The 124,727-nt window shown below is 33.2% G+C and overlaps 13 protein-coding genes across 17 annotated transcripts; 11 read left to right on the top strand and 2 right to left on the bottom strand.

Annotated features, from left to right (window-relative positions):
• Nucleotides 1-4,200: 4,200 nt before the first annotated feature.
• Nucleotides 4,201-7,577, top strand: LOC103578757 (uncharacterized). The gene is made up of 7 exons (XM_008559928.2): nucleotides 4,201-4,231; nucleotides 4,683-4,943; nucleotides 5,025-5,274; nucleotides 5,396-5,664; nucleotides 5,985-6,317; nucleotides 6,396-6,598; nucleotides 6,664-7,577. Exons 1-7 carry the CDS (start codon nucleotides 4,229-4,231, stop codon nucleotides 6,752-6,754), a joined length of 1,410 nt encoding a protein of 469 aa, XP_008558150.1. The 5' UTR covers nucleotides 4,201-4,228; the 3' UTR covers nucleotides 6,755-7,577.
• An 813-nt stretch (nucleotides 7,578-8,390) lies between these two features.
• Nucleotides 8,391-12,063, top strand: LOC103578756 (uncharacterized protein DDB_G0283357-like). Its single transcript, XM_008559926.3, has 2 exons — nucleotides 8,391-8,476; nucleotides 9,455-12,063. The coding sequence occupies exons 1-2, from the start codon at nucleotides 8,456-8,458 to the stop codon at nucleotides 11,363-11,365; spliced, it is 1,932 nt and encodes a 643-aa protein (XP_008558148.1). The 5' UTR covers nucleotides 8,391-8,455; the 3' UTR covers nucleotides 11,366-12,063.
• A 6,646-nt stretch (nucleotides 12,064-18,709) lies between these two features.
• LOC128667552 (uncharacterized) lies at nucleotides 18,710-20,851 on the top strand. Its single transcript, XM_053737964.1, has 4 exons — nucleotides 18,710-18,721; nucleotides 18,798-19,743; nucleotides 19,804-20,274; nucleotides 20,337-20,851. Exons 1-4 carry the CDS (start codon nucleotides 18,710-18,712, stop codon nucleotides 20,849-20,851), a joined length of 1,944 nt encoding a protein of 647 aa, XP_053593939.1.
• Nucleotides 20,852-21,683: 832 nt separating this feature from the next.
• Nucleotides 21,684-22,736, top strand: LOC103578792 (tol-Pal system protein TolA-like). The gene is made up of 5 exons (XM_008559978.1): nucleotides 21,684-21,701; nucleotides 21,777-22,019; nucleotides 22,082-22,278; nucleotides 22,346-22,583; nucleotides 22,641-22,736. The coding sequence occupies exons 1-5, from the start codon at nucleotides 21,684-21,686 to the stop codon at nucleotides 22,734-22,736; spliced, it is 792 nt and encodes a 263-aa protein (XP_008558200.1).
• A 902-nt stretch (nucleotides 22,737-23,638) lies between these two features.
• Nucleotides 23,639-24,489, top strand: LOC103578791 (cell division protein ZipA). The gene is made up of 4 exons (XM_053737963.1): nucleotides 23,639-23,650; nucleotides 23,717-23,772; nucleotides 23,834-24,093; nucleotides 24,155-24,489. The coding sequence occupies exons 1-4, from the start codon at nucleotides 23,639-23,641 to the stop codon at nucleotides 24,487-24,489; spliced, it is 663 nt and encodes a 220-aa protein (XP_053593938.1).
• A 1,148-nt stretch (nucleotides 24,490-25,637) lies between these two features.
• Nucleotides 25,638-28,592, top strand: LOC103578789 (titin). Its single transcript, XM_008559974.2, has 5 exons — nucleotides 25,638-26,073; nucleotides 26,143-26,438; nucleotides 27,885-27,999; nucleotides 28,066-28,235; nucleotides 28,470-28,592. The coding sequence occupies exons 1-5, from the start codon at nucleotides 25,638-25,640 to the stop codon at nucleotides 28,590-28,592; spliced, it is 1,140 nt and encodes a 379-aa protein (XP_008558196.2).
• A 976-nt stretch (nucleotides 28,593-29,568) lies between these two features.
• LOC128667630 (uncharacterized) lies at nucleotides 29,569-30,488 on the top strand. Its single transcript, XM_053738549.1, has 3 exons — nucleotides 29,569-29,577; nucleotides 29,636-29,896; nucleotides 30,345-30,488. The coding sequence occupies exons 1-3, from the start codon at nucleotides 29,569-29,571 to the stop codon at nucleotides 30,486-30,488; spliced, it is 414 nt and encodes a 137-aa protein (XP_053594524.1).
• Nucleotides 30,489-30,840: 352 nt separating this feature from the next.
• LOC103578788 (uncharacterized) lies at nucleotides 30,841-32,102 on the top strand. The gene is made up of 2 exons (XM_008559973.1): nucleotides 30,841-30,846; nucleotides 31,254-32,102. The coding sequence occupies exons 1-2, from the start codon at nucleotides 30,841-30,843 to the stop codon at nucleotides 32,100-32,102; spliced, it is 855 nt and encodes a 284-aa protein (XP_008558195.1).
• A 683-nt stretch (nucleotides 32,103-32,785) lies between these two features.
• LOC103578755 (uncharacterized) lies at nucleotides 32,786-33,604 on the top strand. Its single transcript, XM_008559925.1, has 4 exons — nucleotides 32,786-32,834; nucleotides 32,903-33,098; nucleotides 33,202-33,267; nucleotides 33,522-33,604. Exons 1-4 carry the CDS (start codon nucleotides 32,820-32,822, stop codon nucleotides 33,602-33,604), a joined length of 360 nt encoding a protein of 119 aa, XP_008558147.1. The 5' UTR covers nucleotides 32,786-32,819.
• A 108-nt stretch (nucleotides 33,605-33,712) lies between these two features.
• On the bottom strand, nucleotides 33,713-47,669 carry LOC103578753 (1-phosphatidylinositol 4,5-bisphosphate phosphodiesterase). 5 transcript variants are annotated; one of them, XM_008559922.2, is made up of 20 exons: nucleotides 47,321-47,669; nucleotides 44,058-44,110; nucleotides 42,379-42,670; nucleotides 42,115-42,174; nucleotides 41,830-41,967; nucleotides 40,736-40,815; nucleotides 39,801-39,936; nucleotides 39,579-39,679; nucleotides 39,315-39,481; nucleotides 38,885-39,095; nucleotides 38,549-38,807; nucleotides 38,090-38,284; nucleotides 37,560-37,761; nucleotides 37,322-37,479; nucleotides 37,004-37,210; nucleotides 36,533-36,905; nucleotides 36,314-36,460; nucleotides 36,060-36,237; nucleotides 35,368-35,818; nucleotides 33,713-35,287 (listed from the first exon to the last, which is right to left on the bottom strand). In XM_008559922.2, exons 3-20 carry the CDS (start codon nucleotides 42,547-42,549, stop codon nucleotides 35,219-35,221), a joined length of 3,303 nt encoding a protein of 1,100 aa, XP_008558144.1. In that variant the 5' UTR covers nucleotides 42,550-42,670; nucleotides 44,058-44,110; nucleotides 47,321-47,669; the 3' UTR covers nucleotides 33,713-35,218. The 5 variants fall into 5 exon arrangements, with proteins under 5 accessions (XP_008558144.1, XP_008558146.1, XP_014299881.1 ...); XM_008559924.2 differs by having other exon boundaries at nucleotides 35,368-35,782; XM_014444395.2 differs by lacking the exon at nucleotides 47,321-47,669 and adding an exon at nucleotides 46,541-47,118.
• A 4,658-nt stretch (nucleotides 47,670-52,327) lies between these two features.
• LOC103578787 (dopamine D2-like receptor) lies at nucleotides 52,328-118,777 on the bottom strand. Its single transcript, XM_053738740.1, has 8 exons — nucleotides 117,969-118,777; nucleotides 54,284-54,393; nucleotides 53,945-54,197; nucleotides 53,762-53,862; nucleotides 53,254-53,448; nucleotides 52,823-53,127; nucleotides 52,643-52,783; nucleotides 52,328-52,536 (listed from the first exon to the last, which is right to left on the bottom strand). Exons 1-8 carry the CDS (start codon nucleotides 118,698-118,700, stop codon nucleotides 52,328-52,330), a joined length of 2,046 nt encoding a protein of 681 aa, XP_053594715.1. The 5' UTR covers nucleotides 118,701-118,777.
• On the top strand, nucleotides 66,266-67,452 carry LOC103578751 (uncharacterized). The gene is made up of 4 exons (XM_008559920.2): nucleotides 66,266-66,552; nucleotides 66,619-66,896; nucleotides 66,982-67,151; nucleotides 67,263-67,452. The coding sequence occupies exons 1-4, from the start codon at nucleotides 66,344-66,346 to the stop codon at nucleotides 67,395-67,397; spliced, it is 792 nt and encodes a 263-aa protein (XP_008558142.1). The 5' UTR covers nucleotides 66,266-66,343; the 3' UTR covers nucleotides 67,398-67,452.
• On the top strand, nucleotides 70,847-72,393 carry LOC103578752 (uncharacterized). Its single transcript, XM_008559921.3, has 4 exons — nucleotides 70,847-71,123; nucleotides 71,512-71,768; nucleotides 71,842-72,014; nucleotides 72,153-72,393. Exons 1-4 carry the CDS (start codon nucleotides 70,915-70,917, stop codon nucleotides 72,327-72,329), a joined length of 816 nt encoding a protein of 271 aa, XP_008558143.1. The 5' UTR covers nucleotides 70,847-70,914; the 3' UTR covers nucleotides 72,330-72,393.
• Nucleotides 118,778-124,727: the final 5,950 nt, after the last annotated feature.

Genomic DNA, 124,727 nt, shown 5'->3' with positions numbered 1-124,727 from the left:
AAAAAATAAAATAAATTGGCAGGGGTCAGTCGAAAAAAATTATGGGAAAATAAACTTTTACTTTTTACTGAGGAATCTGAAAATCATTAGGTGGCTTTCAGATAAGTGAAAGACGTCAAAAAAAGTCGAATGAATATGTATTAATTAACATGGACATTAACGTATCAGAATAGAGTTAACGCATGAAAGCATGATTAATTGATGGGTTGCAATTATTAATAAATAAAAAAGGTATGAGATATAGACTGAGATTTCGAGTATCGGTGGTGGCTCGCAGAGGCGTGGTCTTATTCCAGAAGTGCTGGATCAGGAGAAAGTGAAGCAATGAGCCTTTTCTCTAAAAAAAAAAAAGAACACAGGATGCCCGAGTAAGAGCCGGCAAAAAAAGAGACAAGACAAAAGGACAAGATGCTGTTATTTATTATTTATTTTTTAAAGTTAAAACTGTTAGCTTCCTTTCTTTCCGCGGTGGAGTTTAAAATTTGTAAAGAAGGTGGTTCTCGGTTGAATTGGTGGGTAGCAAAACTGGACGAGGGCATTATTGGGAAAGTGATTTTAATCATCATCGGATAGGGAGTTTGCGTGCGGGTATACCACATCCGGTATTTTATAGTCTATCGCCTGGGAATAAAACAATGGGTCTTATTTGCTTAAGAGGCGAGAACAAGTGAGACATTAATCTGTTAAAGAATTCAAATATTCAGATAGTAAAAGCGTCTTTCACTGTTAAGTATTTGTGTAATGCGAGAATGCAAGCAAGAACCAATAAAATAAGGCAGCTTAAGAAATTTATTACCCAAACAAGTCGGATTTTATTTTCACTGGCTTAACGAGACTGCCGATCGTCTTCATTCCATCGGTCCATTTCAGCTTCATTACTTTAATACACATGCACTTATTAGCAATTACATACTCGTTACTTGTGCTTACATGTCCACATATATACATACATATAAGATCAGGGAAAAGTTAAACTAGTTTTCATTATTTTTCATCATCACTTTGCACACCGGGTATAAAGGAGAAATTCAATGTCAGAGTCGTCATTAGTTGTCGAGCTGCTCTCGCGTCAACTCTGTAATCGAGCTAAATTACAATCAGCTCAAACCGTTCATTAGTTTTAATGTTAAAATAGTTTTGTGACCATGAAACTGCTTGTAAGTAAAAATTTTTTCCTACTACTGAAAACTAATAACTTTGTTCAGTTAATTTATTAATTTCCGTTTTCTAGATTATTTTTATTCTGCCCGTGATATCTGCCCAGAGGTACCGTGGACCTAATGAAGAGCCTTTCTTGCCGATTTACCCTGTCTATCCGTACAGTCCCAAGTTAATGAAACGCGGAGCCGATAGAGATTTTTTGTCGCAACTTAATCCAGAAGTATTCGCACCAAAACACAGCCCACGTGATTTGTATGCTTTAAATTATTATTCGACGAGTAATAGTAATAATAATCGTGAACAAAGTAACACGCAGGCATATTCATTGGCAAACCAGCAAGCGTACACTACAATGTCAACATTACATGTGCCACAAAATGTAAATTACAACAGTAACCCATCGAATTTCTATAATTATCCGGTGGCAGTTTCAGCTCAGCCTCAATCGTATGCAGTCGTACCGGCAAATTACCCAAATTACCAGCCGAATTATCAGCAAGCGTACTTGTCAGCAAACTATCGGCAGCAAAGTTACTCTACGGGCAAAAACCAGGAGAAACTGCGAAACGAGTCAAATTTCAAAGACGTGTCGTTCGTCGACGGATCGAATTACATAACGATAATGAAAGACTTGAAGGATCTCGAGGGCCAGTCGACAGCGCAGATTCCTAATGCTGCGTACAGATTGATAGGATTCGAAGGAGTTCAACGTCCGCCACCTCCACCAGCGTCTCAGCCAACTCCAGCAGCTTCCGGTTACAGATACCAGCAACTGGACCAAATGACGGCACAAGCTCTAGGAAGACTTATTGCCCAGCAGTCTGCAATATCCGCCACAGCCGCACCAACATACACTCCAGTAACTCAAAATCAATACGAAGCCGAGGGTTACATGCCTCAAACAGTACAAAGTGCCCCAGTGATTGCCAAAACTGGGCTGGCTTACGTAATGAATCCCATGCCCATCAACATCGTGCCTCGACACATCGCTCGTGGACAGGACAACTACCAGGATCTGAGAAATCAGGTCACGAGACCAGCAGTGACTCAAGTGTCCTTGGAACCCTCTCAGGGCGTATATATTCCGCCGATGAGGATCAAAAGTCCCCTTCGCTATTCTGACTACTACACCCAAGCGAGTTCTGCGTACCCTTCTAATGACCAAGCTCAGCGAAATCCCGCTTACGTCTACCCAGCGTATGCGGGATACGCAGGACTTGCAAGTCCTGAAATGAATTATAAACTGATAGATAATAACAATAATTATTACGCCACCAAAAGAAATATTAAAGTCTTAAAATCTTAGGATATTGTTATTTAATTTTTTATATTTATTTGCTACTGTTACTGTTACTGTTATTATTATTGTTATTGTTTGTTTTTATGACGTCTTGTGTATTGAAATAAATTTATAAAAATAATGAGAATTCTTGTTGTTGAATATATTAATAATAAGTAATAAGAACAAGTGTATAGTCGGAAGACTTTCTATCTCGATATATATTTGATATCTAAAAAAAATATATTCTAGATCTTATTTATGTTCCTGCAGAATAAGAACTTACATCTGATTGTGGAGTGAACCAGGATGGTCTACTTTGTTTTTCAACATTCTCTTTAAAGTATGCGGTAGTACATATAAAATAATATATATATACATATATTTTTTTCTACACATATATATTCGAGGATGGACATCTCGAGCGTTTACTTTCACGTATTTTTTTTTGTACCTTCCACGTATTCCTTTAATTTCGGATCCAACGATCAGGTGACCACCGAAATTAGACCTGTTTTGATACAAAAGAAAGCATGATTTGTCATGCCGGTTTTTATTATTATTATTATTATTATTTATTTTTTTTTTTTTATCACCCAGCAATTTAATTGTTGTTAGTAATTTAAAAGATAATAATTAATTTAAAACACAAGCAAGCTTTTAAATTAAATTTTTTTAACATAGTAATTAATTTAAAATCACGAGTGGAATTTAATTGAATTTTAATTTTTTCAGCCCAGTAATAATTAATCTGAAATTTTAAATTGAAATATTTTATGAAAAATTAATAGCACAAAAAATAGGCAATTTTTCAAATACATTTGTTTTTATAAAATATATATATATATATATATATATATATATATGTATATGTTATTTGAATAGTCGGTAATTACATTTAATAATCGCGCGCAAGATAGGCCAACGAATGAGCCTATAGCAAAAAAAATGACAGTTCCATTTGAGCCGTTAATTATTGACTGAAAGTTAAAAGTTATAGGCATTAAAATAAAATGGATTACTTTTAATTTCTTAAAAGGTTCGATCACAAAGAACCCAAGTTACGAAAGTTGTTGGGATAATTGCTATTAATAATTACTCATCGAGAGCTAAACTGCATCTGCATGCTAAGTACCTGTAGATTTAACTGATACATTGAAGTTCCCACGTTTAAATTCCGCGTGCACGCATTAATTAGTCGACTAAGAAGCATTCAAATTCCATTAAATAATATTTTATTTTATTTACTTATCAATAATAATTATCCAGGAAGACTTTAGACACTTCCGTGTTACTTAACAGCCTAAAATATATTAGCCGTCATCGATATCATTAAAGAGGTTGTTCGTAGATTATTAATAGCGATTCGAATAATCCAAGCCGGGCATTAATAATTGAGAGAAGTGAGTGAGTTATGGGTAAAAAAACAATGGTAAAGGTACAAAAGCAGGCGTGGATGCTGTACCGGGGTAACCTTCTAAAGAAAGTGGCCTTGCACTATCTTTTGTGGTCTAGGAGTGCGGGCCGTTGAATCCATTGGTCCGCAAAATATTTACAGCAAAGTGAATGGGGAACTGGGTGATTTCCCTGTTGCTGGCTCTACCTGGATCAGGATTAAATTATTACGTTCACCATATAATAGCCGAGTGAAGTGTTGCACCTTAAGCGGTTGCTCTTGGCTCTTTTGATTAAGAGTAGGGGCTTTGCCTTTATAACCGAACCCACTTGCTTTTAATTTTGTAGTTCAGCTAGATCTTTTGTGTCGTGTACTATTTTTTGTTGTTCATCATGGTGGGTTTTATTGTCATTATTCTTTAAGTATTTATGACCTTTATCATCCCCAGTCCTCAGTCCCTAGTCCCTTATCCCCAGTTCCTGATCTCGAACCAAATCCCGGCGGTATTCAAATTTAGTGTTCAGATCAAAAGACGAGTTTTTAACTTTAGTGGTTTATTTCTACCGCACTACTTCCGTGGCCATTAGAATCAATAGTCCAGGAGACTTTTACTTGAAATTAGTGTTACTTTTGTTAACGACCCAATTAATGAAATACAACTCTATAAAGAGTGGACAGTTCCGGAAACATGACCTAGAACTTACGACCAATGGCCAGTGAAAGTGGAATTTTTTTGTCTAATAGTTTATGTTTTTATAAGCATCGATTTTCTAGATAATAGAAAAAACAAACAGTAATGATCCAATTTATGCTGAGGGATTGAAAGATTTATCTTTTTACTTTCAGTGGGTACGGAGATACACGCTGATAGCGGGCTTATTATTAACAACAACCGCCGCTGATAAAAAAGTTAATCTTGAGGATATTGAGAGGGATAATCTCCGCTCGGAGGAAAGATCCGGCAGTTCTACGGTAAGCTTCCAGCAAAAAAGCTACCAAGTTAAGCCGGAAACAGATAGTGAGGATTATCGATCAAGTAGTCATCAGTATCAAGCTATCAGAGGATTGGGATCTTACTCAACCGCTAAACCATTGCGCGATTACGATGTAAGATATTTTATTTTAATAGCCGATCAATTTATTTTTTTTTTTCTATAAATAATAAGTAACTAATTAATTTTTTTCTAGGCCGACAGTTACGTGCAAGCAAATCAGCAGAACTCGGACTATCAGCGGCAACCAGAAACTGCTAATGACAATGGCCAATCTTACTCTGATTACTCAGAACAAATAGATGTCGTGCCAAAGGGTCATTCAAAGTCTAATTATCACCAACAAGAGCCCCAATTTTATTTCAAGCCGGAAGTAGCTGTCGGCAATCAGTATCAAACGATTCAGCAGAAAGCTGCGACGGAAAAACATTTGCACGGATATAAAAGTACTTTGTTGTTTCTGTCTTAATGCAAAATCGATCGATCTGAAATTATTATTCATTGTCAGGCTGGACTATTCTAGTCCTGGATCGAATGCCCAGTAATTGATTGTTATTATTGTTTAAGGTACTGTTTACATTCCGATGAATCAATTGCTTGCGTACTATTCATACTTGTCGGGTCATGGGTCGCAGAGTAAGCCGCTGCATTCATTGGCCAGCACGGGAGCTGGATCCGATGGAGGACAGCAAATATCTATTCCTATTTATACATCCGATCACTACAGTCGTACTCCTATTTACATGCCATCTAAGCTGTCATACAACCCTCAGTCGCAGTATATTACATATGCATCTCAATATCCTTCGCACACACAAGCTATTATACCTTCAAAGGTAATTTAATTACTTTGTCATAATTTTTATTAATTACTCATTAGTAAAATTATTTATTTAAATTAGAGTCAGTAATTTTATTTTCTACGCGGCCCATTTTACCCCGAAAGTCATTTTACATCAAGTTATTTATTTCTACTTTTTTTTTTTATTTATTTTAATGAATCATACAAATGAAGTTAATGATAAAGTATATTTTTTATTTTTAACACCGCTCATTTTACACCGTACAGTTACTTTGTATGGCTTGATATTAATGAGAAAAAGTATTTATATGCTTGAATAATTTCATTTATAATGAAAAAAAATTTTTGAAACAGAAGAAGGCAAGTAAATTGTACTCGCACGTGAGCGCGTCATCAAAAGACCTACTAACCGGTACGCAGAGTGTGGTAGCGCAACCGCAGAGCCAGTATTTCCATCAAGAATTGATTTACCCGGAGCAGTACACGGCTACGGTAACACAGCAGGTGCAACAGCACCCGCACGGTAAATCCTACTCCAGTGCATCGCCGATTGCGACTTATTCTCAAAGTAATTCCCGACCGCAGACAAGTCATTTGGAGCAGTACTATCGCTATATTACCCCGGAACAGTTGCAGTACTTGGTATCCGCTAAAACAATTTATCAAGACGAGCAGCCTGACTACCAGGTATTCATTACATTTGTATTTAGTAGCCGTCCAGTTGTTTATTGTATTATTAATTATTTATTATCTCAACATGAATAGAGTCTACAAGCTCCAGAAGACGGTTTTATGCCTCCACAATTGCCAGCCAAGAATTTTAAGTCATCGTATCCATCAGCTAGTAGTGAAAGTACGCGATTACATTATTTGCAAAATCACCTGAGTCATTCATCCTCATCAGAACCGAAATCGCTTCTTGATTCTTATGTACCCAGTCATATTATCGCTGCGCAAGATGCTGAAAGGTAAAAAAAAAAATAAAAAATAAAAAAAAAAAAAACATCTTTTTCATAAACTTTTTTTGTTTCAGATATCGTGAAAGACCAATTAAACTTGAAAGCGGTTTCCTTCCGTCAAAAATAAATTTTATCCATTCCTACAAAAAACGAAAAACTGAATAAATATTTTTTTTTTTTTTAATTTTAATTTCACTAGAGATTAATTCCGAGACAAAAAACAAATTTTGGCTTAGTCCTAAAAAGCGTCGATTCCTTTGATATTTTATTTGTCGGCCAGTAACTCTACGTTAGTACTCAAAATCTTCGATAAGAACTATGAGGTCTAAATACGAATAATTTATCGATTTTAAATTATGACTGACCTCAAAATCTCAAAGAATCAAAAATCATATTTTGGACTTTGAACAATTTTAGATAGAAAAAGGAGTTTTGAGTATTTTGAGGCTCTAATCAAGTTTAATTCTCAAAGTGGTAAAATGGGACGTAACTACTACTTTGAGGACTAAACCAGGAAAACTTTCTATACTATTGTCAATCTCAAAATTCAAAATCGATCCTCAAAAACCTCATTGAGAACTTTGAGACTTAAATCTGAATTCGTTTTTTGACTCGGGAAAAAAAAAATTAATTGAGATAAGTTTTTATCTAGTCTTACAGAATTTTTCATGTAAATTTCTCCAACAATGGCAAGGAAACAATAATACAAACAAATAGATATAATAAATAAATTTCTAGATCCATATATTTGATTATTATGGTTTATATGTAATATAACTCGATTTCTAATTCGGACGTAACGTATGTCTGAAACGGTATTAGCATAATCCGTAATATCGAGTTGTATCACACGCAGTAATCGATTGACTCGAATAATTTAATTCGTTAATTGAAAAAAAAAAGTAACATGAAGATTTACTTAACCATACTATGTAAGAATAATTACTTACAATTGCGTTATTATTTTTCTATTAATCTATTGTTATATACTTTTTTTACATAAATAAATTAATTGATATGTAACTCGATAACTAATAAATATAAATATAAATAATAACAGTGTTTGTTAATTACTAAATAAATTTATTCTAGATCTTTGAGTCCGACAATTGAGGACGCTTTTACTTTTTCTAGTTTTCCACAATTTCTAGATGAAAAAAAAAAACTTAATTATTGCTATTGTTAATAATTCCAAGTATTTTATCCACTCATTGTGTGAGTAATTAATATTTATAATAAAATAAATGTTTAAAATTTCATTGACAGCTTGAGAGTGAAGCTGAGAAAGCGGTTCAAGAGATGAGCCAATAATCAGGGCTCACTTGCCTTGAAATATTTTAAATAAATATATATTTTCCTGCCTAATTTCGATCACTAATTTAATGACTAGATAATAAAAATATTGAGAAATATTTTAATGTCCACTCAAAAGATGGAAGCTAATGATTTTAAAAATAAAAATTTATGTGTAAAAAAAAAAGTAATGATTTATTTACTGTTTTAAATAATGATTTTTTTTTCGAAGTGATTAATAATAAATAATTGATGAATGAGTAAAAGTTGTTGCTAGGAGAGACGGCGATCGAAAATCGATCGGCACGTGGATGTAAGGATGGTATTGGCAGAAGTCTTCCTGGTTTATGCAGACTGTATCTCTTAGCAAAGTGAAACTGTATAATGGATGGGATGGCATGCTACGGACACGTCTGGTCTCACTTTGTACGAGAGATACTCATGTGTGACGGGGAGCGAGGGCATATAAGGTGGGATGCTGTGGCCTCGACTCCATCAGTACCAAACGCACTCGACCCAATCGAGTTAATCGTGACAGTGGAACAACTTACTGACTTATTTTTTTACTGAGAGATGAGAGTCGCTGGGCTATACGTAAGTCTATTCAATTAAACAATTAAGTTTTTTTTTTTTTTTTTTTTTTCACGCGTTACATACAATACAGTGAATTATTGTTTTATTGTCTGACACTTCTACTTAAGAGGCTTTAAGCCCGGTGGTCACGGTACATGTCACAATATTTACTTATTAATTGATGGGTTTTTTTTTTTTTTTTTTTCAATATTTTTCTTTTTGCTATTGACTATGATTATTACTTTTTTATCATGGTTGTATTTCAAATAGTTTTTTACTTGATACTTAAAATTGTTTCCTGGAATCGGCAGTTGTAATTACGGTGAAAGTGTTTCCGATTTTCCAAACACGCAAGATCGCTTCGCATTTAAAAAATCTGGCAGATGCTCATCCGAAAAAAAATATCATGAGAACGGGAATCTTTCTGAGTGAAAGTTACTCAATTGCTCTATTATTTTGTCAACCTAATGTTCAATTTTTTACCTTACTTTGATAGAGTAATTTAAATTTCATTTATTCCGAAATCGGAAATTCATCAAATTTTTTTTTTTTTTTAGTTAATTATATCTTCGTAATAAACAAGGTCATGATAATAAAATAATTTTTATATAAAATCTATAATTGGTAATTTTAACGGTAAATAAAAGTGAGACACTGAAAAAGTGGCAGTGAAAGTAACGATCTCGATATAGATTTATATCGGTGTCGTTCAATGATCTCGAAATGAAAAAAAAACCTGGATAGCTAAAGTGAATGTTGTTGCAGGTATTCCGAGTTTATTGAGGTTACCTTGACTTTCGTGTAACTTACTTGACCTTACTCATTGACATATGACCGTGTCAACAAGTCCACTTGCTACCAGTATCCTAATAAATCAAATTGAAAAGTTTTATATTAATTATTTATGATTTATTAAATACCGAGACTGCAACTCGAAAGTTATGAAATGCATCGGGGTCATCAAGTCTCGCCAATTTATTTATTTATTTTTTTTCACAGGTATTTATTTTTGTGGTGTTGGTGAGCTGCGAACCCGCTCCCAAGTTGGATCCGGCTGAGCAACCGGAACAAGGACAAGAGGAAAATGAGCAGCTTGAACAAGTGACCAATTCAACTGACGCTGATGCTGAAGAGATACCAGATGAACTGAAGATCGACGATTTACCTGGGCCGCTAATTATCTTGGAGTACGCAAATGAAAATTCGACGGATGAGAAATCTAAACGCACGATCGACAACAATCTCGGCTATGGTTATCTGAAAAATAACCTGTTTAGCGGGAAGTATAATTATTATTATCCAAATGGAAAGACAGGAACAACAGTCAGCATTGAGGAATCGATAACGCCGTTTGAGCCAAAAACAATTATCGAATCTGATAAACCCGTTGCGCAAAAGCTCGAGGCTGATTGGACGGCAAACTTTCCCGCTGGCCAACAAGTTTTTGGACAACGGACTAAATTACGGAAATTCAACCCATCAGATTACTCACATCAACAATCATACTCGACGACTGCGAGACCCAACGTCGCTTACACGACAATAAGACCTGAGTACAATCAAAATGCTTACACTACACCTAAGCCGATTTTTCAAAACTCGTACTCAAGCTACTCGACGACACCGACTTACAACCCTGAGTACGTTGGTGGCTTACATGCACCTGGATCATTTGAAACCGTTACCACAGTAAGCCCTCCTCTGTCCAGCGATCCCACCATATTCAATCTTCCTCGTTTTACTGTCGAGAACGGAGTCCGCTACGAGAACAAAATAATCTGGAAGTATCCCGACGGCAGGGTCGTCGAGCCGCCAATGTCCTTCATAAATTCTTATTCTGAGTACGCTGAGCCGCAAAGGACAAAAGTAAATCATCAGAACGGTTACTCGAATGTTGCCCACGAGTACCGCGAGCATAACACAGGATTTAGAAACCCAAATGGGCATCAAGGCGCGAGTAACATCCACGCCGAACGCAACAAGAATATCAACAGCAACAACAACATTTATTCACAACGTCCGGCGACATTTCCAAATGACCAAGATTCGCTTTCACAACGTCCAGGCGCTCAATCTCAGTCACAAGCCTTCAATTTGTCTTATCAAAATAATTACAGCTACAGACGTGGTAATGGCAATACTAATAACAATAATAATAATAATAATAAAGAGAGGTATGAACAAAGACCCTATTCAAAATACGCAGTGGACAGTTCTAACCCGGAATACACTCCAGCACCAAATAATTTGCCAATGCGGACCACTGAATCTCCACCAATATTAACCCAAGGCGGTCAGTTATCTTCACAAGTACTTAACAAATACAAGCCACAAGTCCAGCAATACTTGTCGAAATTATTCACCGGGTCCAAGAACAAGCCCTACAACTCGGCGAACTTCATAGAAAACAACTACGAGCAACTATTAAACTACAACCCCTCTATTTCTCAGTATGTAAAAGATCCATCATCGATTCTGCAAGCTTACCCGACCTTCATCCAATCAGGAAAATCTCTAGTACCGGTTATTATTCTCCGAGTAGACGGAGTGCGTCCAGTAGAACAACAAACTCCGAACATAAACCTAAAATCACTTCTTCAGCAGTATCTTACTCAGTATACATCCAAGCCCAGTCACGAACCTAGCCAAGAGTTCCGACCCAGTCCAGTTGATGATCTAACGTATTTGACTGAAGCACTAAAACGCTTCTCACCCAATACTCAAGAGCAGCCAAGCCGCCTTGCCAATTATCCGCTCGAGTACGATTCAAACGTCTACAATCACAAATCCAGTTACGATACCATCAATTCGGAAACCAGCCTCGATAATCAGCGGTATAAATTAACGAAAAAAAACGGGCAGAAAGTCAAAAGCGTCCAGATAATAGATGGCCCCCACTATCCAAATTGAGATGACAACTCTCACTCACTATTAAAATGTAACAATTAGCACAAAATTTTTAACAATCGATTTATAAAATTGTATTTCTTTTAGGTCTAGGGTTCTCAGGTCATTATTATTATTATTATTATTTTCTCAATTGGTTACGAAATAGTTACCCAGATAACAGAAGGACGTCTTGATGAGTTCTGAATGAGTTCCTATTTATGATTTAGACTGGAAGTTTTAAGAAATTCTCAAGATTTCGAATAAATCACCTAGAGAACTCAATAAGACGTCTTTAAAAAGAATTATTTTTTCTGACTTCTCAAATAAGACTTCAGTATGAATTTATCATGACATCTTAAGGAGCTCCTAATTTTGACTTCATAAAGAATAAATTTAGACGTCCCAATATATACAGAGTCTTGAAGACCTCTTAATTAAAAAGTTCTTAAAAATGACACCTTAAAGAAGTCATTATAAAACTTCTTGAAGACGCCTTCAAAAAGACGTCGTAAAGCTGTAATTCCGACTTGAATGCTGTCTGGGTAAATAAGTGCCATCAAGTGACGTATAGTTGGCTCTAATTATGCCCATTACTTAAAAATATAAATCTTAGTTATCTCTTAGTCTTTAAAAACGGGTATGTGCAATAAATGAATGTTTTATAATTAAATCTGTCAATAAATTATAAAATAAAGATTTGCGTAACCAAATCTTGACACTTCATAAAGGTACCTTTATTTGCAATTTAGATCATAAGAAAACATTTATAATACTTTAATAAATATCACTTTTGTATTTTTTATGACAAATAAATACTGTCAAGTAGCCATTTATTTTTATTAAACATCCCTTCCCCCCCCCTCTCCCCTAATTAATGGAAAACACTTTTCCCTCTGGGTTAAAGAGCGGAAATTATCTGGATTGAATAATTCATAAATCATAGGATAAATTTCTGAGGATGATATCTTTTGACGCAGCGTCGATTAGTAGTAATTAGCGACTGATAACTAAATTTTAGCGCAATAAAAATTAAAGCAGCGTTAAGTACACAGTGTAGTGGTCACGAGATGGAGGTATAGATAATTTTATGTTTTCACAAGGATTGTATCGCGAAATCTTACAACGATCCAGGCGCAATTAACAACAGACCGTTTAAACATCAGAGCTCGGTGATAAAATAATTACTATTATTATTATGGGTAGCTAGGTATTTTTATAATTCTACAATATGCTCATAAAGCCTGTCTGGATAGTCACAGTCTTGAGAGAATAGTTTACGAGTATCGTCATGTATAATGCGTGTGTTTCAGAGCGAATAGATCCTCCGTAGCATTGCGAAAGTAATGACCGGCAATTATGCATTCGTTTGTTTCTCTGTATTACAGCCTTGACTTTGCAGCCACCGACTTTTTATCGATCTTTTTAGATCATCAGTCCACCTCCAGCTAGATGCTAATCTGATAAGATATAGAGAGCCGGTTGATTGAATACGCTTTTAAATGAAACGAAAGAAAATAAACGCCAGCAGAACATCCGGTATAGCAGTAGCTAGTATTCTTGAGGATTATGCTCGAGATCAATTGGTATTTCTAAAAAGGATGTATGATAATTTAGTTATTAAGTGAAATCCATTGGGCAATGCTGGCTATTTTCTATCGGGCGTGATATTGAGTTCTGGTAGATGATTTTAATAATAGACAGGAATATAATCCTAGTACATACATCCTCTTTTTTTTTTTTTTTGCATTTTTTATATTTTTATATATATATTTTATGGACAAGACTTTTCCAACTGCGGTCGCGTGTCGTGAATGAAAGTATCTTTGGGGAGGGCTTATGTACGTTAATATTTAGAACGATATTTTTCACTTGGTTGCCGGAGTGTATAAAGAAAATCGCGCATTTACTATGTGGCTCAGTTCTCTCGTGGAAGTGAATCTCGTATCACCTTAGGATCATTTTACTATTTGTCTATTGATTAGCTTACTCAGCGCTCAAAGACAAAGGACTTGTTTTGTTAATTTGGGAATGTGTTATTGATACTCGTCATACGTTTATTTTGTTTTGTTTATCTAATTTTGCTCACCGGCAAGTGGTTACGGTGGCAAAAATGCTATTCTATTATGTAAGTTTGTAATTAATTGTCGACTGATTAATAATTTTAATAATAAGTGAAATTGCGTTGCTCAAAATTCATAATCTTCATTATAATTTTAATCACCAGCTTTGTTGTGCAGGAAAAAATTTTAATTACGTAGCTTTGGATTATTAATACCCTCAATAAAATCGATCGAGTAAAACGATTTCGAAAATTCTTATTAAGAATTCTGTTTATGCGAATGCGATTAAATTAATTACCGAAAAAAAAATAAATGTATATTCTTATATAAATTTGAACGGACTTTCGACATCGAAATTTGAGCTTAAAAGAATTCTAATCGTCTCAAATTACTGTAGAAAGGAAAAATGGCCTCTAGAGGACAGTTTGAATAATTTTTTTGTCACGCCGTGAGAAAGAAATAATAATCCGTATTTATCGAAATTTGGTCTAATGATAATTTGAAATCAGTGAGAAAGTCTATAAGGTTTTGGTTCCCTGCACATTCAGTTCTTTTTCACCTGACGTCGTACATGTTCCACTTGTTACCTTTTTACTTTTCCAATTTGCTTTTCTTTTCTAGGTCATCCCCTTGACTCTCAAATTGAAACCTCATTAATTTAAATAATTATTGTTATTAAATTGTCTATAGTAATTTTTATAATTTTTCAGGTAATCCTGTTATTGCTGTACTGGCCGAGCGCAAATGGTAGTGAAGACGTCGTGGATCAGGTAGCAGCCGCCTCTGGGAATTTAGATTCACCAGTTTCAAAAAACGAGAGCCATGAAATTGTTGGCTCGTTATCATCTGCCGAGCGGAACGACACTACTACCATCAACTCTGAAAATTTAAACGGATTTGTTACGATGACAGGCTCTACACCTTTCACGAGCGAGTTTACTTCTGAGCAGGAAAAAGTTTCCTCCGCAGAAACCAAAAAACCATCGACAAAAGCGCCGTTTAGAATAAATGTCTCCAACGATTCGATGACTGATTTCTCAGCCGAGGCACGTATCCTAATGAATTTCCCTCATGTTGGGGAAAACAGACGCTCTTTTGATGTTCAAAATGACCAAGAGGAATTTGAAATTCTCAAAGTAAATGACAGGACTCCAGCGGTTGCTAACTACAATGAATTCTACGAGACGTTTCAAAAAAATAAAGACACAAAGTCAGAAAAAACTCCAACGAAAAACTTTTCTTACTTCCGTCAAAAAGAACGGATGAAGCAGATTGAAAACATAATGGCTTATGGAGACAATCAAAATAAAAATCCCGAGCATTATTCTCATTATTATTCGCAAAATTATGGTAACGTACAGGATACGCTAAAAAAAAATTATGAACAAGAGAAAGTACGCAATCACCACGGTATTGCATCTGATTATGATATTTTTAGCGAAAGTGTTACGCGACAGAGATCAACGAATTTGCCGCCATCGAGTTATGATGCAGAAAATACTCACAGCACTTGGAAACCCGCAGTCCCAATTGGCCCGACTTACCATAATAATCGTAACTCAAAACCTACGCCGATTGTAGTAGGACCAACTGCTTACAGCTACACTCAAGGTTCGTCCCAATATACTGTCAAAGTTCCGGAATCGACTACCACCGAATCATCCATCAAGTACCAAAAAAGTATGTCTGAAGATCGTTATGACAGAAATGAAGACTATTCAGGCGAGGATTCAGATTATTATGAAATAACCGAACGACCGCGTAGACTTCACAAGAGCCGAAGAAAGCCGTATTCCGAATCCTCGCGTAAGCTGCCGAAGGAGCACCGAGGTGATTCGAGTGAATCGAAGAAACAAACCTCAACGCGTCCAAAGTTACATCGGAGTAAACCGAAGCAGAATTATTGGAGCGAGGAACAGTCGAGCCAAGAAAGTTCCGAGGAGGACTCTCGGGAACACGAGAGAGATAATAATAATAACAACAATAATAACAATAATAATAATAAAAATAATAATAATCAAGAGGATAAAAATAGTTGGAGTCAAGTTGGACCCAACGTTGAATTCTCACAATCCAACGGGTACGAATTGGGTCAAGCTGATAAGTCAAACGTTCTGGTACCGATTAATCTGAACCTCGTTCCGATTACTAATTTCGATCACGCGACTGCTCTGGGTAATAGTCAAGGTTTTGACATGACCAACGTCGGAATGCCTGGATTCGTTTCTTCTGGATCAGTTGTCAGCACAGCAGCTCCTTTGGTCAGCAGTATCCAGCCTCTGAATATCCAAAATCTGCCTCAAGGCGTAAAACATGCTCAGAATGTTAATAATGGAAATTATGCCTACTCGACAGCTGTTCCAGACATCGTTGTTGGTCAAAATTCCTTCCAGAATCCTGTGCAGACGATTTTGGTTCAGCAGCCAGTCCACAATAAATACACGCCCAATATTAAAAACTACTATCCCAGCACAGCAACGCCAATGTTGACGATGACTCCTACGGCACATGGTTTGTCTACAATTCAGAGCACTGTATCTCCTAAATCTGCGGTGACACCTAACATGCAGTTATTTTATCCCCATTCGACAATTTCTACCGCCCAGCCGCTCTATCAAACACCCGTGCACACTAATTACAATATTGTTGTCAATCCGAACGGGCTTAATGGGCAAAATGTACAGCCTACAGTGCCCACTTATAACTATGCAGGACAAAATGATCCACAGAAGAAGAATACTTACGCAGCATCCAATGGGCAGTATTTAACATCAGCTAGTTTCTCTGTCGGCAATGGAGGGTCTCAGCAAACTCAAAGTTCCCAACAGCACTCAGGATCAACGAACAATCAAAACAATAATTATTTTGCTAGCACTCAAATTAGTTCACAAGCCGTGAGGCCACAATTACAAACTAATGCTTATCCAGTATTCAAGAATGACAATAATGACGGTAAAGTCAAGACATACATTCCAGCCCAAGTAGTACAAGGCTTCATACAAGCGACTCCAGCAATTCCTATGAATCTGAATCAGCAATCTCAGATTACAAATGTCGGCAATAATATTTTAGCAAATACGTGGCAACAATTGCAACAGCTTCAGAATAATGGACAGCAAAATGTTTACAATCGGCTGCAGTACCAAACAGTCTATGGCAGAGACAATGTTCCAAGTACTAGTAACAATAATTATAATACAATTAATGCAATTCAGGTACCGGTTGTAAAAGCACAGCTACCAGTAGTAGGAACGCAGAATGTCGAGATAGTAAATCCTAATTTCCATGCTGTCAATGCGATTCCTATAAATCCTTATGGTGGTGCAGTGGTTACTACACCGTTTCCAATCTTCAGCACACCTGGTGGACTTGTGACACCTAGACCAGAAACCAATGTCAGTCCTGCACCAATAAATATACAAAATTACGTTGACTCGCTGACACAAATAGGGTCGCAACAAAAGAATCCACAGCAAGAAAATGGAGAAATGTACAATCCGATGAACTTCATTCCCAATATGGAAGTGGTTCAGAGTCAGACACTCCTCAATGGCAAATCAGCAGAGTCGCTGCCTCCAAATTTGAGCCTAGTGCCCATGATCCCCGGAGGAAAATTCTACAAACATTCTCATGCGGCTCAAGCTGAATTAATCACCAAACCGAAACTGAGTTCTGATTTGGAAAAGTATGCCGATGAAATGTTCAAAGAGTCACTTCGTACCATTTACAATACTCACAAATGGAACAGTGACAAGAGGATCAAAAATTTGACTGCTTTAGAGAGCCATGATCTGGAAAGACTCAAACAAGAGTTGGAACGTTTTAGAACTTCTGTTGGCTCAAAGCACGGGAAAGAAATCCTTGAAGCACATCATTCAGAGACGCAGTTCCATACTGCCGATCCCGGGCGTCTCAAGAGGCCCGGCCTATCTGTAGCTGCAATCGAAGAACTCTTCAAGGCAGATTTCAAACTCCCTAATCAATACTCCGGGGATTCTCATTCATCGGCAAGCAAGCCCAGCTCTGACAACGTCAAACTCAGCGACTATCTTACGCCGCCGAAAGTAAACTCATTCGTTTCCAAGAGCCCTTTCGTCGACAGCAAGCCGAACAAGAAGCGGCCCTCCAAGAGGCCACACCCTCGCCCGAATAATTCTCGCCCAGGCAGCTTAGAAACATCAGCAAGCAATCACGTATCGCATTCGTATCGTCGCCCGAACTTTGGCCGCGGCTCCCATCATGGTGATTATCGTGAAATGGGAAATTATTTTGACAATTACCCTACCTTTACGACTTCATCGCCTGATTTGGATTTTTTGCAGTTCACAAACAATCGCCAGCATGATAACACCTGGGACATCAACCATCCTCGTATGCACAACCTTTTGGGGCTACTCATGAAGAACAAGCAGCTGCCGGTTGGTACCACCCCGACCTTAATGGACGACGATAATTACCAGCAGTTTATTAACTATGATCGACGTAGAATGTACAATGAGGCAATCAAGCACAATAATCAAATTAACTCCGCGTCTTTCCAACTCGTTTCGCGACCCGATTACCACCATCACCAATGATGTCACTAATTAATCTTCTAACGCAATCTGGCATCTAATTTCGCTTTTTTCCAACTACAATCTAAAAAACGCTATTATTTAATTATTTTTTTTTCTAACGTTAGAGAATTAGTTGAATAGTTAAATTTAATTCCAAAGATTAAATTGGTTTACTGAATGTACAAATTAATGCTTCTGCCAAAGCACAAAATACTTCAATCATTGATTTAATAAATAAATTAAGTTATTTTATAATTAATTATCAGGTAATTTTAATTAATAAGACGATTTATTTACAATAATAATAATAATAATAATAATGTATAGTATATAATGATTTATACTGTAAATAAATATGTTAACTGATATACATCTACATAAATATGTTGTGGACGATTTATTTTAATATCTTTGAAATCATCCAGTGTTTTATAGATTTTCTAGAAAATATTTTTTGCCAATGGTATTAAGCGCTTAGTCGAAATTACCATGCCAACAAATGGAAATAATAAATCGTAACGGTTCACTGGAAACGGAAATCTCTTCTGTTTAAGAATAAACTACAAAGGCTTCACCAGACCTATAATACAAATAGTATAAAATATCTCTCTTTCTTTAAGATTGTTTTTGTTTAATTTAGAAAAGTGTGGTGCGCAGTTGGACGTTTCGCATCACTAAGTCTAACAATATAAAAGATCAAGGAATAGTAGAAATACCGCTAGTGAGATTCGATCTCTGGTACTGGAACAATGGTCATCAGGGTACGTTAGTGAATTTAAATAGTTATAATGTTTTTTATTTGAATATGCAAATTATCAATAAAAGTGGTGCTTACAGATTATTTGGTGTTTACTGCTGGTTGGAGTTGTCGCTGCTAATCAGAATTCTACTACGACCCCCTCGACAATTTCGGCTCCTTCGGGATCTAAAACTTCCGGAATTAAAGCGACTAAACTGCCGAAAAATAAAGTGCGTCGTTCTAATTATTATTTATCTAATGGTGTCAAAATTTCATCCCCGTCGTCTTTTAGTCCATTCGAGACCAGCTTGAATTCACACGCGGTACGAAGCGCGTCTTTTAGTAACAGTTTTCCAAAAAGTGATTTTACAAAATCCCCATTGATAAAAGCATTCACGCCGCACTACGAAATAAATTCTTTAAAATTAATTCCGGAAACTTCACAAGTATCGAAGGCTTACTTCAAAAATTTTGCTGCCAGCGCTAAAAAAGCTCCCATTTTGTACACGAGCTCGAACTCGTTTCCGAAATTCGAAGAAGGACAGCTGAGCAAATTCAGCTCACGTCCAGTGTCGGGTTCTGTGGGTCAATATGCCAAAGACTATCTAGAGACAAAATCAATATCAGCTTCACCCTCGTTTGAAACTCCGGAGCTAACATCCGGAGGGTTTAAGCCCATCAGTCCACCCCAGTTTCAAAGTAACCCAAAACTTTCTGGAGCCTTGAGGACTTACGATGAGACTTATCAATCTTATGGTAATCCCACGGGTTTCTCTATAGTCTCTTCGGTAGAAAACTTCCAAGCTTACCCGCCAATTAGCCCTACAATTATAACTAATTTAGCTCACTCACCATCGACGGCTGCCTTGAAAACAAGGAGTCATGATAATTATCAGCTACTTTCTGCACAGCCGCAATTGCACTTTCACACAGCTATTCCACAACCTGTTTATCATTCCCAACCTTTTGGTAGAATAAAGAGCGACGTCGAGGTGATTGGCAAAAAACCGCAGATGCCGTTTCCAGATGATGATTCCGAAGAAGGTTTGTCGCCTTTTAAACATTTAATTGTTTTTTAGAAATAAATTAACGAGCATTTTATAGATTTTAAGCCTGTAGAAATACCAGCCTCTGGAGAATCATTCGAACAACTTCAGTCAGTAAAAACTGATCAGCGAAATCCATTCGAGTTACCAGAGTCTTCAATTTTCAGTTCGTATGACAACGCCTTTGGAAAATTGTCTCAAGCACCCAGAATACCTATTGTCCATAGCGTAGCTACTCTTCCCAGTGGTTCGAGGCCTCGTGAACTGAAAGTGGTAGAAAAACCTCTCCGGTACGGGGTCACAAGCAGCAGTGAAAATGAAAAACAAGTTTACGAGCCATCTGAAGAATATTCCTCAGATTCAAATGAAAATTACAACCATGAAGAAAATTCTAATAATAATAATGAGGAAAGTCAGCAGAAATACAGCGTCGAGAGGAATAATTTCGAGCGGCCTCATTTTCAAAACTTTGATCATGATTTCAAACAAGATTTCGAGGAATCTTATCAACAAGAACTTCCTCACGAAGGTATTAAGTCATTTTTTATACTTTAAATTTGAACCTTGCCAACTGTTTACTTTTTTTTTTAGAATACAAGCATGTAAGAGAAGTTCCAGGCGTCGATGAAACTAATCCTAAACCAAAAGTCGCTCCGACCGGACGAAAATCCATCAAATCTCGTGGAAGGGAACGTTACTATAGCAAACAAACCAAACCGCGTGAAGACCACACTGGAAATGAATCGTCAAATAGCGAAACCATCTCTTACGACAGCATTGTCGGAAAAAATAACCAAGACTCAACTTCCCAATTTCCCGTGGAGAACTTTGGTTACAAAATTCCCAAGATTTCGCGGACGAGTAATTTCAATAATGAACAAACCACTGAACCGTCAAAGGCGACTAACTCATCGAAAAACTCCAGGAATCAGGCTTCAAGGAATCATGAATTAAGGAAGCAAACCTCAAAGCAATTTACTGCTCCCAGTGGACAGCCCAAGCCACTAGACGGATCCCCGACCGTTGAAAATGTACTTGTACTGCCTTTTTACTACCACGACAATCCGCAATCCAATTATCGTGGACTAAACGACCCCGATGGTTAATTTCCTGTAGCTGTTAATTATAAAAACCAAATAAATTTATATATTTAATCATTTAATTGTAGACTATTTGTTAATATAGTTGTGTTTATAAAATAAAAAATTTGTATATTTAAAATTAATTTGTAACTCATTTCCAATCGATGGACTTTTAAATCTATACTGACATTTCTTTCCTTTCCTTAAGTATTTAATCTTTCTCCCTTCCCCCACCAAACCTCTACACAGGCATGAAAGTTGTCCCCTCGTAACTTAAGCCCATTATTAATTGACTAATTTCGAAATCCCTTAGCGTCGAAATCTTAGTGACCTTGGCCCTAAGGACGAGAATTTAAAGGGCTCTAGGTACTAATTACTGAAGATTACGACCGCTTATTAACTTTTTGTTGATTTTGTCTATTAGTTACTATTTTTTAATACTTTCGTCGTCTTTCTGTTGGAAGTAGGAAAATTTTTTTCTATAAATTTCTCCGAGGACTTTTCTAAGGAAACCAATAATATATGTATTGTGTCGTGTCTTTGAGTTTTGTTGAGCAATAAAAATATAATTCTTCCGGGTGAGATTCCAATTTGATAGAAGTAGTTAGATCATTGATCAATAAGCTGCAATCAGAGCCGTTAGGGAGTGGGCTTTTATTGAAGATTGGATATTGCAGTCACCAGCTAATCGTCATTATAAATCTCAGTCTATAATTTCGATATATAAAAATAATAATTAACTATTTTATAATTAATTTTTTGATTACTCGAGCCATGTCATCAAAGTCTCTGGGGTATATATACTCTGGTTGACATACCCAAAGCATCAGTATCCATCACTGGACAATCTAGCAAGATGAAGACTGTTTTATTGGTAATACTCGGAATCTTTCTTATATTTTTTACAAATAAAATTTTGAAAAATAAGTTTTTGTTGTTCGTCTATTAGATTTTTGTGACCATCGCAGTTGCAAGTGTGACAGGCGAGCAATCGACCGAGTCAACGAAAAAAGAAAAGCGCGGAGTTGCTTTTTTGGGATCACCGGGTTTTGATATCGTCGGAGTACTTCCGGCTTTTGGTCAGCACTGGAACCCAGCTAGCTTCGGAGGCTCGTTTTGGCCTGGACAATTTTCCTCAGACCTCGCTTTGAGCCAAGTCCAGTCTCAGGCAACTCACAACGTCGCTCTTCAAGTAATTGTAACAGTAAATATTTATTTAAATTGCTACAGAAAATAAACCATTGACTTTTTTAGGCGCTAAAAGACTCTTATCCAAGTACTCCAAGCATCAGTTACCCTCCGGAAGTCATACGAGCGATTCACTCAGCAAAAGAAGCCAATCACAATGTCCTCGTGGCTCAGCATCGCGTAGCAGAGGCAAAACAAGCGGCAGTTATTCAACAAAAAATAGCTTTGGCCAAAGAAGCCGCTGCAAGAGAAGCTGCTCAGCGGTAATTTATTCAAATCCACTAATTAATCTGTTTACTAATTTATTTTTTTTTTTTTTTTGGTAATTAGATCAGAAGTAATAGCAGCACAAGCGCAACACGAAGCACGAGCAAGTGCCCAACAACTGGTGGCACTTCAACAAAAATTAGCTTCCCTAAAAGATTCAGTGGCAGCCGCTCAAAGAGTCGCCGCAGCTCGTGAAACAGCTGCTGCTGCAGCCATTCAACGCAACGCCGCGGACACCGCCGCTGAACTTCGCAAACAGGAAGTCGACAAGCAAATCACACAGACTGAAAAAGAAGCCAAGGTACCTATTGCCCAAATGACAAAAAATCAGTCTATTAAATTCAAAAAATTCTTTCAGGTTCGTGACATCGTCGCCGCTAAAGAACACGCGATTGCTAACGCTGTCCAACATGCCGCCGCTTCAAAGTCAACTTACCCGCCCTGGGGACGATAAAGTTATTTTTAAAAATATATCACAATATAATTAATAAGTTTATTAATCAGGTGGTGGTTTTATATTTCTTACATCCGGGCATTTAGAAATGTATCGAATTATTTTTATCTTTTTTTGCATTTAAATAGAAAATGTCTTAATTCAATGGTCAATAAAAGTTTATAATTATAATAACACACAAGACTATAATTTATTTATCACAAATCTATCTTCCTATAAATATATATAGTTATAAAATGAATCAGATCTACCTTTCACGTGAGATGCACTTTCATTGCTTTATTTATCTTTCAATCCTTATTTTTTATTTTTTATTTTTTTTTTACCCAGTATTTTATTACATCCACTTAATTCCTCTCAGCAAGTATGTGCACTCATTTTTTTACAACTATGTTTTATTTATGCGTCTATATTTGTGTGTGCGTGTAAACACTCTCACTGTCGCTCTTCTTTTCTTCTTCAGAGCGTACCGTCACACTCATTTCTTCTATCGTCAACTATAAATTATAATAATTAAAAAAATTAATAACTTGAGTTTCTCTGTAAATAACTGTCGCTTTCAATCGACAATCAAAATAATCAATAAATAAAATTAAAAAATTAATTATTAATAAATCATTAATTTAGAAAATTCAGACCGGGAATTATCGCCATTTTTTTTTTTATTAATTCACGCTACTGATATTTTTTAAAAATTCAGGTTTGAAAGTGTAATGAATAGTTATGATCTTATTTCAATATTGAAGAATTTTAAATAAAAATAGACATACAAGATCTCGATGACATACACGGTGGGAGAAAGCTTTGCACCGGCTATAAAAACATGTGCTCAGTACTTGGACACTAGTTTATCTTAGACTTTACATCAATATATCGTTTTTGTTCTGTGAATTTATCTATCAATGTTACTAATCGTAAGTTTATCAATTAAAAATAAAAGCAATAATTATATTTTTTAAAGCATAAATTTTTTGAAACAGATTTTTCTGGTTACAAATGTTCTCGCTCACGAGTTGGATAATTTACAGTGGCAGCAGTAAGTTTTGGTGAAGTTAATGAGTTTCATTATTCAATTGACGGTTAATTAATTTTTTCAGTCATGGAAATTATTTGAGGAATATCGAGTCGAACAATTTGGCAGAAGATCCGAGACAAAATTTTAATTACGATCATAATAATAATGGAAATAATTTTTATGGTGGCCAAGTAAATAATGAGTTTAATGATCAGTCCCCGCGGCAATCGAACCCAGGTAATTGGAATTTTAATCATAACTATCAGTCACAAGGACCAGTAACAGTAAATGAACATGTTGAAATAACGAAACCGCTCGCGCTCCCAGTTTTCAAATATATCGGTAAGAGATTTTAATTAAATTTAATTGCTATTGTTACTATGAACATGAATTCTTTTTGCAGGGGTACCGTATCAACAGCCCGTGGAGATACCGGTGCCTCATACAGTTGCAGTCAGAGTGCCGCAGCCGTATCCTGTGCACGTGCCAGTAATGCAGCCGGTCGGGTATCCCGTGATGAAAACAATTTTCGTTCCGGTTGAAAAGAAGGTTCCGTATGAAGTGGAGCGCATTGTTCCGGTTCCAGTGGAACAGCCAGTGCCGATAGCCATCGAAAAGCCGATTCCTGTTCCGGTCGAGGCACCTTATCCGATACATATCCCGATTTACAAAAATATTTACCATAGGAAAATAAAAGGCCGCAGTTCGCGCGGTCGTGAAAGACGTTACAAAGGCTAAATTTATTTTTAGACTTAAGTAGTTAATTTTATTTATTTAAATGCAATTTATGTTATTAATTAGAAAATTTTTATAATTTAATATTAATAAATCTTTTTTAGTCAAAAATCTATTATTCGTTTTTTTAGTCTAAACTCAAATATTGTGCAATTGCATACCTTGATTTTTTATCTCAGCAAGTGTACCTGTTAATTAAAATCGCTAATTTCTATCAATATATTAATTTATTATTCTAATTGTATACAATTTATTAAAAAAATTAATTTAAAAATAAATTATAACTAAATAGAACACGTTCAGCTCTCTTCACAAACATAAATCCTTCTAAACCACCAGTTTACTTTAATTGCATAAAAAATTACACACTTCTTTAATCATACAGTAATTCATTAATGTCACACCTACGGGCGACAAGCTATAATTAGCCCACTTAATTATCAACCAAGCAAATAAAAAAAATAGTAATTATAATTCAAATAAAAATGCGTAATTGCCTCAAAAATTATTAATGAAAAAATCCAAGGTCATTATACCCGTAGTAACAACAAGTAACGGTCAGTGTTAATGACCGCTGTACTTTTCACGGTGAAGGCTGCTAGGAAGTGATTGTTTGGATCTTGTTGCAATAACACCGCCGGTACTCTACATTAATATCCTTTCTCTCCTTGCTCAGAGCAACCACCTCAGCTCGCAAATTTTCCACCCATTTCCATTTCGGTTAATCGAAATGCTCTGTACACATCAATCGTTTGTTCTTTATTAGACAAAAGTACTATCTATTAAATCAACAAGGAATTAACTAGACAGAGTAAACCAGCCGTAAATATATATGTATGCAAGTAACCATAAAAACAATTGCCACAAAACTATATCAACACAAATATATATAACAATAATAATACCATATCAAATAGTGCTGCTGTGAGCGATATTAAATGTTTGAAAACATCAGTGAAAGGCATCGCGGTATATTAAGACGCGAATTTACCCAGGATGTATCAGTTTTAGTACAACTTTACTTAGACAAGTTTGCTTGTAAAACATGCATTCTATTTATTACATACTTGTAAGTATTATCAATCAGGATATATATTTTTACATACATAATTTATTTATTGTGGAAATTTTTTGTTGAGGTTCTTGGACTGATGACATGGACATCTGCGTTCCCGATACAAATTCTGCTGACCGATCAGTACGGTCGGCAGTTTTTGATGCCATTCTATGCGACACAACAGCAGCATCAGCCACAATTGGAGCGGTCTGATAACATACAAAATCCCGAGTACAGCAGCGAATTTGGAAGACGGACTGAAGGAGGCTTCCAACCATCTGCTGGACACTATGGTGAAGACGATCAGCAAAAGTACTCTTCGCAACTCAAAAGTTACGATCATGATTCTTTGAATGATCAGCCAAGTTCTGATGACTATACTTATGATCATCATCAGGGTAATGAGCATAATTATGAGCAGGATCATAATTATGATCATGACCATGGGTTCGATGGTGAAAATCATGTCCCCGTCTCCGAGCATGTCGAAGTTACTAAACCTGTCACTGTACCAGTTTTCAAGGAAATCGGTAAGTCTAATTTCGAAATTAGGCAGTGTTTATTGGTTTCTTTCTTATTTTATTTTTTGTTTCTTGAAGGAGTACCAGTACCACATGAGGTTAAGATCCATGTTCCACATCCGGTGGTAGTAAATGTGCCCCAGCCTTATCCGGTGGGAGTACCAGTGGGCCAGCCGGTACCGATCCAAGTTATCAAGACGATTGCGGTTCCAGTGGAAAAAAAAGTGCCTTATCCAGTAGAGAAACACATTCCGGTACCAATCGAAAAACCCGTGCCAATAACCGTCGAAAGACACATTCCGGTGCCTGTTGAAAAACCATATCCGATCAAAATTCCCGTTTACAAAACGATCCACCACCATACCAAGTCTTATCATGGATAATGTTATTGTTATTTATATTGTTACTTGTTTTTTATATTTATCAATAAATAAATAAATTTTTGTTGCTATAATTTTTGTTTTTACGTTATTTTAGTTCCCCAGTAGAGTGAAAGTTTTTTTTTTACTCATTTGCAATGAGTGATATGTTTAAGAGACTGATAATTAATATCGAAAATTATGTGTTTATATATGAGATTCTTTTATCCAATGAGCACGTATTTATAAAAGTGCTTGTTATTATTTTTCAATTGATATAATGAGCCTTAAACTGTTTATTAAAATTTTTAGTTTATAAAGGAATAATTTGCTAAAAAAAAAAAAAAATTACGCTTTCTCATCATCAATCATTTTTTAATCAGCAGCATTTTGCGCCCAATGTCGGAAAAAATTTAATAATTATTTTAAGTACAAATAATAACTTTAGTAAAATGTTTAGAAGATGGAAAAAAAATTTCGTCAAGTAAAAAGTGATGAGATTGAAACCGATTAGTGATAGTTCCGGTGTCGAAGAAAAGGCGGAAAGACGCGAAAAAAAATGCGGGCGAAAGTTAAGACCACAGTCCCACCGATGTAATAGTGGGTCTACTTCAGCTGTTAAGTTAAGACAATCTCCTTTCGCGGGGGCAAGATGAAGTGAAAGAAAGGATTGTCTGGGGTATTGTACTAAGGATATATCTGAAATCAACTCCCAAAGCCTTTCTAATCACTCTAAATAAATAATTTGCCGAGATCGATGATAAAACTAAACGGTAATATTGAGATCATTTAGATTTAAATTACCTCATTTATCTTTTCCTCTTATTTGAAAGGCACCATACTCATTTGAAGTATGACACGTTCAAAAGACCGCTTATTTCCGCAATTACTTGAGCAATTTAGCAATTATGGAATAGCTGAAAATATAGATCGGGTATTTTTCTAATTGTTTTATTTTCGAGCGGTGTGCAGTCTTTGCCCGAATTATAATATTTGGCCGAAATCACACCTAAACCATAGAATTTTATTGAAAGAGGTCGAAATTTGGTCAAAAACACCTCGAAATTTTATTATTCTTAATGAACAGACCAAAAATTTTGAAAATAAATGAAAGTCGCTTTATTTTTTTTGAAGCCTAATTGTCAGCCATTTTTCGGACGTGAAAAAGTTATTTTGGGTTAAAATTTTTTTTCCTGAGTTGGGTGAGTGTAGGCGTCGTCTGATACATGTACATTTTGTGTGCGGATGTAATTTAAAGGGGCGAAAGTGGTAGATATATTTATAGTGAAAGGTGACCAAGAGAATCATCGGACGTATATAAAGCTAGTAGTTCATATGGTGATAGTCACTATCTCGTGATACTCGCGTCCTTCATTATGATTTTCATTGTAAGACAGTTTTAATACTATTTTTAGTTTTTCACTCTGAGTATTAGAAGTAATTGAAGTTTACTTTTTTTAGGCCTGGATAGGAACGTTTGCTCTGATAGCGATCGCAAGGGCCAGCGATTACCATGAGTCACATACGTATGAAGAAAAAATAAAACCTGTCGAAGTTCCAGTTTACAAAAAATATGGTAACTTTTTTTGTACTTTATTTTTTAATTTTGTAAATTGACTAATTTTTTTTTTTTTTTTTTTAGCAATACCGATACCACACCCAGTGGCAGTAAAAGTACCCCAAGAAATAAGAATACCAATACCGCAGCCGTATCATGTGCCGATACAAATTCCACAGCCTTATCCTGTTGAAGTTGTCAAACATGTTGACGTTCCTGTTGAAAAACATGAACCTTATGTTGTTGAAAAAAAGGTATTTACTCATTTATTTTTATTGTGTTGTTTCTTTCGTGAAATTTAAAAAATTTTAATGACTTTCAAAAGGATTTCAGTCCATTTCTAAAATTATAGATTTCAGAGGGATTGAAATTATAAAATTAATTCGAGGATAACTGAATACTGAAAATTAATTGAAGAGACTGAAAAATAATTACTATTAATTATGAATAGAAAAAAAAGTGAATGTGAATGAATTATTGAATTGCAGGTACCCTTTATCGTGGAGAAGCCATATGCAGTCTACGTGGATAAGAAATACCCAATAACCGTTAACAAGCCGTATCCTGTGTACGTTCCCATCTACAAGCACGTGTTCCACCACAAGCATTAAATGATCCAGTATTAATCACATATTATTATTTATATTTATATTTAGTCATTTTTTTAAAATTAATTAATTAACTTTACATTGTACAGTGTTATGTTTCTCTTCTACATTGTTACGAGTTGTTACTATAAATATATATTATTAAAATAAATTTTATCACTTATCATAATGCCAACATGTCCAGTTTATTTTTCCCGCTCCATAAATTTTATTTCATTAAAATAATAATTACTTTCACTGAAATTACTAAGCTGTTAATTTTAATCTCAAGGTCGTTTTAATTTCATACGAATCGAAATTATTACTTTTCATAATTTATAATAAAATAAATTATAATTAATATCAGAGCAAAAGATATTAAAATTTTCACTAGTGGAATAAAAGTTGTCGCAATTAAAATCTATAATTATTTTGTTTAATTTGTTATATTTTATTTTTAAAATTTTTTTGAATTTTTGTATAAGCTTAGAAAGTTTCAATTTACTTTCTCTTGATTGATCAGTAATTGACATTAACAATTAACATTACTATCAATTTTTTTTTAAATTAGTAATTTGATTCATTAAGTCGGAAATTTTATGGAAATTTTAGAAAATTTGTATTTTTTCAATTTCTTGGGAGTTGCAAAATTAGGTCGCTTGTTTTTCAGACCTATAGAAAATCTCGACAAAATAATAAATTATTTATATTTTATTTAATTTCCTCAAGATAAAAATAAATAAAAAAAAAAAAAAAACAAGTGTCGGAACTTTTACTTTTACATTAAAAATAAAAAAAGCTGTTAATTTTTTTGCGAAGGTGTTAAATCTCAGTAGTCGATTGAGAATTAATATATAGCTTTCTTGAAAAATGGATTTTCCCAGATCAATGTACAGAGAAGGGTGAAAGTATATAAGCGATAGTATATAAGAGTTGACCGTGACTTTGAAATATTTCAGTCGTACACTTGTCGCAAGATACTTATTTGCGTAATTGAAACATGAAAACGGTAAGTGAGATGTTATTTAGTTTATTATTATTTAATTAATATGATTTTGTTGTAACAGATTGTTCTGGCGGCATTCGTCGCGATAACGTCAGCATTTGAGAAAGATTCGTATGAAACGGAAAGTAAGGAGCCGGTTATCAATAAATTTGATTCGCCGATCTCTTATCCAGTTTTCGTTCGCGTTCCGGAACATATCGGAGTGCCGATACCACAGCCTTATCCAGTACAACTGGCAATTCCTCATCCAGTGCCATTTGAAATAGTTAAACACGTGGAAATTGCTGTCGAAAAACCAGAACCTGTTGTCGTTGAAAAACAAGTAAGGAAATTATACATTTATTTTAATTGAAAGTAAAAATATCAATTGCTGAGAAATAACTAGTGGCAGCTACCGAAATAATCAGTAGCAGCTACCAAATTAACCAGTGGCAGCTACCGAAATAATCGGTAGCAGCTCCCAAAAAAAACGGGTAGCTGCTACCAAAATGACCGGTGGCAGCTACCGAAATAATCAGTAGCAGCTACTGAAACAACTGTTGGCAGCTACCGAAAATTAGTAGGTATTAGGTAGTAGCTACTAATTATTTTTATCCATTATAATTTTTTACTATCTAATCTACTTGTCTGACATCTCCAAAGGCTGAAAATCTATAGAAAATCGAGACACTGTTTCGCGTAAAAATAAAAATTTCTTCTACTTTCGTGATATATTTTTTCTCTGTCCGACTTAGAAAATAAATACATAAACGATTTTTTTAATTCCACAGGTTCCATTCATTGTAGAGAAACCATATGCTGTCACAATTGAGAAACGTTTTCCCGTGACAATACCAAAGCCTTATCCGGTCCATGTGCCTGTTCACAAGTACGTCTTTCACCATCAGTTCAAATCCAAAGGACGAGGCCATTAATTATAAATAAATCATTTATTAATCAAATAAACTGTGTCACCAAAAATTAATGAATTATATTCGATTGCGTACTAGATATATAAAATATAAAAATGTATGTGAATAATTATATAAATAAATAATTTAATTGCTGTGAGCAATACTGTATAGAGTAAAAAATGATTGCCGCGACTTATTTTTATGATCACGAATAATTGCGTAAGGAATTAATTAATTGCATTTGAAATGACATCAATTCGTATCATTATGTGGTTCGGAGCATAAAATGTAGGCATGTACAGGCGAGGCTGTTTTTTTTTTTTTTAAGTAAAAAAGGCTAAGACGTAATCCCTTCGCCGGAGGGTAAGCTCTTATGGCAGTAGTAGAATTTATTCAGGAAATACCGGAGCAATAATTGCGTCACTGTCCCCGTTGTCGTTGTTCGCGTTGTTTCAAATCGTTTTTTTGCCCGTTAAGGGAATTTCGTTAGGTGGGTCGCGGATTAGAGACTGCCAACCGCGCCCGTATGTCAGACAAAGTTATAAAAGTCCAGAGAAGTTTATCTCTGAGTTCAGTTGCGTTCAATCCGTCATCTTTTTTACTATTTATCTGTGGCAATATTTTTAACTATGAAATTATTTGTAAGTTTACATTTATTTTAATAATTATAACTATAAATTATTTACTAAATTTAATTTAAATTCAAGTCTGATCTGACTTTAAAAGTTTTAAAATTTTTTTTGCCACTAAAACTCTAATTAAAATTTTTAATATTTATTCTGATAGATAATTAGCTCAATATGGTTAGTAGCAGTGACAGCAACGAGTGTACCTGTGGAAAGTGACAAAATATCTCCACTCAAGACCTCCGAGGACTTACCAGAGACAGCCAAAGAGAAGAGATATTTTGTCCACTCGCACTCACCTACGCCATGTCCGCCGTTTTACCCGCATTACCATGCGCCGATGTCTCAAATCCACTATTCGAAGCCAGTGTACGGACCACCAGCTCACCCTAAACCAATCTACGGACCACCAATGCATCCGAAGCCAGTCTACGTAGTCCCAGAGTATCAGAAGCCAGTCTACAAAGTACCCGAGTACCAAAAACCAGTTTACAAAGTGCCAGAATACCCGAAACCAGTCTACGGACCACCAATGCATCACAAACCAGTTCAATTGATTCACCAACCAACCTACCAATCTTACGTACCCCAGCAAACTGTCTCCTATATAAAACCTCATGTGTCCAAACCAGATTACCATTATTTACCATCGTACCCAAAACACATCGATTACGAGAAGCCCTTATTCGCCTACGCACCCTCATATCACCAGCCAATGAAGTCTGAATACTTGAACGACTACAACACACACCAGAAATATCACACCCCAAGCCACTACTTCAGCAAGCCGGGGATCGTTTACAAGGAGTCACCCAAGTGTGAGCCCTGTCACGATTCCTACAAACATCACGAGTCTTATAAATACCAGGAGTCATACCATCACCACGAGCCCCAAGTTATTCATGTCCCTCCACCCTCTTACATAAAGCCGCAAGTTCATTATCTGCCCACCCACTCTTACAAATCACCTATCGTTAAACATCTCGGTCATCCTGCTCCCTGCCCGTAATTATTATAATTAAAAACACTCCGATAATTATTTATAAACACAGTATTTTTTTATGTATCGATCTCTGACAAAGAAAGATAAAAATTTCAACGCAACAAAAAAAAATATATGGTAATTACGGCGAGTAATATATTGCTCTGTATGTTTGTAAAAAATATATTATTTAGCAACGTTAAATAAATATATAACAATGGCAATAAAGTAAATGAATAAACAATAGATATATAACTCTCAAGGTTTTTTTTATTACGATTTGATGTGACTTGTTACGTATTTCATGGGTGTTGACATCCTATCCCATGAGAAATCTCATTGTCTGCCTGAAGACTTTTCACAACAATATCACGCAGATTTATTATATATAAATAGATACATATATATTTGCACGCACTTTTGTATTCGACAGCTGTGGAGATAATTTATAAAATTCGTTTTCTCTTGGATTTAGAGAAATTTAATTATTCTGCTGTTAAATATTATGAGAAAAATAATTTGTCGAGCAGTAATCGAAGCTAATGAGTGTTGTAATTATTATTATGTATATAAACTATTACACAAGGTCCATATCTCTCTTTTCCCATATTCCGTGCGTACTCTATTGTAAACATCCGGCAATGGAATTCAGCACTCACATGCTTTCGAAATAATTTGTGCGTGAGGTATAAAATCCAGGAGCCATCGATTTTTAGTCTAGTGCTGGTGTTATTCGAGAGTGCGATGGCTAAGATTATTGTGAGTGCTAGTTTAATCATTTACTTAGACGTCATTTTTGGTTTTTAAATTTCGAGGGATTTTTTCAGCTTTGCCTGGCTGTTGTTGTTTTTGTTGCGGAAGCTGGATTGATAGCCAACAAAATTCATTCACATTTCCCGTACTTTAATGCCGTTTATCATGGCCACGGTGCTACGAGTTACCAAAATGTTCAAGTACAAAATCATCTGTCGGTACCGATTCCCAACGATCTTCAAGTAGATGACGGTCATGAGCACATTCATGGTCAGACATTTTTTAAATATCCCGGGTTGAAAAATTTTAGTCCAATTATAGATAGTGTTTGGTTATTTATTTATTAGCTTAACGAATTTTTTTTTATTTTTAGAACACAAATTTGAGTTAATTGATCCTCCAGATCATCAATTTGATCATTCGTACATTTCATCCGATGGTAAGTAATTAAAAAAAAAAAAATCCCTATTTAAAAAAAAACCTTGAGCTGGAATCAAACTCTCGACCTTGGAGTAAAAGCTTACATATTATTCCGCATCTACAAGGGTGGGTAAAATGGGTGATTCTAAAATTAGAAAGATGATTCCGTCTTTTATTACTTTCCGAAATTCGGGTGTCAAAATTTTGCCCACTCGTCCGAAGTCAAAAAAAAAAAAAAATAATAGAAAATAAATATTAAATTTATTTTTACAGTTTATGAAGAGCAGCCATTGCCTTATCGTTATCACCCAGATAATTACGAGCACTATGATAACCTAGACTTCGACTACCATTAATTAAAATATGTATGATAACTATGACTCATAAGCAAAATAAAAAACTTTAAAAAGAAAAACATGCATTGGATTATTTTTAAGGTCTGGGTGTAAAAAAATAAGTTGTTATTTGCTGTCAGAGGCCTACGATCTCTTTATTTGATCCTCGTCGTTAGATTCAATATACAGATTCAAAATAATCAATGTTTAATTATAATAATTTATTAATATGTAAATAACATTACGATAGCGAAAACCAACAATAGAACCGTGAATCGCTAGACAATATTTATATTTAAACTTATTTAGTAATTTATTATATTAATATATGTACAATGTTATTTGCCAGCGCAAAATATCCACGTACAAGTCCATACTTAATATTTTTTACTTTATTTACTTTTGATCGATAAAATTTTCGTTTTATTCTATAACAGTAGGTAATATTTATATATTTATATTATAGTAGTCTACAAATAATTTACTTTTATTAAAGTTGACGGCAGATAAAACACGAAGCGACCGTCTACGTGTTCCCTTGAAAATTACTCTAAAGACTTTGTTTGACTAGATCACTTTGTTTATTCATTTAATCATATATTTATTTATTTATTTATTTATTTATTTATTATTTATTGACTGCTCGATCTATATGCTCACGCTACAACGTGGAATAAATTTAATAGACTCTTATAAAAAAATATTAAGAAGAGATGAGCTACAACTTTATCGCCGAATAATTTATATAAATATACGCACGTATTGTTATGTATACATATATTTATATTTATAGCTTGTTTAATAAAAGCATCCGGTGAATGTCCAAAAATATTTATAAATTATAACAATTAATGCCTACGAGTGCGTGTAATATTTAAATACTATATTTATATTTATATTTATAGGCAATTGTGCGCAGTCAATTAAACAATCTACACACTTAATGGCACAAAAGTGGACAGACGACTTTTTTCCATTATTAAATAAATAACCGGACACTCTTGCTAAATAAACTATTTTAGATTTATTTTCATATTTATTTATCCTGGATGTGCTGATAGTATTCGAGTGTGATATTTATATTCTACTTTGATCTCTTATCGGATCATTTATATTTTTGACATTTTAAATTATTTGTCAATATCCAAATTTTGAATATTTAATTTTTACCTCAAGGATAAATTTAAGAGTTTTACGACAGTTCCGATTTTTTGAATAATTTGTAGAGACTTTTTAAAATAACTCGATTGAAAATCAAAGTTGAACATCAATATTCGATTTTATACGAAAAATTAATAAAGTCGCATTATTTGCACACCGCTATTTATATTTTTAAAATATTTTATTTAGGACTATTGATTCCTTTATTTATTTATTTAAATTTTTTTTGTCAGTTTGTTTACTCTCCACGTCGAGCGGGTGATGCAAGACAGAGCTAGGTACACGAGACCATACTAACGCAAAGACTTGTTCCCAATTCCAATAGTTTAACGACAGTTATAAATTATCTGAGATTTATTATTATTTTTCAGTTATTCTCTACTTAGTTTTAATAAATAACTATAGGCTAGTTTTAATTATTTACTTTTTTAAATCTATTTGACAAGAAACTATAATTTATTTCGGCATTTTTAATCACACGTAGAATTCATTCTTTGGACCCAACTCGCACTCGATTTCTTGCTTCTTATGCATCTCCACTATCTGCAATTAAATTATTCATATTTTTAAAATTCATATCATGAATCAGATGCTGCATTCATTCTTAGAAAAAAAAAAATTACCCCATTCATTTCCTTCTGCAATTCCTCAAGCTGCTCATTGTGTATCATCTTGAGCTTCTCTCTCTCCCGATTCTGAACCATCTGGGCAAATTTACGCTCCTCCATAAATCTCTTGGTATTGTTCTGCTGTTTTTCTCTGAGCCTCCCCTCCTTGATACCGCGACTCTTGAGAGTTTTGTCGTTCATCACCTCCCGAGTGCTCTCTACCGAAAGCCTGGCTTGCCGAGCGTTTAACTCCTTGATCTCTCTTTCGTGCCTCGTCGTCAGAATCTTGCACTGGTTCGCTTGGGCAGCCAGACAGAGTTTGCGCAGGTGCGTCCTCCGATCCTCCAAGTGGCTCAGCACCAGGTCGCGTTCCTCTCTCCGTTGTCTCTCCGTCAGATGGGACCACTGAGTCGTCTGCTCTGAGACCGCTCTACGAACGATCGGATCCCTCGATAATTCCGCTTTGCTGATTTTTTTTTTGTTATATTACGTATAATTAGATGACTCGATTGTTTTTAGTAATTAAATCAATTTAACCCAATATTTACTTATAAACTAATTAGCATTGCGTAAGACAGTACACTAATTAATTACTTGAACAAGCATTTGTTGGTAATTTTATGGCATAAACTAGAGTTTTAGTCTCTAGAAGTTGTAAAGTCAACTATCGACACCTCAATGCCAATTTTCTATAAATAAATACTTACTTTTTTCCCTTTATAAGCTTCTCTATAGCAGCGCACTGCTGCTTCTGGACGGTATTTCTTTCTTTTGACTGGCGTTTCTTGAAAGACTCCAACTCTTTCTGCTGCTTACGGACTAATTTTTGGTAAGATTTTTCTTGGCTCAGTGCTTCCACGGTTATTGGCTCAAAATCCATTGTCTCTGTAATAAACAACCGGTAGAAAAACATCTGGAAATAACATGTAGTGGGAATACAGCTCAATGATTAACTATCAACCTCTCGGCTTAGCGGCTTCATTAGATCGTGCTTGAGATGAATCCCCTGATAGCTTGCTATCGCCTTCATCTAAACCCCGTACACGGGGCTGTGTTGGAATTTCTGTCTTTCTCGGCGCTCGTGGAGCCGTTAAGGCATCCATGAACTCTGCAAACCAGAAATTAGAGATAAAATAACAAGATACTTATCATCAGTGACAATCAGCAAATAGTTGCATACCTTGGAACCCATCGGGCACGTAAATTTTAATCTCAATGTTGCAAAAGAGCATAGGGAGTGACATGGGGAAATTAGCCTCTGTGCGCAGTGCAATGTGCCGGTACCCGGACTGCAACCCATCCAGAGGAACAATCCTCTGACCAAGAAGCTTTCCATTGGACTCGTCGTAAACCGCGAACCTGAGAGCCGCCAGATCCGGCAGCACGACTTTCCTGAAGAGAAAAGGCTCCTCATTGTAAACCGGATTTAGACCATTTGCGGGAACGACTCGGGTACGGAACTCCTTCCGGATCGTGTCTGTTGGCAGCCCGTACATCTCCACTTCAACGTAGGTGCCAACTTTTTTGTCAGACAGAAATTGCCCGGCAATAACCTAATGCAGAACGAGACCCTTGAGATAATTAGTTCCTTTGACTGGGTCAAAGCTATCCAAACAGAAAGGCCAAAAGGTTTAGTGGTTAATTAGAGTACCTGGACGCTACACGAAGTTGCGATAACACCATCAACTGGACTCTCGGCAAACGGGTCGAAGCTTCGATCAGCACGTCTCATAAAGTCGGGCTTTAACAAGTAGCCTGACGATCCGTTATATTCGAATTTCCCTTGGTTCAATTGCATTGGGAGGTCGGCCGTTTGAAAATTCAACGAGACCATTTGGCACCCGGCATTCCAGAAGACCTAACCATTACGAATCGCCACACATTTCAGTTCAAGGCTTTTTATTATTTTTATTTTTATTTTATTTTTTTATATGAAAACCTATTGATTTTGTTGTTTGCGCAGTATTACCTGAGGCATGTAGTTTGATGAATCAGCTCTGGTACCTTTTGGATAGATTCTGCTCATCTGCCGTTTGTTGTAATTGACGAATTCAATTGCCGAAGTCTTTAGATGATTGAGGCCAGTGTTTTCGGCGAAGGAAGACATGTGGTAGTGCATATTTTTTTCTATCAACAGATATGTTTTCATAAATTACCAATCACTTAAGATTTAATCATTTGGAAGATGGTGGTTAAAAGTGTCTTACGTTCGGCCTCGTCGAAACCTTGAAATTTTATGGGTTGTGCATAGTTTACCATGGAAGATAGCCAGGGATGGACGTTGGTAGTACTGCCGGTGTAGGGTTGCACGACAGCCAACTCGATGCTGTCACCCAGACCAGTTGGACCCACGCCAGAATTTGATGAGTTTTGCTGAACGGCAACAACGTCTACAACTGCAGAGTCTACCTAAATTTATTTAAGATAATGTTAAATAATTGCTTTCATAATATTTGTCTCTGAGAGTTATCGATTAAAAAGATGGCCACCTAGGGAATCATGAACAGGTCAATAATGTGTTTTTTTTTATTTAATATTATTGTAAGCAGTTATATTCTGAACATGAATGAGCATTGATATTACGGTTGAAAGACTCAGTAGAGTCTCAACTCAAAAAAAGTAAATTGATTATTGGAATGCATTGAGTATGGTAAATAATGTTATTAGTAATTTCCGGTTTATTCAGAATATTAAAAGCTACCGGTCTTTATGAACGACCTATAAATATAAAAGTTACCGATTGTTGTTCAACAACTCCCGCCACAACAGCCGGTGCACTAGCATCCTCTTTGATCTCATCCTCGATAATAAATTGACCTTGTTTGAAGAGCTCTAATTCTTGTTTCTCAACCTCCGGTTTCAGTCGCTTATTCTTGATGAGAATCTTACGCTTGAGAAGACTCGGTGGTGGGAGCGGCACACCCGGTTCCAACTAATTCAATTCACAGAGTACATCAAGTTAACTCAAGTAAAGAGGTAAGAGTAAAAAATATCCATTAGTGAGACCACCAAACCACTATCGCTATTACACCTAAACTTTTTTAGCATCAATAAAAATCATTTATTCTATCGGATACCCTCAGGATCTTTAATCCTATTAGTAGCTAATCTATTGAATAAAAAAAAACGTCCTGATGCTAAGTGCTAACTGGGGCTGAAACATAAATATTTAAATAAAAAAATTATAATTAGTTACCGGATAATCTTTTAGTGGTTCTTTTAGCAACAAGTCGCCTAATATTTCATCACAGTATTTAGCTAATTTGTACTGTTGAGCTTTGCTGCAGTGATTTTCAAAGCTCAGTATCACCGGGTACTCAGACGTCACAAATGCCGTGTCCCGGACTGCATAAATAACATCTTTGAAGAGAATCGCCGTGCACATTGCTTTCCCATGAGTTATTATCGGTTCTTCGTCTTCACCTTTCCCATCCCAACAATCCAATTCGACGCACCTGCAAGCAACCAGACAATCAATTTGTTACAATCACTATCCAGATTAAATTTCAACTATTGTTGATGATGACAATACCTGCAACCGGCGAGCAGAACCTGGCGATACATTTCGACGCTAGATTTTCCGCCAAACTGTCTGCCGCTCAAATAAGTGTTATGACTGGAATTGATGTAATAATGGGCCAGGGGCTGATCCATATCCATATAGACGTCCAATCTGTCAAGAAAAACTGGAGCGTTCTCATCGGACATTAAATATCTGATAAATCCGTCCTTAGTCATTGTCTCTGCGGATAAATCGAAGAGGGTGAGACGGAAATAGTGGCATTATACACTAATCGATACGGGCGTTACTTAATGGTTTGCGAAAACATACAAATAAAAATAATAATTATAATGGCAGAGGCAGTGGTAGTGGCAGCGACAGGGGCATAAAAGAGGAAGAGGGTCGATGGAGAAAAGGGTAATGAAAAATGTAAATAAAGGAGTATTCCATAAAAACTCACTTTGATTTCTATAGCTTTCATTCTGCTCGTAATCATTAATTATTTCAAAAGCTCGCTTTTCGTCATAAAGGGGATAGAGAATTTCATTTAAAGTTGGGTCACGTTGTTTCTCATTCAGAAAAGTTATCAATTGTTCCAAATTAATTGTATCTGCTTTGCCTTGGGTTCTGTAATAATTTAAGTTTCATTTTTTCTAGTGATATATTTCATACGGTAGCAATTACTGAAAGTTTATTGAGCAAATAAATTTTAAAAAATACAAACATGGATTGAAAAAGTTCCTCGATGTCATTACGTGGGCAGATTTTATGGTAGAGGGCGTAAAATGCATCAAATGTGAAGTCGTCTGGCTCTATGACGTCGTTCTGAAAAAAATAAATACCAGAAATTCCTTTGTTTCGGTGAATGTTCGTTTTAACGAGTAGTCGATTATTTATGTGAGAATTATTGATCTCGAGTATGTGGAGAAAAAAAAAAAAGTCTCACCTTGCCACTCGGCAAACCCAAGTCAGACAGACACTGATAGACCAACTTCTCAGTCTTTCCAGAGGCAAAAGTTCTTGCAACAACCTTCACAGGAACTTTTCCATTGGGATCAACCAGCATTCTCAGTCTCATCCAACTTGACAAAAAGTTTTGCAAAACAAAATTTACTTTGTTGATAATTTAATTTACAACTCGTGTTTCATACTGACTAATTATCTTGTTAACTAATTTTGTAAGATAATCACTTTATATAACTATATAAATTTAAACTGTCATGTATCATCATATTTAGCAACATCTAGTTAGTAGTTTTATGTACTGCTGCTAAATATACTCTTCGAGATACGCTAAATTAGAGCGAAGAAATTCAACGATATGTCTGTTCTAGTTTCCGACAATTTAACAATGTTTTTCAACAGTCATTCGAAATTACTATTTATTGTTGTGAACAAACTGAAATCAGTTTCAACAAGGCAGTATATGGCTGTACGATAATTAATTTTTACTGAAACGGCCTGTGGCGGTCATATTCAATTTTCTTTTTATTTTCAAAGACCATATAAAAATTATTTCTTATTAAACAAGGCTATAAAAATAATTTCACATATAAAGACCATTTATGGCTAAATAAAAATTAATATCTAATTTTAAAAAACTCCGATATATATGGCTCTATGAAATTTATACATATTACCGCAACCGTACATGGAACAAGGCGCAAAATGGGTTCCCAGATTTTTTCAGTCTGCACATAGAGGCAAATAGTGAATTTTCAAAATTAAATTTTTCAAATTTTACCCCACTACAAATACTTATTTGATAACTAAAGAAAAGCAGAAATATTGAAAAAAATCCTTACTATTTTTTTTTTAAACACGACCACCCCGTATTTAAAAAAAAAAAAAAAAAAATAATAATGAGAAAAAAAAACTTACTGTTTTTTTAAACAAGTCAGCGGACATACATTATTGGCTTTGACATTGTGAGTGATACGTCTTATTCCAGCTAACCATATCTGCAACAATGTCAATTAAATAAAGTTTATATGATTGTTATTATCATCAAATGACTGAAATGTGTATGATTATGCGAGCGTTGACAGAAATCGGTGATTAGAATTTTGTCGGCGGATTGCGTTAATGCCAAGTGACTCAGCTAAAAAGTTGGCGCCCATTCATTTAACGCAGATGTATCTGTGTAATAGTGACGTCGTGAGTATCCACACGGACTTTGCTACTTGGTAGTATTCAGTTAATGCGAATAAAGGAAGTAAAGAAATAGTATAATGTTTAATGTGTTAACTCAGTGTTCTGTGGAGCGTTTTGTTGTGTCTTTAATGTTTAATTCTCGTGTAGTGGACAAGGAAAATTGATTAAATTGATTTACCGGCTCAGTTGTACATCATAAATCATCTACTCCCACGTCCGGGCAGCAATAAGTCCACTCGGTATTCAAATTCATTTTAAAATAGAATTACATGTATATTTATCGGTTTTACTTTTTATAATTTATATATACCACGTGTTCCTTTACCGCCGAGGCTCCCGTAAGCTTACATTAACATTACCTTCGATGTATTCACGTGTTTCACTTAAATATACAATCAAGAAAAATAAAGAAACGAATTTTTTAACCTCATTACTTTATGCTCGCGGTTAATATTTCATTATTTTTATTTCATTTTACTCTACAATACACATTATTTACATTTTCCTCGACTTATACTACCGGTAGCTCAACCGTTTTCTCAAAATAATTATTCAAATTTTAAAACATCCCGCTAAAATATATGCTTACAATAAAAACATACATTCGTGAAATTTTAAATTTAAATTATTCAAATTAATTAACAATAAAAAATTACAATATTTATTTCCCGATCTAAAATTCCGATTGTCGAAATTTTGATATTTCAACTACAAATTTTATTATAAAAATACGATACGATAAAAAAATTTGCACAGCTGATCAAACTCAGATAGTTGAAAAAAAAAACTATTGACTATCTAATGAATGGGTAATAAATTACCTTAGCAGTGTTAACATCAGGACAGACAACATGTTGGTAATTAATATTTGTGTAATCGACTCCGGAACATATGGCAAGACTTTTATCATCAAGTTGTTCGCCGTGCTTGCCTACCAACTTATCGTACAGCTTCGGATCCTACAGACACAAACAAACATCAATTACTATTATTATCATTATGAAAATAATTATTAGTGAACTCGCAACTCTGAGTCCCAAGAGCTAGTATCCACCCACAGTCACACGAATGCATATTACTAATTGTTACAAAGTAATTTTTTTCACCTTGGGTACACCTCCAGCCCGTATGTCGCTCACTTGACACAGCTCGATGACGTCGCCGTCCTGTTAACAATACACAATAACCCATCGATCGATGCCGTATTTTAAATATATTTAATCATGCGCTGATTATTAAAACAACTATTTTAATTATAATAGTAATACTAATAGGGGGTGAGGGGGGGGCAAAACGCAGTAACCCCAAACTTTTGTAAAAAAAGTTTTACCCCCCCACCCCCTAATAATAAATGTAATAGTAGTGCATACCTTGCCCTCGCTTTGCCAGTAAATGAAAAACCCATACTCATCAACCTTGAAGAGACAATTAAGCTCGAGTTCAGTATTGTCCTTCTCCTCAGTCCACCGATCAAACACACATCCATTGCGCAGAGCCTCCGGTACCTCGATCTGCCAATTAAACTCAAACCTCTTTGTCATATTGTTTTTCCAGTTGTTGTTGTTATTATTATTAATAATATTGCTGTTATTATTTTATTCAGTTGCTCTTGGAGAGCTGTTTCTGCAATTAGGAAGCCAATGGTTCACTCAAGCTCTACCTCTGCAACAAAAGTTTCTGTTACGTCAGTGCCAGAGGTAGAATAAAAGTAATATAACATTTAGATGATAAAAATAATAATAATAATGATAATAATAATAGAGATATATATGAGAGGATTTTTATTTAGGAAAAAATATTTATAAACACTAAATGGATTAGGGGCCGGGTAAAAATTGATGGTGAGTTATTGAACGGTTTAGTAAATAATCCAATTAGAGTTAAGGCTGCTTTGTGTGGACCGGCAGGACAGACAGCGGATTTCCCCACGTGTGATCCACATGAGCTGTTTAATTTTGTGCCTAATCGGGCGCACGTCACCCTCGGCTGGGAGATAGAGGACCCGAATTTTAGGTTTTGGAGCTCGACGAGTCTGCTGGAAGTCTGAGGAGGCTTTCATGTTCACTGGCCCGCGAGATCGTTATCGAGTTGTAAAAATTTAAACGTTATGTTTCTTATTATTATTATTATTACGATATTTTTTTTCGCTCCTTCTTTGCCGAGCGGCTTTTTAGTTTTATTGCCGCTTGTTACTTTTTTTCTGACCTCAAAGAAAGGTTAAAAATTCCGTTTCATGTATTTACTGCAGTCTGCTTGACAAAAGATTTGTATCAACTACAAACGCTTGTCTACACTTGTATTTTTTTTTTTTTTTAATGTCAAGAAAAAAATGAGTTTTCAAGCTTGATGTGCTTTTGGCTATAGAAAATTTTATATATACACGAAATCGATAAATAAATATGTGAAGATACTGATAAGTATATTTTAATTAAATAATGCTATTTATCTAGATAAATAAATTTAATTTACAAAATTAATTACTTTTAAAATTCGTTAAGAAAGTTTTTAATAATAAAATTATTTTTTTCATCAATCAGCGGCTATATAGACACGATTAAAAAAAAAACCTTGAAGAAGATTTTTTATCTAAGATGATAGAAAAAAAAAGCCATTGAAAATACGGCCGTTAATTATTTATAGTAAGCGGTTTTTGTTTTTCTTTAGAATAGTATTAAACTGTCTGGAATGTAAATCTCGACTTAGACAATAATAACAATAATAATAATGATAATGTTGAAAAATTTTAAGTCAAGGTGCGTCAGAGACATTGTTAACACAAGATCTAAATAGCTTCTATACTAATAAAATTAATTGGTCGTTATTGTTTGAGGAGGGATAAATATAGAGAATAAAAGTAAATAAGGGAAAAGTACAATAAGTAACTTTGGATGATATTTGAGGTCATACGGAGAAATGGATTTAGCAAATACGTCACTAAGTTAAACATCTGAGACCAGTGCAGAAAGTTTAGTTGTATTGGGATTGCTCTACTCTGTGGATTTAGCTGGTAGATGTGTAATGTGGGAATATAGCTACGTAGTAAACTCACCGTTAAGAACTTTTCTTTCGAGTGGAATATCTCATTTTAGTGTGTCGCTGCACCTGTGGAATTTAAAACAAACTCATCACCATCAAATGTTTTATGGATGTATGAATTTTTCACTATTATTTGTATCAAGGTTCCGTAAGTGCGTCAAAACTCGTCAGATATCCTGGATTTTTTTTTTCTGTACCGCAACTTTTAGATGTTTTATTTTGTAATAGAGAGTTTGTCGTCTGTCCCACCCCTGAATTTTAAAATCTGTTCAGTGACTTGGTCATAATTTCGCTGGGATATGAATTATACAAAAAATTTCGTGCAAATTTCGATTTGTAAGCATCGAATTTTAATTGGGTTATTATAGTTCAAGGCTACTTCATATTTTTAAAAAGGGGAGGGGGTCTAAGAATGGCTTTAAGATAAAATATTTTTCCGTATCATTTATATAAAAAAAAAAAAAAAATAAAAAAATAAATAACAAAAACAGTTTATGGTTTGATCGCGGATATCCCGAAACGATAAAACCCAGTCACAATTACCTAGCTCGCGTTATTGCGATCAAAGTACTGCATGATATATACAATACAATATGATATGATGTGTAACATAAATTGAAATAGTAAATTATACGAGGCAGATATGAATATCAATGATTGAATAGACGGTGAGCGTAATGTGAGAAAGACAATGGGATTTAATGGCGTCAGTGTCAGTGGTTCGGATGCACTAATCTTGTATCAACATTCGAGCATGACTGAAGGTGTTAGAATTACTGTCTGTGTAGATGTATAACGCGTGTAGAAAACTTATGAGTATATTATTATTATCATTGTTATTATTACTATACATGATATCTGGGCCGAGAGAAGAGCTGAGCCCTGGGGTGCGAAAAATACAAAAGTCGGTTGGTTCTGCGTTGACATTTAAATGCAAATGTATGTACTCATATATGTTGTGATAACGACAATGGTGATTAATCCTTGAAATATTTGCATATATATATATGGGACAATATTCATCCTGACGTGAGTATAATCCCATGAGTTTAGTAAATAAATTCCAGATAAATGAAATGACGTAAATGTCATAACTGTCAATATATATATATGTATATATTTTTAAATTCATTGAAACGATTTAGAGAGCGGTGTGCAGCTTATCGATTCAAACTAAAGATTTTCGAGGAGCTTAGCAATATTGACAATGCCTGGAATTTAAATTCAAAGTACTTAAAAAAAAATCCCATTGAGAATTTTTATCCTCGAGCTAAAATTACGGATAAACTATTCAAGATACAGTGTGAGGGTTTCGAAACAGTTTTATTGTAAATTTAATTTTATATAAAAAAGTTTGCATAACTTTTCCGATAAATTCAATATCTTAGACAGTATTTTTATTCTTATAAAACAAACAACTTGTTTTTATTCATGGCATGTTTGAGATAAAACAATGTCGGAAGTTTATTAGAAAGAAAATTTGGTTTTATCAAATCTGTCTATTTTCAATTGTACTGAAAAGATAAATCAAGTCGGCCTATTTTAGATTTTTTATGTTTAACTATTGCTCATTTTTCAGCCTTGTGTTCACTTCCCAGGCCTTTTTTCAACCGAGAAAAAATTTTATTATTATTTAGACTTGAAATTTTTTTTATTCGAAAGAAATAAAATTTAATATAAAAAAACCGCTTCATTATTTTATTTTATCCCCGAGACATTACTGATTGGAGTTAAAAATACCAATAACTTTTTTCTTGATTCCGATCATTATTTTTAAAATCGTATAAAAAAAATATTAAAATAATTTTTTTTCTATCTCGAGTTCCATTATTTTCGGCAAGGTCATCACTTTGCCAGCAGTAATTTATCGGATCCCGATAGCGTGGTCCATCGATCGAAGACTACGAGATAAAGTCCATTGTCATCATGTCTCTGAACTACTACTACTCCAACTATTACCATCGACTACTAATACTCAGGCGAAAATTCGTCATGTCACGAGGATGTGTTACTGTGTCCTCTTCTCTACTCTAGCTTTTATACTGACACCACTATCTCTTCTTCCAGTGGCATATTAAACACAATTCTACTCTTCTCATCTCTACTCTGTGACCTACTATAAACACCAATAATAGAACACGGAAGATGATTAATCATACTCGTCGATACTTTATTAAATGTTATTGCTTGAATAATCAGGAAATGGGCTCTGAAGATGTCTCATATTTGTATACATTGATATTATATACCCGCTTATCCACTCGCGCTCGTTTATTGACCCACAATCTTTTTTCTTAATTTACATTAAAAACGTTTTTATCTTTTCGAGATTAAAAAACAATTAATAACTGCGATTAATCACTCACTTTTTTTTAACAAATCACCAAAAAAAATCTACTCCGATATTTTTTATCTCGAGGAAAAAGTTTAAAATTTTTAAATAATAAAAGACTTTAAAAATAAATAATGACACTAAAAGTCAAAGATTTTTCTTACCAGTCCAGAAACAAGCTCGTGTGTGTGTCTGTCTTATAATACCTCATAAATATAAATGAAAATTAATCTGTAGTATAAATCGTTTGATCTCCAAGTTATGACTTACGACTGAAGGCATGAATGATTGACGAACGGAAATGAGATATTGCCGATAAAACAGCAGGCAAATCGTCTACTGTTCTCTGAGATCACGAACCAGGGGTCAATAACTCAGGTTCAGGCTTCGCTTCGGGCCTAATCGATCACAATCGCCCCTAAATTTATTCAAATTCCCACTTTACGAGCCAGTTATCTTCAACACTTACGGCTAAATCATTTTAATGCTACTTGATAACAATAACAGTACTAATAACAATAACAACAACAATGGCTCGAGCAATAGCTAACTCTACAATTGTACTTTACTTGAGAGTAATTTAATTCATTAATTAATAAATCATCCAGCTGAATGGCTGACACTTTGTTCGTATCCCTTGACTAATAAAATGTTACCGAATAGACACGCATGAGCAAAGGATACGCACACTTTGATGTGTTAACTGTGTCACAAGTGCCATCAAAGAGCACACTAAACTCATTGAGATGCAGTTAATACCACCTTCAATGTCTACGGTCTAACAATCAGCGGCAACGCAGCAAAAATAATAATAATAATAATAATGATAAATAAAATATTCCGAGCCTGTGGAAATGGAGACGGAAAAATAAAAAAAAAAAACAAACAGATAAATAAAATAAATATGTAGATATAATAAATAAATAAATTTTTAAGTGACTTACAGGCCAATGTGTGATTACCGGCCGTACAGCAGCACTCGCGAATTCATCTCGGACCCGTGCGTGTCACGCGCGGGCTTATCGTTTAAAGTTGCTGTAAGCAGTTACTGGGCACCAGGCCGACGAAATATGTAACGCATGTAGGGCTACATGTAACGAGGTGACACTGGCACTCCGAGTGGATGGAGATGAGAAAGAGAGAGAGAGACAGAGAGACAGAGAAAGAGAGAGGACGAGAGTGAGGACCAGAGGACGAGGAAGAGGAATCGCGGGCACAGACACTGCTGATAGAGAGCTCGTCAAGGCGATACACGGGCGAGCATCGAGCAAGCCAAACTGCCAGGAGGCCAGCAGAGGCCAGGTGCCACTGAATAGCTCGATACTACTGAAAATTTCATCGCGCGCATGTGCTGACGACACGAGCACTGCTGCTGCTGGTTCTGATACTACTAGACTGCTGGCTGATATCAGAGCTCTATCTACAAGCTGGCAGGTCTCTGCTGACCAACATCACCACTGTCCACTCTTTCAATTTTTATGTGGAATTATTTTTTTTTAATGATGATGATGATTAAAATTGGGCGAACCATGGGTTATAAATCGTAGGATTAATTATTTGTTACAATGGAACTGCCTTATCAGCGGCGGAATTCAATGGAGATTTACTTACTGGCAGCGGAATTTTGTTGGTTGATATGCTTGCGTATTGATCTATCAAAGGTAGGATACCGCCTGATGGAAAATTTTTTATTTTAATGAAAATTCCTTTATCAGTTGTTATGCAGTTAACATTTGGTACTTTTGATAAGGAAGAGAATTACTCATCAAACGAAATCTGATTAGGTCGACTAGGATAAAATTTTTTAAGACTTTAGATCTTTTTCTAAAATCAAAATTTTGAATTCTGAAATTATTTTGTATTGAAAAGTGATAGTGAAACTCAAAAAGTTTTGCTGAATTTGATAATTTATTTTTTAATTTTACAAAGCTGTCAGACGTAAAAAATTTTTATTTTCCCATCATTCGAATTTGAAATAGATCAAAAGTGAATAAATAGAGCGTAAATTTTCCCAAAATATGAAATTCAAAAATTTTTTATTCAAACGAAATATCAAAGAATTAGTTGATTGAAGCGCTCGTCAAAACGTGTTTTTCATCATACCAATTATCAAACTAAAGTTTAATTTAAAAATTTTAAAATTGGCAATATAACTTGAATAATTCAAAACCAACCACGATAGCATTTGCCCATCAGCTTTCTGTTGCACTCAAAGCCTTCATCAAAGATTAATTCCTCGGATCAAGTTTCCCGATAAAATGACCACCAACTTCTGATCGTAAATGCCTCAGGATGAATAATAATAATAATCCAAACTATCTAAATAAGTCAAACCGAACTCGCCTTTCTGCAAATATCGGTTTACATAATTTCGTCATTCTAATCTAATATCAATTTCGACATTTAATATTTTCCTATCACAAATATCCCGTTGAATAGCCAAATAGTTATCTAATAATTTCGCATAATACTCAGAATGCCTGTTATTGTTAAACCATCCGTTAAATGTTCTCCCTGTTTGGTTTCTGTTATTACTTCTGAATATTTAATAACAACCAGAGCTAATTGTAAGACAACTATTGACATTAATTTGGCGTATTGAACGGCTACAGTTACCCAAGATTGTTATTTGTAATTAGCAGGGTACTTTAAAATCCGGGCTGAGAAGTAAAGGGACAAGTGAAAGATATGATGATAGCTGAGAAGAAGGGGAAGCAGCCAAAGGAAAGTAATAATACTGATAATTATAATGTTGGTGGTAGAAACTTGCACAGTTACCTGGTACTGGCTGGTAAGTTAGTCTAGCTTGAGACAAAGAAGGTTATTATTCAAAAGGGTCGACAGTAGCGTTTTCACTTCTGGCAGCGATCCGTCTTATTTGCATTAATTATCGCGGGTTAAAGTTGTGCTTTGTACTTTGGTATCAAGACTACGCTGGTTTGGTTACTAGTTGCCAGGCACAGGTAGTGCTGCTTCTACTGGTGATGCTGGAGTATTATGAATCGACAGACTGTAGCAAGCTAAGTGAAGAGGGTTGTCGAGCTGTTTTCCTAGAGGGTCCTCACCCCAAAATTACTGGCATCCGTGTACTTGCCCGTAAATATGATTAATCATCTAGGGAAATTGGGGGAGCTTACCAGAGTCGCTTTTCATGTGAAATATCGCGATTCTTATGTTTCTTAGTATTAATAAAATATAATTTCTTTTCGCACTTTGCCGATTATTTTTATGTTGGGGCCAAATGGAGGGGTAATAAATTATATATTATTTATATCAAAATTTTCTACACTTTTCCTTTCAAATACTCCTCAGGTCTTATCATTCGTTTGGAAATTATAATTTTTATTTATCGAATCTATTTTTCTTAAACGACCCCATTTATCTCAGTTAGCTTGTTATAGCTATTATTAACGAGTTTACACGAAATTTTTGACGTCACCAGTGACTTTATTTCGGAAAAATTTAAATTACAGGCTGGCTTGAGGTAAAAATTTAAATTTGTCGAAAAATGTGTTTTTTGATACTATAATTTATTATCAACAATTTTTTACACTTCTCATCTTAATATATTAGATTTTAAGTACATATTGCATTAGATCCAACTTGTTTTTTTCTTTTTTTTTTTTTCATTTCTTTAATTTGTTTAATTATCTACACAAATTTTATTCATTACAGTTAATTAGCAAATTAAAATAGCTTAATTACTATGCCCTGTATAGACCTCTTTGAATGGTAGTACTCAATAATTATTTATTATCCATACATTTATTTATTTGATAGTAAAATTCCCATAAGAAAATTTATAGCATTTGCAGTTTATTTTTTTTACCGGCCTTAAAGTTCTAATTAATAAATAACATTTCACTCATAATTTTTTCCATTCACTCTAGTCCGACAATTTTCAAAATTCGGGCTCAGTTTAAATAATGAAAATTGTCGTTAACTTTATAAATTATTTTATCAATAAATAAACTAATTATCGAAAAAACTTAAATAATATTTACAAATACTTAATTCCAATTAATTTAATTAATAATAATTAAAATTTATTTTTAAATTGTTTAACAATTATAATTTTTTTTTTTTTATTGTATCAAGTATATTTATAGTTATATACAGAAGAAAACGTATGAGGTATATTAGAAAAATACGCGACAGTTTTACGCAAGATTATAAGAAACAACATTTTCAAAATGTTTTATTTCTACCAAAGAGTCGAAGCTTAATAATATTTTTAGTTTTATTTTCTTCCAAGCACTTGATGGCTACATTTTTATCGACTGTCACTTTGCTAATTTTGTTTATTACAATTACAGTTAATTATCATTATTTTTATATTTTTTGAGTCTATCACACCTTCAGTGGCTATTTTCTAATTTTACACCAAAAGCGTCATGTCTACAATTTTTGAGTTTTACTTTTTTGTCAACACAAAGTCAAATTCTAATAAAATTAATATTATTATTATTATTATTTACAAATGTACAGAGTTAAAATTTTAAAAGTCAAAAGCATGTCTTAGTTATTATTTATTGCGCGCGAGTTTATACACCGAGACGGAGTATTTAAATCAGCGAAAGCAAAAGAATTTCTACTCATGTGCTGGTAATTGATAATGAGTTAACATAATTGTTATTATTATTATTATTATTATTATGATCATTTTTCATCTTATTAAATACTTTGTGGAATCTGCTTTTGATATGTTTATTTTTGAAATTCGATGGGGATTTTTTTGAGGATAAATTATTATTCAGAATTTCGGTCGCAGAAAAGTATAATTATCTATTCCGTTGAGCGAAAGAATATTGCTGTTGTTTTTTATTCGTTTGGATGCTAAGCATAATTTTATATAATTACTCAAAATTTTTTCATAACATTATTAATTTTGAATTTTAATTGATTTTTTTTTATATACAAATAAAAGAGTTTTTGACTAATCATTTTTTCATAAATCGCCGAACTAATTATTAATAGAAAAATATATCAATTTTTAATGAAAAGAGACTAGGACAAAATGGTCCGCTCAAAAAACTCATTTCAATTTTCTTTTTTTTTCTTTACCAAATTTTGAGAGTTGGCCATCCTGCCCCATCTTGTACTCCAGAGTAATAAATCACTTGAACTAATTTTTTCCCAGTCATTAAATTAGAAAAAAATCTATATAAATTCAAATTATCTAAAATTTCAAAACTTATGGCATAAATATAAATCTTTTTTTTCGGCATTTGCTTTATTTGTTTTTTTTTTTTTTAATACTGTCGTGGTTTAATCCGACGATAGAGATGCCGGGAAATGGGTTAGCTAAAAACTTCAATGATAAAAATTCTTTTCCACGCTCAAGCTTATATTTATCTTATTTTTTCCCGGCTCTCCCATAGCCATGTATTCAAATATTTATTTATTAATTAATCGGTTCAATGACAGTTAATTTAAAAGTTATCTAGCCAGTGATATTGAACGGTTATGGAAATTTCTGATATTTTAAATAAAATATCAAATATTCTGTTGATCTCGACGCAAATACTTCCACTCAATCAAATGCAGTATCTATTAAATACGTATAAAATTGTATTTATTTATTTCTATATGTTTTTTTTTTTTTTTTTTTTTTTTTTTTAATAATACTTTCAATCGGATGTTTTGTAAGGTCATTCGAGTTTCAAAAAATAATGTACATATTTATTTATTTTTTTGATATTGTTACTTTTGATTACAATGATTTTTTGAAGCCTTTGAACCCCGGGTAAAAATATTTGGCCAAAAATACGCCGAAGAGGCTTAATCTGGCCGAAAAAATTTTAATATTATTTTGGCTTGAAATTTTTTTACCCGTGAATCTGAGGAAATAAATTTAATTAATCAAGAAAATTTCTAGTGTACTTATAAGAAAAAAAATACAAAAGACTTTTGATTTTAAAAAACTTTGATGTTTGCTATGTATGTATATTTTAAATTTTCATAAGTTTACGGAACGCTTTGCGAAATTCGGGATTGAAGACTGTGTAGATCACGGGATTTACGAAGCTGTTCATATAGCCCAGCCAAGACGTGACGATGAAAGCTGTTACGCCGGGTTGACAGTCCATTTTTAGTTTAGAGCAGAGGGCGTCCATTACGTTACAAGTGAAAAATGGTACCCAGCATATTAGAAAAACTCCTGTCAAACATAACATCAACAATCGATATTAACAATAGTCGAGAATGGAAAGAGTTGATGAACGTAATCAGTAACAAATTCATAATAAATAGGAAAATAATTTTACCGAGGACGATGGCCAATGTTTTGGTAGCTTTCCGTTCCTTCTTAACGGAACTTTTTTCCCTCTTCTTTTTGCTGGTTTTATTGGCCTTATATATCGTGAACCTCGAGCTCCCGTCAGTAACTTTCTTATCTTTTTTTGGCTCTCCACTCTTTCCTCCGGCAGTTCCAGCTCCTCCGGTACCAACATTAAGGACACTAGGACTACGTTTGAATGGGGCTGGCAGCAGTGACCCAGTGCTCTTCAATTTCTTCAGCCCCTGCTTGTTAACTCCATTTGTGCTTTTTTTTATCTGTGTAGCACTTCTCGGCGGGGGCGAGGATGAGGTAGAAGAGGACGGCGCCGAGGTTATTCTCGGGTTAGGACTAGGACTTGAATTTGTGTCTATTGTGTCGTGCAGCTGCGTGCTACTCATCCCATCCTCCAGACACAGATTTGTCATATTCTTAGCTGAATTTGAACCCGACAAATGGGCCTTCGCAACGACCCTGAAAAATATAATAACCATAATAATAATAACAGTAATAAAATATAATGAACAGGGTAAATTTTTAACGAGGATAAAAATGAAATAATAAAAAGCCAAAAAATATATTATAATTTTTTTTCCTTACGCAGCTTCCTCGACGACAGTCGCCATAAAAAATTCAGTACTCTTGTCATTTGATATGACAACCACCGGGTCAACTGGCGTCTCGTCCTCGTCCTCGTTGCTACCGGAGGCTGTATTTGTCGGCTCTTCGTGTACCGGCGCCACTAGAGTGGCTGTTCCCAGTGCCGTTTCAGCAAACCTTGCGACAGAATAAACACTGCGTGATTTTAGTCAAATTTAACTACTTTCGCAAATTTATTCTTCTCAATTTACATTTTTATATAATACTAATAACATCTACATTATTTTTACATTTTATTATCGTAAATTCAATTAAAAACCAGTATAATGACCAAAAATTTTTTTGGTCATTATACTTCAGGTTCTGCCCTTTCGACCGTAAAAAATATCATAACGTGCATTTTTTTTTTATTTCATCTACAAATTTGCAAGTTTATTTAAAAATTACTTAAGCAACGCAATTATTAAATTTACAAGTGCATTAAATTAATTAATAAAAAAAAACTCACCGTTGAGTGTGTATTACGTTTTCAATTATGCTATTTGGTTTGATATCTCGTAAATTAGATTTTTTGTGAGCTCGTGCTCTGGCTGCACGTATTCGAAGTGCCTGAAGCAATTATAGTAAATAATTACATAAATATTTATAAATTTTTTAATTTAATTTAATTGCCAGGGTCAATGTAAGTCACCTTGAAAATATTCCAATACAAGAAGACCATAATAATACAAGGAATATAAAAGCTCGATAAACTTGAGTATAAGATAAAATCAGAGTTATAGAATAAACACAAATCCGGCACACGATCTGGAGTATTATTTAGGCCAAGAACGATCGGGCTGCCGATTGCTGCAGAAATTGCCCATACTAGCAAAATAGTCATCCATACTCTCCTATTGTTTTTGTGTTTGGCATATTTTATTGGCTGTGTGACAGCTATGTACCTAAATAACATATTTATTATTGGATTTAATTAAATCGTTTTTTTTTCTTTTCTTTTTTTTTTTTTTTTCTAACAAATAAAATGTACCTGTCAATTGAAATTGCTACTAAATTAAATATTGAACTGGTGCTACATGTTACATCCATTGCTATATAAAAGTCACATATAAATGCTGATAATGCCCATGCGCCATTTACCTGAAACAGAAAAAAAAAAATTTTGATTATCATAAAAGTCAAAATTTCGTAAATTTAAAAATATTGGAATTTTAAAAATCCGCGCGTAAATAAACTCGAGATAACGACTTGTATATAGATCAGAGCAAAGTTGGCGAGCTCGGATTCGCGAATTAGTTATTTGGGAAAACAGGATCCGATGCCAAAGAAGTAGAATATAAAATTGGGCGGCAGTTAATCTAGAAAAAATATTTGAATTTTATTTAAGTTTAAACACGAGGAAATGGAGTACGGGAACTTTGCACGGAGCTGTGTGTATTTTCGAATAAAGAGTGAAGAGAAAAAGCTTGAATTTTAATGCCATTAGACATTTCAACGGATTTTTCGTTCTCTACTCTGAGCCCTGATTTATTCCCGTAACTCGTGTCTTGACTGCCAACGAATAGCTAAATTATACTCACTAGGGAAGAAAATAAAAGAGAAGAAAAGAGACGAGGGTAGAGAACAACCAGCCAAGACAACCAACACAATCAAGACAACAATATTCTCTCGTGCTCCAATTTCACGTAAAATCTTTTGTTAATTAGATACACTACACTAATTATATCATTATCTATGTATATCCATCATCCTTGCGCGATAATGTCGCATTATAAATTATAATGGCCCCGAAATTCTCGGCAAACGCTTCGGATTAATTTATCAGATTACCCTCAACAAATAATAATAACAACAACAATAGCAATTGTCACGCAATTATTTTTTTGAAAAAGTTGTCATCGGCAATTGTTGTTGCAGCTGTAGCAAGAGCACCAGCAGCTGTAGTAATCCAGCAAATACTGTAAATTTTGGGCATCATTTAGCAGGAAACGTGTCACTTTGAGTAACTCAATAACTCCCAGGGGTTTTCGAGTACCGACGGAGGAAAATCGACGGGAAATTGATATAATCATGAAAGTTAAGCCACATAGACGTTGAAAGCTACAATGGTGTTGGGTGTACTCTGGTTCCAAGTCCGGCGGGAGTTGAGAGTAAAGACTCACTAACAACAATAACAACTTATCGATCGTAATGTGGGTATGTGTGTTGGTACACAACCAATACACAATCAATACCCGCCAGGAATTGGTTCGGTGGATTCTTGTAGGTTTTTATAAAAAGATAATTGGTTTTGCACAGCGATTGGGACAACAGGTGATTCCCAGAAGAAAATATTTGACATCTAGATCTAATAGTATCAGAGAAATGAAATTTTAAAAATTAATTTAAAAGTAAGTGAAGCTTTTAGGAAATAAGTTGCTGATAAAAGTCAGAGGTGAGTGGTTTCAAAAAAATTCTTTAGATTGTGTGGCTCGTTTATAAAATAGCCTTGGAATGGGAGGAAGCACTTGCCGGAATCATTTTCCTGGGAGAAAAGAAAGTGACACTGAATTAAGATTAATCTCAAAGTAAAAGATAATCTGGACAATTGCTCGGGGTGTAATGACGCAAGAGGATAAACGCTGCATTGAAATAGATTGCCAAGGCTTTATCTTCATTGGTAGGTTTTGATGATTGAAAAGCTTTCATTAATTTCCATTGAGCTGAAGGTGAGATCACGGAAGCTGAAACTATGGCTCCGAACAAGTGGCCTTGATAAAAAAATTAAACACGCTACGGAAGCTTGTCATATTGTCAAAGACAGCCGGCCGTGACGATGCATCGGCGAGATTGCTGGATGCACTTAACCAACCTGGTACTTGTATGTACTAGCATCCTCAAAGTATCGACAACTTTAAAAGAATCCCACTTGACTTGCTCGTCAACTCTTTTATTTTCAGGTACTTCGAGTCTTGTTACTCTTGCTACTTTTGTTACTGCCGCCGCTGCTGGTGGTGAAGCCAGTGACACTCTTGAAGTTACTCGGGTCATGATTTAATGCTCTCCAAGTTAAATCTTTCCATGCAAAATTATTTCTATTGAGCTATTTTTCATTACTAAAGTTGACAGCTCTGATTTACAGATGCTTTAAATTCATTTTCTGCCGTTGAATTTCAGATACAAAAATTACTCGATCTAAATCATAAGCTCAAATAAATTATATTTACTTCAATTTTTGCCACAGACTATAAATTATTAAGAGAATAATGGGGTAAAATGAGGCATCATTAAAAAAAAATTTTCTCTGTAAATGCTTATCTATAGTTTCTAAAAAATATTTAGTGAGTTGGTTACCCCAAATAAGACGAATTTCAAAATTTTTACCAAAAACAAAAAGCGAAATTTCATGTAGAATGCAAAGTAAAGAATGAAAATACGGAACAGTATCTAATGGGTTTAATAATGTAATGATTAATAGCAATTCTTATCTTGAATAATGATGGTACGAGTGATAACTAATAATAACATTAGACAGTACGTGCTTTCTAGGTTGAAATAGTTAATCTAGGTATGAAGGTCGGTATGAGTTTAATAACTGAAATATACTGACGCTGGTCTTAAGTAGACGCGCTAATGGACCTGAGACACTTTAATGTTGAAAACGCATGAAACTAATTATCGGGTAAAATGAGCTTGTGTGTGAGTGAGTAACACTCGATAGACATATATACGTATGAGGGCAAGTGTGTGTGTGTGTGTGGCATTAATTTTGTCACGTCGAAGTTAAGTGACTAAATGAATTTACGAACACGTTTCTGCTGAAAAATAAATTTTTAAATAACCGTGATTTATTTAGCGAGGAATTAATTTTAAAAAGTGTATTTTTTTAAAATTTGTTTTTTTGATGGATTATTTAGTTTGGCTAAAGTGGGAATTAAAATGTGACTGGTGATGGTTTTACAAATGATTGTAATATCGAGCCTAGGTTAAACGAAAATACAATCGACTGATAAATTCCCCAACAGAATAACACGTCCGTGCTAAATTTCCCGTGGGAATGTCTGCGCAGTGTATCGTTAATAGCTGCTTCAACGGTAATCGGACAGACGATGTGTAACATATTGTTTTTAAATAACCTATCTATTAAACAAGTTGCCTTTAAATGGTTTTTTGCTTCAAAATTTGGGATGCCGTTGCGTCAAACTGACGAGTTTGCGAAACTTTATAGCAATTATGGGTGTTTTTTTTTTTCGAAAAGGCTGAAAATTGTCGATTTTTAGGCCTAGTTATCGGCAAAATTTTTTTACCCAGGTTGGCATGAATTTATTTCATCTGGGAGAGCTAGCCTGCAAAAGTACTTGGGTAATGCTGATGTATTAAATATTATTTTCATTTGAAGGTGATATCGGAGCATTACAAAATCGATTGCGTGCAACACCGAGAGGAAATGACGACGAGAAGATTGGATTACTGTTCCAATTTTGTGGGTTTTCCGTTTCTGCAGCAGCGTTTTCTCAACCTATATTCTTACATTTTTTTATCATTCTTTACTACGCTCGTGCTGTCCAAGCTCATCGATATTTTACAGTCAAAGGAATAAAAGAAAATAAAGTACAGAAAAAGAAGGAAAAAAAGTATAAAGTACTCAGACAATTTTATTTAAAAGCATCAATCAATAAAATGGCAAAACTTTTCCTGGGAGTAAAAAGTATTTGGAACAAGACTTTTGATGGTTTCGCTGTAATGGAATGCCATGGTCAGTATGCCATGTCGGTACAATTTACGAATCCCTGACATAAGACAACTAGAGACAGTGTAGAGTAAATCTCTGGGAGGAGCTTTAGCGATCCATTTTCCCGAGATAGAACACGTCGACGCCGGAAGCGAACGCGCGTTTCAGACACGTACACGGGATTTCCGTGCATCGTGATCGGATTAGATTTCCCACTGTGTTATGTGTGTACTATCAGCCACCCTCTCCCCCTCCACCCTCTATTCCTCCTTTTCCCTTATCCTCCATCTACATCTAAACTAACTTCGTCAACAACTTGCGCCAGACTATTCACATCTTGACACACTCGAATTTTATTGATAAAAAATTATTTAAACCATACTGTCACACGAGTTTTTCATCTTCTTGATCATAAATTAATATGTCAACTAGATTGCCGAAGAAATTCTCTTCTACATAACTTTCAAAAATCGAATTTTCTAACTTCACCTAATTTCGGGTTTTGCCATCATCGAAAGAGTATTAAGGAATGAAATAAAACCTAACAAATTTATATTCCGAAAAAATGATTTAATTAAGACAAAATTACTTTACCCAGCGAATTTATGAGGCAGCCATTTTTTTTTTTTCTATTAATAATAATATTTTATCTGAATTTAATTTCTTCTTACGGTCTCAAGATTGTGTGATCAATCATCTTAATTATAATTATGGTCATTAAAAAATTTAATTATCCCGGCTTTAACAATCGAAAGACTAAGTACTTTATTAATTATTCCGTCCACATAGTTATGAATAATAAATCATACGGGACAATATTAACAGCCAAAAATAATGACGGTAATTTTGGGTGGATGCTGAAATTTATACAAAAGCTGATGGCACTTGTGCATCTGACGGCGCCCGGTTGCCAACTAATGTATTCAATTTTCTGGGTATTTCCGAAAACATTTCATCCCTTATTTGATATTCCCCTTCCGGACCTCCCCCACTATCATCAGCCCTCTTTTTCTCTTTTTTTTTCATCACCCTCTAATTTTTTCGTTCCATTATTTTTGACTCCAAGACTACCCCTAACATTTATCGCAGCTTGTCGAATGCTTCGGGCTTTGGGTTCTTGGTTCCTCGCCTTAATCTCCTGATATTAACTTTCTTCAGATAACTTTCGGTGCTTTACTTCCGATCAGAATAGTTATTGCCCTTTATTTTTATTATTCAACTGCTCAGATGTCACTGGCTAAAATTAAATTAAAAAAATAATTAATAGCCTCAAGTGTTAAATTTTTTATTATGGTTAAAAATCATGCCAAGATCTAGCTGGTGCCCAAGAAAAAAAAATTCGCTATCCAACACCCGAGAGATATATTGACGATTTCGTCAGAATTATGGCCCGTACTGATAATAAAAAATATATAAAAAAAAATAATCTCATTATGGAGGTACTTTACGCCGACAAGTTGCCAGAAAATAATGTATACTTTTGTACGCTCCACGTGCGCCAAGTAATGAATTGCTAAATTATGCATTGGACATAAATTTAAACCAATACTCGCACTTTTTAAATATTTATTTTCAGATCATACTTTATTTATTTTAATTATTCTTCATTATTGATGGATCAATTACGTAATACACGCTTAATTATTTATCAGTAGGTCATTAATTTATTTTAATATTAATCAAACCAATTGCTGGTTTGTAATTTCAGTTAATTATTTATCGAAAATTAATAAATCATTTTAATTTATCATCTCATTTAAACTACTCATTGATTAATCACCAGTTTGGTTTTACCGGGAGTTCAATTTTTTTCATATTTAATAATAATATATATATATATATATAGATATATACAAAGTATAACTTCTTAAACATAAATTTAATATTTAATTTATGACTAAAAAAAAGACTTTTTATTTTCAAACAGGAATTCCGGCTAAATTATTGAGAATACAATAAAAATATATGAATACAATTTTATAGGGAATTTAATTTTCTTAAAAAATGATAAGAGTGATTTTTTATCCAAATTCAATAGTTGAGGCATAATTTCAAAGTTAAAACAAATATTAAAGTCGTTACTTAAAAAAAATTTGAAAAACATAAAATCTCATATATTTATTGTATCAATAATATATAAAGCTATAAAAATATATGTTACAAACAAAATGAAAATTATGAGTGTGTGGCTGTAGAGTGAGTATACATCGTAATTTTTCGAATCTCCAGTGACTACATAATATCCCGAGTAACCCGCACGTGGAAGGACTCTAATCCATAAAAAAAATTCCCAACTTCTTCTTCTTCTTCTTCTTCTTCTTCCTCTTTGTAAGTTATAAACATATACTTTTTACTCAGCTGTATCGCTGAAAAGTTATGGCTTATTAAATTTCACGAGAAATAATATTTCTGTATGAAATAGCGACAACAACTTGCACACATCTACGCTATGTCTCACTAGATGGTACAAGCTAAAGCAAGTAGCGCGGATCGATCTAAAGTAGAGATGATAGCTCTTGGCAATATTAAACCGATTGGACAAAGGTATGGCGCAATTATCAACTTTGAAAGTCGTTACCACGAGACTTTACTCGTACTATTGGTTCGCTATTTCGGAGCTGGCTCACTTCACCGTAGGAATGACGTCACACCTACAAAAGTGGCTGTCATACATATATATGTCTATGTGTATGTGTATAACAGACTGTGAACTAGATTGTAGTGCCAAACAAGAGCCAGATAATCCGACGGGAATAAGTACGAGCTGGAAACCAGTGTGTGGTTCTGGTACTCGAGTTAAGGGCTGATGGTTGCAGGGCAGTAGTCTGCACTGGTAGAAAAGTGAGGGCGAAAGAGGTTACAAATTGGGGAGACAAGTTCAAACTCTGTAGGTTTGAACGTGTGACCGAGCCATTCAAGTAAAGAGAAACTCAAAGTTTCTAGTCGATGGGTTACCATACTACCCGGATCCCAATTATCGAACTTGTATCCTCGAATTTCAGCACTAACAACTACAGCTGTAGTTATAGCAGTGTTTATAATACTTACAGCATCCTACTTTTACAAACTGAACCAAAATTTAAAGGCAACTCTTCGCCAGACCAAATCCAAAATTACACAGTACGACTGCGGAAAATTTAGTGTTTGGTCATTAAATACTCTTTTGAGCTGGTACTCATATATGTTTATATAAACGGATGTTTATTTATCGGAGAACTACTGGCAACTAATAGAAGTACAATAAATAATCTCGGATTGTTTTTTAGAAAATTGGTGAGCTGGTAAAAATAAAAATAACAAAAGTATGAAATGAAATTGTCGAACTTTGATTCGAAAAGCCAGTGACTTTGAGTGGATCACCGTTACTCGCACATACTCGAGTGCACAGAGGCCACGGGTATAAAAGACACTAATCCGATTAGCCTGATCGACGGATGCTCAAAGATAGATAGAAGCCTCATCGCCGACAGCCGACGGCACTGAGCTTAAGAAATAAATAAAAAACTAACCAACAAGGAAGCAAGGAAGCAGCCTTCCTCATCTAAGATCTGCCCCTCTAAAGATATCTCATCCCCTTAATTTACTACTGAGGTGACGGTTCATTTCTTTTATCAAGATTTTATCCTCTCAATACCCACTACACTTTTATCTTCTTTTTACTCTTGGCACTCGATACTCGGTGATGATCCGCCAATTCTAAGCTTTCATTCAACTCCCAGTTCCCAGATAATAAAAGATTTTTTAACTTAACTACCATTGTAATTTTTAATTTGCTGACTCTAATTGTACTTTATAGCTTTTCATTGCTGACAACTACCCTGGATACTTTTATTATCAATGATAAATTTTTATTCTTTGCCGTTCATTTACTGCCTGCCCATTGACATTTAATCCTCATTCAGTAAATAATATAATGCAAAGTAGCCAATAAATATACCAGGGCCGTAAAACAGATGAGTCAAGTTCAATAAATTTATATATTCTTGGTTCTGGTTCTGGTCTCTGGTCTCCAGTCTCTGGTCTCTGGTTCTCCTTTAGGAATATTATCTGAGATCTCAAAGAGAAAGAGTGCCGGGTTATAAGAATGGAATCGAAACAGTCGGTGGAATTTAAAGTGGGAAATTAAAAGTTTCCATGGAATAGGACGGGCACTGGGTAGGCTGGGGCAGACTGGGGTGGATATGGAGCCGTCTTTATGCCATTGAGCTAAAGTTCGTGACTCGAATAGCTTTTCTATGATAATCCAGGTATACAACAGCAGTCTATACAAGAGTTTACAGTGGGTATAGTTCAGTGTAGCGGAGCAGGGGTTCAGTATCGAGGCCTCGGCCTGTGGAAAACAATCCTCGTAATCAACCGAATAGAACGTGGCCTTATTGCTCACTGGACACCCACCTGCACTCGTACCCGGGTCTATAACACTAGAGTACAGATATGCTGCTATCCCTTTTATTCAACTCATTCTGTCAGACCGTGCAGAACCTCGCGGTAGTGTATCCAATTGCCCAACAAACACCAACTAGACTGCTCGAGTGCTTTTATGTGCTTATATTACCGAGACTTAAAAAACCACGTCCACTTGTAATTATAACCTCGGTGTAATTGTAAATGTTACGCTCGGTGTTTGTCCACTTAATTGTCCAGATAATCGAACCAGCTTTTGCAGCCCTCATAATCGGATATTGATAAAAAATAATTTTAGTCTTATACAGGGAAAAATGAATTTATTTAATTTTTAGTTGGTGCGATTGGGAAAGTCTATCGGCGAATGCTGAAAATAAACGCGAAATCGGGATAAAAAAGTTTAATATGTATAAAAAAGTTTTATTTGGTAAATTTTGGTATAGCAGTAACTCGGAGATATAGAGAAAGAAAGCAGGGAATTTTACAAAAGTTATATTGTTGGAAATACTTTTATTTGTATCTATCTCTCTGTATTCACCGGACGAATTTAGTTTTATCTACTCACCACACAGCTTTTCCCTTCACATTGTGTGCGTATGGGTGTGAGTGTGTGCTGGATTTATACAGAGAGGAAAATAAAGTTTTCATCATTTAATCACGTTTGTTTTCTCTTGATGAAACTTCTTTGGAGACATCCGAATCAAATGGCTTAATTAGAGAGATTTTAAAATGTTTGTTGTCGGAAAAGTTTCAATTTTGGGTTCAAAAAATTTTTCATGTTATTAATTAAGGTCGCCTTTGTTATCATGGAGTCAAATGGATGGATAAAATTTTCTCACTCAGTTTTTTTCCTTTACTTTTACGTGCCAGCGTTATCGTAGAAGGTTTTCTCTGAAAATCTTAGAGAAATCCTAGACAAATCCTAGAGAAAACGTGGAAAATTTTTTTAATTACTGTTTATTAATAATACTATATTTAAGTTTATTGAAGTAAAAAAATATTATGAAAATATTCGGAGCATTGAATTTGACAAAAGATATAAATTTGTCATGAAAAAATTTTTACCGCTCAGTGGTTGAATACGAGCAATATATGAATGCGAGTTTTATTGGATCTAATAAATTTTTAATGTCTTGAAGTAAAAAAATATCGAAGCATTTAATAAAGTTATTAATTGATTCCCTTTAAATATAAGAAATGAGAGTGGATGGTATAAAAGTAAGTGACATACTGTGGGATCGATAAAAGATTATTTTCCACAAAAGATCGAAGAGTGTTAGCTGGTAGTTTGATCGGTTGCTGTAAAATGGTATTTTCTCGCGGGAAAGACACAAGAGCTACGATAAGTCGTTAAGAGTGACTGGGCATAAAACTTTTTCTCCTTACAATGACGAATGACGCTTCGAATGGTTTACTTTTAGTCACTGCGGGAAAAAGTTGAGATTAACGTCGACAGTTGCCTTCTCGGTCCTACAACTGCTTCTCCGTCGTTGAAAAATTTTTTATTCCTCATTCTTACCATCATATATTCGGATTTGGGTAAAAAATAAAGATTAATTATTTTTTATAATCTTTTATTTTTATATATTTTACGAGTGGATTTATGTCAGAGAAAAAAACTTTTTTTGCCTCGAAAAAAATTTATATGGAAGCCCATTCCATTATTCTTCATTAATCTCGGCGTATGATCTATTCCGCAGATCAATACACGTCCTATTGATGGGTATCCGTGCGTCGGATATGAATAAAAGTAAAAAATAATATAAATAAACGGAAGAGTGAAGTAGGTAGACATGATATGTATGACGTATGTGAAGGAATGCACCCGAAAACGTCCTGTCGATCTTCATACATAAATCAATATATCGCATCTAGTGTTCATGCCTCGTGATGGAATAGAGCTACGAAGAATGACGGATGTACATGATGCTGTTACTGCGGATAAATTTTATTTTTTTTCTTCCGACTATCCGCCACCGACACTTGCTGATACCGACTACTGACTGGGAGAGTGGGAAGGAGAAAATAGAGAGAAAGGGAGAGAGGGAGAGGGAGAGGGAGGTTTTTTCTCACCACTATTTTATTTATTCTAGCCAGGCCCGACGCAACCACAGAACGTGCTGTGGATACTGCATATGCGAATATTCTTGAAATAGAGTGCCGGAGAAAACAACCAGCTAGAGTTTTTGGTTGTGGTGGTAGCAAAATTGCGAATTTATTGGCTGCGTGGCTGGATTTTTTATTTTATTTTATAGAAATATATTATTATTTTATTTATTTATTTATTTTTTAGATTAGTTTCTGAATTTATAAAATTTTTTTCCCATAGTATTCGATATTCTCGAAATTAGTTACAAAAAAAAATTTAGATCTACGAAAATCTGAGCTGGCTCTGAAATGTTTCCAGTTTTTATTTTAAAAAATTATCAAAATTTTGTCACGAAAAAAATGAAATTAAATAAAAATTTTTGAACGTCTTCACAAAATTTTTTAATCAACCTTCGACCTTTGAACACTAAAAATTAATTTTGTGCATATAAAAGTCTGCACGCCTGAGAGATTATCTCGAGTTTAACTTCAAAGTACCGGAAGTAGTAATCCATAGACCCAAGCTTTGGATCCGACTCCCAGAATATAAAATACTAAAAATGATATTTCTTTTTTTATTACTTTCACATAAAAAAATAAAAAAAATTAGAATAGGATAGACCAGAGGTAATATTATCTAGGCAATAGAGAGTCGTGATAGCTAGTGGAAGAACCTGACGATGATGCCGACGACGAACGGTGAGTTATTAAATTTTGAACGCGCCTCGGCGTGTTATTTACGAAGCATTTCTCGATTAAATTTAATTATCCCCACTAATTTCAGCCAATGAAAATTTATGAGTGAAACCCGCGGGGTTGCTCTTGCTCACTCGCTCACTCGCTCTTCGGATGAATCCGTCGCGTTTCAGAGCCGACGAAAATGTCTTGGGCCAAAAGTAATTTATCTCTCATCTCAACTCGAACCTCCAACTTATTTTTTCTTTTTTCTTTTATTTAATCACAAGTAATATTTCGTGCATTATCCGCCTTAGCTACTCTGCCTTTATAAATTACAACTTACCAACTAAAAAATTCGTTTTACATTAAATTATCTCCTATTCGATACTTCGTTATTTAATTCAATGAAAGTACTCCAAGTAGTTGGAAGAATTTTTTTTTTAAATTTTAACTATAAATAAAAAAAGTCATTTCTTTGTGCCGTAACTTTGATAGTTGAAAATATCAAATTATATTTCCCATTAATGTTTTATTATTTAATTATACTGACATTATGTATATATATATATATATAATATATCATTATTATTATTAACATTACACCGTGTAGCAAGCATCGCTAATGGCATTGGAATACAATTATTTAGCTCGATCGATCAAAACCAACGACCGGTTAAAAGTTTACACAACCGATCCATATTTTCATTTTTTTATTTTGAGCATGCCAAAGTTTTAATCGACCGTGAAACTACTTGTGCTGGAGTCTAGGGTAAAGAGATTTATCTTCTACTCGATATAGATCAATGTCGTCCTATAAATATATTTACAATGTCTGAAATATAAATGCGTTTATGAAAATTCGGTAAAAAGTATTTTTGAAAAATTACGTGAGCTATCCCGAGTCAAAAACCAAATTCAAATTTAAGTCTCAAAGTTCACAATGAAATTTCTGATAATTAATTAACAATAGAATTAATTGATGCGGAAGTAAAAAATTACATACTAGTTGCGGTGTCATGTCTTCTGATAAGTGGATATTATTCTTAAGAAATATAAATATGCGGAAACTGAATTTTTTTTAGAATAAAAATAATTTATTCTACACGTATCGCGGTTTGATATAAAAACTGCAGATTTCTTCTCAATATTTGTAGTCGCTATTGACCGTCCATTGTCTAAAGGCTAAATAAATTTTTGAAAAACTAAACAATGAGGGTGTTTAAGTTTTTTTTAATTGCGGTAACAATACTTATAAATAAATCGGCAAGTGAAAGGCCGAATGTTTATTTCGATGAGGTCGGATTTATTGTCGGAATATTTGAAAAAAATCCTTTAAGACAAAATGAAATTTTGTTTGTCGGTCAAGGAGTTGTAATTGGACCTGATAAAGTTATCACTAGCTCCGAATTTCTTCATGAGTACTTGGAATTTATTATTTTTATTATAATTTATGAATCTATATATTGATAAATGAAATTTTTCAGGGATGCCGATTTGCAAGTACGCGCTTATAATTGGCCGAAAAATAATCGTCAAAAGGATAAAAAACCGTCGATGTCGGATTATCAAGAACGAAAAGTTGAAGAAATAAAACTAGTGACGGAACTTTCGCTTCTTCAATTACTTATTTTGGAGGAACCTTTTGAAAATAGTGTTCCTTCCATCAATTACATTGATTATTATTCCACAGATGTCTATAACATGGGCAACAAGTGCGCATTAGTGAAACTTAAGTACAAGGACAGTAATGTTTACCATAAATGTAATGTATTTCCTGGTTTTTATTTTTTATTTTTTATGGTTGACTATCGTCATAATTGAGAGTTTTATTATTTTTGTGTAAGCAGTACTTGGCCCAACTCTAAAGATCAAACAGAGGAAAATAGCCAAGCAAAAGTCTTATAGGCCGGAAGGATGCAGCACAAAGGTTCGGTCGATTATAACTAAAATTCACATGAACGTATTTAGAGAAAATAAGTATTTTTGTGTTACGGAAACTGGGAAAAAATATTGCAACGTAAGTTTTTGGCTGGCTTGTATTTTTTTGGGAGTACCCCGTCTTGCCTACACTACCCCGTTGTACTCCCTCTTCTCTTACTTTTAAATTGAGATAGAAATTTTTTTGCAGAGTTATCCAGGAGCAGCTCTCATTTGTCAATCTTTGACAAACGACGAAATTTATTTAGCAGGCATTCAAATTCTCAATGATAATTGTGAGCTCATGTTTCAAAACACTCAAACTCTTCCAGAAAATATAGAGTAAATAACATTATAATTAATTATAAATATTATCAGAAATAAAAATTACTGAAACTTGATATTTGTCTTGATTTATTTTTATTCATCACTTCCATTCCCCAGTCCCTGGGGATAAAAAAAAATGTTTAAACTTCAAATGACTTGTTTAATGGAATAAGCACTAATATCGAACTATAAACTTTCCTTTTACCCATATAAATCCTAAAAAGCGATAAATATAGATGAGTAACATTTAAAAGTATAGACAAAAGCATAAAAGAAAAGTTTCAAAGGATTATTGTTGGTATTATGATCGTGTTTAAACTTTTACCCACAGTACCATAGACACGTAACGGGTTATATCAACAGTATATTAGTGTCTATTTCTCTATCTCTCTCTCTATATATATATATATATATATATACATACATACTTAATACTATTTGGACAAATTGCGCGGAGCGATAGCCACACGCGGAATGCCTCGACAACACGAACTACGTGCCGTTGCTCTCAATCGATTTCAATGATAAAAAAAGAAGTAAAACGCAACTAAATAAAAAAAATATCTAGATGGACAGTTGAAACAAAAAACAAAAAAAGTGTTTTAGGTAGAGAGCTCCATTAAATTGGCTGCGATGGATTAGCGTAGACATCAGAACATCAGAACAAAAGCCCGGAATTACCGTTCTCTGGCTTCCGAACTAAGTACCTATACAATTTATATGTATATATAAATATATAGTAGGATATACCTGTACCCGAATGCTGTGAGAGCTCGCTAAATTCCTCTTGACTTATTTTAAATTATTAAACAGCTACACTGTTAACATTTTAGCCGAAACCAGTCACGGAAATTTTGTTTCGATAAACCTTCTTGAAGCTTCTTTATTGTCGAATTTTTTATAGAATTTAACTGCAGTTAATTCATTACCAGACTTATTTTTTTTTGTTTTCGGAGAGGAATTAAAGTGAGAAGATAAATTTAAAAAAAGTCCGCGAAATATTTGAATTTTATAAACTGCAGTTTAGTTGGGCGACGAGTATTTGGTTATCGAAAAAATGTAATTATAAAAGTTCTTGATAAAAAAAATAAAAATTTTAGTGGCGAAAATTTAATAAATATTTATGGGAGTATTGGGTATTTGAAGAATGCATTAGTAAACTGTTTGGTGTTGAGCTGGACATGGATGCTAAGCAATACGTGGTGGCATATGGTCCGCTGGCAAATGTTGGGCTGCATAAATGTCTAGCAGAGCTACTGCCAGTACGATGACTGGCTTTCCAAACTAACACTTGAACTTTGGCGTCATGTGTTGACTGGACCGAAAAAATATAAAAAAATAATCTTTGCCCCATGTTAAATAAAAGCCGTTATAATAAATTCATAAAATGCCTCAAGTACAGTTTACAAAAAATTTTATTTTGTTTAAAATTCCAACAGTCCAATTTTAGTTTCTATCAGCAGTCGCAAAACTTTTAAAAATATAAAAATGAATGGAATACTGATTTTTAATAAAATATATGAATTAAAAATAATAATAATAATTTTTTAAAATAAGAGAGATTTTAAATCGGCACTTTTAGAATTTACCATTAGCATTAACATTATTCTATTTTAAATTTATATTGCAATGAATGCATAAAAGATAAATTGTAGAAGAGAGTGAGTCACATCAAAGAACCTCTGGTGATTACATTCTACAAGAGTGCTCGTGACACGAAAGAGAGAGAAAGAAGGAGCAAACAAGAGAGGAAGAATGAGTGTGTAGAGTGTGTGCTGTGTTAAAGTTACTCTGCACTGAAAGCACGCGGGATTTAACGTCAGAATGTCACTACGAGATATGTGTATGACATAGTTGTTTTACTCTTGGGCCATACGTTGTGTAACAACTCTATATAAATATATAAATATATATAAGTATGCTGTAGAGGCTGTACGACAACTATCAGACTGAAACTTGTGCACTCAGCCTCGGGCCTTGTTCGAATTTTTTAAATTATTGTTAATTAGGGGTATGGTAATAATTCCTGTCGAATAGAATGTTCTAATTTCGATCGAATTTTTAAATAAGTAACGAATACCTTCGAAAACTTATGAATTTTTAAAATCATTAAAAAATTTACACCCTGTAATAAATTGGAATTTTATTTCAATCCTAATTTACTCCGTCATTCGGAATTCTAGGGTTCGAAAAAGAAATGAATAGGGATTTTTTTACGCGAGTTTTTACTATGATGACACTGCGGATTTTTTTATAATTTGAATTTTCCAAAACGGTCTTTCGATATAAATTTCACTCAAAAGGGGAGTGAATTGATGAAAAGTCATACCACGTTCAATTCGAAATTTGTTACAGTGCACACCTCTATTAATTATAAAAAAGTTGTTCTGGACCCACTAGATATTAACAATTTATGTAAAATTTTCAATCCCCATTAACCGCAGGTCTATCGATAATTCCTAGTCCCCGCACATTTATAAACTTTAAACGGGCGGAATAGAATTTTTTTTTTTTTATATATATATATATATATATAAAATAAAATAAGTAAAAGCGGTGGCTATTATCGACAGGTTCGTGTTTAAAGTCCAATGAAGCTGGTCTCGTTAATGATTCTCTGCTAGCGTTGATCGTTAAAGTTGTCTCTGTGGTCTATAGCTTGTTTTATAGCCCAGTTTTCTTCGTCTGGGGATGAGTTTAATCCTCTTGTCTTTTAAGAATTGCAAATTAGATGTCGCGTCTTTTACTACTTAAACTATTTCAAACAACCAACTTGCTTTCTCAAAGTTCTCTTCCTTAAAATTTTTATCATTATTATTTTTAAAATTAATCGAAGCTCCACTTTTTCCGGAACGAATATGATAAATATTAGAATAACAAATTTATGTTTAAAACCGACATGATGGGAATTATTATTCCGAAAACGTCTCACGTAAAACGTTTCATTATAATTAATCATCAACTAGCTACAAATTGAATTGCTTTGATGAAAACTTTTTATGAATAAATAATTACTGTGTATGATAATGAAATTATTGCAATTATATTTTTACCATCTATTCTAAAAAGATTATGTACAGTTAGATTATCATTATTATCAATTTTTTGCATTTTATTTTAAATGGAAATTTTTCACTATTTTAAATATCAATTTTTCAAGGAAATCTTTTTTTCTTGGATTTTTAAAAAAAAATTTAGCGAATGATTTCCTACGAAATTCTATGGAAGATATGATTATTTTATTTTCAAATGTGACAATAGAATCAATGTACGCAATTTTTATACAGATGTAAAGAAAAAATCTAAAAGTCACGTAAACATGATAAGCAAATTCTCAGTAATTTTCAACATTACTGAGATAAATTTATAAGAAATATGCGGAAGCTAAGCCTTGGAAAAAAGTTATCAGTGATAAATAATTTATTCATAGGCAGGTATCACAGTTTGGTATAAAAACTGCATGTTTTCCTGATATTTTCAGTCACTACTGTCCGTTCGTTGTCTAAAAGCAGAATAAGTTTTTGTAAAACTAAATAATGGGAGTGTTTAAGTATTTTTTAATTGCGATAACAATATTTGTAAATAAATCGGCAAGTGAACAGCCGGATATTTATTTCGATGACGTTAGTTTTATGGTAGGAATTTTTGAAATCAATCCTATGAGACCAAATCAAGTTTCGTTTGTTGGTCAAGGAGTTTTAGTTGATTCTGATAAAGTTATCACAACATCACGAATTGTTTATGAGTATGAATTTGTATTTTTATTATTATTAACATTTGAAAAAATCTATATGGGGTTTTATGGGGTCCCATAGAGTAAAGTATGGATTTATATCCAATCTGAGTCTTAATTATTGGACACTAGGGATTTCAGGGCTTTTAGTTTAGAATTCACTTACGATGTTATGGATTTCCATAGAAACCATAGAAAATATCTGAATCTGTGCTGAAGTCCTATATGGATTTCCATTTATTTCCGGAAATAATAATTATGATCTAATGAGACCTTCTTAGATCGTAAATCAAATTTTTTCAAATTTAAAATCTATAATTTTTGCAAATCTACATGGATCCAAATATTGAAAAAATGTGATTTTTACAAAAAGATACTAATTCATACTTTGGTTTTCTAGAGACTCAAAATATAGAGTACGCGCTTATAAATGGCCTAAAAATAATGATATTCGCAAAGATAAAGAAATTCCAATTTCTGATTACACGGAACATGACGTAATTGGGGTTCAAACCCAACCTGAGGTTCCATTATTAGTCACACTAAATTTGGACCACGGTTTTGGTAGAAGTGTTGCGCCAATCGATTACATGAAGTATACGGAAAATACAATGTTCACTAACGACACTGAATGTGTCTATGTAAAAATAAAAAACAGTAAACGATGCATTTTAAATATATTTGAATTTACCATGAAAATTTTTTTTAATTATTTACGTTTATATTGAAGCATTCTTTGGGCAAAAACTGAAAATTAAACAACGAAAAATAACTATGAACCATCCTTTGGGGTCTACCGACTGTAGTTCAACCATTCAAAATTTTGCTGATAGATTGAGTTTTTCAAAATCTAATTCAAATTCATTCTTTTGCGGCGTTGAAACTGGGAAAAAAAAATGCAATGTGAGTTATTCTTCAAAATTTGGCTTTTTACTGGGCTTCGAAATTGCTCAAATTGTCTACGCATCAAAAAAAAAAAAAGAAATTATTTAGTCGTCTATCACTCTATTGACTTTTATTTTAAAATAAATTTTTTTTCAGAGATATCCAGGATCAGCTTTTGTTTGCCAATCAAGTTCATCATCGAAGCCTCTTTTGACAGGGATACAAGTCATCAATAGAAACTGCGAAATAATGTTTGAAAACCCGAAATTTTTCAAATATAATCCGAATCGACGAAGTCACGTTGCTTATAACGAACAATTAATGGATAACTAAATTTCCATAAAAATATAATACTTTTAGATATGTATTTAAAAAAAATAAATAGATGAACAACATATGTACCCATTGGGGGAAAAGTATAGATAAATAATAAAAAAGTTCAGAAAGGAAAATAAAAACCCTGAAGGATATTATATCAATAAAGTAAATGAATAAATAATGGTGTGCGAATTGTGACAAAGGGAACAATAATTTAATGTCTCTAAGGAGTTGTATCTTTATCAAGTTTAGCAGGGCAAGTGCTAGATGGTCACTCGATTATTCAGAGGATTTTCCTCGACGTTTTCAGTATACGACATATCCGGCACCGTACATTTACAGGGTAACTGCAAGCCGTTAGTAAACTGGAGACTGAAACAGAGACCCTTTCCTAAGTAATATCTCATGGGAATGACCACCGTCGAGTACGCGATACAGATAGTGTATAGTTGAGGCTTAAAAGCGCGTCCATCCAACCGAATTACCGTACCCCGGCCATTTACTATTTTATCCGTTCGGGCGCCAGGTGTCTCCAGAGTTGTCCACGACGTGGTTATTTCTTCTCTGTCTTCTTAATCTATCTTACATTTTCAAGATAAATTTTCTCGTGTATCCTTTCATTGTAAGAGTATTATTATTATCGTAATTATTTGGATTTTATATAAATTGGGTCTTGAACATTTCCCAAGAGGTTTTAAATCTGTTCATGGGATTTTTACCGATTATTTGATAATATCTATCTATATATTCTTGAGCATTTTCTCAAGAACATTAATATAATGAAAGCTCGAAAGACGAGGCTGCAGAGAGCTTTTGTTCCATTCACAAGAGATTTAACATAATATTTGCTATTGAAACCCTTCTGCGCTAACTCCATTATGCTTTCAGGATCGTTATAAAATCGTGGCTTTCAACGTAATACTATACACTCGACAATGTTTTCGAGTGGATGTGTAGTGTGCTTGTGCAAAGCCCCTGGGTCAAAACTACAACGAGATATCGCACTAACGAGAACCTTGTTTGTCAAATATTATGTCATCATCAAAGAACATGGAAATATATATGTTTATCACCCGTTCGAATATTTTCATTTTTGAATTATTACGCAAACTTTTCAATCATTATTATATAAATTTTAATTTCGCGGCACGTTGTTCAGAAGGCTAAATTTAAAATCAAAGCTGTTTGCTTGCACCAGCTGGAAAATAATAATATGAATTATGCAATCGATGTTGTTTAATTAATCAAAAAAAGTAAATTATAATAATAATCTCTTGTATGCTGATTTATTAATAAACTCCCGCTAATTTTTTTTTTTAATCGGCTGAGATTAAATGAATTGTAATTTACGAATTTTGTTATTTTATTAAATAATTAATTTAAAAATTTTATTATTATTTGAATTTGTCGATATATTTTTTTGGCGCCATTGAATTGTTAGAAAAAATTTTTTAACCGGAAATCATTTATCGGGGATAAAAAAGTTAACCTATTAAATATTTCACCAGGCAAATCTTTTATTCCATCGCAATTACTGTCAATTATTAAAGTGAGCCATAAAATTTTTTACGACCGGCTATTAAATGGTGAAAAAAAAAAAATATATTTTAACGTTCTGAACAACAGGCAACAAAAGCATTATTTAAAATGCTCGATTAAAGTTTTGACGACGTGTAAATGACTAAATAAGCTTAACGTTAATCTGGGCTTACGCAATTTCATCTAGGGAAAACAGGAAGATTACACCCGCGGTGATGGGGATATACAAAGGAGAAAGGTAACCGCAACGTAAACCACTTTTCTGATCGTCAGTCTTAAATATTAAACCTCTTTATCTGCCATAACGCCTGATATTGCTACAGTTACCGTTGTTGTTCTGCTTTTCTTCAGGTACACCCTTTTTTTAATTACACTCATCAAAGTAATCTCGCAAACTAATTAAAAATAATAATAATCCCTTTCCCCTTCCCCGCCGCCATAATTGTCTATCTCGAATAATTTCATTTTACTAGAAAAAGAAAAAAAAAAATTCATTTTCTCGACAGAATCTTGGCGGTACTGCAAATAGACATTGCACCGGATGTCTCACCGTTATCGGATTTTTTTCGCCTGCTCCAATAGCTTCGACAGTTGTTTGCCTAGGACGACTGCCCAAAGTAAGGAATAACAAATAAACCTAAAATTTATTCCTCCCACTACAAGTGCTTACTGTGTGTTTATAGCTTTAGAAAAAATATATATACAATGGGAATGTAAGTTAAAAATAATAAACTTGAATAAGTAAATAGTCAGATTGTGTAACTCGTGTATCTTGTTTCGAGTTCTATTCACGCCTCAACAATCTCGTAATCCAAAGAATAGAGAAGCTAGCATGAGAATAACAAGGATACATCTAAAGGTAATATGTCTTCGTGAGCTTTTCAGCAACGCAGGGGTGTCATTTCTATTGAAACTATATCGATATATTTAAGTGAAAACCTTTTCCGTCTTCTTATTCGACGCTTTTATTTCGACTCATGCCTCGAATTCAGTTTTTAAAAAATAAATATATGAAACTGCAGTAACCTTCGATTGCAATACTTTTCATTTCTATAAAATTATTTTGACACGTATACAGCTTCACACTTTATAGCTTTTCGCAGCACACTCACCGAGTCCTTAGAAGTATTTTTACTCTTTACTCTTTACTCACTATTTTTTTCAACTTCTACACGTATTTGATACGTGATCAGTTCTATCGAGTTACTTATTTTATGTTATTTTTTTCGCCACCACTTTTTATAACTTACAGTTTTGTTTTTTTAAACTGAGAACTGCATCAAAAAGTTTTAAACCAGCCGCAGTATCTTTATTACCAGCCCGTAAATATCCTTTAAAAAAAAAAAAAAACAAATCCTAAAATATTTATATAGAATTTTCAAAGCACGTTTGCTTTTATTATTTATGTAGCAGTAGAGTGAAAAAAATGGACACCCGAATACCGAGATCAAATGAGCATATTTACTTGTTTGGAAAGTTGCCAGAATAAATGAAATAATTTGTGTACCTGATTGTCAAAAGTATACATACATGTGTTAGGGTAATGATTAATCACAATGTTGTTTAATTAAATAAAGTGGTTTTTAAAACAAACAACTACCATCAGTTGGCGGAATAACGAACCGTAGAATTCCGTTCATCATTGCGGAGCTTATCCTCTTGGAAGCAGGCATCAATCACCGATCGATCGATCCATATGATCCTTTTCCACAAATACATATGACCATGTAAAATAATACATCCTTTTGGTAACATATATATATATACATATATATATATATATATATATATATATATATATATATATATATTTGTGGGAGTAGATCCCTGATTATCTGGCCAATTAAATCAAATAGCTTGTTACTTTACTCCGATAATTGTTCAGCTAATTCCTTCGATATCATATTCAATACCATTTCAATTTATGTTATTGCCTCTATATTTCATTTTATTATTAAGCTGAACAAATAGTTATCGTTACAATTAACCAAATACAAAAATGATTAACGGTAATTTTGTGTTTTTAAACAGATTAAATACGCCATTAAGTATTCAATTAAACTTTAATTACTGAGAAGAGAGATGAGTCGACCCTTTTAAGAGCTCGGTCAGCTCCAGAGAACCTACATGCTAGTACATCAAAAATTAAAGGTCATATATTTAACATAATTATTCTCAAATTAAATGAATGCTTTTGAATTTTATGTCTAACAATTTTCAGCGAATTATTTTAGTCAATTTTCATAACAGAAAGTTTAAAGTTTGAGTCTCATTTTACTCAGATTTCCCTACACGAATCAAAAATGAAATTACTAATTAATCAACATCCTCGTAAATTAAGTTAAACATTATCCATTATTTATTCAGTATTCACACGAACGTTACATAAACACATATCCTGAAATGCTTGCTAATTGTAAGTTAATTAATTGCTTGGCTGTTTACTTAGCAAGAAGTCTCGCGAGTCACGTTCAATAGATATGTTTGACGCGTACATCAACTAAATCCACACGTGTGCTTGCCATTACCCTTTAGCCGTCTTGTCAAAGTACTACATAAATTAACCGAAAAAGTTAAATAACTATAATATAGAGTCTTTGAGGAATAATTAAGCACTAGTCTCGAGTTAAATCGACTGAAAATAAGACATTGAGATCTCTAATTAATGATCTCTGGCTAGAAGACCATTAAAGTGACCTCCGCTCGCGATTAAATAATTCAAAGTATGAGAAAAAATGTAACCAGACTCTCTTGAGGATGCTGATGACTCAATATTCGCGTCGGACCTTTCAATATGCCCGTGTATAAGTAAAGTAAAATTAATTTCCTGGGCAGTAATCTCTTGGGTTTTGCTTCTGACGTAAATTTCCGTTGCACGTGTTCGCTGACAAACGATAGATGAATAGCGAGGAAATAAGAGCCATAACCTGGTCAATACCTTGGGTATTGTGAGTCTCGAGGCTATTAAATATATATATAATAACTGAACCGTCAAAAGTAAATAATGTTTTGAATGTCTAAGCGGTTTATGAGTAAGTGGAGAATAGAGAAATGGGTAATATGTAAATGAATTTAATTCTGTTGACCGCGGATTAAATAGTTTAGTCTGTTTAGACTGTAAGCTGTAGCGCTGTAGGTTGACGCTCGTGGAAGCTGATGGATATTTCTACTATCTTGTGTTCTGTGTCAAGAGTAATTAAATAGAGTTGATAGTGAATGAGGTTGTAGTTGTATCATGGACATAGTGAGCTAGCACTTGTGAAATAATGCAGGCACGTGAGTTACGTCTAGTTATGGCATCTGAAGCTCGTCTAATGTATTGAAGCCACCGGGTCATAGCCCAGCTATCCGTTTCTGCTGAGACACTAGATGTTTGATTGTTCACAGGCGGGTTATTTTTTTTAAAAAAGTTTTTTTTTACTTGAGAATAGACTTAAATTCGAATTATTAATGCTTTGATAAGGAAGATGCTTAAAGTTTTTTAAATGAGGATGAACTATAAAATTGGTGAAGGAAAAAAGGCGAGGTCAGATGCAGTAACGAACGAGTGCTGAGCTTGCATCAAGTTCTTTTGCCAAAGGTATTATTGGCAATTATGCCGGATAATATTTTTCGGAGAGTCATTTTTAGAATTTAAATAGATCTTATGATTATGGTAATGATGATAATGCTTGAGAGGAAATATTTTTTAAAGAATTCTAATAAGATCTTATTGGATAAGCAAAGAACCGATAGGGAGACTGAATGAGTTCCGTTCGTCGATCCATTAACGATAAAAAGTTATTTTCGGAATCACTGCGGCTTCAAATTAATTTGTTTCAAAAGTGACAGAGAACAAAAAGTATATTTATTTAAATTTGAAATGTAGTTTTTTTCCGCCAATTAACGTTCTTTCATTTAAATTAAAACGTGTATATAAATATGCAGTGGTGTGCGCATCATACACGAGTTCTTTCATTTCGTACTATTCGCTTCATGTACTGACAACAACAACCGCGGAGTCAAAGCTCAACAATAACCACAAGTATTTTTTAATTCATAAATTAATTAAGTTTTTTATTTCTGCGTTTTTTTATCTCGGCTGAATCAAAAAAAAAAAAATAAATAAATAAATAAAATAGATTGAGGCACTTTTTGTTGAGGAAATGTTTTGTATGTAAATTAAAAATATAATATTATTTTATTTAGTTATTTTTAGTGAAAATAAAATTGGGTAGAGTCGTACAAAATGAATTAGTGATAAAACGCGCTGTTGAATACTTAACTTTTGTTGAGTAAGTTCAGTGATGGCAGAAATACTAGCAGGTGGGGGTGGGGTGGCGATAGTATGGGCGAGATGGGTTGAACAGAATCTCATGCCTGACACTTCAATAAACTCAAAACCCTCTGAGGAATTATTGTGGAATTCCGGGTTGTGTCCCAAGAATAGTATACTCGGTCCTATTCTGCAGACGTTGACTAGGAGATTCATCTCGATTAAAATAGTAAGTAGAAGCGTGACAATACATTTTCTCATTATTCTAGCTCCTGATATTTACGTTCCTTTTGTATGTTTATGTATATATTTATACATTGATATATATGTACGTATATATATGTATATATATAGACCTAGGTTATAGAGGAAACGGTGGATGTATTTGTGCGGGCGGGTGTGTCAAGACAATTGTACACATTGCAATCAAAAGCTATCTCAACACTTGGTGTATTCTCAGGCTTAAATTACCGAGCTCTCTGGTACATTGATAATGAAGCTTCTTTGTATACAACCGGTGTGTGATTTACTTTACTATTTCTCTAGACGCTTTAGGAAACAAAGCCCTTTCTCTCTCATTAGACATACAGGAGAAGGTGGGGGCACAATGAGACGCCATTTCAAAGACAAAATAGTCTACTGCGTCTCGGGTGAAAATATTTTGCCAAAAATACTAAATCTTGCAATGATTTTATTATTCTTAATTAACAGACCGAAAATTAGCTGATGAATTAGGCCGGCTTATTTTCGGCCATATTTAAATTTCGATTATTTTAATATAGAACAGAGTTTTCAAATTTTCAGGCCTAGTTATCGGTCAAATATCAGCCTAGACAATTTTCGGCCACTCTGGTTACAGTTTGTAAAAGAGCTGAGGCAAGTTGATCTGCCCGGACAATAAGGATATTAAATAGCGTGATATTCAATTAATTAAAAGAAAAAACTTTTAATAACTAAGGTAAGTAAGAAAGTATCCAAGTGTTTTAATAAATTAATTATTAATGAAAAACTTTGGTCACCCTTCACTAAGTTACCGAGAATTTAATTAAGTGTTTCAAAACTGTCTGATATTTAACGTATTCAATTCTGAAGCAACAGATGAAATGCTTCAGTCTATACGCCATAGGGAATATTATTTTTTTGTCGTAAACTTACAACGGATGTCTCTGTAAACACCGAGAGCTCAATATTTAGTTATAGAAGTCTTGAAAAAAAAACTTTTTATTAAATTTAAAGTATATATTATTTTAGTAATGAGACGCGGAAAAATTCAGCATCAAAAATTACTCATTTGAATTGTAAAAATCAGTAATAAATTTTTAAAAAATCCAATTCCACTAAACGTTAATTTAAAATTCTTCATAATTTTCTTTTTTTTTTTTTTTTTTTTCGACTTTATCCTAGCACATTTGACATTATTACGATATAAAAATACATACATAAACTCTCTATTATTTATACATCGTAATATTTATATTCACTGGGGGGTCAATGTGTGTCCGGTGGATGTGCGAAATCCTTACAAGCTGAAATATGTGAAGACTTGTGGGTTTTCTTCTTCTTCTTTATGATTCAAGTTTATCTATGAATAAAATATTAGCTAAACTTTTTTTTTTATTCACCGCTAGCGCATCTTAAGACTTCTGGCTTTTATAAGTTAGAAAGGAATAAAAATGTCAACTCTTTTTACCACCACTAAAAACTTTATAGTTTACATTTCTGCCGCATTGTACTTTTTTTTTATCGGCTCCAATGAAAAAAAAAAAAAAAAATTAGAAAAAAAACTAGAATAATTTAATTTAAATAAAGACAATTTATATGCATCAAATGTTTATAAAATAAAATAAAATAAAGTAATATAATAAACAAAATAACTCGTTGCGGTTGCGGCGTTCTCGTTTCAGGATAATATTCCTCATAATATTGCGCAATAGGTAAAGTATATAAGTACTGACGGAAATATTAAACTCGCGGTACGAGTACGAGTATGAGTATAAGTATGAAGATGCGCAAAAATATATAACAGTTATTCAAATTAATTCAATTTTGTTCGGGCAGTAGTACTATATAGCTACTGGGTGTGTGCTAAAGTATATACCAGAGCACTCGACTCCAACAACTGGTTCTATGCATACTTTCAAATAGATTGCCTGCCGGATATAAAGATAAGGAAAGTGTAAGTAAGGTAAAGAAGAAGTTATTGGTTCATATGAAAGCTCACCAGCTTCCATCACTGCGGCAGTATTACTTGCAGTTGGAGCATCAACTTTGCCCGTGCAGGTCTACTGGCTCGAGATATCGAGAGACGCCTCCGCTCGGAGCTTAAACTTCTTGCAAGCATTATGTTCCCTCCTGGGAGATTCCACCAGACCATATTCAACACTTAGTCTATATATTTTCTTGCTGATGCATAATTTTGTGTACTTGCTATATAAATCACTATTAATTTATGTCCAAATATAGAACTTTATTTATGGGAATTCGTCAGAGTATTAATGGGGAAGTAATAATTTTTAGTGTAGTAGTTAGTGGTACTGGAGAAGATGAAGAGGCTTGAGAAAAAACTAAAGTTAATTATCGGTAACAACCGGGTGTATTTGGCGAATCGTTGACACATTAAAAGCAGAGGCAATTTAAGTGACTTTGTAAAAGAGACAAGTCAGAAGGAATAAGAATAAAAAAGTAGCCATCAGTTAGTGACACTAGGCTGGAAGCAAGAAACTCGTGGGCTGTGGTAAAGTGTTGTCCTCGGTGATTTACGAGGGTTCTAGGACATACTCCATAAAAAAAATCACCGGCAAGTTTGAAACGCCGAGCGAGTATCCTCACACTAAATCACCAAGTATTTTATTCGTGAGTACGTCGACTGTTGTCAAAGTGAGAGTTTGAATAAACCTGAAACTCATTTAAATTCAAACTTTTTCCTACCGCTCAACTACTGATCCCTATCGAAAAAATTTAATCCATAAATAGTCTGATCTGATATTTCCTGGGTGAAAAAAAATTTCAAACAAAAAAAATAATATAATTTATCGTCGGCGGGATTTAGCTGACAACTAGGCCTCAAAATGGCTGGAAACTTTAAAATTTTCTGTTTTATAATTTAATTTGAAAAAAGTATAATTTATGGCTGAAAGTAGGCCGACTCAATTTATCAACTAATTTTCTAAAATCGACGACTTGGACATGATTTCGGCCTTATTGAATAAAATTCTATGGTTTTGGCGTGATTTGAGTCAACTATTTTTACTCGGCATTAATGTCTGGAATTTAATTAGACAGTCGTGTAAGTCAGTTGATAGGGTAGATATTGTATGCAGATGTGGGATGATTGATCATTAATCCAGTAGAAATAGAGCCTTGGATGCAATTTATCATTGGTCACGAATTTGATAGTATACATCAGCAGCAACAGCAATAGCAGCAAAAGCAAGAGCAGAAGCAGAAGCAGAAGCAGTTGAGTTTGCAGTGTGTGACTCTCTAGGTAGCCTCCTAACTTGATTACACACAAACCAATGGAATTTGTGCGTGTGCCCAGATGTGATCGATCACCGCTTGCCGCAGTGGTTAATAATTCATCAAAGCGCAAGGCAGTGCGTGGTTTTGGGAAATTGTGTATCTCAATCTGTTGGGTCAAGTACGTATTCATATCCTAATTAATTTCATTTTTTATCATCCAATAAATTTATAAATAACTATTTATAATTAATACCCGACTATTATGATTATTGGTATCTATTTATTTATTTTTCTCGGCCGATAAAAATGACATGGAAGGCAATATATATTTATATATATGTAGCTGTTGCATTATTGAAGACTAGTGGAATCGAAAATTCTGTTGCCTGGAGCTATTCGTCTCGTGAGGCCTCGAAAGCTCAATAGGAAATCTAATTTTAAGATTTATGTGTGTCTTGATCGTATCCCGAGTTCTCTCTGCTACTATGAGCTCGTTGGATACATTGCCAAGATACATTTCTATTCAAAGCTCGCGATTCGCTTCAATTCACATTCCAATTTTTAATTTTCTTTTTTTGATAAATATTTATAGAGCTTATAAAATTTTTGTTTTATCGATACTCAGGAAACTGGAGGGAGAGATAAAGTAGAAAATTACGGCAGTTATTTTAATTAATTTAATGGTAAATTAAAAATCTCGATTTTCTATAATTTAATTTTATCGATTTTATCATATAATTTGAAATTTATAAAAATGGTGATTGTTTTCGTCCGTGACGCGAGAACGAGTATGAACACGTTTAATACTCTCCTGAGTCTTTTAAAATTTCAGTAGCAGTAGGTTGGATAATTAAATGGGCAGAGGGTTTGACCATTTGCAAAATATGCAAAATATGGTAATTCGAATACGCACGCTGGTTGCTAAAGTGCTGGCTCCCGATCTCACAAATAATAAGTTATATTACTGCTGAGTCACGTTTAAGTGCACTTAGTCTAATTTTATAGCAACAAAAATTTATGATAAACTTATATTTTCACTTCACTCTAAAACACAGCGACCCGAAACATAATTTTATAAATTAAATCACTCATAATTAACATGCTCGTAAAAAACATTAGATCTGACGAGGTCTAGACAGATATAATTTTCTTCTACATGTGCTAGAGTATTCATTTTATCCCTAGTAACGTAATCGCCCAAGTTTTATTTTTTTGTCACCCGAACATTTTAATCTTACAAACTCTCACAATCAGACAAAAGAAGTCTGTAGTTTCAGTGTAGCGCTGTCAGGTCATAAGGGCTCGTAAAAAAGTTTTTATAGTTTTTATTCTCATTCTTGAGAGCACGGTATCACAAACAACCTCGGCCACGCGATATTCAGCCAAATCTGACTCCTGACTCTTTACTCTCGTCTAAACTTCCTAGTTCATTACAGCTCCAGTTCCATTTAAACTTGAAAAGCCATGTGCTCCTTTTACGCTCTCTATTTGTTGAGAAAAATAAAGTAAAATAAATAATGAAAACAGTTTGTGGTAATATCAAGTTCCGAACTTATGAATATGCTGTGGAGTTGAATGATGATGATACAGAAATATGTAGAGATATCAGGACATCTGGTGGTGGTTCAAGAGTGAAAGCAGTGGCAGTAATATTATAAGTAGTGTAGTAGTGGGTCTCAGTGGAACGAGAGTTTCGCGCGGATTAGAGGAAAAGCTCCACAAGCTGCAGACGGGTTGCCTTGTTGGAAAAGCCACATTAAATATTACGCGGGCTCTGACTAACAGGCCAAGTCCATGAGTAGTCTTGTACATTTTAACATACGTAACACAGCATACGTATCTGTGCGATGATACACCGAAAGTTGTGTGCAGCAGCACTAGCACCAGCAGTAACAGTAGCAGCAACAGCAGCAGCAGTGTCACCAACGGGGGAAAATACCTGCGGTGAACAGTTCTCAATGTTTGCGGGTTTTCTCGCCCGTGTAATGTTAAAAGTATACCAGTGTGTATACCAGTATCATTATCGAAATGGTTTATGACCTCATAAGCTGCCGGTTCACGGTTATGCTATTACTAAACCTCGGCTCCTGTACCCGCCACTGGCGCTCTAGCTTAAATAATTGTCGACAGCTTTGGATAATGTTTTTTCATCATAAATAATTTATATTAAAAAATATAAGCCGACACGCTATTATATTGTTTAATAGACTAAGAGTGGTTACTTACTTTTTTATTGTTATTTATTTATATATCCTGTGTAAAAAAATTTATTTCCTGCGGTGCGAACATACATGGAAAATTTTTAATATCATTTTTAATCTATCGATACTTATGGAAGAAAAGTCCTAAAAAAGAACGGGTCAATATTCCTGAGTGGCTTACAAACGGAACTTAAGAATTTTTTATCCTATTAAAAGAGACGTATTTCATAATTTCTAATTAATTAGACCGCGATTATGATAATGATAATGATGATGAGGATAATAATGCTTAGTAAGTGGGATTGGGTGAGTAATTTTAACGTTTTAAAGCTTAAGTGGTAACAGAAATAGTCAGGGACAATTTAGTGACAGGTTGAACGGTCGGTATGGAGGTCGGCGGTGGGTTAAAAAAATGATGGAACAAAATGTAAAGTTTAGAGAGTAAAGTTAACATGTAAATTCAGGTGGATGACAAACGCGAGGGTCGGTCATCTGAAAAATACACAGAGGATGTTGTGCGGTGGGGCTAGTGGGGCCGATGTGTGCTGCGGATTCCCATGAAGAGAGCGAGAATACGCCGGGTGCGATGTACCAATTGTGGCTTGGGTCGCGTCAACTCCGTACAGTACTACTGGATATCTATTTGCGTTGCTCCATTACTCGTGGTTTTGATCAACCACCCCAGGACAACATCCGTCACTCGTATGTATCTACGTATGTGGGATGTGAATTGTCATGCTGTGTTGCATTGCGTCAATTCCCAACGTTTCGGCTACTAGCCCGATTAATTCACATATTTTTTACTTTAAATCTTTATTTTTTTTCGTCGCAATTTCAACCCGGCCAAAAATTTATAATTTATTATTATTTGCACCCAGTGATAAATAAATAAATATTATTAAGTTATTAATTGCATATAAATAATGTCGAACAAAGTTGTTGAGTTAAAAAAAATGTAAAAAAATTCGAACTGCGGTCTGACTAAGCAGCGAGTTTTCTACTTGGGAACAGTTGGGCTTTAAATAGAGCCCCTCTATGAAAGACTAATACTCATCGTAATATTCATACGTCCCCACATAGTTTGATAAAAGTTTACGAGCCACGTTTGCAATACAAATGATATATTAATTGAGTTAACATTCTCGAGAAAAACATCATCTGAATATTTAACATGCTAACTTTATTTATATCTCGTGTATGTATTTTTTCTATGCATGTACTTTAATTCCGTCCTTTGTGACCCTCGAAAATTTCCATTATAATTATTCATGAAATACTGATAGTTTAATTTGGGAAAAAAATATTATACAGAGTTGCCGATTAAAATCCAAATTATCTTGTAAATTGTTATTATTATTATTATTATCTAAAAATGTAGAAATTGAGGATTAGAAGAAATATCAGAGGGCTTAAGTTTACTATGAAAGTTACGGGCAATTAAATAGAGTTTTTGGACATTCCAATTAGACGATTGCAAAAGCAATAGCAGTGGCAGGATGGACGAAGAGATATAACTTGGATCTAACTTTTCTTCACCTGAATGCCTTTCAATGGTCGATTCAATTGTCTGACTCACTCCAGTACACTTGCGTGCAGAAACTCGTGTACCAGAGTGGAGAAGTCTAAGAGGAATTCGATACCGAGTTGGAAGGATTTTCTCTTTTGAGAAGAAATCTTTTACCTCTAGCCAACGATCTCACTTCCTCTTTTACAACATTTTACTCTCCCTTTCCCTCCTCCACTTCCACTTTCGCGTTTTTTTTTTTTTAGTCGCTTTTCCTTTTTCACGACAGGCGACAGCGGCGTGAAAGCTTCCAAAGAATCCACGTGCAACTACGATGAAAATAAACATAATAATAATAATCCGAGTAGCAATAAAAAATGTATGTACCGGAAATGAAGAAAAAGAATAAAATGTTTACGTCCGAAGACATTTATATTTAAAAGATGAAAAGAAAATTTTAAGTAAACTTAAAAAAAAAAATCATTTATTTTTATTCAATTTTTCAATGGCGACTAAGTATTTGAGATTTCTCGTTCTGGATAATGGAGAAAATTAAATTTTTTTCTTTCATGTGTAAGTTTAAGTCTAAGTGTAAGTGTTGTAACTTAAAAACGAGGATGGACGTGATTTACCAGGCAAATAAATTCACAAGATACAAACCACTCCGTGGATTAAGACAAATAAAAAGCTTGCAAACAACCAGACGAGCTGGGCGGAATAAAAAAATAAAAAGAAAAGAGGAAACTAAAAAAATGATAGAAAAAGAAAGGATAAAATTTAAGAAAGAATTGGGTTAAGTCGTGAGGGTTTCATCGATTACCTTTTTTATTTTTTTTACGTGAATTTTTTTAGTTTTTAACCAAGCATAAGCTTTATGAGGTGTATGTTTCAGTAGCAGACCGCACTGGGTTCCCGGGACCGCAATAGCCCGAATAATTTAAGAGGGTAATCGTTTACGAGACTCGTTAGTTTTATCAAAACTTTTTTACGACTTAATCATTGTCAATAAATAAATAATTCATCCTCATTTTCAAACTTTATCATCACTTAATTATTTATTTATGAACGAAAAAAATTCTAGGCTCAACTCGTTTAAGAGGAGAGGTCATCCAATAAAATTTTAATTTCCACAAATAAAAAAAGAAAGTATCTTGGAATGAAATTCAGCGGAGGCAGCAACTTTAAGTCGTTGTAAAAAATTGCTGATTTCTTTAACAGCAGTAACTTTCAAACGAAAGGTTTTACGCTGTTTTTTACCCGAAAAAAACTTTTTAAAACAAAAAATAAAATTACGGTTCTAATGACCTCCCTAAGCGCTTCCTTGTCTTATTTATTTAACGAGATGCTGTAAGTTGTGAAAGTTTAAACTAACAGAAATTAAATCATTTTTTTTTTGACACATACAAAAATAAATAAGTCAGGCGATTATGCAAGTATGTATTTTTTTAATTAAAAGCAAAGACAAACAACGCAAACTGGGACAAAAAAGTTTTACTAAACTTGTGCTTCTACCTTTGAAACTTCTTAAACAGTAATTTCAAACAGGATTTTTTTTTTTTTTGTTATAAGTACTTGTAATTATTAAGCTTCCCTCCACGATCATTACTCTTTTCTACACAGTACAAAGTATCTCAAAGCCTTTGATTTTTATTATCATTTTTTTTTTTTAAACTAAAAAAATTAACTTTAGACATATTAATTACTGACTTTTTAATTATTTTCCCAATTAAATTGATATTATAATGATATTGTTTGATTTTATGCACGCGTATATCTATATAAAACCAGTAATCATGGGTACTTCCGTCACCGGAAATTATCCTGTGGTGTCGACAGGAAATTCATAAACTAACGTCTTTAATAGCAATATGCACCTTTACTTGCACAGTACACACTAAACCACTAGCCAGTTTTTGGCCTCACCTTTGGAATCTACGAGCTGCCCTCACTAATGGATAACTTTTACGCAGTAATATATGTACATATTTTTTGTAAAGAAACAAGAGAGCTCCATTAAATTATCAATTATTAATTTGCACATTAGCATAAATTATTTTATTAGACCAGCGAGTTTAAAGTTTGAAAAATTAGGAACGAGACGAGTAGTGAGCTCAGGGAATTTCAAAGTAATTGCCGTATTTAATTTAAGAAATTTTATATATAAAGGTGAATATTTGAAGACGAATGAAATTTGACATCACTTTTCGGTAGAAGAAAAAAAGAAATGTAATTGAACTTTTGATTTTTTTTTTAATTTATAAAAAATAATTAATTAATGTTCAGCTATTGATCCTTATTCTAAATCACTTTATTTTATTTGCCTCTACTAAAACAAACATTAAAAAAAATTGATTTATTATACATTACAAGTACGTCAAACTAATCCTTGTTTGTAGATCGTAATCCACTGTAGGAAACAAAGCATAAAAATTGAATACATAAATATAATTTATATTTTTTCCAGTTATTTATTTCCCTTTTTTTATTGTTTAATCGTTATTTCGTGCACTGAATTTTTTTTTTCATATCCACACTACACAATCCATGAACTACAGTCCTATAAAAAGTTATATTAATTTTAATATAAATTAATTTTTTCTATTATTATTATTATATACTGCGAGTTATTCAATATCTGAGTGGGGTTCTATTTATTAAGAGTTTATAAACTTTTCTCATTAATAAAAAAAATAAAAAAGAAGTAAAATAAAATAGAGGCCTTATTATTCTGATGAAATACACTCGATCGTATAAAATGAGTTTCTGAGTTTTAAAAACTAAATAATTTTTTTTATTGAAAGCATTCACGAGTAGAATAAACTTTTTTATTTTTTTATTATTAATAATCGTAACAATGTAATAGTATTAATATTTTAAGTATAGGAGGTAAAAAAGTAAATTCGAGTAGCTGTGAATAAAAAATAATTTGTAACTCAATTTAAAAAAAAAAAAATAGTATGAATTTAAACTTTCGTTAAAAATGAGAAATTTTATTTCCGATCTTTTCAACTACGAAACCTATGAAGTAAAGTAACGAGACCAAAAGCGAGTACGTAAGAAAAAAAAAAAAAATTATATTTCTAATTTTTTGATTTATGAAAAAAAATAATTATTGCTACGCTATTGGTATCTTATTCTCTATTTATTTGAAACTTAAAACTGACAATAAAATTTATAAGATCGATCATTATATCGAAAGAAAACAATAGCATTTTAAAATTCTACCAATATTATTTTTCAAGATAAATAAAATATAAAAGTATGTTTAGTATCAACTTGAGCGGGCGCTTAAGAAATAAGAGGGTGAGGGTATTCCTGTCAGATAATAAATCGTTCTATACGACTGAGATAAAAATAAAAATAATTATTTAAAGACAATAGACGTTTGTTGAATCAAGAGTATTGATAACAGATACTTCCGTGTTTATGTAATATATATGTGTTTCCATTGTTTAAAGATATTTATGAAGGTGAGATTAGATTGTTTTAGTTTAATGATAGATGGGTATGATTAGTTTGCCACGAGGTAGCCAACGTGTTACTATGGATTACTTACACTCTATAGACAAAGTTACCCATGTGAAAAAAATCGCTAACAGAGAACTTCGAAATTGCCCAGATCGAATTAGATCTATTCAGATCTAAGGCTAATTTTTGAGCCGAGTTATCAGCCCAGATGAACTTTGGTTTGAACAGATTAAATGAGATCTGTTTATACCTTTTCATGCATTAAATTTGACTAGACCTGATCAAATTTGATCTAGGCCAATCTAAATTTTTTTTCCCGGATACGCAAACAGGCAAGTGTTGATATTTGAATTAGTATTAATATTAGCATTAGCGGCAGTGGTAGGTCGCCATTAATATTGTTTGCGTGCAAGTTGGAAAAGCTAAATAGACTGAGAGGTAACAAGTATCATTTATATAAGTATTATGATAACAATAACGATGATGGTAACAATGATAATAATAATAATTAATAATACATGTGAGGAATATGCGGGCGAAAGTCGCGGAGGTTCATAAATAGCAATTAAGTATATTATATAATATGTGGTTGGCATGTTAGTGGAACAAGGACTTGGCTTGATGAGTCTCTTGGGAAAAACATATAAATAAAAATATGAAAAATATTTATGCAAATGTTTGTGATTAAAACAAATATAAAAAAGGTGAGATGCGAGTGTAAGTCAGATTTGTTATTAATGGTCTTATGTTTTTTGACTTTGGACAGTATAGAAAATAAATGAATCGGCTGTCGTCGGAGGAAATTGAAATAAATAAAAATATAAAAAGTGATGGTTTTTTTGTTGTTGTTTGTGAGTTGAGGCAGTAAATGAGTAAACGAGCGGAAAATAAAATTGAGATAAAAAGAGGAATAATCAGAAGATGGGATGGGAGGATTGAGAGGAACGGAAAATAAAACAAGTAAAGAAATTCGTTAACTCATCACATTGAGCTCGAGTGTCACGACAAATAGAATCAACGAAATTGGAAATAAGGTGGGATTTAAGAGAAAACAGGCAGACGGGTTCTCATCATAAGACTTCTGGGTATAGATGGATAAAGCCACGGGAAAATGAATGCTCGATCGATTAAGCACACGCGTTTGTGACCCAGCTCAAGAAAAGGAAGATAAGGACATGAAGAAGGAGGGAAAGGAGAAAACCGAGAATGAAATTACAATTAGCCACTCGCCGGTTTTGTAGTTAATTATTCAAATGGAAATAAAATTAACAAAATTAAAAATATTAATAATAATAATAATAATAATAATAATGTGTAAGTATAGAGAATAAAAAATTTCATTTTTAAAATTGCAGTGGCCTTTATGGTGCCATTTTATGAAATTATCTTCATAATCTGTTTTAACTGTGGAATAGATTTCAAAAATACCAATCCGTAGAAAAAAAGTTAATTTTCTCAAACTGAAAATTTTTGCACGGGGTTCAAAAATTTATATATAGTTCATATACTTAAGCGTGTTTATCAAAAGGTACCGGGATGCCCTGAGTACGCATAAATTTTTTTTTCAATATTCACATATCTGCCAATAAATTGACAAAATTACTCAACAAATTAAACAAACAAAAATATTTACCATTTATTTTCGAATGAATAATTGGTTATCGATGTATTTAAAAAATATTTCATTTGAAATGAAGTGATTAATCAAATTAATATTAATCAACTAAAAATTCCTTTGTGCAAAAGTTAATTTAAAAAAATTACATTTATGGAAAATGAAATTCTCTTTGTTCGATCATCCCTCAATTAATTTCATTAACGCCAATAACTTCAGAGCTCATTATTTTCGTATTAAAAAAAAAAAACCTTTAAAATCAATTAGTTGCACATTCACAAACAAACCACCCGTGTTTGAATATTAATCATCGCAAATAAAATTTTATTTTTCCAATTTCACTGACACCAAAAAAAAAGTGTAATATCTGTTGCTCATTTGTAAAATAATAGGGATGAAAATAAATCAAGGGGATAAAGTTTTCATTAATAAATTGTTGGATTGTTAATAATCTAAATACAATACAATAAAATATCCATAGAGAATAATTCGGTATAACCAGTGTGCACACGTATATTCCCAGAATAATTAAATAAGTTCTTACAGTCTATGCACATAGTAGACCTACACACATAAACGCATATCGGATTGTCCGTAGAATCCGATTTGCATAAAATTACTACCCGTTGAGCACGACGTTATCAAATTACTAGCCAATTCACACCTATCTCCGACGATTTACGAGTTACAACCTGAAACTCTGTTCTCATCATTTTAAAAATCTAATTCAAAACCTCTCCTATTTTTATTTTCATCTTTATTTAACACTTTTTTATTGCACTTAACTGTAAAAAAGTTTATTTCCGACCTTTTAAATCCGAGTTACTAACCGTCATTAGACAAACTCACTTTTTATTCTCGAACGCATTGTTTCAACACAAGACAAAAGACGATTGGATTAAATGGATTTCCTGGCAGACACTCACTGAAAATCTCAGCAATCTTTATTTATTTTCCCGCTTCTCAGTCTCCATCAGAACCAGAGATAAAAAAATTTTAATCAACAGTCCAAATAATTTATCTAATTCCTAATAATCCAGGAGTTAATTGCATAGTAATAGTAATTAAATTTATTCCGCGAAGTACCTCGGAAGTTTAACCAGAAATAGACAAGTAAAATATTGAGGAAAAAGAATTAGAGTAAAAGTAAGAATAAATAAGAGAAAGAAGGATTCTAAAAAGTAATAAGGATTTGGCATCAAAGCACATTAAATCCTACAGTCTTTCTAGGATTCATTCAAAAGCTTTTCTATTCCCCGGCTTCTGGTATTACACTCCACAGCCCACATTCCTTTGCCGCCATATCCATGATCATAATGTACTCCCACTACCCACTACCCACTACCCACTACCCGCTGGCAAAAGATATCTGAGATAAAAAATACCCCGAGCGAGTAAGTGAGCGAGTGAAGGAATGAACGGTGAAAGTAGTTTTCTGCTCACCCACTTCTTGAATGCAACTTACAACACATTTTCTTAACTTTATTTCTCTTTTTCATCCACTTCGCCATTGGTTTTCTCCTTTACCAAGTCGAGGGTGAAAAAAAACGTACGATAAAATTTTCTCACGCTGCTTAAACTACACGATATCGAGGCGTGTCTTCAGATTTATCGTCCTCCGACCAGAGAATCGATATCAATGCAATATATATCTATATAAATTTATCCGATCCACTATTTTATATTTTTTATCTTTTTAAATTTTTTATTTTCATCACTTTTTTATCTATTTTTCTGATACGCCGAGAGTGTCCAGGGCACCGTCGACGAGCTCGGCCCGGGATGCTAAAGAGCTTTCTGTTCGTTTGTTCGTTCGTTCGTTCGTTTGTAATTTACAGCGTCCAGGGGAGGATCTATCGACGTATTGACGTGTCCGATAGTTACTTTGTAAATTTAATTCATCTGCCGCACGAACGCGATTGTCCTCCACTGTATTAATATGACCCAAAAGTTTAAATGACGTCTTGCGGCTTATTTTTTATTGTTGAATCTGCTAAATTATTAAATCAGAATTTCATTTATTAGTTTATGAAAAAAAAAATTATTGAGTCAGTGAACTCTTTAGTAGAATTCATAAATTAGTTGGGAAGTAAAAAAATAAATTACTAGTACTACAGTTGGTATGGATAATATAGTAATGTTGCAAAAAAATTCATTGGCTTGTTGCCCGTAGGAAAATCCGCTGAATCCGGCATTAGTTTAACTAGCATTTTATATTATCGAGAACCTAGAGCTCTATTGCTCTGTACATATTGGATTCATCTCAACATTAACTCGATCGAGATAGAGGTAATGCATTGAGGAGAAGAGTTATCGATTACTTGCAATCACTAAGAACGCATTATTCAATTAATTATAATTTATAATTTTATTACTGTAAGGAATAGGTCGCAGAAAATGAACAAAAGTTTGATGGAAAAATAGATAACAAAATTGTAGTTTAAGTTTAAGTTGTGATATGGATTTCCAACCGAGTGATTTCATTTTATTGATATTGAGGCTCTTTTATATTATTTTTTTTGAATCTTTCAAGGTCAGTCTACTTGAAATATTTATTTTTGGAAATGACCAATAACAAGATAAATTTTTATTGGCATCTCTTTAATTATTTGAGACAAAAAATTAAAACTAATAATTTTTTTATAAGAAATTTTATGGACGTTTTGGATCTTTCTGCGTTTCTCGACATACTTACGGAGGTCAGTGATAAAATAATGAAATTTTCTTCAATTTTGGCCCCCATAAAAAACATTTAACGACCAATACTTCTAAATGTGTATCCATTAAAAGTTTTTTTTTGTAAAAAAAACGACCAATATATTTTAAAAGCGCTGTAACTTTTGAACGATTGACTTTACACATTTTTTTATGTGAATTAAAATTGTAGAAAATTGAATTTCCTTTTGAACGACCACCCTAAATACTGACTTATCTTATTTATTTCATAAGATATTACTAATTGAACTTAAAAAGTAACTATTAAGCTAAAATATAGCGACGATGGCAAAGAAAGTCTGAAATAAAAAATAAAAAAAAGTTGTGAAGTAGTTGGCAGTTGATAGCGAAATAAAAGCGAGAGTAAGTGGGGTGGGTGAGGAGGCGAAAGACAGTGAAGGATTTAAAATAAGTAAAACGCGTGTACAAGTGCAACTAATTTTCTAGTTAGTTCCCATTCACACGAACATACCTAGAGGTACATGGAGCATGAACGAGTTTCCAAGTTCTATCCCATTTATTATCGTGTAACCAACTAAATCTACCCACTCGTGCACGTGCTTGCAATCAATTGATCCCAGCAGCTAGCAGAGCTACCGACAACTACTACCCGCCACCGACGACTACAACGACACAATCACGATGGGAATGTCTCTGGTACATTTCATTGTAAAGTTACACATTGTGTCAAATTATTGTGTAATTCGTAGATTCGAGTGTTGGCTCTATTCACAGATAAACCAATTTGTTATTAATTTAATTTATATTCACTGTTAACTATTTACAATTAAATCTTTCAATCAACTGGATTCTCATTACTGCTCTTCACTATTTGCTGGAAAATTTTTATCCTGGATTTTTTTTTGCTTTGATCAAAATACCGAATTTTTAAGAATAATTTTTTTTTTTCAGCACACGAAATAGTTGAATGAAATTTAAATACAAAAAAAAACATTTTACGTGGATTAAATTTTATAAAAATTTTCCTGCGTGGAGGAAACTACATTAAATTGATTATTATAATGCATTCATTTAAATTTATTGAAGCGTTTGGTTTCTAAGCAATGAATAACGTGAGTACTCAATAGAGTGTAAAGTGCAATTGCAGCATTTCGCAATAAAGTTCATTTCTATTTACACTTGAATACCTTTTGCAATAACAGAGTGTTTACCAGAACCAAACCTCCATATTTAATAAATATTTTAAATCATTACCATTTAAAATAATTATTCACTTAGATAGATATTTTTACCCCAGCCTAAACTGTTATTATAAATATGAAACTGAAAAATATCCTGCTATTTATACGCCGGTTATCAGAGTTATTTAATTAATTTTTTTGGCCCTAACCCTTTTTTAAATTTATATTAATGGCATCGGAATATGAAAACAGGATTATTTATATTTTTATTCCATTTAAAATATAATAGCAAGCTGGGGTTGAATCCCAGATATCACGTTTCTTAAAACGCGACCCCAATGAAAAAATGAAAATAATTTTTCCGCCTAATTTAAAATGTAGAGTGCCGAATATTTATCATTTCTGACCTTATTGGAGATTAAAATAATTATTGCGCTCAAAAAAAAGGTAACAGTCCATAAACCTTTTTGCTTGATATTTAGGGTTATCTGTAACGAAAATCCGCCGTGACTTGGGTTATTTTTATTATTACCATTATTATATATATTTTTTTTTTATCATGACACCTCAGAAGCCGATTTTCAGTGAAATACTGCGTTGGCTATCCCCGAAGATTAGTTTGTCCCATTTGGTTGGTGGCGTCGAACAGCAACCCGAGGGTATTTGTGTGAATGTGGATCTCTGTCGGTGTGTGGACAATATACTGGTTCGCTATCATTTATTCTCTTTCTCTTTCCCATCATATCATCCCGCGTTATCTTTGTGCGGCGAGAAAACAAAGAGCTAAGATTAACGGTCTCGCCGACATAACCTCCACCATATATTCATATATATTTACAGATCTACACATCTCAAATACACAATACCTCCCGTTATACAAAAAGTATCAGCATACAGATGTGTATCATAGTCACTTTAATTTTGAATATGTGTCAAATACACATATACATGTTTTTCACCTAAATTTTTTTCATTCATTTTCCTAGCGAGAACATTAGTCATCTAGAGCCTTCAAATGTGGTGGCATCGTTTTCGAGCTGGCAAGAGCTTTTTTTTAATCTCCAGTCCATAAATTTCATTCAGTTAATACTGTAGTTTTTTAATCAATATACTATTATCTGTATGACGCAAAAAAAAAAAAAAGATAAAAATTTAGGGGATGGTGAAACAGAATAGGGAGCCTGGAAAAATACTGCGGGTATAAGGACTCTAATGGGGAGAATTATTTTCTTTTAATGATTATTTTAATGAGGAAATAGATCTTACGCAAGAAGATATTTCTGGGGTAAAACAAGTCACGCAAATGCCGACAATGTATTTTCTCTGCTTAATATTGAAAGACTTTTGTTTTTTTTTTTTTTATCAACTATTTGTAATTAAAACCCACTTTCCTTGTAATTAAAAATAAAATAATCACGCATTATAAATATCACAAACAATCTTCGTTGCATAAATTGAATAGATCAGGTCACGAGTCGATGGCGTTTTCCTCTCGAGCGTTTCTAGTCTGTTCTACATATATATGTATGCATATACATATATATATATGTGTACCAATAAATATACCTCCCACACCCTCTACACAGACATCAAGCGCGGTTATATATTTAGCTCAATATGAGAACACGGCTCGCTATGATCCTCCCAAGTATTAAATCCAAATAGCGTTTGATGTCCGTTAATAATAAAGCATTTTATTGGAAAAAAATTTCTCCATATGAGTTTAATTCAAGCACTATCGCTCGACAATTAGCAACAAATTATTTGTAATTGACAACGGCCATTCTTGTAAAAGTTAATATCATTGGGACACAAACTGACGTCTGTTATATGTCGGAGCAACGAGGGAATTGCGTCTGCTACAATAGATACTGTGGTCGGGTATCCTGAGCAATGAGATGTCACAACAGCCAAGGCTGTAGTATATAATATTGTACATATATATTGAGGATATTATTGTCTACAATAGTCTGCAAACATAATTCACATAGCATTGTCTAATTTTCTAACATATCAATCTTGGACTCTCTCGTTATTATCATCAATATATATATATGTCTCGATAGAGGAGGAGTCTTGATAGCATTCGATCATCACTGAATTCATCATCGGGCACTACAGAAACTACAGATTGACTGTAATTAAGCTCCATTAAGATGGATTAATTATTAAGCAACATTGAATTCCAATATGATAACAACGATATCTTATCCTGTAGACAATCGAGAGTTGATATTTTGAATAAATTACAGATGGTGGTTTGTATTGAATTAATTAGTTAATTAAATTATGCATAATTGGTAGCTAGCAGTGGATGTATGGATAAGTAATTTGTCTGAGACACAATGCGATATAGTGACGTTGAATTGCGGTACCTGGCGTCTAATAAAGTCTTTGATCTCAATAGCGAGAAGGTTAAATATAGTAGGTCATAAAAGGAGACGGTATACTCTCAGCACATTTTATATAAATGATAAAGTAAAACAATTAAATGCAGAAAGCTGAATTAAGTTATGCGGATAAAAGCCTTTAGTTGTTATAATTCCCCTCTGTTGAGAGTTTATTTTTTATAAATTGCTAACAAAATATTTAAGAGACGCTTTTGTGTCTTGAGCAGACGAAAAATTACTCGAGTAGCTAAAGTGAATGGTTAATATTTTAATTATTTTGGGGTTGGCGGAATTTTTGAAATTTTGCTCTGTTGCTAAGGTCATCAGTAGGGCTAGGATTTTTTTTATATTACGGGGGAAATATTGGTATTATGAAAAAAATTTTCAAACTAAAGTTGTAGGAAATTTAATTTTCGAAAAATAATGTCTCTTATAATTTTTTCTTAGAACTAATAAGAAAGCCGTAATTTCAAAATTAAGATTTTCATGATTCTCCAAATTTTGAATCATTCATTATGAATCTTAATTTTGAATTACGGTGAAAATATTGATCGTATAAAAAAATCATAAGAGACGTTTTTTTTTTAAATTGAATTTTCTACAACTTTTGTTCGAAAACTTTTTTTATAAGACCAATATTTTCGCCGTAATATCAAAAATTTGAACTACTCATTTCAAAAATAAGGCAAAAATCATCTCCCTAGTCATCAGTGATAATTTTTACTCAACTCCCCGAAAACTTTGAATTTCCGTAATTACTCAGCCCTCCCCCGTATATATATATATATATATGATGTCAAGGAGAGCGCATGTTTGGGGCGATAAGGGCGAGGTATGTATGTATGACATGGCCAACAGAGCAAAGACTAGAGAGCCAAAATGGAAGTCATTGAGCATAATGTCCAGGCAATTAACATCCTTCCGTACTCGGGAACAAGGCTCCTGGAAATCGTACCTCAGATTGATAACCTTCCAAGACATAAATTATGATCGATGTCGCCCGGGAATGGATGAGTTTAAATCCACGTGACCTGGATAATCACCGCTGTCCCCAGAACGCTACTCGTCACGTTGAATAATTAAAAATCAATATTATCGATAGATAAGGCGCGTGATTTGAATTCAAAGATTATTTAATCCCCTACAAATCAATCTATGGGTCCTTGTTTCAGATTTTATTTAACGCTTTTTACGCCTGCTGTTTTCAGTTTTTTTTTGTTTGTTATTTAGGCGACAACTTTTTTCCGGTGATGAATGACTCAATTGATTCGTTCTCGGATCCGTGTCATACGGCACCTTTTTCGAGGTTATTTTTTTTTGTTCACTGTACGTAAAACAAATGTCGCTTTGGCAACTTTCCCGACGTATTTTACCAACTTGATCCCGGGGAGAAAACCAGCCCAGAAAGGAACAAACTACTCTGTGTCCTGACCCTCTGTCGTACATTTTCTGTATATATAGAGTTGATGAAAAAAAAAAAATACATTTATAAAATAAAGAGAGGTTAATATCCAACAATGTGCCGGATAAATCTCATATTAGTTACTAAATAAAAATATTATTTGTCGTGGAAAACTAAATGCAAGAACTGTGATGACAAATTACCTGGCACTCAACCCACTCACACATACGCACACACACGGGTCACTTTTCACGGACGAAAAATTACGTCAAACTAATTTCATGCCCTGAGTAAGTGTAAATAATGGGCTTTTTAAAAACGCTAGTTTTTTACACAAGTGTATTAAAAATTATTATTTAATTATTTTCTTTTAAATAAAGACGAGAGCAGACGAAAATAAAAATTTTTCGAGATGAAAAACTAAATATAAGGTAGAAGGTTTTAAGGTAAGGAAAATTGGTTATTATTTTAACGTTTTTCATGGTGAGGAAATGGTTAGAAAAAAATTTCATGGTACGTGGGAGTGAATAATTGATTTTTTCGATAAAAAATCTGGAGCTTGATTGGGTAAATAAAATAAAATAAACAAACAAACGGTTTTGTAAAGAAGGATCAGAGAAAATGGATCTTTTTTGCTGTGGCGGAAGCGTAGAGTCAGCTTTTGCATCAGAAGCGCGAGCGATTTCTCGGGTTAAACTAGAGAAAAACCCGCGATAATCGAGTTTTTATCCATCCCCAGTTAAATTTCACTTGATTTCTTTGGTGTGTTGAAAATAAAAGCAGTTTATTTTTTAAGATTTACTTCGGATTGGTTATAAAATAGGAGTAAATTGTTAGTTCATAGATGGGGCTTTTTTCCGAGTTATTCTTTCGCGAAAGTTCAATATAACTTTCGGTGAGTTGGTGTGCATTCGCTCGAGACAAAAGAAATATAGAGGTGTGGGGTGATTTTGTGGATGCATTTAAAAGTATTGGATGTAATAAAAAACGTTGCAGTCAGAAGTGTATGCCATAAGAAAAATAACTTTCGGTGAGTTTGTTTTTCTCTCGGCAACTCGGATAAAAGTGCAACTTTTGCGATGGCTTGCTCAAGCATTATGCCAAAGACTAGGTGGTAATGGAGGGACATAGAGCTCGAGATAGTGAAGAAGTTGCTCTGAAAAAGTTACAACCATTTACATTGTTAGAGAAACACAATTTTTATTTTTTGTTTTATTTATAGGCAAGGAAAATATGCTACGTGCTACGGGATTTAAAAGTTGTTTGGGAGGTTCATGCTACGCGATTGAAATCTCAGCTGATCGTTTATCTCGTGATAGTGAATATACTGAGGCAATACGCCAGATGCGGCTTTGCTAAATTCAACTTACGTTCATGGAAAATATATATATATATACATGTATATACGCGTAGATTGTACATGTTCAATAAAACGGTTCGTACGTTTTATGAATATTGCTGCAAGTGTTGAGAAGAGCTTACAGTTAAGCTTTACGATAAAGTTATTACACCCGTTAAATATTATGCTTTAATTATTATTTTATTTCATAATCAATTTTCCGAGCTAAATTATATTATTATTTATTTATTCATTAAAATTTTTGTCTATTTTTTAAGGATTATAAAATTTGAATGTATTTTTCATAAAATTTAGGCCTGCTTCTGTAAAATTGTATGATTTCGGGCAAATTTAGTCGGATTGCAACGTAATATAAGTGAGTATTTTTTAATAGAACCAGACTGCGCAGTGATAAGCGAAAAATATATGAGAAAAATCTAACAGTGGTGTTTTTTTATTGGACGCAACACTCGAAGAAGAAAAATAAATAATGTATATTTAAAATATTTGTTAAACACAATGATAGTAAAGCAGCAACCGACGGCGGAATAAAGTGACCTGAATTCTCATATACACACTGACACTTAAATCCAAGGCTTTGTTCGGCGACATCAGCTGCCACAATGGAAATTTAAAATTTTCAGAAGCATCCGTACACATTTTCAGTATCACAATTATAATTTTATAAAAATATATTATTTAAAGTGAATCTTTTTTATAACTCGCCTTTGTGATCAGCATTTTTCTTTGTCATATTTAATTAAATACTAAACAATCGTCGCAATACACAATATACAATATGAAATTTACAATATTGCTTGCTCTGGTGGAATAAAAAATATAGGATGATAAAAAATATATAACGGCTGAGCATCTGCAGTGAAAGATCCAAGTACTCTTATTCAATCATAACTTGTTTTACTCTTACCCTCATGGAGACGGAAATAAATAATATTCACGAGTATTCCGTCATTGTGTTTGTCACTGCATTCACTCCGACAAATAAAATATTTGCATAAACGTTGGAAAAAAATATTAAAACAAAATAAAACCCGTGCGAGTTTTTTTTGTTCCTAGACAACGAAAATTAGCGACAGTGGAATGAATGAGTTTTTCAATGTCCTCGGCAATTGCTTTCGCGCATTCAGATTCGACGACTAAAATAGATTAAAACTTAAATTCATCTGACGTGTGGAAATTTTTTACGTTCGTTACATTCGATGGTTTTCAAGACCGAAATTAAATTAAACTTTTATCTATCGGCTAAATAGATAATTAAATATGATAACGTGTTGTGACAAAAAATGAAATTATTTTAGTTGTTGAGTGGGCGAAAATAAATTTATCATAAATGTGTAGATATATATACGGTGTTATTAATTAAATCGAAACAATGTTAATGGGATATTCGGTGATAGCGGGTATTGTAGAGCTGAAAAAACAAATGAATGTATATGATAATAACAATAATGTTTTTTATTAATTTTTATTGCAGCGCGATGATGAAAAATTTGAATATCTCGTTAGCTCTACTAGAAAATAAAAAATTAAAACGCACTGTATACACATGCATAGTTATTATATTATTAACAAATATCCGCATCGGTATACTGGAACAAAAAATATTTTCTTTTGTTTACTATTCAGGTGCGCGCAAAAAAATGTACAGATTTTTAAAATTAAAATTCGATAATTGAATTAAAAAAATAATTGGATAGTAAAATTGTAACATTTTGTTAAAATTTCAGCTATTTGATTCAGCAGCTTTTTAAAATTATGCCCGTGTAATTCGTAAATACAGGAAATAAATAGTGAATAATATAAAATTCGGGATTCAAAGAGCCCTTAAATAAATTTGTATTAAAATGTGTACATCACATGTTAAATAAATTTTTAGATGAGTGAATTTTGAAATAAAATATTTAATTTAAACTTTGACGGAAAAACTAAATGCAAATAGTGTTATAAATTAATTGTAAACAGAGTTGTAATCTGCAGAGGCGTGTGTATATATATATATATATATATATATCTGGACGGTGTTGCGTGTAAGCCTAAAACAAACTTGCATAAAATATAATCCACGAGAGAATATAATGTGCATTTAGACGTTAATACGAGTGACCAAGGATCCCGGCGGCTGTGCTCGGCAACTCCGTCACTCGTTACTGAAACGGTGTTGAATATTCTGCGAGTGAAAACGAAGCTCGTATCCGTTGGTCGGCTAGTCATTCCTATCGGCGCTACCACTACCAGCAGCCTCATCCTGCCTACATTTATCCCGTTGAATTCTCCACCAGGCGAGTCCCTGCGCCCCTTTCCCCCCTAGTCCCTCAGCCTCATCCCCGTCACTACTTGATATGCAAACGCCCGCTGGTTTCCGATTAATCAAACGGCTCTATATTAATCTGCATAAGTGTTCTCAATTGAGAATTTCTGGATCTGACGGTCAAGAGTCTTTTGGCGATAAACCTTTATCTATATATAGAAAATTATCCCAGATATTCTTGATTTAATTATCTTCAAGATACTGCATCTGCTATTAATTTTATTTTTTTTCCAACCAATACATGACTTTGTGTATAAATTTTGTTTTTTAGATTCGATTTAATGGATGGGAATTGAAAAAAAAAAAGTTAAAAAAAAGTCAGATGGAGACTCGAACTGCTGACCTTCCGTTAACGGGTGGACGCAGATATTTTATTTGGCAATAAAATTCAATTTATGATACATTAACAGTGAGGTTAAAAAAGAGATAAAAATATTTGATAGGTAATTGCAAAAATATTTGTATGCAGAAACGGTATCGTATTTGGTTATCAGGTCGGATTGATCATGAGCCATAACAAAAATTTACAACGAGAGCTTGGAAATGTATAACGTTTATTTATAAATTTATATATAAATATATTGATGTGTTTGTCGATAACGTGACGTACTATGTAAAGAAAATGAAGAAAAAATGAGGCTGGCTGTTTGAGCATTCGGAACTCGGATTCAATCGTAATTTTGAGCTTGCCTCTACATCTTACCGTTCCGTACAAATAATATATCATGATTTGGTATTGAGCTTCCTTCATTGATTGATAAAAATGTATTGAACGTTCTTGATTATTATTCAAAATACTACATTTTTTTACATCATGAATTTACTACAGAAATATTTACCATCTTTTTATTTCTTTTAAATGTAGAGGTGGCGGGAGGGAGGGGGGGGGGTCGAGTTGATTTAAAAAACCGCAAAATTTTCATACGAAATTATGATTTTTGGATCACCGGAATTTAACGTTAAAAACGATGTATAGAAGATGAATTCTAAATTAAAATGAACGGATATTAATTAAAAGTTGATTAATTAATGAAGTTCCATTTAGTTTAGTAGCCAGTAATGTAAAATGGTAAACGGAAATAGCGTATTAATTAAACGATAATTAAAATAAAACAAGGAAACAAACAAGGGGTTTAATAAATGAGTTGTGTGGATTTAATTGGATAAAAGTTATTGTTAAGTTATTTTAAAGGAGTTAAGATCACAAAGCAAGTACATACATAAAGTACTTGAGGGTATTCAACAAGTCGACACCTTAGTGGCACACAAGTTGTCAACAGCTTTCGTCATAAAGAGAGCAAGCAGAAGTTGAGTGCCAACAATCGCTAAGACGATTTCGAGTGTCAACTACTTCTTCCTCATCTCACACTTTCTTATCATTTTGTATAAATATATATATATATATCTATGTATATTAAAATGTGTATATATGTGTGTATTTGTATGGATGCAGATAAATTGTAAGAAAATTCTATTCTAAAAGGGAGAGAATGGCGAATAGCGATAAGTCGGCGTTGAGCTTTTCGTATTAACTCGAGTTTTCTAAACTACAAAGCCGATAATCTTTTCACCCTAAATATTTTTGACAATCCTATCTCTCAATTTACACTTCTCTTGCTCTAGTCAATAGACATTTAAATTTAATATATTGCAAATTGTTGTTTTATTTATTTTTAAAATAAATAACATCCTCTTTTGTAAGGATAAATATGATAATAATAATAAGGTTGCTCGTAAATTTATTTAAAAATTAGATGGTAAAAAGGTAAGAAAATTTTCATGCTATTTATGGTGTTGTGTTAAATTTTTTTTCATTTTTTAACCTGTCAGAATTTTAAGGTTTAATATTTATAAAAAGGAACAAAAAGTTCCAATAACAGTAAATAAAAAAAAGGTGACAGCGTGAAAAAAAAAATAATAATAATAAATAAATAAAAGCCGCCGGCTATAAATTCCGTGACTTGGACTCGGCTGTTTGAAATGAAAACAAAGAAAAGTTTTAATGGAAGTGTGTGAAAAAAAAAATTGAAATAGAGGAATGGAGAGTTAAAAAAAAAAATATTAATTAAGAAAGAAGCCTTCGTCTGCATCGTCGGGATAAGAGTAGAATAAATAAGAAGCAAAAAAATTTAGGTAATGGACAAGTGTCTCGGATGTGGTGTCGAGTCTAATTGACGATACTGCGTCAGGTATTTTATCTCCGGGTACTCAGTCATGTGAATTATTTTATACTTGACCGCAGATGAAAGCCGCGTTTTCGCGGTACTCATTTCCGGGCAACTTACTCTGGTGATAAAAACTAAATACTCACGTATTGTATGCACTGTGTCCTGTTTTTAAATAATTTTTATGTTGTCATTAAAAATATAATTAGCATTTTAATTTAAAAAAATAATTGCTAATTAATTTTGACAGGATTCTCAAAATAAACACAAATGGTTTTATAATGTAAGCTACAGTTATCCGTTACTTTCAGGACAGATTATAATAAATAAACAATAGAGTGAAAATGGACTAATTATAAGATAGCGGCTACTGATTATTTTTTTCCGTGTAGCATATATATATTTTTGCTGGTATATAATACAATACTGCTCATATATTATTCATTATATGGCTTTTTGATACGGGCTTTGAAATTTTGAAGGACTGTGTTTTGTAAATTTAAAACTTTTGAAGAAAATTCTCCTCTTAATCTGAAATAATCCCTAAGAAAACTCACCAGACTCTCGCTAACAATAAAAAAAATAATAATGATAGTAACAATAATACGGATATTCCATTATCTAGAATTTAAATGCTTATCATGCGAAAATCTCCAGTTTTTGGCGTTTCAGCAGATCGAGCTTTATTAATGGTCATTCACAAAGAAATGGGGAACTCTGGTCGTAGGCATGCAGGAGGAAAATAATTTATTATTAACCATCACTGAGGAAATATTATCACATTAAATAATCTAGGATCATCTAATTGGCAGAGCAGAAAATAAAAGAAACTTTGGCAGAAAAAAAAGCTGGCTCGTCACTATTGGGAACAGATACGATACCGTTGAAGGTCTGGTGGATTTTTTGCGACCGCAAACGTCCTGACGATTTTTTTTCTTAATGAGCATGAGGGAAATTCGGTTTTGCTGTTCATTAAATATTTTTTTTTCTGGTCTTGGTTCGATTTGGAATAAAAATTGTGTCGTACCTTGAACTAGATAACAAACGTGTATTTAATTAGCGTATTACAAATTTATATATAAAGTGGATAGTTAATGGCGGATAGTAAAATGGAAAGAGTTTAATAACAAATGCGAGTTGTGTCAAAAGCTTGAAGCCGTGTCTCTCAATTATAATGGATTTGTGTGACGTTTAAATGTATTGGACGTCTGGTACGGCGTAACGAGTGAAATGACCAGAATAAAATTATATATATAAATATATATATGTAGGTAAAATAAAAACATAAAAAGTTCCGACAAAATGACACGGGTCAACGGGTGTGAGATGGACATTCGTCGTTGCTACGCTTCATCGCCCTGGTATTTTATGTGCCAGCGAGCTTTTCCGAACGTTCCGTTAACCGACGGCTATATACGCCAGCTCATAGTCGTCTATCGAACGTGAAATATCCCCCGCGCTGACAAAGCGATGCCTATGGATTTCATATGGTAAAACAATTTCGCCAGGTGCAAATTTACTTTTGCAACAAAACACCATTTTTTTTTAACTTACAAATATTTCTCTCCCACGAGGCGGTGAATTTTTTTTCATGGCGCTAATTAGTAAGTTCCTCAAAAGCTTAATTAAGCAATCATGAGTTTTTGTCGGTAGTTTAATATGGAAATAATTTTTTTTAATATTTATATTTATTGGTATAAATTAATCGAGCAAACTGGAATTCTTTTTTTTTTAATACTCAAATTGAATTTTTCCCGAGTTGTTTTTATTGATAAAAATACCGATATAGAATTTATCAACACCAATAATTGGATGGCATGATGCAAAGTTATTTTTACTAATTATCGATAAATTGAGTAAACAAAAAAAAAAAAAATAATAATACCTAATTTATTAAAACCATAAAAAAAAAGGTGAATTTGGTTTTATCACTCAACGTAAGTAGTTTACAAGTCAACTCAAGTAATAATCAGTAATCCTTATTTTCTTCGTGAGTAGCATGATACCTTGGGCCGGAAGCTTTAGTGTTATCTTTAAATCCCCGTAGGAGTGTCTTTACGAGAAAAACGGGGGCCGGTAGTAGCGAGGATCAACTCTTTCTCACTAGCACCTTCTTTTTCCAGGTTCCTACGAAAACTTTCCGAGAAGAGACCCTCGAGAGCCCAACCACTCACGCCTTTATCTCCCCGAGACTTTGATATCTCGCTCTCGTGCAGGGCTCGGGTCTCGTCGCCGGTAAATCCTCCCACCGAAATCGGACAGCCGGACACTTATACGATAATAGTAACCCAGATATTTTTTCATTCAACATTTTACTTTTTTTTCATCCCATCCGAAAGATTATAAAAGGAATCATTTTATTCCATTTGATCTATACAATTTTTTTTCTTTCCTTAAAAGTTTCATAGGTTACAACACGATATCGAATGTATTTCAGTCCACGTCAGCAGTTTTATGTGTTTACGTACACTAACATATATTTCAATGCCATCAGACGACGCCTGATGTAGTCGAGTGAATAAGTCAACCTTATTTTTCAAAACCCTCCGACTTTTTCAATTTACCTACTCTTGCTTTCTGCTCTATGCTTTCTGCTCTCCGACTTCTGGTTCAGCCTCCTCTTCGATCCTCGACAACTCACCCAGCAAAACATTAAATCTTTTATCTCTAGTTAAAGAAAAAAAAATTACTTTTTATTCCGTTCACTTAAACTTCGAGTAGACTCAATTCAAAAGCACGGAAGACTGATAAATACAATACACTGATGGTAAAATGTCATTTAAAATTAAAAGCTTGACAAATAATTGCACTTATTTTCAGCCCAGTTACTTATCAATAGAGAAAAATAATTTTATCAGTAGATTTTATTTGAATTATTTGTGACTGTCAGTGATAATGGGAAAATTCGTTAGATTTAATTTTTTTGAAAAAAAATAGCTGAGATTTTTTAAAACCTTTTTTATGAGAAATGTTTGGGAATTAATTTAAACTTTTTTGTGAGTATAATAAATTAAATATATAACAGATGGGTGGGAGGGCGGGTAAAAAAGTAGCAGGGGTCTCTACTAGAGGGGAGAGGAAACTTTTAAAAAGGCTATCTTAGCAATTTTATATATTTTATATACTTTACGAGCTAGTACCGATAATCTTGGGAAAACTTTTCAATCGAATTTTCATTTAATATTAACTTTAGTGTTGGCTTTTGACTTTTCTGGATCCAAAACTTCAAGACCACTAATTTATATCATATTAGTCTCTATGTATTTATTATTAAAGGAAAGGGGACAAAATTTCCTTTCTGAGAAGAAAATTCAATCAGTGTAAGCTTTTCCACAAATTAGTTTTTCTTATCAAATCGCAGTCATTAAAAAAAATACAAAATTTCGCGTAAAATTAAATTTTTTCCAACAATTTTGGGTAACCCGATTTCCCATGATGTTTTCACCCCCCCCCCCCCTCTTTAAATAACACTTTGCTATTGCGTCATCTCAGTTATTTATCGACGGCAATTATTAAAATTTATAAAAAAATTTTGATTTTTATTGCGCTGTTTAAATACACATTATAATGAAGCTTTCAGTCTCTTCTTTACTATTTATTTTCTCATTATCAACAATGAACGAATTAATTTGAGCGTAAATGAAAATTTTCCTGTCAAGTCCTCCAGCAACTATAATTGCATGTCATTAAAAAAATTTTATCATAAAAAATTAAACATTGCAGACGAACGATAAAAAATTACATCATAAATAATAATAGTTACAATATAAAATACTGACTAAGAGACAAAAAGCAACTAAATTTCTAAGCAAAAAAAAAATTAAGTGAAATAAAATTACAATTGAATCAGTGAACAAGTAATTTAATTGAAATAAAAGCAATTTCAATTTCTCTGTATTTCATTCCCTCAAGTAATAGTAATTAATTCTCTCAAGAGTAAAGTTCCCTTTTGCGTCTGACTGCACTAAGACTCTATCCACTTAGTCTGGATACTCTTCAGACTCACACTAGTATATATATACATGTATAGAACGCGTGCAACGATTTCGTCCCTGCAGCTGCGTCCAGTTACTCGGTTCGAATCCTCGTCTCGGTAAATTAGAAAAAAAATTCTTTTTTTTATTATTACAGTTAGATTTTCCGGTAGCTATTGAACTGTAACATGAAGGAATCTACCGGTGAAATAACGTCTTGACATATATGTCTCGAGTTGAAGTTGTGTATGATGTACAAATGCAATAGGTACTTTAAGATCGTCGGACAGCTATCGTTGAGATTCACTGATGCGGTAAAATGGTTTTCTTAAAGCCAACTTTTTTCATCTCACCGGAGATTGAGCGGCTCGATTTCCTGGAGCCTTACGTTTTATAAAGACGTCAAGTCCCTCTTGGATTATTTATCTGCATGTCTCCTTCACTCACGCCCATTTCTATTCCCATATCCATACCCATGCTCCTCTCCATATACATAATTTATTTTTTTGTTCCTCTTATTCTTCAGCTAAAAACTTAAAACCAACTGGTGCATGTGATGGAAAAATATATTTCTTCAGCTCCATTTATGATAAGCATTATGCATAAAAAAATTTTTTTAAAACTTGAGTGAGTCACCTCAAGCTATTTCCTGCTTTGATCAACTATAAAATTCTTTTATAATTTAGCAGTATGAATAAATGAAAAATACTTGAATTGTGAAACATCAACAGATAAAAAACAAAATCAGAGGCTTATATTTATTTTTATAAAAAAACGTAAGTTTGCCTATTCAATTGGAGCACAGGCTGAAGCCTACGTACACTGGATATATATTTCGCATGTCTGCCGTGCACCTGTTGATGCTAAAATCCACAAAAATCAAATATATTTTATTGAAATACTAGAATATTCATTTTACAAAGATATTTATTATTATTATTATTTAGCGGGTCATAATTTATTGTGTCAAGTAAACTGTTAATTTATAATGATAATTTGCGATTATAATCGATCTGGGCAAACATTGTCCCAACTAATTACTCCTAGGACCTGCGACTATGCGATATCACTCTACATGACCATCAATTATAATTACGGTATATTTGAATTTCGCCTTTTTTTAATCAATTACAAACATCATTGTAAACAGCAATTTCTCTTGAGCTCAAAGAGCTAAATCTCGTTGAGCTCGAAGTGTCAGAACTTCCCGCAGGGTAAGATGTGTTCCAGAGTTTTTTTATCAAGATTACAATCTTGTACATGGAACTTTGTGAGATAAAGTTGATAAAATAAAGTTTTTTCAGTAATGTGTTGGAGATAAATATTATTAAATTTATATTGAATTGAGAAAATGTAATTTTTTGGCTTCCACACACACGATTATTGTATCATGTCTCAAGTTAATTTATCGCCCTTTTTTTTTTTTCTTCTTTTCTACTTTTTTACTCTCTTGCCTTTAACTAAAATATATATTGGATATTTTTACGAAAAAGATATGGCGTATATATATGAGGGACAATACACAATATACGCGAAAGTCTTTTGTCATGACTCGATATTAAATCATCTCAACCACCTCTATTATTATTTATTTATTATTATCGAGCTCTTGATTTCCCATGAGACGTTTTTTTGACTCACCTCTTATTACCGATAAATAAAATTTAAATACGTATTTTTTAATAACTAAAAATCGTGAGCTAAAAAAAAAGTTTATAAAATATTCATTTTTTATGCTGAAAAAGGAAATGTCTTTCTTATTGTAATTTATGCCCTCTGGTTACCATATTTTTTTCACCAGTGAATAGAAATATTTATAAAAAAGTGAATACGAATAAAGGTAAAATTTGGCGGTCGATTTGTCTCAATTGCATGAGCAATTTTTTATAGTTTTTTGCCCCAACACGTCCGGTTGTGAGTTTGGTCAGTACAAAAGGTTGTAAAAAAGTAAAACAAGCATAAAAATGATTGGAATAGAATCCAGCAATTGCTGACCACCGATAAAAAATTCAAATCTAAAGTAAAATATTAAAATTTATATGAATAAAAATTTAAACCCATTAGTTTCGGATAGTCTAGCTCGATACATCTACAGACCGACAATTTATTATTATTATTATTATTATTATTATTATTATTATTATTATTATTATTATTATTATTATTATTATTATTATTATTATTATTATTATTATTTACTGGTTATGGAAAAAGTAATCAGAGTGAATGTGTCGATAATACACAATGCCCGGGAGAAAAAAGTATTTTAAATCTCACATCCATTTTATCTGACGTCAATTGCATATTTATTTTATTTTTTTTTTTTTTTTTTTAATCAATGTATTTTTTTTTCTTCGGGTATGTCGGGCGATCGGAGGAGAAAAATAAATAAAAAGTTAAATGAGATGAAGAGAGGAGAATAAGAGATACGTATTTGTATTAGAAAGTAGGAGATGAAATTTCTAGATTCGGGCTGTCGCGTTTTATTCTGGATAAAATTATATTGAAATAGTCCCACATGGAAAGAATGTTACTGCCGCTGAGCAATAGAAACCATTCGAGGATTCCCTAACGGCAATTTTACGTATTAGAGGGCCAGTAAGAAACAGAATTCAGTCGTTGAGTCGTCGATATCGCTCCACCTCTGCCTACTTTTTTCTTTATTTTATTTTTTTTTTATCTTATTTTTTCGTTTATCCATAACCCTCTTTTGCAGAGATCATAATTTTTTGTCGGTTAAATTGTTATCGAATCGCCTGAAGTGATAACCAACTTCTTGTCACTTTGCTGCTAACTCAGCGCTAAAATTATTCATGTATTTTGTTTTTTATTATTGTTACTATTCATTAACAATCAACTATTTTTTTGCTTACTCCGAATTCGTTTTGCTTTTAAAAAAAATTTCTTCTTTACTCATTAATTTTTTTGCCCTTTGGGTAAGTGAGTAAGGGAGCGAAAAAAATGTCAATAGGGGTTTTTTTTTTACTAATCCTAGTCTTTTTACTCCCCCAAATAATCTCTTAGTATAAACATGATCCAGTCATAAAAAAAAAGTAATACGGGGCAAAATAGGCTGCCAATATTTTATCAGAGTAAATTTTATTAAAATTTCTTAAGGCAATTTTTGATGATTCGTAGTGCCCTGTGTCTGTGTTGCCCCTAGAAATTTTTAAAAAATTTCTGATGACCGATTTTACCTCTTACTTATAATTTTCTATAATTTTGACCCTTACAAAAATTTTCTCGGATCAATATTTCAAAAAATAACAATTTTAAATTGAAAAATAAGTTTACGAAATTTATTAAAGCCATAATTTTAAAACTTAAAGTTCTACGGTATTTTTTGCCTCTAAAAAAATTTTAAGAAATTAAATTTCCTATCTTACGACCACCCATAACGTATATTTATATATATTTTGTGATATTTTATTAGTAATTTCAGTTCAAATTAATGCAATTAATTATTAATTTTTTTTCTTGTAATTATTAGACTTTATATTACTCGAGTGATGGTTCGTTGCCATACAGATTCAATAATATGTAAATTTGTAAAAGATCTAGTCGTTAAAAATCAGAACGATCAGTAATCAAAGATGGAAGAGTTGGGAATAAGTAAAGAGGACCGGCAGTAGTGGAGAAAATAAAATACGGGCGAGCGAACCAGAAAAAAGAGGTGAACAAGCCTTACAAATGAGGCACCTGATGTCTGGCTGGTGACTAGAGTAAGTGGAGAATAAAGAATAAAAATAAAATAGAGTGAAAAAAGTAAAAGTAAAAAGATTGGAAAATAAAATGACACCGAGTCTTTGAATCTTGCACTTTGGGTTGACTTTAAGTACAGTCTATTGGTACAACTTTACAACCCTCGTTATTTTAACTGGGAATAGAGGAAGCACAAGGAAAATAAGAAATAAAGGGAGAGTCGGAACAAGTATAAGACCAAGAAGAAGAAGAAGAGTACGAGGATGAGGGTGAGGGCGAGGACGAGTTTTTTTATCTTGACATTTTCAAAAGGAGTACGTAATGATGCTCGTGATAGTTGGTATTACGAAAATTTATTTCAAGAGTGATTTAATTTTTTTTTTTTTTGTCTTCTCTGAGGTAATAAAACGCGACAAAGAGGATAAATAATTAAATACTACGGGTGTGCAAATAGTCTGAATAAAATATTTGAAATTTTTTTTCAGTTTTTGAATTATTGAGAAATTTTTATTTAAATATAATTTACTAATATAATTCATAAGTTCAAATTTTTTGCACACCCGTATTATATATTGACTAAAAAAAAATTTTGTGATGTAATATTGGTTTGTTTCGATACAAAATCACGGGAAAAATGGATATTTTGACGCATCAACAGTATGGGATGCTTTATTTTTATAACAATAATAATAATAATAGTAGTAATGAATGTGGACTAGAATAATGAGGAAAGAGAAAAAATATGTTGACATATATAATGGAAGGTAATTTGGAAATAAATCGGAATGTATGGCGAGTAAACAGAGCGTAATGTTTGATGCATATGGAAAGGCATGGATGAGAAGAGTTGGATTTGGTGTTTGTGCAAACGCTGGTTAAAATTCATCCTCGAGAAGTATATATACCGATAGAGATGAGTGTAGTGGGTGGATGTGCGTTGTACAGAGTCGAGGAATAATAATTCAATGTAACGAGTATCCCTTACATATATTAATTATTATACGATGGCATTCAAATCGAAGCCATCTATCTGATTCGAATAATCTCCTGATTTGAGATTCATTAGCTGGATAATGTCACGTGGGTGATTGATGCCCAAAAGCATTGTCGCCGAGTTTAAATCTACGGACGGTGTTCCGGGGAGACCTGAAGCAGATCAAAGGCGATTGCCCGTTACATCGGCCCAAGTCCCGTAGATAAACCGTTCAATCGATTGCTCGCCCGTCTGCTGTAGACATATGCCCCTATACCTATATATATATATATATATATATATATATATATATATATATGTTCACCAAAGCGGTTTATATATTTATAGAAATCCGGCCTCAATGTACTTATGGGACATCCAATAATTATCCGACAAAATTCAATTTTAATTAGATTTTTTTAAAGATCGCGAATAAAATAAATATATATTAAAAAAAAAAAAAAGTTTTAATTTTAAAGTTTGAAGAAAATTTAAGAGTACCACGAAATTAACTTTTAAACTCTTAGGAATTAAATTTTTTTACTTTGGCGGCATTGAGTAGTTATTTTTATTTAAAAGCTAAAGTTTTGGGGAATTTAACGCATCCGCAGAAGAATGTCGAGAATGAAATAAAAATAAAGGGAAAAAAGTATCAAATTTTATAAATTTATGAAGAACGCTGGTTTTCCGTGGGCTATATACATTTATGTATAGATGTATATATATAAATGAATCGAGAGAAAACCCCATTTGTACATTACGTTCGTAACATTGCTTTTGAATGTTTCACGTGTTTCGTCAAACGGCATTTCAAGAGTTCCTCTGACGATGATGATTAAGCTCCGGTCTCGTGTTTCAAAAGCCCGAGCTACTAATGTTCGGAACGCCCTAGGGAATTCAATTAAAATTTTCCAACCCATCATCCATTCACACACTCGCTCACACATTTACACACTTACATGTGCGCTCATTTACGCGGACTCGTAAAGACATTATTTAATGCTTATTTAAGGTCTCGAAAGACTCGTCGGCTCCGAAATATCTCGTTGATATTCAATGAAACCGCAATATAGTTTGAAGACGACAAAATAAATAAAAGCCGAGTAGCACGTGGTTATTGGGTCAAGGAGACAAGAGGTCATTCGACTTGGTCCCGTCCACGAGCACCAGACCGAGTCCAGAGCTGTGAGATACCGTCTCTGTGCTCTCTTGGAAACCACGTCAGAGTGTCACACGAGGTTAAATGTCGTGATTCGTTGATGGGATGAGGGAAAAGACCCTTCTTGGTTTCCCATACCGCTGAAATCCGTCACTTCTGATGCTTCCAACTATAACACCAGTGTAACAAGACAGAAGTGTTGGTAGCAGCGGTAAAGAGAGTGAGCACAGTGGTATACTATCATCCACTTGACTGCAGGGGATGGCGTAAACTAATTTCGGAAACAACGGTTGATCAGCAAAGCTCCCGTCAAGGGATTTGATGTCCATCTTCAGTAAAACTCACTCAACTAATCTTATATTCTCTCTACCCTTACAACATACATGCCTTAGTTAGGCCTATTTATTTAGTACAGCTCTTACTCAAACTCTCGGACATTTATTGCTATATAGGGGAGGGCAAAGCGGGCTAGTTATGGAAAAATACTAAATTTTTGGGGAACAAAAATCATTAACATTTTTCGAGTGGCTCAAAAAACTTTTTATAATCCCCTCTTCTATATTATCATAAAAATGTTGACAGTTGTCTTTATTAATATTTATTTTTATAATAAATGAATTTTGTTGCTGATTAGAAGGTGAAGATTTAATTTGATGTTCTGTACGCACTAAATCTGCAAAGAGCATGTGTAATATATTTATATACATTTATGTTTGTACATAATATATTACACGGAGGAGTTAAATGAACTTGGGAGTAGTACTCGGGTAAAGGCGTAAAGATAGAAGCCCAGAAACTAACGACTAACTGAAAACGTATTTAAACTTTTCAGTAGTTTTTGCGCTCTTTATTCACCCACACTCACTCTACCAAGCTCTGGGCGTGTGTAAAAATATATAAAGTTTACATGAGTTAAAGACCGGCTAGACTAAAAAGATGGACACTAACTCTTTATTGCTTTTACGGCGTATATCCTACTCTCGTTATTTCATTTTTATTTATTTGCAATTTTTTTTTTTTTTATTTTTTTTTTTTTTTATTTCCATAGATATTACTTTTCCGGGTTGTAAAAATAAATCCGCGTCACATTAAACGTTTTTATTGAGGCGTAATTTTTTGAATGAAAAATTAAAGATCTAAATATTTAATAAACTAATTTTATTATTAATAAATTCATTACAAATTCAAACGTTGAAATTAATTAAAACTTTGATAATAGAGTCGTTGCCACGGTGGCTTGTTATCCCTGTCAATAAACTCAATTATTGACGCTTATTGATTAATATATTTAATTGATTTGGGATTGTAACCTCCCTGACTATTAATAAACTACGATAATAATGATAATGATAACAAAAATTTATTTGCGAATGATATAGATGTGAGACGGCGCTAAGTAGTCCCGTAGATTTTTCTTCTGTAGTTTTTTCATTTTTTAGAGCCGTCTTATAAACTATTATCCCGTCAGAAACGCGGATAGTGGAACAACTTGGAGTTATGGTTCGTACGTGCGTGCTGGGCTTCTGAGTTGAGGTTTCGTGATTACCTAGACCTCGAGGACGGACGAACGAGTCAAGGACCAGGTTCTCAGTTAAATTTAAATTTTATTTTTTATTTTTTGTCGCTTTTGTCACTCTACGCTGTAGAGAATTGGGAGTTTATTTTTAATTTAAATTGCCGGAATCAAAAATTCATAAAATTTATCAATTTTGCGCACGTGACATTTATATTGTCAGGTCAAATGATTGCACACTTTTAGTAAATATGTTAAATTTAAAATTGATTGAGTGAAAATTTGTAAAAATATATAAAGTGGGCCATTAAAAATAAAATATTTACATAATAATTTTATCGGATGAGTTTTAATTTAATGGACGTTCATTACAAATTAAAAATGAATTGCGTTGGTCACAATATATTCATTATAACTATGTACATTGATTGTAACAATATTAAATTGTGTATCAAAATCCAAGTAACGCATACAAACCGATGCGAAATAACAATTTTATTGGACGACAAATTCAATAATTTTGATTTTCAAGGGGTATGGAAAAATATGATTGTAATGGCGGTCGGAGTGGCTGCTGAGCTAATGAATTCAAATAAATATCAGCATTGAGGTTCAATATTTTATATAATGTAATAAATATAAGTATCAAATAAATAATTGAATTTACAAAATTAGCATCAAGCAGCGTTCGTCCACAATAATTCCAATTAATGGGTTTTTGTGTGCTGCCAGAGTATTCAACAAACGTATTTATATATATATAGACATATTCACTCAAGTTTAATTAAATATTCCAATCTATCACTTTTTCATCCCTGCCATTTAAATTAATTTAAAATTTTAATTTTATTAATTAACATTTTGGAGAAATGAAAAATTTTAGCATCCGAAAAATAATTAAGATAACTAAAAAGTTAACGTGGTCATTGAAAGGGAAATTTAATTTCCTACAACTTCACTCGTTATAAATATAAGCACAAGATCAGCCGTTCAAGTTACAGGACTTTTAAAAAATTTAGTAATTAAATTTAAATAAAATTTTGACGAAAATTAAATTTCCTTTGGTTCATTTAAAAAAATCTGTAAATGGTTGACTCAGTAGGCCAAACCGGAAACTTCCGCTCAAGGAACTCAGAGATATTTTTTTCGAATAGTAAATTTTCATAGTGGAGGTCAAAAATTATTACAGCACAATTGAGTTATAAAAAAAAATGAATTGTAAAATTGCAAGCACGACAGCATTGAATATAATCTCAAGGACGAGGAGGAGGCTATCCAACCTCAGTAAACCAAGGATATTTGATTTTCCGGTTTAACAAATTTTCTTGCCGGTATTATTATTCATAGGGACAGCGCTATCATTATAAAGAGAAAAAAAATGATAGGGATAATAAACAGATCCGCGTATTTTATAGGATTAATATTCATAAAACGTTTAATGCACCTTGCGGGCTATATAATATAAGTAAAGAGACTGCCGTCGAATGAAAACAGTGCTTCACAACATCCTAACTAATCAAAATGCATGCGATCAAATGATCTGTGTTATTAACATAGACCTTGCCCCACGATCACCCGTGTTATTCCACCCCGGTGGCAGGGGTCGCACCAACAAGCCCCTAGCCTTAAATTGTTCGTGATCACGCAGACTTTACCTCATCCTAATCCACCTCCTTCTTCGCTACTTCCATCTCCTCGGTTTAAAGATCAGCTTTTATTTTTTTCATACTATTTATTATATTGTTCCATTAAAAAATATAATTTGAAAACGTTCAACACGTTATTGAATGATTTTTCAATTTGCCATAGATCCTCTGCAAGTTAATTGAATGCCTCCAGAGAGATATTATATTTTTTATTTTTTTCTCAGTCAACTTTAATGTCAAAAAAATATAATATTTAATATCTGTGCACTCTATCACGAATTTGCTTTTGGCGTTTTGTATTACAGACAACAACAACAACAACAACAAGAAAATAAAAAAATATATTTGCTTTGTAAAAATAATAAATAAATGAATAAATTTATCGAGGATATGAAAACCAATGAGAGGAGGTTTGTAAATTTTTCCACACTGTTGGTATCATCGCATCTACACACCCATAAAATACACCCGATTTATAAATCGAAAGCGTATTCCCAGCCGTAATATTTGATAAATTTTATCTCTGAATAAATATATTTTTCCAAAGTGATTCGAACAGTTGTAACGAAAAAAAAAAAATAAAATAAACAAACAAATAAATAAATAATTCGGCTGTGATATTATTGACCCTCTGGCTACAATAACTTTTTATTTCGGTAATCGTTAATTCAATAGTGTACTAATAATTCGAATTTACGAATTATTCATACACAGGAAATGAGTATTTTTTCCCGAATCGAAATTTAAAGTCTACATTCATCCTTCTAGCTCGAAATAGAACCGATTTAGAGCGTTGTAAGCCGCCTTAACTCCTACATTGAACCTCAGAATCTTACCGGTTACTATGAGGTACTATTTGGAATCGCTAAGACTGACTATTGTCCCCTATTGAACCCTATCACAAATTTAGATGCAGACAAAATTTGAATTCTTCAGTAATTAATCTCAATATTATATTGAATTCTTGCTTACTACAGACTCTAATTCTAAAAGTGACGTCAAAAAATTTCATCTAACGCTTTTATGATCTACCAATGGCAGTAACTTTACGCATTATAAATTGAAAAAAAAAAATTCTTGGAGATCTTAAATTTGAACAAACAAGATCTCATTAAATTTGAATTATTTTTTCAGGTAAAAATGATGAAAGTAAAAAATACTCACCAAAACGTAAACAGCAAAAGGCATAACCACAACCGCGACAAGTAAATCAGCGAGAGCTAGACTAACAATGAAGTAATTGGTAACAGTTTGCAAGGTTCGTTCTCTGAAGACCGCGAGTATGACGAGGACATTGCCAAACAATGTCAAACAAGGTACGATAACGAGAATTAGAGCCCACCAATTATTAACATCGGACTTTTCATCTTCATTGACACTGCACTCACCACCGACCGAGACAACACCGTTGCCGCTGGTTGTTTGATTGATAGACACACAACTGGCGTTTACTGTGCCAGTCAGATTCAGACCACCAATCACACCACCGTCGTAGTACCCACTCAAGTTCGCAAACGCACTGTAATTGAGCCTGTTTATGTAGTCATTGAGATCGTTGAATACGAAGAGATCCGATATTGACGTATAGTTGTCGGCTATCGAGCTACTTAAATTACTACCAGCTCCACCAGCACTTCCAGCTCCAATATTTATCGAAGTATTGCTGGCAGTTGAGCTGATTATTGCTGAATCATTGCTCCAACCGAACTCGATTCCTCCTAATCCAGTTCCTTCTTCATTTACTTGATTGCTGCGGAAATCGGCTAGCGTTGTTATGACTTTTGTTGACGCAGTCTCCACCAGGGTTGCTGATGCGTCAATCGAAAAGTTTAGGTGCTCGTAAGATGAATTCCCCCCATCGGTAATGGAATAACTGCTGGCTAAACGCGTTCCCATATCTTCTTTAATGATTTATTGTTTGCACTTTTTGTCTGTTTGTTGGTTTGTTTGCTTATTTCTTCAGTGTATTTGTAAGTCTGGGGTTGACTAAAAATAGGGAGAAATTCAATTCGTCCGCTGATAAATTGCGATCACGAAATCTTGGACTGCTTGGCCCACAGTTTTCCGTTTTTGCTCTTCATTTTTATCCAATTTAGCTGTTAGCTATATTTCCGGAATTCTGGCGACTGATATCGAGCTGGCAAGTGTCGCCTACTGAGGGTATCTGTAACTAAAGAGAGGACATCTATCAGCTCCCATAGAAATTTGATAAAAAATTTTTTATTTTTTAGATATGATTAATTAAATAAAACCTCACAAGATTTAATCTTTATTTGAAGACAATTATCAGCTATTTGTTGGCCTCGCTATAATTTTTAGCCTTGTGTTTATGGCCTGAATACCGAATTTTCAGGCGAAAAAAAATTTTAATATTATTTTGGCTTAGAATTTTTTTACTTTGGAACGTAAGGGGATTAAATTTTTTTTCCAAATGCGCAAGCATTAAAGTGCTTTTGTTTGTTATCGTGACTGTTGTCTTATCGTGAGTTTCGGCTCTCAAAAAGTACTCTCTTGAGAAAAAATATTATTTATACAATCTACTCTACTTCTCATATATTTATATTTTATATATACTCCTTAGGCAACTCAATACCTTTTCCCATATTTTTTCCTGATACATTTTCCACTATATATATATATATTTGTATGTACATACTAAGATACGCAGAAACATTATTTACTTATTATGGAATTGAAATATTATTTTTTATTCGTGACTAAGTAAAGCCATATTACTAGTAACATGCATACTTATATTTATATTTATATTTTACTCACGAATATCTGTCATATTTTCGATATATGTATTTTTTTTCTAAAATAATATGAATAGGACATTATTTTACTAGAAAGATAGAAAAATATAAAAATTTGTTATAAACTTTTGCTTTACACATGACAGACACATATATGTATATATATGTTACGACATCTTTCTATCTCATTTGGATTTTTTATATTCCATGCAGAACGAAAAATTTTCCCAGAGACCCAACAAACCGTTTTCAACAAATGAAATTCAATTCAAAGGTATACATTTTACTGGCTACATACATATACATATATCTATATGTATGTGTTCATATATACAGAGAGAGATGCTGAAACACGCTGACAGAATTTTAATAACGCTCAAGTGTAAATAAAATTTATTTCGAGGTGACAGATAAAATAATAGTGGAAACATAAAAAATAATAATAATTAAATAATTAATAAAATTTATATAAAATGAACCAGATGAAATGTGATTGATTAAAGGTCTGTTAAAGTTGTAAGTGAAATTTTAGTTGTACTTTTTATGCATTATACGGTGATAAGTAAAAATAATAATAAAAAAGTGAGAGAAGGTTTTATATTTTTTATTCACCCCTTTGATGTACTTTCAGCTGATGCTACCGCCCGTGTGATATTACGCTCCTTTGATAACAGAGACCCACCAGACCAGGTATTTCAGTAGAACGACATTCTTTCGTTCCGAGAATCCCGACTAGTGTCTTTTTTCCTCATTGGCACTTCACTCACTCATTCACTCACTCGCTCGCTCGCTCAATGACGAAACTAACTCACCCGACCCTCAACCCGAATTTATCCCACGGAATTAACTTTTATTCTTGTAATTTAATAACAAACTATGTTGTCTTAATATTATTACACGCTAGTAAATTACGATAGTCTAGTATGTAAGCAAAATACCGGAATATAAATTTTTTACAACCGAAAATTAACGACACATTCGATTTTATAGAAATTTTTCCTTCTGAAAAAGTCTTATTGAAATGTGGCCGACATATAGCCCTGGTACTAAAAACAAGACCGAAATTTGACCCAGAACTAGACCTAAAAATGACTGCAAACTGAAAATTTTCTGTTTTTTATTGAAATGCTTGAAATTTTCATAAGTTTTATAATATGATCGAAAAAAAAAATACTGCGGCCGAAAATAGGCTGATTCGATTGATCAGCAAATTTTCGGCCTGTTTATTAAGAATAACAAAATTTCGACATGTTTTCAGGCATTTTCAACAAAATTTCGATTTTTTTCACTAAAATGGTATGATTTCGAGCAGATTTAGTATTTTCAGCCAGAAATTTTTACCCGGGTCGAATTTTGACACTTTAGCAACTTGATTCATCTGCTTAGCCGTAATTTCGCTGATTACGACTAAAAATTTTTTTTAGTATTTAATAGCAATAATAATAATATTTTTTTTTTTAAATGTAAAACTTAATATTGTAGTAATTAAATAAATTAACCGTAGAAAAGTTTAATTATCAAGAATAACAATTAAATAAATTACGCGAGTAATTATCATAAAACTAAATGTTAAAAATTACAAGCGATAAAATTTAAATTTAAAATAAAAATAAAAACACGGAAATAATATTATTGTATCTTTCAGCACATTTGATTGCGTATATAACTTAAATTTCATCACATAAAACATTTACAACCTCAATTTGTTTTAGATATCACAGGCGATATAAAATACACCAAAAAGCTATAATATTGTCCTTATTATTATTCTGCTCTTAATGTACATTTTTTACTGCCTAACAAAATTTTCTCACTTCGATATAAAATAAAAATTGCCATCTGGCAATACTCGTAATGAAAAATTTATTTTATATTTTACTACAAAAATAAAATCAATTTGAGAAAAAAAATTTTAAGTTGACCATTAAAATTTAATTTATGCAACCATTAAATGAATTTATTATTTATCGGGATCATTAATATTAATAGAGCTTTCAAAATCTAAATTTAATTATTAATAATAAATTGGTATTAATATATTAATTAAAATTATGTTAATTTATATTTCAAGTACACATGTATGGTTCTAATTAATGATTCTAATTACTTTTAATTAATTAAAATTTTTTTTTATGACAGTAATTTTTAACGTGAGCTAAAAAGTTATTATTCAAACTCACGTGTCAAAGAGCTGTTTTAAAAATGAAAAATAAAAAATATTATTACGAGTACTTGCAAGAACATTGTAACGACAAAAGTGTCTGAAGAAAAGCATGGCTAGTATTATTAAAGGAAAATTTTTAAATTTATTCATTAAGAGAATTAAAAAATATAGTAATTATTTGATAATAAAATATGAAATGTTTAATTTACTAGAAGTTAGATAATTTTATTTTTTTATTTAATAGTAAGAACCTTCTGTCTCATTGTTCTTCTAAGAGCTTTTTTATTATTTTCTTGAGTAAACAGAAAGATTCTAATCATATTAATACAGCCGTTGAAAATAAAATTAAAAATTTATTAAATCTCAAGAAGTTGGGTTTATTAAAATTTAAATTGTATTTTTATTTATTTAAGTCTTGAAAATGGCGAATTCAGATGATGAAAAATAATAATAATAAGGGATTAGTTTTTTATTGAAATTTCAAGGGCGTAATTTTATCCGAGATGACAAAAATAATCTCAATCTGATCTGATTTGATGAATGTATATCTACTAAGATCCTTGTCGATCTCTTGAGATTTAAATTAAAAAAAAATTCCACTCGGTTTCAAAATTTGTTTAAAATCTAAATTTCTAATTGCCACAATTTAATTTGAATTTTTTAGCTGATAGATAGATCTAGACACTACGCAAATTTCGATCTACTAAGATCTCTTTGAATCTAAAATTTAAAAAAAAAATCAAAAGGCTTCGAAATTTGTTTAAAATGAAAATTTCGAATTTTTACTATTTGATAACTTGGGTTTTCTAAATTTCGATCTAGTGCTACAAAGATCTATACAATGACCAAAATTAGGTCTACGTAAATTAAAATTTATTTTCCGGCAAGTTCTGTGGATTTTAATGACTTTTAAAAAACAATATTTTTAGTGTTTATTTCATGTAATAATTAGCATAAAAATGTCAAAGTCATTGTGGAATCGGTATCACGAAAATTTAAATAACTGAATCCCTGATAAGATCAAGATATTTAAAATGAGTATTAGGGTCTTGTCAGCGAGTGTGTTTCGTGTGTTTAACAACACGCTATATAATGATACATAACACTGCAATAGTGTTATGTGTGCCGTAGCCTTAGTATTAAACCAGGAGAAGAGAGGGTGAGAGAGCGAGAGGGAGTTAAATTTGAATCAATAAAGTCACTCGAGTGAGGATAATTAACGACTAAGTGACTCGAACTCGACTCCATCGTCTCATTTCACGAGATTATTATTTTTTCCATTTATCTTTGATACTCTACCTCGCACTTGGCTCAATGCATCTACATCTCTATCTCTCTATATATATACATACTTACAAAATAATAATAATAATAAATACGTAGATAAAATATATAAAAACCGTGGATACTGTAGTTGAGCAATTTAGTTATTGTGGACTTTCAATATCGGCTCGATGGGAAAAATTAATTTTCGCTAACTTTTTAATGTATTCCCGCGAACCAGAAGCGGCTAAAAAATATTATTCATTTTAATTCTCACTGACGTCTTAAAAATTAAATTTCATTTTTTTTTTTTTTTTTTTTTTTTTTTTCTTACAGATTGAGCTCTGATGGAGTTAAGCCGCAAGTCATTTTACAATTCAAATATTCTGCTAAGAATTTACGATTTTATTCTTTATAAATTGTCATTTAAATTCGGCTAAAAAAAAGGTGTTATAAATGGTCCTCCCTACTTTTTTACGATACGACTCTGGTAAAATTCAAATATTTTGAAGCTATAAAAATAATATAAGAAACAACTTTCGTGTAGGCTAAAAAAATAGCTGACAATAAATTATCGTGTCAGCAAAAATAAATAAATTTAAGTGAATAATAATTACCGGTAGTGTTGACTTGATAGATTCAGCTTCCTCTTAAGTAACTCGCGTAACCACAAAAGTTATATTCTGAGCGACTTATATAAAATATTATAATCAGCAACTCGGATAAAAAGAATGTAGAGCAAGTGATTAATATCCGTGGCGATGATCTGACGACGAGTCACACTAGGGTGACGCCTATAAACCAGTAACTTGTTACATCTCTCAGAGCTTGCGTCGTCTCTTCTTTTTTTTACGTCTCGTCATAAAATTTCAATAGGGCTCAAGGCGTCCTCACCCATCGCACTGCATCTCAATCTTTATATAACTACCCCTTTCACCTAAAATATTTTCCTAATCATCATATTTTCATATATTGAAAACCAAATACCTGTACTTCAAAATTTCATTTTTATCACTCACAGCATAATTTAACGTCTTATTGATCACCAAAAAGTTGATAAATAAATTCGCCAACTTAAAAGAAAAATTTTTTTCTTTTTTCCTATTAGACACTTGACTTTTATAACCCCAGTCACTTAGTCACTTAAAATAAGATGATCATTTTTAGTGTGCAGTCGCATAAGTGAGCAGATCAACTGCTATCATTAAATCCGATAGAGCCTCTTGAATGTTTCTTGGAGATTTGCCTGGAGCAGCTATCAGCTTCGATTGACCTTAATCGACAATCTTTCGTACTACTGCTTCTTCTTATTCATTTTACTTTTATTCTTTTCCTTTATCTCAACCTCTATCTCTTTCTCAATCTTGTTTTTCGCTCTGAGGCATTCAACTTTAATCACAAATGAAAAATAAATAAATTGCACTACTTTAGTTTCGAATCAACTTTTCAAAAAAAAAAACAAAAAAAAAAAAAAAACATTTACTTATGAATAATTAAAATTGAAATGGCGATTAATAAATTTGCAAGTGATAGTAAATGAGGTCCGAATGCTGTTTGAGTCTCGTGGTACTCATGTTAAAGAATTTTAGTGTAACAGCGTGCGGCGATGAACGTGTACGGCTCGCGACTGGCTGTCTGGTGTGTGCTCCTACAGCAGATCCGCCGACCAGGCCTCGAACGCCGACGTGCAAGGGGATGTTCGGCGCCGTTTCAACCCCTCGCAGAACCTCTATACCAATC

This window comes from Microplitis demolitor, chromosome 4 (assembly GCF_026212275.2).
Source record: "Microplitis demolitor isolate Queensland-Clemson2020A chromosome 4, iyMicDemo2.1a, whole genome shotgun sequence".
In the NCBI taxonomy this organism is placed as follows: domain Eukaryota; kingdom Metazoa; phylum Arthropoda; class Insecta; order Hymenoptera; family Braconidae; genus Microplitis; species Microplitis demolitor.
This window is presented reverse-complemented; position numbering and strand designations above follow the sequence as displayed.

Coding starts and splice junctions, on each gene's coding strand:
- LOC103578757 (XM_008559928.2), top strand. Junction 5,275..5,395: donor ACATTTGCACGGATATAAAA/GTACTTTGTTGT, acceptor TTATTGTTTAAG/GTACTGTTTACATTCCGATG. Junction 5,665..5,984: donor AAGCTATTATACCTTCAAAG/GTAATTTAATTA, acceptor TTTTTGAAACAG/AAGAAGGCAAGTAAATTGTA.
- LOC103578756 (XM_008559926.3), top strand. CDS start 8,456: ATGAGAGTCGCTGGGCTATAC. Junction 8,477..9,454: donor TGAGAGTCGCTGGGCTATAC/GTAAGTCTATTC, acceptor TTTTTTTCACAG/GTATTTATTTTTGTGGTGTT.
- LOC128667552 (XM_053737964.1), top strand. Junction 19,744..19,803: donor AGATGATGATTCCGAAGAAG/GTTTGTCGCCTT, acceptor AGCATTTTATAG/ATTTTAAGCCTGTAGAAATA. Junction 20,275..20,336: donor ACAAGAACTTCCTCACGAAG/GTATTAAGTCAT, acceptor TTTTTTTTTTAG/AATACAAGCATGTAAGAGAA.
- LOC103578792 (XM_008559978.1), top strand. Junction 22,020..22,081: donor CTCACAACGTCGCTCTTCAA/GTAATTGTAACA, acceptor TGACTTTTTTAG/GCGCTAAAAGACTCTTATCC. Junction 22,584..22,640: donor AGACTGAAAAAGAAGCCAAG/GTACCTATTGCC, acceptor AAATTCTTTCAG/GTTCGTGACATCGTCGCCGC.
- LOC103578791 (XM_053737963.1), top strand. Junction 23,773..23,833: donor GATAATTTACAGTGGCAGCA/GTAAGTTTTGGT, acceptor TAATTTTTTCAG/TCATGGAAATTATTTGAGGA. Junction 24,094..24,154: donor CCCAGTTTTCAAATATATCG/GTAAGAGATTTT, acceptor TTCTTTTTGCAG/GGGTACCGTATCAACAGCCC.
- LOC103578789 (XM_008559974.2), top strand. CDS start 25,638: ATGACATGGACATCTGCGTTCCCGATACAAATTCTGCTGACCGATCAG. Junction 28,000..28,065: donor TCCAGTTTACAAAAAATATG/GTAACTTTTTTT, acceptor TTTTTTTTTTAG/CAATACCGATACCACACCCA. Junction 28,236..28,469: donor CTTATGTTGTTGAAAAAAAG/GTATTTACTCAT, acceptor ATTGAATTGCAG/GTACCCTTTATCGTGGAGAA.
- LOC128667630 (XM_053738549.1), top strand. Junction 29,897..30,344: donor CTGTTGTCGTTGAAAAACAA/GTAAGGAAATTA, acceptor TTAATTCCACAG/GTTCCATTCATTGTAGAGAA.
- LOC103578755 (XM_008559925.1), top strand. Junction 33,099..33,201: donor CGGTCATGAGCACATTCATG/GTCAGACATTTT, acceptor TTTTATTTTTAG/AACACAAATTTGAGTTAATT. Junction 33,268..33,521: donor TTCGTACATTTCATCCGATG/GTAAGTAATTAA, acceptor TTATTTTTACAG/TTTATGAAGAGCAGCCATTG.
- LOC103578753 (XM_008559922.2), bottom strand. CDS start 42,549: ATGACAAAGAGGTTTGAGTTTAATTGGCAGATCGAGGTACCGGAGGCT. Junction 38,808..38,884: donor GTTCTGCTCGCCGGTTGCAG/GTATTGTCATCA, acceptor GGTTGCTTGCAG/GTGCGTCGAATTGGATTGTT. Junction 37,762..38,089: donor GAGTTGTTGAACAACAATCG/GTAACTTTTATA, acceptor AAATAAATTTAG/GTAGACTCTGCAGTTGTAGA.
- LOC103578751 (XM_008559920.2), top strand. CDS start 66,344: ATGAGGGTGTTTAAGTTTTTTTTAATTGCGGTAACAATACTTATAAAT. Junction 66,553..66,618: donor AGCTCCGAATTTCTTCATGA/GTACTTGGAATT, acceptor GAAATTTTTCAG/GGATGCCGATTTGCAAGTAC. Junction 66,897..66,981: donor CAGTAATGTTTACCATAAAT/GTAATGTATTTC, acceptor TTGTGTAAGCAG/TACTTGGCCCAACTCTAAAG.
- LOC103578752 (XM_008559921.3), top strand. CDS start 70,915: ATGGGAGTGTTTAAGTATTTTTTAATTGCGATAACAATATTTGTAAAT. Junction 71,124..71,511: donor ACATCACGAATTGTTTATGA/GTATGAATTTGT, acceptor TTGGTTTTCTAG/AGACTCAAAATATAGAGTAC. Junction 72,015..72,152: donor CTGGGAAAAAAAAATGCAAT/GTGAGTTATTCT, acceptor ATTTTTTTTCAG/AGATATCCAGGATCAGCTTT.
- LOC103578787 (XM_053738740.1), bottom strand. CDS start 118,700: ATGGGAACGCGTTTAGCCAGCAGTTATTCCATTACCGATGGGGGGAAT. Junction 53,449..53,761: donor AACGTAATACACACTCAACG/GTGAGTTTTTTT, acceptor AAAATCACGCAG/TGTTTATTCTGTCGCAAGGT. Junction 53,128..53,253: donor ACTGTCGTCGAGGAAGCTGC/GTAAGGAAAAAA, acceptor TATATTTTTCAG/GGTCGTTGCGAAGGCCCATT.